Source organism: Monodelphis domestica, chromosome 1, assembly GCF_027887165.1.
Source record: "Monodelphis domestica isolate mMonDom1 chromosome 1, mMonDom1.pri, whole genome shotgun sequence".
NCBI lineage: Eukaryota > Metazoa > Chordata > Mammalia > Didelphimorphia > Didelphidae > Monodelphis > Monodelphis domestica.
In genome coordinates, this window is record NC_077227.1 from 45191972 (window position 1) to 45336150 (window position 144179).

Below are 144179 nucleotides of genomic sequence, written 5' to 3' on the forward strand. Positions count from 1 at the left end.
AAGAAATAACTCATTAGACTATGATAATTAATTAAATTGAATATTTACTAAACATGAATTATATGTATAATTTCTTTCTAGTGTTTTTGAGATTTTGCTCATCTTATGCCAATATGAAATGAACCAATCTATTTATTCCTTTTTTAATTTTATTTTTTGTCATGAAAAACACACTTCCATATTGGCCATTATTGTAGGAGTACACTCATACATAACCAAAGCTCCCAAATAAAACCATAACTAAACTGATGTGAAAGATGACTCTAACAGTTCTTTCTCTGTGGATGAATAGCATTCCCTGTCATAAGTCTTTCAGGATTTTTCCAGATCATTGAATTGATGAGTTTAGTCAAGTTTTCACAGATAATCATAGTACAATAGTGTTCTTATTGTGTTCTCCAAGTTTTGATCATTTGACTCTGCATCAGTTCCTGCAGATCTTTCCAGATTACTCTGAAATCATTTTGCTTATCATTTCTTATAGCACAAAAATTCCATTATCAACACATACCACAATGTTTTTAGTCATTCCCCAATTGATAAACATTCCCTCAATTTGCAATTCTTTGCCACTACAAAAGGTGCTGCTATAAATGTTTTTGTACAAGTAGGTCCTTTTCTCTTTTTTATTATCTCTTTGGGATATAGATCCAGTAATGGCATTACTGAATCAAAGGATATGGACAGTTTTATAGCCTTTGTGACATAGTTCCAAGTTGCCCTCCAGAATGGTTTGATCAGTTCTCATTCTCCAACAACAATGCATTAGTATCCCAATTTTACCACAGGCCCTCCAAAATTTACCACCTTCCTTTACTGTCATATTGGTCAATCTGAAAGGTGAGAGGTTATTTTATAATGTTATTTTAATTTACATTCTCTAATAAAGATTATGATTATATATGATTACTAATGACTGATTTCTTCATCTGGAAATTGTTGGTTCATATCCTTTAACCATTTGTCAACTGGAGAATGGCTTGTATTATAAATTTGCCTTTGTTCTTTGTTAATTTGAGAAATTAGGTCTTTATCTGAAAAATTTGTTAGAATTTTTTTCCATATTTGTTTTTTCCCTTCTAATCTAGGCTTTTTTTCTGTATCTATTGAGAGAATCATGTGATTTCTGCTAGTTTGGTTATTAATATGGTCAATTATGCTGATCATTTTCCTAATATTAAACCAGTCCTTATTTTGGTCCATATTTGGTCCATATTTATATTGGTCCATATTTGTTTAGTATTGATGTTACTTCATTGTTTATAGTTCCTTTTAGCGATATGCAATTTCCTTCCTTATCTCTTTTAATTGGATCTATTTTTTCTTTAGCTTTGTCTGAGATCATGATTGCTACTCATGCTTTTTTTTGTACTTCAGATCATGCCCAATAAGTTCATCTCCAGAGCCTTACCTTTACTCTGTGGGTGTCACCCTACCTCAAATGTGTTTCTTGTAAGCAACTATAGAAGCAGTTTTGGTTCTTAATCCACTCTGCGATACACTAACATTTTATGGTTGAGTTCATCCTATTCACACTCACAGTTATGATTACCAACCAAGTATTCCCTTCCACCTCACTTTCCCCTTTTGATCCTGCTCTTTTTTTTTCCTTTTGTTCTATCCCACCTCACTGGTGTTTTACTTTGTATTACTTCCCCACCTTCCCTCCTATTATCTTATCACCACCCTTCACCCCATTATCTTATACCTCTTCTACTTCTCTATAGGGTAAGATAGGATTCTATACCCCAAGGAGTATGGCTGTTATTCTCTCTCTTAGTCAGTTACTATAAGAGTAAGATTTAAACATTGCCCATCAACACCCTCATCCTCCCCTCACCCTGTAATAGCTTTTCACACCTCTTTAGATAAGATAACTTGCTTCACTACATCTTTCCCTTCCCTTTTCCATCAATATGATCCTCTTTTTTTAATATTATGTCATCCTAATCAGCTTACTTCTACATCCTCTGTCTATGTCTACTCCTTCTAACTGCTCTCCTCCTGATAAATTTTTTTAAGAATTGTATATATCCTCTTTTCATGGAGTAATATGTAGTGTTTGACCTTTTTAAGTCCCTTAAATTTTCTCTTTCTTATTTACCTTTTTAGGTTTCTCATTGGTCTTGTGTGTGGACATCAAATTTTCTGTTTAGGTCTAATCTTTTCCTAGGGAATGTTTGGAAATCTTCCATTTTATTGAATGCCTATTTCCCCCCTGAAAGAATATACTTAATTTTGCTTTATATATAAGTGATTCTGGGTTGTAAACCTAGATCTTTTGTCTTCCAGAATATCATATTCCTTGTCTTCTGATCCTTTAATGTGGAGGCTATTAAATTGTGTGTAATCCTGATTATAGCTCCATGATATTTGATTTTTTTTCCATTCTGGCTACTTGTAGTATTTTCTCCATGTTTTGGGGGCTCTTGAATTTAGGTATTATATTCTTGGAGTTGTCTTTTGGGGATTTCTTTCTGAAAGCAATCTGTATATTCTTTCAATTTCTATTTTGCTTTCTTGATCAAGAATATAAGGGCAGTTTTCTTTGAAGGTTTTTTGCATTATGATTTCCAGGCTTTTTTTAATCATGACTTTCAGGTAGTCCAATAATTCTTAAATTGTCTCTCCTGGATCTATTTTCCAGATCAGTTGCCCTGTCAGTGAGATATTTCATATTTTCTTCCATTATTTCATTCTTTTGATTTTGTTTTATTGTTTCTTGATGTCTCATGAAGTCATTAGCTTCTAGTAGCTCAATTCTAATTTTTTAAGAAATGATTTTCTTGAGCTTTTGGGACTCCTTTTTGATTTGGTCCATTTCTTCTTGCATTGCTTTCATTCTTCTCCCTTATTTTTCCTCTGCCTGTTTTTACTGATTTTTGAAAGTCTTTTTGACCTCTTCCAGAATATGAAACCAATTCATAGTTTTCTTTGAAGCTTTCCATATGTTTGCTTTGCTTTCACTGTCCCCTTATATATCTGTGCCTTGCTCTTTGTCTCCATGATATTTTTCTATGGTTAGGTATTTTTTTAATGTTTGTTCATTTTCCCAACCTTTTTCTTAGCTTTCAATTTTATTTTAAAGATAGACTTCATTCTCAGGGAGGATAGGGTACTCTCTTAAACTTCAGTTCTTCTTTGATGCTACCTAAGGTTAGCCTTTTTTCTGGGTTTCTATAAGTTTCAGTTATTCCTAGGTGGTATTATTCTAGTCTGTAGGCTGGAAGCTCAGAAAATCACTGCTGATTCAATCACCCCCTAAGACTACTGATGACTCAAAGTCTAGCCTTAGGCTTGTGGAGAGGCTTTTTGTCTCACTCTGGACTTAATCATGTAAATCACACTGTGGACTGCCTTGCCTTAGAGCTCCTCCTTGAGTTTTGGCAAGGGTTCTCTTGGTCTTAGCTCCCAAAGGCAGCCTGTGAACTGTCTTCACTGAGGATTCAGGGGCCTAACTCTGGGTTTACAGTGACCCAGACTGTGCACAGACTGCCTCAAAATGGGATTTAGGCCCTTACTACAAGCTTGGGCTGGGACTCCTGGCCTTGTTCTGGGCTTATACAGGTCAGGCTTGCAGCACAGGCTGCCTTGCACTGGGATTCTGAACTTTACTGAAAGTTTGGGCTGGTACTTGAAACTTTACAGCATGTGCATAGTGTTGCATTGGTTTTGGCTTAGGCAGGGTCTGAGGGTCTGAATGTTGGCTTGTGCCCAGGCTCAGAATCTGGAACAGTAGATATGGGGTTGAGAGAGCTTGCTGTTGACTTGCTCCTTACTCTTTATTGTAGCCTGCTGCTGATTGAGCTCCCCTTTCACCCACGTGACCCAGATGCTCTCTGCCTTCCTTTCAAATTGTTCTCTGCATGAAAGTTGCTTCACTCTGGCTCCTTGTTGGCTCTTTCACTCCAATATTAATTTCGTGATGCTATTTTAAAGTTGTTTGAAGAGAATACTCATGGTGGTTCTAGCTTTTCCTACTTCTACTCCACCATCTTGGCTCTACTTCTATTGCTTTTCCTAATATATGAATGAATAGGCTTTAAGGCCCATATGCAAGAAAGACCATCAACATAACCAATGCTAATTCTAGTCATTTGTGAACACACACACACACATGCACACATGGACGTAATCATATGCACACAAGAATCAGAAATAAGATAGAAACAAAGGATACAAAGCAAAGAAGAATTGGAGATTTTGTTGAATACCAACAATGCATGGTTTTCATTACCTGTGAGCCAATTCTCTTTTACTATTGATGGAAAACACAGAGTAACAAAGTGAAGTTATCTGGTTACTAACAGCATTTCAAATGATTTTCTTAAAGCCTTCTCTAAAAACAGAGAAAAAACTTGTGTAATTCATATTGGCAGGTGAAAATCCCAGAACTTAATTCAAGAAGCTCTCTCTATGTCTTTTTCTTTTTCTCTGTCTCTGTCTCTCTTTCTCTGTCTCTGTTTTTTTGTCTCTGTCTGTCTCCCTCCTCTTTCTCCATTTGGGATCAATTAAAATCAAAATTAGTAAATAACAGCAAATACCAAAGGACATTTGCCATTTATACAAATTTTGCCAAGGGCAGTAGAGAAGCCAGAGGGGATTGAGGGACTGATCTATGTCAGATGTCATCAAAAACCAAGTTGGATTAAGTGGTCAGTGAAAATGAAATATGTTAACACATTATTCCAAAACACATGGACAACATGGGGAGAAATAAAAGATTGTCAGGAAAAAAGATAAAAGTAAAAGTAAGAAATATTGACCTAATCCTTTCTACTGGCTTGATTTTAGGAAATGAATGGCATGTGAAAATGACAACCATGCAACCCATCTAATACAAATAACACAAAATAAAAGCTATATTCTGAATTGCTGGCCAAAGTCCCCAATGTTTAGTCATTAAGTGGTTAGCCTTTCAGTGATGTCCATCTTTTTAAGAAACTAGACTATTCCTTTGAAAATATTTAGTCTAAGTTCCATCATTGAAAAAGGAAGAAAACAGGATGGGTTGCTTTGGGGAAATTGTGAAGCTTCTTAAAATTTCCCAAGACTCTTATGAAATCTCATCTTTTTAATGGTAACATTTCACTGCTGTTGTATGATGCCATGGCCTAGAATCTCTCTGCTTCTGAAGAACTTAACATCATAGAGTGCAATGGAAATGAGCATGGTGAGTGGGAGCACACAGAAATCTACAGTCACTGAAGAACTCTGAGGGAGGCCAATGGTAAAGGATGTCATCTGAAAAGGCAATTGTCATTAATTAGTTTGTAATCATTTATATTGATTAGCTTATTTTATCTGTTGAACACTGTCGATAATAATAATCCCAGTTATTAGTTTATTGAAGAACTAAATGTAAATGTTAATAATGAATAATGAATAATCATGGGATTAAAGAAACTAGATCATGAAAAAATAGATAATCATAGTGGTAGATTCATATGTTAACCTTGTTGACTTTTATTGGAAAAAAAGGAAGTGTACGGGCAGTTATTGGGATCAGTGGATAGAGAGCCAGGCCTGGAGTCAGGAGGACCTACCTCCAAATTTGGCCTCAGCTATGTGACTGTGGGCAAGTCACTGAAATCCAAATGCCTATTCCTTACTACTCTTCTGCTTTTGAACCCATTTTTCATATGGATTCTAAAACAGAAGGCAACAGTTTAAAAAAGAAGGAATTGTACACGGTTCTGTCTAAAAGCTTAATGCTTTTGTAATAAGCTCATCTGAGGCAAGAATCTGTTTCAAGATAGCAATGTGATAATTGGAAAGACCTGGTAAAGGAATTATTTTGATACTGATGTTCTAATATAGGCCATCCCTAGCCACAAACCTAGACCTAAGTACAAGTGCCTAACCACATACCACCCTCCTTACAAGAGAAAGGAGATATGACCCACTCATGTCTCAGACTCTCCTGGGACTGTCTGCAGACCCAGTGACTTTGTAGGTCTCACAAACATTCACAATCAGTGTATTTGGCTTTCCATACTTGCTTACCATCATAATAAAGTCATTATGCTCAGAATATTTGTTCCCAGATTTTTTTTTCTTTACACACCAAGGAACTATATGGCAAGAAGAGGAGTTGGATCCATTGGGAGAATGCGGTATGAGAGAATTCTACTGATACCTCGTGATGTTGGAGAAAAGTGAGAAGTTGAGTAGACTTTCAAGAAGGTACCCATGTATATAACAAAGCATTTCTGTTGTATCTGTGTCCCAGCTAGACCAGTCAATCTTGAAAGAGCTGCCTCAGATACTTACAGCTTAGAGGCTAAGTTTGTGATATCTAGCTTCCATTGGTCTCAGTTTCCAACTCCTTGATATTCTCAGCCTCAGTTTCCTCATATTAAAAAGAACAATAATACCTCACGAAGTTGTTATTAGTATCAATGAGATAACATGTAAAAATCTTTGTAATATTTAAAGCACTATACATGTTATCTTTTATTAAAAATATAAGGAATATTCATATAGAGGTTTTTATCTTCTTTCTCAGCTGGACCCAATTGCAAAAGTAGACCAATCTTATTCTGTAGGTGTCTGCAAGGTCATTGACCTGACTAGAAACAGCTTCAAAGAGCATGTTTGAGTAGCATTATGCTCATATACATAGGGCAGAACAGATTGTCCTAAAGTACACATCCAGTTGCATCACCCCCTGACTCAAATATTTTCAATGGCTCCCATTACCTAAACAATGAAGTCCAAATTTCTTCACCTGATAGTCAAGATACTCCACAATTTGGTCCCAACCTCCCTTACTTCTCCATGCTCCATATTATGGCTCCTTCTTGGTTTAGTTACTTGGACTATTTAATTTTTCATTTTTATGACTTGATTTAAGCTGTTCCCTCCTTCTAGAATGACTTTCTTCTTCTGTTCTCCTAACTGATTCCTCCCCTTTCTAGTTCAGCCCAAATGCCACCTCTTTCATGACATGTTTCCTTGTTCTTTCAATCTAATCTCTCCCTTTTCTGAACCATCACAGTATTTTTTACCTATTTTTGCACTTGTAAATTCTCCCTTTTATTGTAGTTATTTGTACATATACATACAACTGTCATTAATGGGATTCAAATTCATGCCTCAAATGGTTTGGCTCTCAAACCTCTGTGTATCTTCCACAGTGCCTTGAACTTGATCGACAATGAATATTTGAAGGAAGAATGAATATCGCTTTTTTTGTCATGAAATTTGGGGTAACCTAAAGCCTTTCAAGGCCATTTCTCCTAATTTAAGTACTTAAAATAGCTCTCATATGTACTTGTCACTTAAGAGGGAAAAAAATTCCCCATGGATATGAGCTACTCCCATCCTCTCTACTCCAGTTAGGCTAATGCTTGGTGGGAAAAGGATATTCTATCATTAATTTCACTCTACACAAGAAGTTGAGAAAAAACAACTAGTATATACTTGAATTGTACATTGGTAAGGTCCTTGGCAACTGCTTAATTAATCCAGAGAATTAGAAAAATTGAAATGCTAAATGCCCCTTTCTGATGTGAACAATAGAAGGAGTTTGTGTGTGGAGAAATCAATGGTTTTCTCAAAGGGCATTCATGGGATCATATATCTACAACTAGATGGAACCTGATAGTCCATCTGGTGCCAAGCCCTACATTTTATAGATGAGGAAACTGAGACCCACAAACATAATTGTGACTTCCTTAAGTTAGTAAGATAGTAAGAAATAGCTTTAGGACTCAATCCCAGATCCTCGGACTACATATCCAACCTTCTTTCTCTCACAGCATGCTGCTGCTTCAGTTAAGCATGCTACTTCTTCCAAAACATACTCATTATCACTGGCATTATTACCACCACCACCATCATCATCCCCATAATCTCCACCATATATTGTAAAGTACTTTCTACACATTACCTCACTTGATCCTCACAACTTATCAGGGAGGTATCATCATCATCTTCACCTTACCTATAAGTAAATTAAGGCTCAAAGAAATGAAATAGTGGAATTTGCCCATGGTATCATAGCGAATGAGATGCAGCATAGTGTAGTGAATAAAGAGCTGGTCTCAGAACCAGCAAAATCCAGGTTCAAGTCCTTTATATGATATATACTGACATATGTGCATGTGTGTATGTGTGTGTGTGTGTGTTGTGAATCTTAAAACTACTCAGATAGTACTTTAGAAGATTTGATTTAGCTATTTCCTTATTGTAACGATGGAGATATTTAGTCTCACAAGAATCAGGAATGTCTTGGGAACTTTACATCACTCCACCCATACTTAGACATACTTTAGGGGAAGATAAAGTTGTAAACTCCTGATTGAACAATAAAGGTACTTAACTCATTCATTATAATGAAGCTAGAACTTAAACTAAGGCTATTTTTAGATCTAATACAAAAAGGTTTTAAGTACCTCTAAAGGTTAAATTAATCACAAAAAGGTCATGTAACTCACAAAAGGCAAGCTTAACGAAGAAGTGTGAAGTACTCAGTACTCAGAAGATATAATCTAACCAGAGAAAGTGGGAACTAAAGAGTGGTGAGAACTAAGAATAGGCAGTCCTGGAAAAAAGTGTCTACTGTGATTGGTAGGCATGGATATTTAGGGGAGGTAACATAAGAGAAAATTTCTTTAAAAGGAGTGGTAAAAAGTCAGTTGAGGCAATTCAGTTCAGAGTGGATTGGGTTCTGAACTCAGTTCAGGAGATTGAGTTCAGTGGAGGACTGGAACCCAGCTTGGAGATGATCTCGTGGTGAGTGATAAGACTGACTCCCTATTCCTTAGGCTCAAGGAGGCCACTTTGGCTAAGGCCTTTAACTACTGCCTGGCTTAGCCTGAGCCAGAGCAGTTTAAATTAGTTCTCTCTCTCTCTCTCTCTCTCTCTCTCTCTCTCTCTCTCTCTCTCTCTCTCTCTCTCTCTCTCTCTCTCTCTCTCTCTCTCTCTCTCTCTTTCTCTCTCTCTGTCTGTCTGTCTCTGTCTCTGTCTCTCTTTTCCTTATTTCTTTCCCTCTATATTAATTAAATCTCCATAATTCTCAGTTGACTTAGGTATTTTATTATTTGGGAATCATCCCTGGTGACCAATTATTTACATTTAAGTCAAAACACTAAAAGTATCTTTACAATTTTGGCAACCACAAAGGGAAATTATCTTTACAGTGTGAGATCCTGACAAAACTAGCTAGTGACTCTCAGTATTCTAGGTGACCCTTTATAGAGTTTCCCCATTTGGGAACTCCCTATAATGGTGAAACCATTGGTTTATCCCTAGCCTTGCCTCACATACATGGGCATTACTTGGATTTATTCTGAGATCCTTTGACTCTGGTTCCTCTATTCTTTGTACTATTACACACACAATTAAAGTGACCATTCTTTCCAAAGGGGAAGAATCTGTCACCCCTGTTCACAGTTTTATATCCTCGTAGATATCCAAAAGCAAAAGGAATTCACAGGGGAAGCTAGTTCAACTTTTTATAGATGAGGAAATTAAGAAATCCAGCTGTCACTAATTACTAGTTGGGAAAATAATTGAACCCGTCTTGGCCTTAGTTTTTTTTTTCATTTTTAAAATAAGAGTTTTAGACTAGATGATCCTTGTATGCCCCTTTAAGCTTAAACAACAACAGCAACAACAAATGCTATGGTCCTAGGAAGCCCAAAGTGGAAAAGAACCTTCCTTTACATCTCCAAGGAAATAAAGAGCAGGCCAAGGATTTGAACTCATACCTTCTGACTTGAAAATTGGTTTACTTTCTATAAGACTATGCTGCCAACTACGTGCAAGTGATGATGCTAAAGGATATAGAGGGGAATCATTCATTCTTTTAATAAATTTATTTTTTTGGTTTCTCATGTAGCTCTTTTCCCTCCATAAATTTATCTTCTTCAATTATAGTCATAATACCATTATTCCTTATGAGAACATCACAAATGCAAATGTCATTAATTTGTCATCTACTTCCTTCACAAGGTTCTTAAGAAAGTTGCTCAAGTGGAGTAAATTCTCACCCACGTTTCTTTTCCAGAAAGCTCCAGACTCCCTGGCAACACTGCCTGTAGGAACCATTCCTCATTTACAGGCCTTAGGGACCTTCTTCAATCACCAGTTGGAATTCATTTTGCAAGTGAAACAGCTGAAGGGGACACTCTTAACAGGAAACCCAGTACATTACTGACCAGAGGACTTTTGTCTATTAAATCATTTCATCTCCAGAAGGTTCAACAAATGGGTGGAAATAACCAAGAAACATATTTGACTCAATATAAGGAAAAACTTCCTGACAAGTAGAATCACCCCAAAGTCTTACAGACTATTTCACATAGTCAGTGAACAGCCTTGTGGCATCCTCCTTAAAGAAGGTCAACAAGCACTAGATGCAATTATCAATAATATGGAAATAGATCTTGATCAATGATACACATGAAACCCAGTGGAATTGTGTGTTGACTGCTGGGGGTAGTGGGGAAAAGGGAGGGAAAGAACATGAATCATGTAACCATGGAAAAATCTTCTAAATTATTAAATAAAATTTTTCAATTAAAAAAAGGTCAACAAGCATTGGATGAATAGCGGCTTGTTCGATATTTGCAATAAGGATTCTTTTTCAGATACAGGTTAATGGCTACTAAGGTCCCATTCAATTCTGAAATTCTGTGATTCAGAAGGAAAGGAAATGCGTATTTATATAGTACCTACTATGTGCCAGGCATTGTCACTAAGTGATTTTATGTAAATATTATCAATATTTTTCTCACAACAACTCTGCCAAGTAAATGTTATTATTATCATGCCTATTTGACAGTTGAGGAAACTGAGGCAAATAGCAATTAAATGACTTGCCCATGGTCACATACATCTAGTATGTTTCTAAAGTTGGATTTGAACTGAGATCTTCTGGATTCCCAATGTAGCATTCTAAGTAGTAGTAGTAGTAGTAGTCTCTCGGTGATCGAGAATGACGATTGTCTTTGTGCAGTTTCATCTACGGTGTACCCTCATGTGGCTTTGGAGTCCAAAGGCTGAGGTGCAGAGTTTGTGGCACATGGGGCATGGGACACCAGTTGTTACGGGAGGTGCGGGTGTGGCCTGCTGTTGGAGTTCACGTGCAGCGGCAAGACATCGACATCACTCATCTTCAAAGGTGGTGGCAGCATGTAGGACTCTAACCACTGGACAACCACCTAACTCTAAATGTAATAGCCTTTCTTCCTTTGTCTTGTCCCTATCTTAACACATCATATGGGTCTATGTATATGTGAATGTATTATATAATACAGCAGAGACACTCTTGCCTTCCATTTGGCATGATTGTGAATGCAACCCTTCTGTGGTGAACTTGATAAGTGATAATATTAACTCATATTTCTATATCATTTTAAGATTTTCTCATTGTATTCCATATAATCCTACAAAGGAGGTAATGTAAATATTATTATCTTCATTTTACAAATGAGGAAGCTGAGTGAAGATCACACAGTACTTAAAATCCTGTAGGATAAATAATGCAACTGTTATTATTACCATTTTACAAACAGGGAAACTGAGGCTCATGGACTAAAGTGCCTTGCTGAGGTCCCATGGCTTATTCTTGCTATCGCTCATTCTCCCAGTACAGACCTGACCGAGGTGTCCCTTGAGGCTGGGCTGCCATGCTGCCTGATCATTTAAAAAAGTCACCAAATCGTCCAGTCTTCCGTTGCACAGACACTGCCATGCCTCTTGTTGACTGCTTTGTCTTCATTTGTGTTCCTGGGAGGGCTACGGATGAGTCTTTCTTCCTAAAATACACGAGCTCCTTCTTGTGTGACTTTTTAGCATCCTCCCTGGCTTCTGCCCTTCTTCTCCTCTCTCCCAGGCCTCTCTCTGGGACCATTCCTGAGAAGAACAAGCTCCCTTTCTGCCTTTGAACCCTTCCATGTTTAGCCAGCTCCCTGGCCTCTTGGGCCACACACCCCCCTCCACCTCCCGCCATATGGAACCATCTTTGCTATTCTGGGCTCTGTTCACACAGACCGCTGTTGCGAATTCCACTGATCAAAGACACATGTCAGTTTAGAGCAAACCCCAACAATTGTTTATCCACTCAGAGGAAACTCCTCTTTGCTGTTTCACTCACTCCTTTGCTGGCCCCGGCGCCCTGGGAGGTGAACGAGGGGCTCCTTCATTCAGGAGGCGAAGGACAGCTGAGTCTAGTTCTGGGAGCATCATTTATTTGTCTGGCTTGGGACTAAGGATTCAAAACATGGTTCAGATGCCACTTCCTAAAGAAGGTCCTTTTCATTCCCTTTCCTCTCCCTTCATTAGTATATGAGACAGCAGAAAGAACAATGAATCTAGAGTCAGAAGATGCAGGTTTGAATCCTGCCTCTGCCCCCTATGATCTTGGGTCATAATTAATTCTGAAATTCTCTGGGTTTTTGTTTCATTATCTCTTAAGAGAGACTTAGACTCGATGGCCTTTAATGGTCCTTCCATAACTTTTCATAATAATAAGTATTTATATAGATGTAGCATATTAATGTATGCAAAGAGTTTGATGAAATATTCTCATTTTTTCCACTGGAGGGAGGTAATATTATTAATATTATACTTATTTCACACATGAGGAACTCGAGGCACAAGTTAAGTGACTTCCCCAGGGTCACACAACTAGGAAGTATCTGGGATAGCATTTGAACATAAGGCTTCTTGACTCCAGCTCCAGAGCTCTCTCCATTGTGCCTTTTATGAATTTGTGTTGTTTTTGCTAGTACAATATAAGCTTCTTGTGAATAGAAATTATTTTGTTTGTGTTGTATCCACTAAGCCTACTGTAGTGCCTTATGTAGGGTGGGCACTTAAATATTTCTTGAACTGAATTGTAATCCAATTTGCATTCAAAATTCTAGCTCCACCATTTAGGTGGTAGGTCAAACTTCAGTTGACTCATAGGTAAAGTGAGGAAAATATAGACTCACATTCAAATGTCATTTCAAAGGAAGAAAAGTGGTGCAAGCTGTAAAATGCTTTAGAAAGGTCAAATTTCAATTAAAGAGATAAGAACATAAGAAATCACATTACTTTTTCAGGGTCATGGAATCACAAGTGGAAATTATGACCTCTCATTTCCCATCAGTTGCATTTATCGTCAAATTATGATGTCTTTCTGGAAAACATTTTTATTTCTTCAGTGTCTCTTGCTGTACCCACAGTGTAGCCAAAAATACAGATTATAAAAACCTGAAAAAAAGAAAGCAAAAGGGGCAGCTGGGTGGCTCAGTGGATTGAGAACCAGGCCTGGAGGTGGGAAGTCCTGGGTTCAAATATGACCTCAGATATTCCTTAGATGTTTGACCCTGGGTAAGTCACTTTATCTCCTTTGTCTAGCCTTCACTGCTCTTCTATTTGGATCCAATACATTGTTTTGATTCTAAGATGGAAGGTAAGGACATAAAAAATGCAAACCCAAAAGATTAATATAGGAGATATTATCATTAATATAATATATTATAATATAATATTAATTAATAAATATATAATAGCATTATAATAAATATATAATAAGATAAGATAATAATTTTAAAATAGGAGATAGTATTAATAAAGACATCAAAAACTCAGGTCCAATACAAGTAACAATGTTGATTAGGAATTCCCCAAATAGGAGATTTTATGGGACTACAAATAAGGTAGGAAGTGCATATCCTAACTTTATGTTAGTAGAGAAGACTGAGAAAGTTGACTGAGGCTCAGGAAAGTTTAAGTGACATTCCCAAGAACACAGAGCTACTTAAATATCACAATCAGAATTTGAACCTACATCCAGCACTATTAGGTTTCTCTGTTTCCCATCCTAAGTTCCCATCCTAAGTTGTTTCATTTAAGAAAAGGCAAGTTAAAAAATTAAATTTGCTTTTCTGTCATTCATAATTATTATATTGGATAGTTTTGCTTAACTGTGTTGTCAAAAGGCATTATTTGTATACGGGGAGGTGTGGGGAAGTGATAAAAGTGTCAAAATTTGATCAAGAAAAAATACATATAGCTACATGTACACATATATGCACCTGCCTTACTTGTCATGTTTACTGCTGTTAAAATATAGTGTTGGGCTCAAATCACTCCTCTAAATTCATAAGGCAAAACTAAACTAATCGCCAAAAAAATAGTCCGTAATAAGATGTCCAGCCTCTAGGCTACAGAGGTTAATACTCTAATGATACATGGCTGCTCTGTTCTGGCACCAGGAGTCAAACCTCTTGGGATGGAGGGAGAAGTGAGATAAGCCAAGTCGATTGGACGGGCAGCTCTAAACTGCATCTGGAATAGAGCTTCACTCGTCCTCCCTCCCCTTCTTCTTCCATGTGGCCCTGACCTTGGACTGAGCCTCTCCACAGGGAAGGCAGAGAAGAAGAAGAAAAATCAAGTAGCCTCAACACTAATGGCACATCCCATTTTTCCCGATCCACTTCTCTGACTTTGTTTTGTCTAATCTCTCTCTTTGGGCCACCATGCTAATAACTGCCAGGTTGATGAATGATAAACTAGACTCACTTTCTGGCAGAAATAGCAAATACACTGAGAAATGATTTTGATCTGGAAGGTTCTACAGCCTGGTTGGGAGACCTGAGCTAAGAAAAAAGTAAATTCCATAGTTTAATGTGCCATCAGCCTTTAATTTGACCCAGCTTTTACATACAGCCTGATTATCCCGTATTCTTTGTAGAGCTCCACAGGAGTTGTCTTCTGCCTTTACACCTCACGATGTACCATTGGCACTACCATGATGACCCTCTGTATCTCTTCCATAATCCTTACTTTTAACCCTTTCCCTCCCTTGAAAAGTCAAAGTACTATTGATAAAAAGACCAATTGGTCTCATAATCACAAAAATCTCAGACTTGAAAGGAGTCTCAGAGGAGATCTGGTCTACCATATCTTGTTTTAAGAAAGCCCTTACCCCTTGTCTCAGTATCGGTTTCAAGGCAGAAAAGTGGAAAGGGCTAGGAAATTGGGGTTAAGTGACTTGCCCAGGTTCACAGAACTGGGAAGTATCTGAGATCTAATTTGAATCCAGAACTTCCTGTCCCCAAGCCTGGTTCTCTAGATCCATTGAGCAAACTTGCTGCCCCTAGCCCATCCTTAACTTATGGCCTTAATATATCCAGAAGGTTGTTATCTGGCTTTACTTGAAGACATTATTGAGGATAAAGACCAATGAGAATCACTTCCATTTGAGAACGATTCTAAATGTTAGGACATTTTCCACACTTTGAGCCTAAATCTGCTTCTCTCGAACTTCTTTAGGTAGTTCTAGAGGAATACGCAAAAGAAAACTCACACTATCCCTTCTTAGGCAGGAAGGAAACCATTTTTCTTGAATATTTCCCTCAATTTCTTTCTTCCCAGTAAAGTTCTTCTCTTCTCCCCTATTCCGATTTCCCTTTTTCTAGAAGATGGAAATAATAGATATATGAGCTGAAAAACCTTTGAGGGAAGGCACTTCCCTTGAGGAAGATCATAAAATTTCCAGCATGTTCCCATATATCTGGCTCATCAGCGGATCCCTTCCTGCCCTATTATCAGCTCTTGGGAAATGTCATCTAATTAACACAGCCTGTGGCTTCAACTCAACCCAGCAAACTAAGGAATATGAGGACGACCCTCTATGGGCTCTTTGAGAAAATTCTAAGCATATATTTAAGGGGAAAATGGCCTTTTGAGGTAATTTAATCCAACCTCCTCATTTTAAAGATGGGGAAACTGAGACCCAGAGAAAGGAAGTAACTTGTCTAAGGTCTGGTTGGGGAAAGCAAGACTACACACATGAGGGGGGCATCTGGGTGGCTCAGTGGTTTGAGAGCCAGGCCCAGAGATGGGAGGTCCTAGGTTTAAATCTGGCCTCAGACCCTTCCCAGCTGTGTGACCCTGGGCAAGTCACTTGACTCCCACTGCCTAGCCTTTACCACTCTTCTGCCTAGGAACTGATACACAGTATTGATTCCAAGATGTAAGGTAAGGGCTTAAAAAAAAGTTTATACACATGAAATAGAGTCCTATTCCAAATATTGGGAATGCTGTGGTAGCTGCTGCTTTAGAATTAAATGCTAAAGGAATTTAAAATGAAGGGAAGAACTACCTGGTCAGGTGCTGATGAGGCTTCTTTGAGGAGATGAATCTTAATTCAGGGAGTCCCTTCTCTGTATCTCCACTGGGCATTGATGACAATTCAATACCATTAAAGGGAAAATAATCATGTTCATAGGCTTTGGTTGTTGTTCTTTAGAGCTCCATTTCTAGTATTTAATGAAGGATACAATTCTACTTTCTCGAGCTCATGGGGCCTCTTCCTATTGGAATCACACAGAGCTTTAGATGGATCTTCACTGATCTCATTTCTTTGCAAGGCTGGGGTGCAATTCTCAGGTTAATGTGCCTGTCTGTGCTTTGTTTGTTTGTGCAAATGGTGGCTTGGAACATGTTTTCATTCTCCTAAAGTTTGGTAATGTTTACACAAGTGTTTGCTATGGGGTTCACTCAGCTGGACTAGGCTTTGGGATGTGTAGCAAGCTAGGAGCTGAGAAGATTCTGGCTGCAGCATTCACTCATGCAGGGCACATAGTGAGAATCTCTCCTCGTCATGCCTCATTATCTGCAAAGGAAGCTGGGAGTTCTAAGCCAAACAGATGCCTTTCCCCAAGTGTCCTGTGGGATGTGGCTTCCACCACCTCTTTGGTTCTTCATAACCAGGCAGCCTCTAATCACTTATCTCAGTATATTCCCACCGCTGCAAGCCTCTGACTTATTGCTGAAACTTTTTAATTAAGAAGTATACACTACAGGGCAGCATTATATGAGGTGGAAGATAAACCTCTCCCTGCTGCAATTTCAGTGGGCTTTTCGAGGCCCTTAGAAACTGTAAAAGCACATGATGCTGTTAGTAATCGCTACTGAACCCTATAGAGAAAATGTTTCTCCAAAAGGTGAAAACTTTTGGCTAATAAGTGGTCTTACTTCGAAAATTTATATTGGTAACGATGAAGAAAGAAGCATCTGTGCCATTTCCAAGACTCAAGAGGCACAGAAAGAACTATCAAATGGTGGTGGCCTTGAAATGGGATTGAACATGTGAGTATCAACCCTAAAAAGTCATGTAAATCAATATTCCCAATATGCACCACAATAGAAATCCTAAAATTCAAAGAAGAGATAAATAAAATGGAAAACAAAACAAAATCCTATTGAAATAAAAATAAAATCAATTAATGCATTTATTTAAAAAATTCTTCCATTTCTTCCCTAAAATTGAACATTTTGGTCAAAAAAGAAAGAGGAGAACCCCCTTATCAAGCTCAAAAATGAAAAGAGGAAATACATATAGATGGAGAATAAATAATTTAATGACCAAAGAATATTCTAATAATTTACAAGCCAACAAAACAAAATGTTAATGAAATGAATGAATATTTCCCAAAATACAAGATATCTGGGTCAACAAAATAAGATATAGAAAGTCAAAGCAACATGATCTCTGAAACAAAAATGGAACAAGTCATAAATCCCCTCTTCAGGAGAATTCCAAGATGCATTCGTTTGTTCTACATATACAAGTTATTCCCTTGAAGAACATTAAAGTTTTGTACCTTGTAGGTTTCCAAAATACCCTACAAACACTGCTGCTTTGCTGGAATTTTAAAGAAAGTAGTCTAGATCTGATCAATTTCAGTCATCCCAGGGAGCCAATATCTTTTGCCTGGTACCACCATCTGGGACAAGAGTCCTTGGCCCTTCTAGGGACCTCTTTTATACCTCTAAATTTCTAGATTACCACCTCACTACATTAAAATCTCTCTGTGAAAAGCATAGGATTATTTTTTTGCTGTAAGAGGCCCGAGGCTCTGAACATATTTTATGTAGGTGGTTTTAGATGTAGGTGAGGAATAAATTATGTTTCTAAGGAATGGTAGATTCAGTTATGTATATCTTTAAAAAAAACTCTCCCTAAGAAATAGTAATGGGCAGTTTGGAAAGGAGGGAACATTGGGTAGTGAAAATGGAAGTCAGCTAGGAGTCTGGCCTAGATTCAAGGGCTAGTTCTACCATTTATTTACTGTGTGACCATAAGCCTCTCTAGTTCTCAGTCCATTTAGATTCCAAAGTGAATTAGACTAGATGATCTCTAAGGCTCTTTTCAAATCTGAGCTTTGTGATTCTCTGACTTCTTTAAGCATCTATTTCCTAATCTGTAAAATAAGGATAATGCCCTTATTCTATATACCCCACAGAAGTCCCAAGTTTTATTGAAATGGATAGAGCTTGACAAATTATAATAAAGTGCTTGAAAAATAATAGTTGATTGAAATATTGATTGCCTGAGTTAAACTCTAGTGGAAAGAAGATTGACCATGGAGTCAGAGGACTTGGATTCAAATGCCATCTCTGACACTACTTGGGGAGGTCACCTAACATCCATGGGCCTCAGTTTCCTCATCTGTAAAACAAGGGATGGAGGAGATAGCCTTTAGATTGCCTTGGAGGTCCCTGCTAACTCTAACTCTATGATCCTGTATTTGCATTTTCTATCATTTATCCTTTTTAAGGACTAGTTACTTCCATTTCTGATGTTCTGTTGCTTTCCATTCCTTTCCCCTAGTGTGTCTATAACTAACTATTCTCAGAGGAATACATTTCCTACTTGAAATGTTTCAAATTTATGATGTCATCATATTTAATAGTAATAATAATAAAACAACAACAAAACATTATATTTTCCTTGATTTGAGTCTTATAACAAACCTTTAAAGAAAGTGCCATTTTTATTATAGCAACTGGGTGGTGGAGTGCATAGAGTACAGGACCTGGAGTCATAAAGACTCATCCTCCTGAGTTCAAATATGGCCTCAGACATTTCATAGCTATATGACTCTGGCCAAGTCCCTTAATCCAATTTACCTCAGTTTCTTCATCTGCAAAATGAGCTGGAGAAGGAAATAGGAAGCCACTCCAGTGTCTTCAACAAGGAAATGCCAAATAGAGTCACAAAGAGTTAGATACAACTGAAATGATGGAAAAACAACAAAAAATATTATCATTTTCATTTTATGGATGAGGAAACTGAGGCTGAGATAAATTTATACAAAGTTACACAGCTAGTAAATGTCTAAGACAGTATTTAAAGAGATGTCTTTCTAAAACCAAGACTAGAGCTCTCTCCAATGTGACCCATAGTTGTCTTCCATTTCTATTTCTTCTGGTCTCCTAATCTCCCTTGTCACTCTTTAGTATTCCATCCTATGGTTTCTACATTTTAACTACATGAACAACCTTGGTCTGATCCTCTCATTTCTATCCTGGATTGTGCCAAGGAAAAAAAAAAGGCCTAAAAATTAAGTCCATGCTTTGGAATCCAAGCACCATTCATGCTAATCAACTTGTAGACCCTTCATCTAACCAAGGCTCCAAAGAACTCTGGGGACATGTGGAGAAGTCCAAAGTATGGCTTTGGGTAATCTCCCTAGGCTTCCATTTCCTCATCTGTAGAATGAATGGGTTGGATTTAGTGGCTTCCAAGGTCCCTTCAAGTTTCCACATCAGCAATCCTATGATGTCATTTACTTCTCCAAACATGGGTTCTTCTAGAGAAAACCATCTCTGAAATTGCTTCCTCTGAATGAAGAAACTTAGGATTCAGCCCCATTGGTCAGAAACAAGCCTCCACAACTCTTAAACTGTTCCCCATGTTTACTGCATGTTAGCAATGAAAAGGGGGTCGGGGGTGGTGGGAGAGCATCTAACCACTAAACAGTAACAATAAAAATGGAAAGAATCTTCTTGCTTAGCCACAGGCCAGATTTATGGTCATAAATATGGAGTCTGTCTCAGCAGGGGGAGGTCATGAAATAGCATGAGCTAATATGGGGGGGTGTGAAAACATGCATTGTTGTTTGGTTAACCAATGTCACACAATTAAGCGATTCTCCAAAATCAATTAGCCCAGTGTTATGACTAAGATGACATGTTTTTCTAACTTCTTGGATGTTTTACTGCTGAAGGATATTTAGCAAACATCAGGACAGGAAAATGAAACGTGGAAATGTCAATGTGAGAATATAACCGGAAAAAGAAAAAAAAAGTTTCCCGAGCTCCATTAATTAAGAGAACCAGGTCAAATCTGGAAATGATGAAGTTGCCGAAGCATCCAGAAATTCCTCTAAACAATCATTGACAGATCCCTGTTGTTGAAAGCCATGGATCAGTTTCCCTTTCTTTCCTTTTTTTCCCTTTTTTGCTCCCCTTTTTAATTTCGTTGAGTCACAGCTGTGAAAACTGGCTTTGTCTTTTGAACTCCCGTATTTATGCTCGTAACTGGAAGCCCCGAGGAAATGTAGTTTTTAAAGCCATCCATGAAAAATTAAAAGTGTGTTTCATGGGAGGAGTCCAGGCTAGTCTGTTGATGCTAGTGACAGATTTTGATTATACTGACAAAATAACAAAGGTTGTTTTTTTTAAAAGACCAGCAACAAAAGCTTACACACTCCTCCTAATTGTTCTTGTGCCTAGTAAGAATAAAGGAAAAAAAAAGACATATGTGAAATTTGGCAGAGAGTCCATAACATCAAAATAGTCCAAAATCCAGATTTTTAAAAAAAACTGTACAAACTGTATTTTCAATGCATATCACAGAATCAGATAGCATGACGCTCTTATCATCTTCACCACATTGCACTAACATGGACAGCTGATGATTAGCTTCAAAAGTAAGGCAGGATTGGAGCCTCCCTTTATGTATGGCATGGTATTGTTTCAAGACCTATGCAAATCCAAGGAAAATCTGCTGTTGAGGTCTCTGAGGGTCTCAATCCCAGACTGATCTGGGGTGGGGCCAGAGAAAGAGAATACATAGTTCATGTTTCGGGGCCTCAGAGGATGAGAGATAGGGAGGAATGATGGGGGAAAAAACCTCAAAAGTTGGAGTCAGGAGAGGATCAAGTTTGAGTTTCATCCCTGATATCTATTAGCCATGTGGCCCAAAGCAAGAACCTTACATTGAATGAGCCTCAGTTTCCTCATCTATAAAAGGGGAATGATGATAGTAATAGCTACCTCACATGGTTGTTATCAGAGTCCTAGGATTATAGTGATAAAACCGAAAGGAACTCAGAGGCATCTGAGTTATAACCACCTTATTCTTTAATTCAAAGATACTATGTATATAAAACATGATGAAAACCTCAAAGCATGATAAAATAGTAGGGGATCCTTTGAGAGCAAGGTTTATTTCCTTTCTCTCTTTTTTTACTCTCAGTGCAAGTACTATACCAGGCACATAGTAAGCATTTAATGAATTCTAAACTTTATGTCTATCTGTCTGTCTGTCTATCTATCTATCTATCTATCTATCTATCTATCTCTCTATCTCTCTATCTATCTAAATATCTATCTATCCATCCATCCATCCATTCATCTATCTATCTCCCTATCTCCCTATCTATCTATCTATCTATCTATCTATCTATCTATCTATCTATCTATCTATCTCTGTATCAGTCTATCTTTCTATAATTCCTCTCTCTTTCTCTTGGTAAATACTAAATGCTTATTAAACCCTCATTGACTTATTATTGTTGGTATGACCAATGGGAGAGCACTGCATTTGGTATTCATAAAAAGCGAATAAGAACTAATTTAGCATGGCGAAACAAAGGTGAGAGGCACTCAAGGAAGATTCCTGAGGAAGAGATATCTTCCATCTGATTTACTTGGGCCTGGGCCTGTTTGCCATTAAGTACAGACTTTGGGTTCAAGTGAGCTCAAACAATCTGAAAGTCCAGGGACATTATGAGATGAGTGGAGAAGCAGGAGGGAAACCATTTGATCTGGAAAGAAGCCAACCATGTTCTTTCACTTATAGAGAGCTAAACCAGGGAACTCTGCCTCTGCCTGATAACAGATGAAGTTTATAGGGCTCTGGTTGAGACACCTCATTCACATAACCCCACTGGTGGGAGCAGAGCTGTTGGAATAAAAGGGCATTTTAATTTAATGCCATTTCACAAATAAGTAGAGATTTGAATGCAGAAAGTTATTCCTTGACTAATACCACAAAGAGTCCAGAGTTGCTATGGAAGATAATGAGGGCCACAGCTCTCTTGGCTGAAGAGGACTTAGGAAAACCCAAGGGCACAAGATTCTTCCATTGGTTCCTCCATATTGTAAATGCCAAAACTGTAAGGTTAATTTTTAGTGTTTTGACTTAAATTCTAAATAAGTGGTCGCCATGGGAAATTCCTAAATATGAAAAATACCCAAGTTAGCTGGGATTTATAGAGATTTTAATTAATAAAGAGAGAAGGAATTAAAGGAAGGTGAGAGAGAGAGAGAGAAAGAGAGAGAGAGAAAGAGAGAGAGAGAGAGACAGAGACAGAGACAGAGAGACAGAGACAGAGACAGAGACAGAGAGAGACAGAGACAGAGACAGAGACAGAGAGAGAAAGAGAGAGAGAGAGAGAGAGAGAGAGAGAGAGAGAGAGAGAGAGAGAGAGAGAGAGAGAGAGAGAGAGAGAGAGAAAGAGAGAGAATATTAATTTAAACTACTCTGGCTTAGGCTGAGCCAAGCAGTAGAAAAAGGCTCACCACAAGACTGTCTCCAAGCTGGGTTCTTCCACTCCAAACTGAAATTGCTCTCCAAACTGAATTACCTTGAACTGACTTTTTACCCTTCCTTTTACAGAAAATTTTCTCTTATGTCACCTCCCCTAAATTTTCACGTCTACCAATCATAGTAGATGCTTTTTTCCAGGCCTACCCATTCTTAGTTCTCATCTTCTTTGGTTCTCACTTTCTCTTATTAGATTATATCTTCTGAGTACTTCACACCTCTTTGTTAAGCTTGCCTTTTGTATGTCACTTGACCTTTTTAGGTACTAATTTAACCTTTACAGTTACTTAACACATTTTTGTATTAGATCTAAAAATAGGCCTATCTTAAGGTTCTAGCTTTACTATAAGGTATGAGTTGGGGACTTTCATTGTTCAATCAGGAGTTTACAACTTTATCTTCCCCTAAGGCACTGTCTGAGTAGGGTGGAGTAATTTCCAAGTTCACAATATTTAGTCTTAGCATTCTGTTGTTTATCCAGTTCCAAACTCTTGATTCCTTAACTTTAGACTTTTCTCTATGCCTGTTTCCCCTGGTCATGATTGGGATCTTGGTGCTGTCTAGATCACCTTTTAAATCATTGTAGATAGGAGACAAAATAATGGAGTAAAGAATCATTTTTGCTGAGTTGTTCAAACATTCCCCTCTAAACAACTTTTAAAAAGAAAATCTAAATTTAAATGACAAAATGAGAAAAAGTAAGGGGTGGTCATTTTCCAGACTTGGGCAACTTGGAAGAATATAGGGAAAAGTTAGTAGTACTGGGGTGAGGGCTGGCCAGAAAAACAATACACAGAAGTGGCATTAGCTGCAGGCCATAGAGACAGTAGTAATAAGAGAACTAAATGTCCAAGGAGTGAACAGTTAATTAGAAAAAGATTATAAAGTACTACTGTGCTAACACTAGATACCATTTAGCAATTCTATTACCTATAACCAAGTTCAGATCACTATTCTAGGGAGAAAAGGAGCCCTTATAGTCATAAGTGAACAGGAGTCCTACTTAGGTAAAGACCAGAGCTCAGATCAGGAGAGTAATGGCATATTTCTCTTCAGGTCACAACCTGGAAATACAGAAAACTTATAGGCCTTAGAACTAGCTATGAAAACAACAGGACATAAAAGTCTCAAGCTCAGGATAGTCACAATACACCTTAACCCATCCAAGAAGTAGACAGTGCCACAATCTTAAATAAAGTCCAAAGTCAAGAAATAGGCTAGAGAAATAAGCAAATAACCAAGAACTTAAACATAAAAGCTACTATGTTGACAAGAAAACCCACTCAAGACAATAATTCAAAAAACCATGAAAGACTTGAAAATATCCAAAAGGAAAGCCTTAGAAAAAAACATAATTGAACAAAAATACAACAAGAATTTTTAGAAGAGCTAAATAGACTTTAAAAAGAGCAAAACAATTTTTTTGCACATCCAGCTCTGCAACTCAGCTAGGCTTAATCTCATCAAAGCCCTCAGAGGACAGGGAAGCTCAAGCTCCAACAATGCTCCCCCACAGACGGCGCTGAGAGATTTGCTGACTAAGCTCCAAGGGGGAAGGTTGACAGATAAACCCAAAACCACAGATCCAACACACAATGAGAGGATAAGAGTGCAGGCAACTATGGGGGGGGAGTGGGGAGAGATAAGGGGCAAATATGAGCAAACAACAGGAAAAGAAAAAATAAATTACAATCGACAGCTTCTAGCCAGGCAATGAACAAAGAGCAAATGCAACAGAGAAGGATGAAGGAATACCAAGCAAAAACACAGAAATTCCAGCAAATTGGACATAGGTTTTGGAAGTACTCAAAATACAATTCAAAACACAATTAAGAGAGGCTGAAGACAACTGGGAAAAGAACTTAAAATGAAAGATTAGTCATCTGGAACAGAGGCACTTGATATAAAAATAGATAAAAAGAGATTAATACTAACAGAAATGGGAAAAGAAACAAAATGGGGTAAATTTATATGTCATAAAGAAGCTCATGGTGAGAGGGGGGAGAACATCAATACACTGGAAGGGTAAAGATGTTTGAGATAGGAAATACTCAATTCTTATGTGCATTGAAATTGACTCAAAGAGGGAAGAACAATGAAATACATTGGGGCAGAGAATTGATTTACTCCCTATAGAGAAGTAGAAGGGTAACAAACAGATTGGTGTGGAGGAAAACAATACAAAGGAGGGAGAGGCTGGGGGTAGTTTAAAAAGACTGTAAAGAAAATAATAGGGGAAAAAGAAAGGAGGGGGTAGAAAGGAAAGTAAAATAAAGGTGGGAATTAGGGGAACTGATTAAAAACAAAACATTGGTGTAGAAGGAAATAGTGAAAGAAGAAAAGGCAGGACTAGAAGTAGAAATCAAAATGCTGGGAAATACACAGCTGGTAATCATTACTCTGAATGTGAATGGAATGAACTCATCCATAAAATGAAAGCAAATAACAGGGTGGATTAGAAACCAAAACCCTACCATATGCTGTCTATAAGAAACACACATGAGGAAGGTAGACACACATAGGGTAAAAGTAAGACGATGGAGCCAAATCTATTATGCATCAACTGATAAAAAGAAGGCAGGAGTTGCAATCATGATATCTGACAAAGCCAAAGTAAAAATAGATTTAGTCAAAAGAGATAGGGAAGGTAATTACATCTTGCTAAAAGGCAGTATAGACAATGAGGAAATATCAGTATTCAACATCTATGCACCAAATGGCATAGCATTCAAATTTCTAAAGGAGAAACTAGTGGCACTCAAGGAAGAAATAGATAGAAAAACTATACTAGTCAGAGACCTGAACCGTCCTCTATCAGAACTAGATAAATCAAACCAAAAAATAAATAAGAAAGAGGTAAGAGAAGAGAATGAAATCTCAGAAAAATTAGATATGTGGGGGGAAATAAATAGGGCCTAAAAGGAATAAACCTTCTTTTCAGCAGCACATGGTACATTCACAAAGACTGACCATGTACTAGGCCATAAAAACATTGCAAACAAGTGCAAAAGAGCAGAAATAATAAATGCAAAAAAATTTACTGACTTAGAAAAAAACTATAACAAAATTCATTTGGAACAACAAAAGATCATGGATATCCAGGGAAATCATGAAAAAAATATAGATAGGAAGGAGGCCTTGCAGTTCTAGATCTTAAGCCATAGTATAAAGCAATGATCATCAAAACAATTTGGTACTGGCTAAGAGACAGAAAGGAGGATCAGTGGAATAGACTTGGGGTAAGTGACTTCAGCAAGACAGTCTATGACAAGCCCAAAGATCCCAGCTTTGGGGACCAAAATCCACTATTTAATAAAAACTGCTGGGAAAATTGGAAGACAGTATGGGAGAGATTAGGATTGGATCAACACCTCACACCTTAAGCCAAGATAAAACTTAGAATTGGTGAATGACTTGAATATAAAGAAGGAAACTAAAAATAAATTAGGTGAACACAGAATAGTATACATGTCAGATCTTTGGGAAAGGAAAGATTTTAAAACCAAGCAAGAGTTAGAAAAAATCACAAAATGTAAAATAAATAATTTTGATTACATCAAATTAAAAAGTTTTCATACAAACAAAACCAAAGAAACCAAAATTAGAAGGGAAGCAACAAATTGGGAAACAATCTTCATAACAAAAATCTCTGATAAAGGTCTAATTACTCAAATTTATAAAGAGCTAAATCAATTATACAAAAAATCAAGCCATTCTCCAATTGATAAATGAACAAGGGACATGAATAGGCAATATTCAGTTAAAGAAATCTATACTATTAATAAGCACATGAAAAAGTGTTCTAAATCTCTTATAATCAGAGAGATGCAAATCAAAACAACTCTGAAGTATCACCTAACATCTAGCAGATTGGCTAACATGACAGCAGAGGAAAGTAGTAAATGCTGGAGGGGATGTGGCAAAGTTGGGACATTCATGCATTGCTGGTGGAGTTGTGAATTGATCCTACCATTCTGGATGGCAATTTGGAACTATGCCCAAAGACTGTCTGCCCTTTGATCCAGCCATAGCACTGCTGGGTTTGTACCCCAAAGAGATCATAAGGAAAAAAACTTGTACAGGAATATTCATAGCTGCACTCTTTATGGTGGAAAAAAATGGGAAAATGAGGGGATGCCCTTAGATTAGGGAATGGCTGAACAAACTGTGGTATATGTTGGTTATGGAATACTATTGTGCTCAAAGGAATAATAAAGTGGAGGAATTGCATGGCAACTGGAATGACCTCCAGGAATTGATGCAGAGTGAAAGAAGCAGAACCAGGAGAACATTGTACATAGAGACTGATACACTGTGGTACAATCAAATGTAATGGATTTCTCCATTAGTGGCAATGCAGTGATCCTGAAAAACTTGGAGGGATCTAGGAGAAAGAACACTATCCACATTCAGAGGAAAAACTGTGGGAGTAGAAACACAAAAGTAAAACAACTGCTTCATTACATGGGTTGAGGGGATATGATTGGGGATGTAGACTCTAAATGAACACCCTAGTGCAAACACCAACATCATGGAAACAGGTTTTGATCAAGGACACATGTAATACCCAGTGGAATTGCACATCATCTACAGGAAAGGTGGTGGGAAGGGATGGAGGGAAATAATATGATTCTTGTAACCAAGGAATAATGTTCTAAATTGACTAAATAAATAAATTAATTAAAAATTAAAAATTAAATTAAAAAATTAAAAAAGTATGGAATGGTAATAAAAATTGTTTAATTTTTCTCATCTACCCATGGCATCATCACAAAAAATGATGGTGTATTGGGGCACAAAATCTTCAAAACTAAATGCAGAAAAACAAAAATATGAAATGAACCATTCACTAAAGAGACTTGGAAGCATATCTTATAAATTAATTGGAAACTAAATAATGTGATCCTAAAGAATGAGTGGATCAAAAGAATCATCAATAATTGGAACACTAATGCATTACTGGTGTAGTTGTGAATTGATTCAACCATTCGGGATATCAATTTGGAATTATAGCAGAAGGACGATAGAAAAAGGCATATCTTTTGATCCAGCAATATCACTACTAGGTCTGTATCCAAAAGAGATAAAAATAATGGAAAGGACTTGTTTGTTGAAAAATATTTATAGCTGCTCTTTTTGTAGTGGCAAAGAATTGGAAACTAGAGGGATGTCCCTCAATTGGGGAATAGTTGAACAAATTGTGATATATAATGGTGATAGGATACTATTGTGCTATAAGGAACAATAAACAGGATTATTTCAAAAAGAACTAGAAAGTCCTATGTGATCTAATGTAGAGGGAAATGAGCAGACCCAGGAGAATATTATGCAGTGTAACTGAAATATTGTGGATCAATGAAATGTGATAGACTTTGCTACTAAAAGCAATACAATGATTCAGGGCAATTCTGAGGGACTTATGAAAAAGAATGCTATCCACCTCCAGAGAAAGAACTGTTGAAGTATAAATGCAGATTATAACATAAGATTTATCACTTGACTATTTGGGCATATGATTTGAGGTTTGGGTTTTATAAGATTATTCACCTACAAAAATAAGTAATATGGAAATATGTTTTGCTTGATAATACATGTGTAACCCAGAGGAAAAAAAAGAAATAATAATTTCATTAAACAGAATGGCAACAAAGAGAAAACATACCAAAATTTATGGTGGACAGTCAAAACAATTCTTAGGGTAAAATTTCTATTTCTCAACACATGTTAATAAAAGAGAGAGGGAGTGGATCAATGAACTGGACATGCAACTACCAAAAATATTTAAATTAACAAATTAAAAATCTCCAATTAAGTCAAAATAGAAATCCTGAAAATCAAAGGAGAAATAAAAATTGACATAATAAAACTGGGAGCAAGAGTTACAAAAATAGTAAAATAGACATATCCTTGTTTAATTTTATTTTTTAATGAAAGAAAAAACTAACTTACCAGTACCAAAATGAAGTGTTAATGGGGAAAAAAAAGAGTTAATGAATCACCAATGAAGATGAAATTAAAGTAATTATTAGGAGGTATTTTGCTCCAGATATGTTTCAATAAAACTGATCATCTAAATGACATGGATGGCTATTTTAAAATCTATAAATTTCCCATATTAATGAAAGAGGAAATATATCACACTATCTTAGGAAAAATTTAATAAGTCATAAATGAGCTTTCTAAGAGGAAAAAAAAACCTCAGAATGCTTTGCAAGGTAATTCTACCAAACACTTAAAGAACAATTAACTTTATTACTTTTTAAACTATTTGGAAAAAATAGGTAAAGAAGGTGTCTTACCAAATCCCTCCTTTGGCACAAATTTAGTTTTAATACCTAAATCAAGAACAAAAATAGATTATCTCTAATGAATACTGATGCAAAAATAAACAAAATTTTAGCAAAATCTACAACAATATATCTCAACAATATATCATGTGATCTGGTAGGGTTACAAATAAAAAATAAATCTTGGAGACTATATGAAATTTATAAGTTATTTATTAGTAAAGAGAAAGAAAGAGAGAAATAAGGTTTCTGGCCTTTCTAACTTAAAGTAAGATCAGGTCCGGGATTCCAGCCTGACCCTGCTATGCCAGTGATGCCTATGTAGAGAAGAGCCAATGGAACAACTGAGAGTTTCTTCCATAAGCCGAAAGGAATGGGAGGCAGAGAGACAGAGAGAGACAGACAGACAGACAGAGACAGAGGGACCATGAAATTCACACAGTAGCTTTTCAAGCTCAGTCTAAGTAAGCCCTTCTCCCAGATCCTTCAAAGGCATCCAGGAATGATGAGCAAATTCAATATTAGAAAACCTATATTTGTATTAGCCATATCCATAATAAAAACAAAAATCATGTGATCATATCAATAGATAAATAAAAAGCTTTGGTTTGATTCCTGACAAAATACATCAATTCCTATTAAAATTACTAGAAAGAATAAGAGCACTAGGAAGAATGAGAAGCTAGTATGTAGCTAATACCAAGAGCAAGCTTTTTCTGTCAGTCAGATGTGCATACTAAATAAGACCTAAAAATCAGTATCTTAGCTGGCAGGTAGGTGGCTCACTGGATTAAGAGTTAGGCCTAGAGGTGGGAATTCTGGGCTCAAATATAGCCTCAGACACTTCCTAGCTAGGTGACCCTGGACAAATCATTTACCTCCCCCCCCAACCCCATTGCCTTATCTTTGCTGCTCTTCTGCCTTAGAACCCATACATAGTACTGGTTGTAAGATGGAAGGAAAGGATTTTTAAATATTTTTTTAAAGAACAAAAGCCTAGGCAAAATGAGATTTCAGTGTGATCCAACTAAGGCCCTAATACCGTCTGGAAAGAGACTAAAGAGAAGGGATTATGGAGAGGAGTGTGGATTAAGGAGGAAAACTTCACTAGCAGGTGCTTCTACCTGTTCTTCTTATCATATTTTCTGTGTTTTGTGTCTTAGTAAATTAAACTAACATCTTCCTCTGGTCTAATCAACCAAAGGAAAAAGGCTAAAAACAGTAAAAATTGTTCTGCAGAATTTTAAAAGTCTTTAAAAAGAAAAAGAAGAGAGTTTCTCACTACCTTCCAAACTCTATCCAAGCTGGGGAGGCAAAAGAGACAAGAGTAATAATCTTTTCCCTCAGTATGCAAGAATTTATGGCATTGGAAACTAGACTAAATTTGTGACTAAAATATAATATTGCTTTTATAATTGCTGACATGTTTTACTGAGTTTGGGGGTACCATTCTGTATAATTTGTTTTATGGAAAAAGAAGTATAAAACTTTATGCACTTACATGGAAACAGCACTTAGGCCTTTTATCATTCTTTCCCTGGAGAGGGACAGATTTATTGCTTAGTACAAAAGAAGATTATCTCACTAATTTTGAAAAAATAGAAAGACCTTGTTTGAAAGTAGTATTCGTGGAGTTCCAAGAAGAAAAAAACAGATTGCAGTTCTTGACCATGAAAAGAGAGACACTTGTTTAAATCAGGAACAATTTTAAAAGAATTGGGAAAAATGTTTTGTTACCATTATATTTTTTTCTGTGAATGATATAACATAACTTCATTGTTTAGGTAAACTAGAAGCAAAGTAATCAAAAGATACTGGATTAAAACATGAACTCATAAATACTTAAGAATCCTAAAGGCTTGAAGTATTACAATTAATTCAGGTTGTTTTTTTTCATGAAAACACAAATGTCAAATTGTAAAGGAAAAAATACAGTTTAGTGAAGATTAATTCTATAGATAATCTGGCATATAATTGAGAAATAAAAACTAATCTGTTAAGGGGATACATAATATCACCTACCTCCCCTGGTTATTATAAGGATCACATGATAAGAAAGTGTTTTAAACAGTGCCTTGCACATGATAAGCACTACATAAATACTTTATATTAATCTTGAATGCAATAAGTATGGTGACAAAATGAACAATTTTATCAAGATGTAAGATAATTTGGCAATTTTGACTTAACTGATGTCACCTGACTAGTAATAAATTTGTTCCATAGTTAAATATTTGATATAAAATATGTTGTTATTGTTTCTGATTTTTTGTCTTGTGAAATTTGGGAAAATGTTATATCTGAAATGCTGTTAGAAAAATTATTGTTCTTTTTAATCTGGATGTTTTTAGGCTATGAATTGATCTTTTAAAAGAATGTGATGAAATGTTTGAAAAACTGACAAATATTTAATAGGGGATATATTTACTTTAATCCGTTATTGTCACAAGAAAAGTAGCACAGGCCTCTTGAGTTATCCTTATCTTTGAGGTTCCTTGAAACCTTTTACTTAGACAAGGTCAGAAGAGTTTATCAATCTTGCTGACAATGTATTGTAAAATAAAGTAACTAGGACCACAACTAGACAATGGGGGTGCGGGGCGGGGATTTATGAGTTTTCTTATAGTAAAAAGTGAGTTTCAGAGCAGCTAGATGCTTCAATGGATAGAGAGCCTGGTAAAGGGATGGAAGGTCCTGGGTTCAAATCCAGTCTCAGACACTTCCTGGCTTTTGGGGAAATCACTTAACCCCAATTGCCTAGCTCTTGATGCTCTTTGACACTGAAACTGATACTTAGAATAAATTTTAAGACAGTAGGTAATATTTCTTTAAAGTAGTTTCATCTGAGATTATTTGACTATCATTTATGAAAAGCATGAAATTGTATCTATTAATAAATAGTATCTATTGAAGTTATGATTTTGAAATACCTTGATAACAGACTTTACATTCAATGATTTTTGTCTTAGGGGCTAATAGGCAATATAGATATTTGTTACTCTGAAGATTTACAGTAACCAGCAATTTTCTGAGGGTTTTGAGTTAACACTCCTGTATTTATTGTGTTTGTGAAACTCCAGAATGTAATTATTCTTAATTTGTAAATGAAGGATAAATGAAATGTCCTTATATTATTTTCTCATGTTAACTATTCCCTATATATTTGAGAAATTAAGCCTTTCTCAGAGAAACTTGTTATAAAGGGAAGCTTTTTAATTTAACATGGTCACTTATCTATTTTATTTCTCATAATGTTCCCTGACTCTTGTTTTGACCTAAATTCTTCCCTTATCTACAGGTCTGATGAGTAAACTATTTTGGGCTTCCCTAATTTTTCATAGTATCACCTTTTATTTCTAAATCATGTATCCATTTTTATACTTTACCTTGGTATATGGTGTGGAGATTGGTTTATGCCTAATTTCTGCCATACTGTTTTCTACTTTTCCCTAAAGTTTTTGTCAAATAATGAACTCCTTTTCCAAAATCTTGGATCTTTGGGTTTGTCAAAAACTGCATTAATATGGTCATTTACCACAGTGTGTTGAAAGCCTAATCTATTCTATTGTTCCTCCATTCTATTTCTTAGTTAGTACCAGATCATTAGTTTGAGACCCAATTCAGCTAAACCAATTTCCTTCATAATTTTTCATTAATCGCCTTGATATTCTAGGTCTTTTGTTCTTCCAGATGAATTTTGCCATTATTTTTCCTAACTCTATGAGATATTTTCATATTGGTATGACATTTAATAAATAAATTAATTTAAGAAAAACTATTATGTTGGTTGGACCTACCCATGAGTAATTAACATTTTTATCCAATTGTTTAGATATGACTATTTGTGTGAAATTGTTTTGTAGTTTTGATCATATACTTCCTAAATGTTTTGGCAGGTAGATTCTTAGATATTTTGAATAAGATTTCTCTTTCTATCTCTTGCTGTTGGGATTTAATAGTTGTTTCAATTAGTTTTTTGGTTGTTTTTCTATGATGTTCTAGGTATACTTATCATCATCATCTGCAAAGAATGATAGCTTTATTTCCTCATTACCTACTCTATAATTCCTTCCACTTCTCTCATTACTAGAGCTAGCATTTTTAGTACAATATTGAATAATAGTGGTTATAATAGGCACCCTTGTTTTACCACTGTCTGGTGGTTTTAGATAGTTTCTATTTATCATTTTGAAGAATGTTCCATTCACACTAATGTTCTCTAGTGTTTTTAATAGAAATAGGTGATATATTTTGCCAAAAGCTTCTTCTGTGTCAATTGAAATGGTCATACAGTTTTTGTTGGTTTTGTTACTGAATGGTTAATTGCTGATAGTTTTCCTAATATTGAATAATCTCTAAATTATTGTTAAAAATGACCTGGTCATAGTGTATGATCCTTGGGACGGTTTGCTGTAATCTTCTTGCTAATTTTTAAAAAATTTTACACCAATGCTTAATGTTGACTGTTAGCGAATCATAAAAAAAAACAAAAAAAAAACCCAATAATGTCCTAACCCTAAACTGTGATTAGTGAAATTTTACTATTTTGGTAAAATCTCTTGAGATTATAATTTAATATTCTAAGTTTTGGTTTCAGGTATGATTATCATGAAGCCATCAGTCCACCATTTAGCAGGAATATCCATAATCTCTCCAAAGACAGTATAGTCTGATAATTACTATAGGTGGGTTCATGTGTCTGGGAAAGTTGAGGTGAAAACCTTTGTAGGCAAAGGTAGGATGCTCTTAACGCAGTTTTCTTATTGTACTATTCCTTTTTTGAACAGAAAATTTTCCCACTTGGTTAATTCTGAATTTTGATACCCTGTGAATAAATGTGGAACTTTTCTGTAAGACTAATGGGTTAACTATGACTCTTGCCTGGAATAAAACAGAGTTAAGGAAGTTTTTCCCCAGTTATTTATTGTGTTAGTACAATCTATGGCCTTGAAGCAACAGTATTGATATTATCATAACCAAGTCCCTCTTTTTTCCTTTAATGCAAAATATCTATATTCAGAGCAGGTAAACAATGGAACTTTGTTGCTATACTAAATATATTGATTATAAGGTCTATACTGAAACATCTTATTGATATGACTTAAATAAGAAAGATTTTACTATTGTTAATCTGTTTTTGTGGTCAACTCCATATCCTATGTGACTAGGTAGATGAGTTCTTAGGCTTGCCATCCCTTTCTAATAGATATATATTCATGTATAAGATTAGATACTTAAATTACCTCAACTTTTAAAGATGATGTGAGGATAAGATACAAAGCCTCAAACAGGGAGAATGAGACAAAGATATAAAAACTGTTTTAAAAATTTAACATAGCATTCTTTGATAAAGCCACAAAATTAGAGTGTTAGAAATATAAAAACTAGGATGTGTTTTTGATTGGTTTCCAAATGTTTCTAAGGGGAAATACAGGCTTGATTAGATTTTGATAATAAGTTCTCAAAATTAGATGGTTTTTACATATAAAATTATTGAATGAATTGAAAATGAATTAATGAATTAATAAGTATAAAGAATTATAAATAATTTGTTTTCCTATTTTACAGTTCTTGTCTAATAATATTAAAAGGCAGAAATTCTTATTTTATGAGTCAAGACCTGAAGAATTTTTTAAGTTTCTTCCTTCAGCCTATCAATGCCATTGTCTGGTATCAAATACAAGATTAGGATGAAGATAAAAGTTTCAAGGGCTATGTAAATTCACCTCTGAATTTCAAGGTGAATTATGGCTTCCTAATTTGGTGTTCTTATAACCCTATTATCATTAGGACTAATTCTATAAGGTCTGAATTATTGGAAGCTCAATTTTATTAGAATTTGTAAGGATCTACTAAATTATGCAGTCTTACACTGGCAAGACTTAATATATATATACATATTCCTTTTTTGATTGATATATATTATATATGTGTATATATATTATAATAATAACAAGAATTACCTAAGAATCTCTGCAAGTGACTTCCAACCAGAGAAGCAAATGTTCAAGTAGAAGCCTCCTACTGAGGATGGGACCTAGTTCAGATTGCCTAAGGAGAGTTGTTTCCAGGGATCAGTCAACTACATAGGATATCAGGGACTCATGATAAAATGTGCTGATTGAATGAATAATACATATGGGTTATGAAGTTATAAGGTAATTTGAAATTATTTAATATCAATGATCATTATCGTATTATTTTGACCTTTTGTTTCATGAAGTTTATGCTTACTGACTCTTCTTCCTGGTCTTGGTAATATATTAATCTCCCCTCTCAAATTAGTACATAGTGAGCCCATTAAGTAGTTCAATGTATAATCTGATTGAGTTTACTTTACAGATTATTTAATGCTTTGTCTTCTTAAGGGATATATGAGATTGTGACTCAGTTTAAGTTTGTTCAGTGTTCATGACATTGAAAGAAATATGGGATTGTGATTTTGTAATACTCATTGCCCATCATGTTTATGCAAGGCCCTTTGTGTGGTCTCCATCTGCCTTTCTTGTCAAGAGTTCAACTCCTCATGGAAGGAACCTGTGATGGAGTAAGTGCCCTACCAGTTGAACTTCCATAGAGTGACTATTTTGAACTGCAAACATATATGGGTTACAAATGTGTTTTGGGTTAAAGGATTTTTCATTGGCTAATGTATCTGTAGGTTTTCTCTTGTGTGTTTTCTTAGGGGTTGTTTGCTGTTTTTATTTAAAGTGTCTTCCTTGGTGCAAAGAACCCTAACCAACTTCCACATTTAAAGCAATATATATTGAGTTGTTGCTACTGAGGCTAGAGAACTGATATGGGTATAACTGTAGTGTTGCTCCAGATATATGGTCAGCACCACAGAGGCTTTTGAAATCTATGCTAGGGACCTCATTGTTTTCCATTTAGCTTTTCTTCTAGACACTGTTACTCAGTCTATTCCTAGAGGTGTCAGCCAGTCTGCAACATTTACTTTGATCGCAATCCCTTTTTCTTTCAGAACACCTAAGATTTAGCAGGAGGAGACATGGCCTTTCATCCCATCTCCCTTACCTTTCATTTCATTTCCCAATGGTGCAGTAATGGAGGAGGAGCTGAGATGTAATGTCCCATTCCCTTTTACAAATATGTTCCTAAAGAATTATAGATTACCTACAGAATGAAATATAAGACTTCTCTTTAAAAGCAGCAGGGTTTGAACCAACCCAAGGGTTGGAACCTTGTGGTCATCATTTCAGTCTTGGTATTTTTAATAAATTTCTTTTTTTTTCTCTTCTTAAGTTTTGCCTCTTCGATCTGGGCAAAGGTCAGAACATAGAATTTTCCCTTTAAATCCCAGAAGAGACAATTTACTCTAGAAAAGAGATTCTCTTTCCTATGACAAGGAAGAGTTAAAGCAAGATGAAATATATTAGAGATGAGGAGGATATGAGTAATGGTCAAGAGTGGATAATAACCAGGTTACAGAAGGGAAATAGATACTTCCATTCCGGAGGAACTGAGAGAGATTTCAATAACATTCTCCTCTGAGGCTCAGGTTGTTTTTTTTTTTTTTCCAAATTAACATCTGAGGGTCTGCTGAAGTGTTTTCACCCATGTCTTCTAACTCCAAACACCATGCCCTGAGGTTTTCCCCAAGCATTTATTAAATGCCTGTCATGTGCCAATAAATATTTGTAATTTTTCTGTTTGTTTTTGTGTTGTTACTAGAACAATGGTCAGAAGTTAAAGACTTCATGCCCCATTTTTCAGTGGAAGAACCCATGGCCCAAAAAAGGGATATGATTTCCCCAAGGTCATGGATAGGCCACTACCCAAACTCAAGATGCCTACTCTAGAAAGTGGGACTTTTTTCCCCATTTAAATTAATTAATTTATTTGTTACATTAACATACCCCATCAACTCCTTCCCTCCCTTCCTGCCATTAAAGAAGGCATCGTTAAACAAAAAGATATATGTATACATATATAAATATGTTTTGTTTATTTCTATTTATCTGTACTTTCTCTGGAGGTGGACATACACAACTCAATCTTCAAACAGTCTTTCAGTCTCTATATATAATGTTCTCTAGGTTCTGCTCATTTCACTCTTTACAAAAATTGACCATATATTAAGACATAAATGCTTTATAATTAAATGCAGAAATGCAGAAATAATAAATGCATCATTTTCAGATCATAATGAAATAAAATTATATTTAATAAGGGACCATGGAAACACAAGATAAAAATTAATTGGAAAGTAGGGATTTTGGACTTTTTATGAATGAATGAAGCATTCATTAAGTACAAATAGAAAAGCAAGAGTTCCGAAGATTGGGGCAGCTGGTGCTCAATGGTTTGAGAGCCAGACCAAAAGATGGGAGGTTATAATTTGATCTCAAGACACTTTTTAGCTGTGTGACCCTGGGCAAGTCACTTAATCCTCCATAAGATGGAAGGTGAGGGTTTAAGAAATTTTTTTAAGAGTTCACTTTTTAACAGAGCAGAAACCACTTATTGCTTCCCCAGCACCTAGCCTAGTGCCTGACCTTGGGTGGAACTTGGATATTTCGCCAGAGGCTCCCCTCCTGCCCCAGAGGGTCCTCTTCTCTGCCTCTGAGACCAGGTAGCACCTTGATCAGGAAGAGGTGGAGCTTATTCAGGAAGGGGTGGAGCCTGACCTGCTTGGTGAGCATTGGTACTCCTACCCACATGGGAAGGCACCATGTGACTGGAGTTTACTCCATGGATCTTGTTTCTTCTGGCTCTCTCCCACTTGTGGCCAGAATCTTTCTGTGTGACACAGAAAACCTGGACTAGGGGCCTGGGGAAGGGCTCTTCCCTCCTTGCTGATGGGTGAATGTGTGAACAAGCCAAGAGAGACCCATCATCAGTGCCTAGGATGCCTAAGGGCGATAGCTGGAGGGGAGGAAAATGTGACGAACTGAAAGCCATAGGAACAAAATAGTATGTTTCACTTTGGAAAGAATGGTGGGAAATGCCAGAAAATTAGGGTTTTGCTCAGAATAGGGATGCCTAAGCAAGGCCTGGCAGTCTCTACAGAATTGCAGATAACTGTGAGTTTAAAAAAGTTAGGAAAATGAATAGTTAAGTTGACATGTGTGGTGAGAAATAGCACCCATGTGCTAGGAGGGGTAGAGGAAGGAGAAATATCCCCAAGATCTTAAAACCAGATGGCTTCAGGTACTCTTTTATAGGGAAGGTGAGATAATGGGAGTGGCACATACAAAGGAGCCTTCTGAGGACAAAATCACAGAATGGGAGTAAGGTATCCTTTTCCCTGAAATCTCTGACCTGTGGTTATAGGAGGGTACTTCACTAGATGTGGGGTCCATCAGGATTAGTAAAGCTAATGCATTTTTTTCATTCTATTTCTTAGGGGCTATGTTGAGAAGAGGAAAGTCAAATACATCTCAGAAAGATGATTGGTGGAATCCGGTAACAAAGTACTCTCTGCTTCAGATTTTCATCCCTTCTCCTAAATGACCCATATCCCTTTCCTTTATGAAAAGCAATAAGAAGAATGGGTTAAATATGCATATTACACCACCCTTGGAAAAATGGATTACATAGTCATAACTGAGAAGAAGTCATAGAATACCACCTATCCAGCCTTGTTATACTTCTCATCAAAGAGTATTGAGCCTTGGTTAGGAAGGACCTGGTGCTAAATAGAACAAAACCATGGAGCCCACAGGGCACCAAAGCTCACTTAAGATTGTGACTTGGAAAAATTCAAGACCTGCTCCTTGGCCATGCAATACATTTTTTTCTCCTGGGGCAGGCCTGCCACAGGAAACAGGGGTTTTATCTATTCTTTGAAGATCTGTAAGCCTGGCAGATAAACTACCTTGCAAGATTCCATTTTTACTTGATAGCACATGGTTGCTCTCCAAGGTCCTGGAACAGGAATTCTGACTTGATTGACACACAGGGACATTTAAATATTAAATAGACAACTAAAAGGCTAATTTAAAGGGCAAAAAAGCACATGTCTTAGGGGAATTTTTTTGTGTTTTTTTTCTGTTTCTGTTTTTTTGGTTATTGTTATTGCTAATCAAGGTGGATACTAGCAACACATATCCTGTTCTATATAACAATTTTCTGTATACATTGGGCATTGTGTCAGGACACATGATAAATACTATTTTCTTTTTTTCTGGGTCTGTTTCATATATATCCCTTATGGGATTTTCACCCTATTCCCTCATTGCTGTTACATTATACTGAGTTATGAATGGATGGAACTGGTTATGTCATTGACTTTAAGAAGATTTTGGCCTATGTACCATTACTATGCTTATGTTTTATTGTGTTATACCAATGCAGATACTTGTTTTTTGGAATTGGTTACAAATTAAGGGCAATTGTATGATGGATAACAAGGGATTCAGAAATGAAACAAATGCTAATGTTAATGAAGGATAAAATTGAAGCAATGGAACAATGTATGAAAGAGGGAATGATTCTAAATAATGGTGTTTTGCATGATTTACAGGATAATGTTATTGATAAGGAAATTAATGAAGGAAATGTTAAGAAACTGTCCAAATTGGAAAGGGAGAATGTTGAATTTAATAAGATGCAGGCTTCTTTGTTCCCTCTCTAGAGATATATCAATTGTTGCCCAGGATGAAGTGTATAGAATTAAGACATATAAGTTATTCACTCCTGAGGATTTAGAAACTATCAGACATAGAATGTCTTATTTTTCTGATGAACCTAATAAAGTAATAAAGGAATTTCAGAGAGCAATTGTTATCTTTGACCCAGACGACACTGATTTTTTTTCTTACTGATGAAGTAATTACTAAGAGAGAGAGGAAGCACTTTATTGAAGAGACCAGAAATAATCAACCTTTGACCCCATGGCCTCTTGTGAGGATTAGCTCTTTGCTACAAACCAGAAGCAGGAAATCCTACAAACCAGGAAGTCCTACAAGGCAGAAGCAGGGGATCCTATAGACCAACATTCTGGAATTCCATGCAGGAAGCTGAGAGACAGAGTTCACTGACAAGTTTCTTCTCTGGAGGAGAGAGACAGTTGGTTGAGTTGATCTTTGGGGACTGAGACCTTCCTTCAATCAATCCATCTTAAGGAAGTAGTTAGCACTCCACTCAGGTGGACTGAATGAGTAAAACCATTTCTCCTTACTTGATCCTGATTCCTACAGTGCTGCTCTTCATACTGGGACTTCTGTCAGACCCAAAGAGGACTCCACTTTGTGAGACTACTTTGGCCTTTGCCCATTGCTCCTACCAGCCCCTCCCTTAATCTTAAGTAGTAATTAAGGTACTTAATTAATTAATAAAGGTACTTAAGTAAGTAATTAAGTAGAATAGTTATAGAAAGTAGTTAGGGGTTTAGTCTCTGCTTTGGGTTTAAAAATTAGATATTCCCTGATTCCCTTTCCCTTCTTCCTTTAGTTTAAATAAACTTATTTTGTTATATATTTATAGTTTGTATCCCTTATTCTATCCACCTAGTTCAGCCTGCTATACATTTTTTTTTCTCCTGGGGTAGGCCTGACACAGGAAACAAGGGTTTTAACTACTCTTTGAAGATTTTATAAATAAATGCAACATATGAGTTGGCTCCAGGATATAACAGGAACATGAAGGTCAACTCCAGGAAGATGGAGTTCCAACAGGAAAAGCCAAAGTCAAGTCTAATCCCAGAAGTGTAAACACACCATTGTGTCTGATTCTCAGTAGACAAGCAATTTTAACAAACAAGCATTTACCTGGGGGGTGCCCAATCAGAAAGTTTTGGTCTCCTTTCTCATATGTCCTCCTCAGAAGAACATGATTTGTGGTTTGAGGTATCTCCCAAGTCCCCTTGAGCAGGGTCAAGACAAGTTACCGATTGAAGAAATAACAATTTCCTCAATTGCCTTAACTCTTCTGTATGGAGTTCTTGTCTCTCATAAAATAGTTCTAAAGCAGAAGTTGCTAAGTCTTGTGTAACTGGAAATCTGTTACCCTAAAAACTACATTTCCTGGGAGCCCACTGACTTCCTGTCCTTACGTACTTCCTGTAGACAGGGAATAAATTCAGGGGGTGTTCCTGGTCTGGCCTCTCTTTCCTTTCTGTCCACTACTGTGGTGGTAAATGGGAATTTTAAACAGCCTGATTAGCCATGGGCACATGGTTTTTTTATTTTGTTACCTTTTTATTCCTTTACTTCTAATGATCATTATTAAGTCTCTAAAAATACAATATTTTTATTATTTGAGATTAATTTTAATTTTTACATTGTATTATCCTGCCTATAGCTTGAAAGTATTTAAATTGTTTCTTCCTAGTTTTATTTTCTCCTTAAGCTGGGAGTTACAAAACCTTGAGTTTTCATCTTTGGGTCTCTTACAGGTGGTAATCAATGGATTGTTTAAAATTCTACTTTATCTTCTAGTTCTAAAACTTCAGAAAATTTTCTTTTAATAATTTATTGAAATATAGTACATAGACTTTTTTATCATAGCTTTTAGGTAATCGAAGAATTTTTATATTGTCTCTCCTCAACCAGTTTTCCAGGTAAGTTGTTTTTGTAATAAGATGTTTCAAATGTTCTTCTGTTTTTCCATTTTTTTAATTTAGTTTTATTATTTCTTGTTGTCTTAAGAAGTCATTAGATTTCCCTTGCCAAATTCTTATTTTTAAAGCATTATTTTCTTTGTCAAGTTTTTGAATCTCTTTTCCAATTGGTTAAACTTGTTTTCATAATTAATTTTTTCCTATTTTTCTTTAACCTCTTTCATTTCTAAAAGGATTATTTAAGCTCTTCCAAGAATTATTTTTGAGCTTCTTTCTATTTTATATTTTTTCTTTTAAATTTTGGAAATGGATATTTTAATTTAACTATCTTCTGACTTTGAACCCTGGGCTCTGCTTCCAAAGTAAATTATCTATGGCTGAGTTCTTTCTCTTTTGCTTACTCAGTTTTCAATTTTTTAATTATTATTTTAGCTTCTTAATTGTCTACTTTTTAATTATTAACTTTATATTAGTGTTGGGCTCTACTTCCTTGGGCCAGAGGTGGGGGAGGGAAGAAAGAGGAATAGTGTCTTAGGTTTCAGTTTTTTGTTGTTATTATTACCTGAGCTCTCTGGCGGTCTGTGTCCTCATGGTTCTTCTGATTTCTATTTTATTTTATTTTTTTTTTAGTGCTCATTTTTTTTTAATTTTAATATTATTTTATTTGGTCGTTTTCATACATTATTCACTGGAAACAAAGATCGTTTTCTTTTACTCCCCTCCCCTTCCCCCCCCCCCCCCCCGCCTTTCCCTCTCCCATAGCCGACGCATGATTCCACTGGTTATCACATGTGTTCTTGACTCGAACCCATTTCCCTGTTGTTGGAGTTTGCATTATAGTGTTCATTTAGAGTCTCTCCTCAGTCTTATCTCCTCCAACCCTGTAGTCAAGCAGTTGCTTTTCAGCGGTGTTTTTACTCCCACAGTTTATCCTCTGCTTGTGGGTAGTATTTTTTTTTTAGATCCCTGCAGATTGTTCAGGGATTGCATTGATACTAATGGAGAAGTCCATCACCTTCGATTGTACCACAATGCATCAGTCTCTGTGTACAATGTTTTCCTGGTTCTGCTCCTCTCGCTCTGCACCACTTCCTGGAGGTTGTTCCAGTCTCCATGGAACTTCTCCACTTTATTATTCTCTTTAGCACAATAGTATTCCATCACCAACATATACCACAATTTGTTCAGCCATTCCCCAATTGAGGGGCATCCCCTCATTTTCCAATTTTTGGCCACCACAAAGAGCGCAGCTATGAATATTTTTGTACAAGTCTTTTTGTCCATTATCTCTTTGGGGTACAAGCCCAGCAGTGCTATGGCTGGATCAAAGGGCAGACAGTCTTTTATCGCCCTTTGGACATAGTTCCAAATTGCCCTCCAGAATGGTTGGATCAATTCACAACTCCACCAGCAATGAATTAATGTCCCCACTTTGCCACATCCCCTCCAGCATTCATTACTTTGCATAGCTGTCATGTTAGCCAATCTGCTAGGTGTGAGATGATACCTCAGAGTTGTTTTGATTTGCATCTCTCTGATTATAAGAGATGTAGAACACTTCTTCATGTGCTTATTAATAGTTTTGATTTCTTTGGCTGAGAATTGCCTGTTCATGTCCCTTGCCCATTTGTCAATTGGAGAATGGCTTGATTTTTTGTACAATTGATTTAGTTCTTTATAAATTTTAGTAATTAAACCCTTGTCAGAGGTTTTTATGAAGATTGTTTCCCAATTTGTTGCTACCCTTCTGATTTTGGTTACATTGGTTTTGTTTGTACAAAAACTTTTTAATTTGATGTAATCCAGATTATTTATTTTGCATTTTGTAATTCTTTCTAATTCTTGCTTGGTTTTGAAGTATTTCCCTTCCCAAAGGTCTGACATGTTATTCTGTGTTCACCTAATTTTCTTATAGTTTCCTTCTTTATGTTCAAGTCATTCATCCATTTTGAATTTATCTTGGTGTAGGGTGTGAGGTGTTGATCTAAGCCTAATCTTTCCCACACTGTCCTCCAATTTTCCCAACAGTTTTTATGAAATAGTGGATTTTTGTCCCAAAAGCTGGGATCTTTGGGTTTGTCATATACTGTCTTGCTGAGGTTGCTTGCCCCCAGTCTATTCCACTGATCCTCCTTTCTGTCTCTTAGCCAGTACCAAATTGTTTTGATGACCGCTGCTTTATAATATAGTCTGAGATCTGGGACTGCAAGACCCCCTTCCTTTGTATTTTTTTTTTCATTAATTCCCTGGATATCCTTGATCTTTTGTTCTTCCAAATGAACTTTGTTATGTTTTTTTCTAAATCAGTAAAAAAAATTTTTGGAAGTTCCATGGGTATGGCACTAAATAGATAGATGAGTTTGGGTAGGATGGTCATTTTTATTATATTGGCTCGTCCTACCCATGAGCAGTTAATGTTCTTCCAATTGTTCAAGACTAGTTTTAGTTGTGTGGAAAGTGTTTTGTAGTTGTTCATATAGATCCTGTGTTTGTCTCGGGAGACAGATTCCTAAGTATTTTATTTTGTCTTGGGTAATTTTGAATGGGATTTCTCTTTCTAGTTCTTGCTGCTGAGCTGTGTTGGAATTATATAGAAATGCTGATGACTTATGTGGGTTTATTTTGTATCCTGCAACTTTGCTAAAGTTGTTGATTATTTCAATTAGCTTTTTGGTTGAGTCTCTAGGATTCTTTAAGTAGACCATCATGTCATCTGCAAAGAGTGATAATTTGGTCTCCTCCTTGCCTATTTTGATGCCTTCAATTTCTTTTTCTTCTCTAATTGCTACTGCTAGTGTTTCTAATACAATGTCAAATAATAGAGGTGATAATGGGCATCCTTGTTTCACTCCTGATCTTAATGGGAATGGATTTAGTTTATCCCCATTGCAGATGATATTAGCTGATGGTTTTAGATATATACTGTTTATTATTTTTAGGAATGACCCTTCTATTCCTATGCTTTCTAGTGTTTTTAGTAGGAATGGGTGTTGTATTTTATCAAAGGCTTTTTCTGCATCTATTGAGATAATCATGTGATTCTTGTTGGTTTGCTTGTTGATGTGGTCAATTATGTGGATAGTTTTCCTAATGTTGAACCAGCCCTGCATCCCTGGTATGAATCCTACTTGATCATGGTGGATGACCCTTCTAATCACTTGCTGGAGTCTTTTTGCTAGTATCCTATTTAAGATTTTTGCATCTATATTCATTAGGGAGATTGGCCTATAGTTTTCTTTCTCTGTTTTTGGCCTGCCTGGCTTTGGAATTAGTACCATGCTTGTGTCATAAAAGGAGTTTGGTAGGACTCCCTCTTTGCTTATTATGTCAAATAGTTTGTATAATATTGGGGTTAACTGTTCTCTGAATGTTTGATAGAATTCACTGGTGAATCCATCAGGCCCTGGGGATTTTTTCTTAGGCAGTTCTTTGATGGCTTGATGGATTTCAATTTCTGATATGGGATTATTTAAGAAAACTATTTCTTCTTCTGTTAGTCTAGGCAATTTATATTTTTGTAAATATTCATCCATATCACCTAGGTTGGTATATTTATTGCCATATAGTTGGGCAAAGTAGTTTTTAATGATTGCCTTAATTTCCTCTTCATTTGAGGTGAGATCCCCCTTTTCATCCTTGATGCTATTAATTTGCCTTTCTTCTTTCCTTTTTTTAATTAAATTAACCAGTACTTTGTCTATTTTGTCTGTTTTTTCAAAGTACCAGCTTCTAGTCTTGTTTATTAGCTCAATAGTTCTGTCACTTTCTATTTTATTAATTTCTCCCTTAATTTTTAGGATCTCTAGTATGGTTTTCTTCTGGGGGTTTTTAATTTGTTCATTCTCAAGTTTTTTTATTTGAATTTCCAATTCCTTGGTCTCTGTCCTCCCTAATTTGTTAATATATGCACTCAGGGATATGAATTTTCCTCTAAGTACTGCCTTGGCTGCATCCCATAAGGTTTGAAAGGATGTTTCGCCGTTGTCATTTTCTTCAACGAAATTGTTAATTGTTTCTATGATTTCTTCTCTAACTATCCGATTTTGGAGTATCATGTTATTTAATTTCCAATTAATTTTTGATTTGGGTCTCCATGTACCCTTGCTGATCAATATTTTAATTGCCTTGTGATCTGAAAAGGCTGCAGTTAATATTTCTGCTTTTCTGCATTTAAGTGCCATGTTTCTATGACCTAGTGTATGATCTATTTTTGTGAATGTGCCATGTGGTGCTGAAAAGAAGGTGTATTCTTTTTTGTCCCTATTTATTTTTCTCCATATGTCTATTAATTCTAATTTTTCTAAAATTTCATTCACCTCTTTTACCTCTTTCTTATTTATTTTTTGATTTGATTTATCTAAATTTGATAGTGGTTGGTTCAAGTCTCCCACTAATATGGTTTTACTGTCTAATTCCTCCTTCAATTGTCCTAGTTTCTCTATTAAAAATTTGGATGCTATACCATTTGGTGCATACATGTTGATTAGTGATATTTCCTCATTGTCTATACTTCCTTTTAGCAGAATATATTTACCTTCCCTGTCCCTTTTGATCAGGTCTATTTGTACTTTGGCTTTGTCAGATATCATGATTGCAACTCCTGTCTTCTTTCTATCGGTTGAGGCCCAAAAGGTCTTACTCCAACCTTTAATTCTAACCTTGTGAGTGTCAACCCGTCTCATATGTGTTTCTTGAAGACAACATATGGTAGGGTTTTGGGTTCTAATCCAATCTGCTATTTGTCTGCGTTTTATGGGTGAGTTCATCCCATTCACGTTCAAAGTTATGATTGTTATTTGTGGATTCGCTGGCATTTTGATGTCTTCCCCTAGTTCTGACCTTTCTTCTTTAGCTTTCTCCTTTTGAACCAGTGATTTACTTTAGGTCAGTCCCCCTAGTCCCCTCCCTTGAGATGCTTCCCTTTCTAGCCCCTCCCTTTTTATGCTTCCTTCCCCTCCCCCCTCTCCTTCCCTCCCTTTTTGTACTCCCTCCCCCCTCCCCCTCCTTAATTTTCCTTTCTTTCTTGCCCTAATGGATAAGATAGAATTCAGGATCCCACTGGATCTAGATGTTCTTCCCTCTCAGATTTGATTTCACTGAGAGTAAGGTTTAAGTAATTCCACTTCACGCTCTCTTCCTCTCCTTCTCATATGAGAGTTTTTCCCCTCCCCTTCCCATGTGTATCTTTATATGGGAAAGTTTATTCTATTGATTCCCCCCCTATTTCTTGAAGTTAATCTTAGTATTATCACGGTTCCCCCCTCCCTTTTCCTTTTTTTGCCCCAACTTTCCCCAAATCTTCTTAATTCCCCAATCTTTCCCTATGCATGTTTCTTCTAACTACTCTTATGATGATACAATTTATGAGAGTTACACAAAACATTTTCCCCACATATTAATATATATAATTAGATGTAAATGTAGTCCTTATAGAAGAGAGTTTGACTTAAAGAGAAAGATAAGATTTATCTCCTTTTCCCTTTCTTTCATATTTACCTTTTCATGTTTCTCTTGCTTTCTGTGCTTGGATATCGAACTTTCCACAGAGCTCTGGTCTTTTCTTAGCAAATGCTTGGAAATCTTCTATTTTGTTGAATGCCCATACTTTCCCCTGGAAGTATATAGTCAGTTTTGCTGGGTAGTTGATTCTTGGTTGGAGACCCAGCTCTCTTGCCTTTCTAAATATCGTGTTCCATGCTTTGCGGTCTCTTAGTGTATTAGCCGCTAAGTCGTGTGTGATCCTTATGGGAGCCCCCTTATATCTGAAGCTCTTCTTCTTGGCTTCTTGTAGGATTTTCTCCTTTACTTGGAAGCTCTTGAATTTGGCAATTACATTCCTAGGCGTTGTCTTTTGGGGATTTAGTATAGAAGGTGTTCTATGAATCCTTTCTATTTCTATTTTGCCCCCTTGCTCCAGAACGTGGGGGCAATTTTCTTTTATAATCTCCTCTAGAATAATATCCAATTTGTTGTTTACCTCTGGTTTTTCTGGGAGACCGATGATACGGAGATTGTCTCGTCTTCCTCTGTTCTCCAGGTCCGTGACCTTCTCAGTGAGATATTTTATGTTTTCTTCCAATTCATTAATTATTTGGGTTTGCTTTATTGATTCTTGCTGTTTTATCATCTCACTTTCTTCGAGGTGCTTAATTCTGGTCATTAGGGACTGGATTTGCTTTTCAGCCTTGTCTGCCCTTCTATTGGATGCTTCGAGTTCTTTTTCCAATTGAGCAGTCTTATCTGTCAGACAGCTGATCTCTTTCTCCCATTTTTCTTTCCAGAAGGTTTCCATCTTTTGGATAAGTTCCAGTTTGAGATCTTCCAGAGCTTGTTGATAGTTTCCATTTTGGGAGGCGTGTTCTAAATTTTTTTGGATTTTCTCCTCATTCTCCTCTTTTCCTTGGGTACTTCCACCATAAAAGTTTTCAATAGTCACTTTTTTCCCTTTCTTCCTGGAGGCTTGATTTTGGGCCATGTGAGCCATCCCTTTGGTGGTTTTATTTCCCTTTCCTTTTTGGTCTGGGGTCTGGGTTATAAGAGCGGTTTTTCTGTGAATTTAGGTTGCTTCAGACTAGTTCTTCCCAGCCTCCGAGCCCAGGTATTCAGCTCCGCCCAGATAATCAGCGCGCGTTGTTCAGCGCAGCCCGCCCCAAGTCCAGGTCCGCTGGATTCTCCAGTGAAAGCGCCCTGAGACGTTTTTTCCTGGCAGTCCCCAGATCCCAAGGACCCTGGAGTGCCCCCCCAGACAGAGACGCTCCCCACTCACTCGCTGTCCTGGTGAGCGCTCAGGTAGCTCACTCTGGTTTAGTGGGGGAGGTGGGGTGGGGGAAGGGCGGCTCAGTTCACTTTTCTGTGCAAGCTTTTCCTTCTTATTTTAGTGTGGAAATGTTCAAGCCCCACGTACCTTTGCCTCTGTGGGGTACTGGGGAGTCCTTCTGTTCCTCCAAAGGTGATTTTATGCTCCTTTGATGTAGTCTATTTCGTTCGGTGCTGGGGAGAGGAAGCGTGCCGCTTCTAGATTGCAGCCATGATTACCCGGAACCAGTCTAGTGCTCCTGATTTCTATTTTATAGAGTCCCTGGCAACACCTTAACCTCCAACAATTGTACTCCTTGTGGTCTCTCCAGAGGCTACAAGTGTCATCTCATCCTTCTATCTTGGAACCATTGTGAAGAACTCCACTCTCCTATGTTCTATCAACCATCTAACTCTCAGGTGTGTTCACTCCTCTTTTGCAAACAACTTAAAGACAGTGTCTAGTCAGTGCAGGTAGGTCCTTCAGTCTTCTCCTAATCAACTGCTCAATTCCAACACAGTCAGTTGGTTGACATTTCTAAGGCTGAGGTAGAAGCCTATACAGTGGCCTCTGGGTCTCATGGTTTATTAAATTCAGCAGTCAGAATAGCACCTTCTTCCCAAGTTGTCCTACATTAGGTATTGTTTCTCCTTGACTTAACTATTTCTGCCACTTTAAAGTCATTCTGATGGCATTGTTTTTAATTAATTGTGGGGAGATTTGGAAAGTGAGGTCATCTCCTTGCTTTATCCTGCAATGTCCCCATAGAATTCTCTATAAAAATTTAAGGGCATGAAATGCAATATTTCAAAGAGCAAAGGAGCTGGGCTTATAAGCAAGAATAACTTACCTAGCAAGATAAGTATAATCATTGAAGGAAAAAAATGGTTAATGAAATAAAAGTCTTTTAGATATTCTTGAAAAGAAAGACCAGAACTGAACAGAAACTTTGATCTACAAGATTGAGAAGAAGCATAAGAAGATAAACATATAGTGACAAAATATTATTGCACTATAAGGAACAATGAGCAGGATGAATTAGTGAAAGAAGGAAAGATCTACATTAACTAATGCAGAGCAAAATAAGCAGAATTGGGAGAACTTTATACATAGTAACAACAATATTGTATGATGGTCAACTGTGGAAGGCTTAGCTATTCTCAGCAATACAATGATCCAGGCAAATTCAGAAGGACTTAAGATGAAGAATGCTATCTCCTCCAGAGAAAGAACTGTTGGATTTGGCTGCAGATCAAAGCATACTATTTTTCTCAGTTTATTTATGGTTTTATTTTGCGGTTTTGGTTTTATACAAGTATTCTTTTATAACAATGACCAATATAGAAATATATCTTGCATGATAATACATGTATAACCCAGATAAAATTGCTTGCTGTCTCTGAGAGATGGGAAGGAAAAAAGGCAAGGAGATAATTTAAATATTATATAATCTCAGAAAATGTATGTTAAAGTTGTTATTACATGTAACTGAGAAAGCAAAATATCTTTGAATTTAAAAAAAAACAATAAAAAATAAACATGAAAGACCAATTATAAAGGCTTCAATAAGGTCAAGCTATGTACTTGTCATATAGGAAAATGTTATAAATTTTAATAATAATATCATTGAGTAATTTGAAAGAATATATAGAAGCTTTGAGATTCAGTTGAATATAATGAAATTATTCAAAAAATAAAATGTGGTAGAGTGAGATAAAATGGAACAGTTATATCATAAAAAAAGAGGCATCAATTGAACTATTACACTTAAAGAAAAGGCTTGTAATGCTAGCACCTTATTCTCACCAGATTAAGGTAAAAGAGAGAATAATATATCTGGAAGTATAAAAATCTTTTTAACTTAAAAGGAAATAAGAGGGTGAGAGATAAAAGTAATTGAGGTACTCTTGGGAGGATATATAGATTAAGAGAACAGAAAGCAAGAGAATAAGAAAAAATATTAAAGGATCATATTAATAAATAAGGTAAGGCAGAGAGATAAGAAAGGGAACATTAAAAGCCATTCATATTGAGAAATATGAGTGTAAGGTAAGATAATGGAAGGAAACAAATGAGGAACTTGTAGATGGGGTGTGGATTAGCGATATGGTGGTTAGAAGAAAATTAAACTTCTGAGGAGAAATAGAATAAAAAGGAGTAGAGAAAGAAAAATGGATGAAAAATAGAATGGAAAAAAATGCACAACTAATATAACTAAATGTGAATGGGATGAATTCACCTGCAAACCTAATGGATAATAGAATGGATCAATAACCAAAACCTAACAATATGTTGCTTAATAGAAACATATTTTAAAATGAGAAATACCTATAGAATGAAAGCAAAGGGCTGTAGTAGAATATATTATGCTTCAGCTGACAAAAAAAGAGGAGTAGCAATAATTATCTCAGACAAAGCTGAAATATATCCAATTAAGAGATTAAAAGGGAAACTATGTTAAAAGGTAACATAGATAAGGAAGCACTATCAATACTATGCACCAAGTGTTATAGCAGCCAAAATTTTAAAAGAGAATTTAAGAGAGTTACAAGAGGAAATAGATGATGAAACTATAATGGGAGACTTTAATCTTCCTGCCTAAGAACTAGATGAATTTGATGGAAATAAAAAGAAGGAAATCAAGGAAATGAATAAAATCTTAGATAAGGTAAATATGATAGATAGCTGGAAGAAATAAGTAGGAATAGAAAGGAACATATCTTTTTCTTAGTGGTATATTGTACTTTTACCAAGAAAATGACTATATTAAGATGCAAAAAAAAATTATAGTTCAATGCAGAAAAATATTAAATGCATCTTTTTCATATTATAATGCAATAAAATTATATTTAATAAGAGATCATGGAAATATGGAATTAATTGATTAAATAACAATTTATATCAATGAGACATCAAAACCTATTGATACAAAAAAAGCAGTAAGTAGAGGAAAATATATCTCTAAATGTTTATATCAATAAAATGTAGAATGTACAGATCAATGAACTGGGTATAGAATTTAAAAACTAGGAAAAGAAAAAAATTAACTCCCCCAATTAAATATAAAATTGGAAATCCTAAAAAAGGTGAAACTAACAAAACAATGTAAGAAAACCATTGAATTAATAAATAAAACAAAGTTGTTTTTACAAAAAAAAAACAACAAATCAGATAAACCTTTGGTTAGCATAATTTTAGAAAATAATTAAAATCACTAGGACCAAAAATGTAAGGGTGAATTTATTACTAATGAAGATAAAATCAAAGCAATTATGAGTGTTTTTTTGCCCAATTATATACCAAAAATATTTTAATTATGTACATTAAAATATCCAGTTAACTCCCTCTCTCTATTCTCTCCTCCCATTAGAGAGGTCATCATATGACAAGAAAATATATGTATATATAAAAGTCTGTCTTATTCTATTTTATTCTTTCTCTAAAGGTAGACATATATAAATAATTCTTCAAACAGTATTTCTGTTGCTGTATATAATGTTCTCTTAGCTCTATTCATTTCACTCTTCATAATTTCATGTAGGCATTTTTTAAATTTTTACCTGTTTTCTCATATACATTCTATTATGATTTTACACAATTCTATAAAAATGTAATTTGTTTGTGATTGATAGTATATACATTTATTTGGGAGTGTTATCATTTTTGCTCTACTAATCTGAACTGTCCAGGAACACAAATTTCCTCACAATAATTCTGTTTCTGTTATATTTTAATTTTTATGCAAGAATGGAATCTATCAATATTCTCAGAAATTTTTTAAAAATCATATCACTTGACCAATATTCTCATTCTTGGGAATATACAAAAAGTTATTCAAAGAATAAAAGAAAAAAATTGGAAGGGATTTAAGTATTATTTGTAATTGTAAGAATTGTAAGTGACCTCATTTTCCAACAAAGGGAAATACTTAATTAAATTATGATATATTAATAGAGTGAGAAAATGTTGCTCAATACAGAAAAGGGTTGCCTTGGAGTTTGGCAGACCTGGATTCAAGTCTTACCTTTTGAAATGTTACCATCTATGTAAAACTGGGCAATTCACTTAGTCATTCAGTTCCTCTTCCTGAACAAGTCTCTAAGATTATGAATTTAAATTAGAAGAATGCAACACTCCCTACCTATAATTGTAGAAGAAAAATGGAATTGAGACTGAATGAACACAAATTTTTAAGAGCTGTAGAGTGACTAAAATATTCCATTTTATGCATTTCAGCTAATTTAAATATAAATCCCTATATACATGTACAAAAATATTCATAGCTGTGTCCTTTGTAGTGGCAAAAAACTGGGAAATGAGAGGGTGTCATTGATCAGGGAATGGCTGAACAAATTATTGTATCTGATGGTAATGGAATATTATTGCATTGAAAGGAATAATGAACTGGAAGAATTCCATGTGAATTATAAAGATGTCCAGGAACTGATGCAGAGTGAAAGGAGCAGAATCAGGAGAATTTTGTACACAGAGACTGATACACTGTGGTACGATCATATGTAACAGACTTTTCTACTAGCAGCAATGCAATGATCCAGGACAATTCTGAAGGACTTGTGTAAAAATTAAAATTGAATGTCAATAAAAGTAATATTATATTTTAAGGGATTTATTAAATGATCATTAAAAATGGGGATACAAAGAGGATACAAAATAAAGACCACATGCCCATGGCCAATTAGCCCATTTTAAAATCCCTACACTTAACTTACCATGGACACCATGCTTACTGTCTTCATGCCAAAGAAGCCCAAGAGGCCCACCCACTCACTAATATCCTCTGTCTACAGGATGTATGTAATGACAGGAAGTCAGTAAGCTCCTGGGAAATGCAGCTCTTTATTAGGGTAACAGATTTTCAATTATACATTCCCCCCTGAGATTCATGGAAGACTAGTCTCTCCAATGGATGTTATAAACATAACCAAGTTTTAAATTCCAATAATTTGGGGGATAAAAGGAAAAGAGAACAAAACCAATGATTGCTTGGTACATTGACAAAATGCCAGTTAGGGGGTGGTCCCCTTTGGCATAAGGGTATACATACAAAACAAATGCATTCAACCCTACATAGTTCAAATCACCACATCCCAAAGTTAACTCTGGATCTTCTGTGGAGCCATCTTCATGGTTCCTTCTCCAAACAGTTCACTTTCTGGATTCAGAAAGGTAGTATGTTTCTTAACCTAAAATTACTCTTAAAAAGAATTTAAACTTTAAACTTTGCATTTTAGAATAATTATACATTCCTCCCTGAGGAGGGTGTTGAAAAACACAGGGATTACTTAGAAATGTATGGCTGAGTTATGTGGTATATGTTTACAAAAAGAATTACAAAAAGAAAAAATCAAAAACATAAAAGAAAAACAAATGGAAGAAAAAGTAATTTGGGGGGGAAAGAAAAAATTCAAAATCAAAATCAAAATATCAAAAATCCATGTACATAAAATTTTGAGGAAAGAAGAATAAATTCATAACAGGCCCTTGTATTAGGGTCCAATTAAAGTAATTTCTATCCCACAAGTCTGTAGGACAAAATGCAGTAATATTTTACTTACCCATTTGCAGTCAAGGCTACCGGAAGTTGCCACACTATGATAGACAGAAGAGGGACTAGATTATAGAAGCCAGATAGGATCCAAATTCGAGATACTTGGTAGATTGTGGGACAAGGAAGGCCTGCCTCTGACATGTCAAAACAGCCACAATCCAGAACCCCAAACAAGTTCAAGTCCTCTTGTCTTGGCTCAAAATTTCATCAATCTGTGAAAATTGGATTTGGCTATCTCCTGATTGTAACAATGAAGGTACTTAGCTCTTCCTTGATAGTGAAAATAAAAATTATAATCAACAGTATATTTTTAGATTTTAATCTCCAAAGTGTTAACTCAGTATTTAAATTAGATCTACACATTTTAACTATAAAAAGGTGTTAACTAACCACAAAAGGTGTGATGATCCATTTCATACATTGAGTGGGCAGTCCTGGAGAGGAGTGTCTGCTGTGATTGGTAGACATAAAATTTAGAGAAGGTGACACAAGAGAAAAAGATCTTTAAATAGAGGAAACAGAGGCATAAGAGTGAATCAATAGATCAGTATCATTCAGTCACTCAGAGTTGGCCTGGAAGACAGATCACTCAGTGTTGGAATGAAGAGATACACTTGAGGAGAGACTGGAAGACAGACACTCAGACTTGGAGTGAAGACACTTGGCTGTGGAACTGGACACCTGGAGAAGGAAGCTTGTGCAGGAGGCCACAGACTGCTTTCCTTTTAGATGGTCATCATGGTGAGTGTAAAGATTGACTTAGTTTCCTTTCCTTTCTGGAGGTGTGAACCTCTGAGAAAGGCCCATCCTCTTTAGATTCCTTTCCCCTGGCTGGGGCTTAGCATTTCGACTTGGCTCAGAGGAAGCAGGAGCTCTGCCTCTCTCTCTTTTTCTCTCTTCCTTAATATCTTCCCTTTATTATAAAAATAAACTATTACTTCTTATGGAAGTAAATTAAACTGAAGAGCTTTGCAGGAGCTCTTTTTGGCTCCCTGCTTCATATAAACACCTTGGCAGGAACATTTCTTTGTTTCTCTACCTTTAATACAACATTCTTTATAATACAAATATTTAAAAAAAACCATCCATTCAGAAACCACTAGTTAATGAAAATTACTTTTGAAAGACCCCTTAAAATTACCATTTAAATTCTTAGCTCATTAAATTTGCCTAAGGTTGTTAGCCAGGTTGAGTCCATGGAAGACATGGAAGATCAAATTTTTTTTAAGATAGCCTATATAAATTTTAAGCCACATTCCTCCTGTTAGGGCTTTTTGCCCACCTCACCCACCCACCCTCTCTTTAGAGCTGCTGCCTTTTTCTTTCCCTATTTTTTGCCCAGTTGCCCTCCCTACTGCTTGAGCCCATATGCCTTAGTTCCTCAGTTCCTCAGTTCCTTGCTGCTGATCTCTGGCCCCAGCTGCATCTGCCCTCCAGGCAACTGGTAAAAATACTGGGGTATATTTTCCTTAGTCAATGATTAGCTTCCTAACTCCCTCTCCACGTGGCTGGTGAAACTAGCATTTTACCTCAGGGGAATGGAAGAAGGAAATTACTCTTCCAAACAGGAAGAAAATTACAAGCATGGTGTACTCTATGAAAGAGCAGTACCTTGCATATTTCAAACAGCTTCTACTATCCATGAATGCACTGATCCTTTCACTTGTCTTGCCTCAGATTCAAGGGAGAAATTCATCTCCCTACAACCTTTTGCCACTTGGGCCTGCCCAGGCTCTAAAGGTCCTCTAGTTTAAGGTTCCTCAAAACTATATTCTCCCTCACTATGGGAGATACAAGAAATGTGACAAAATGAATCTGAACAGATAAAGAAAGGAACTTTAAAGAGTCTGGAGGTGAAATTTTAAGCCTTTTCAGACTCCATTTTTTAAATGAAAGTCTCTGTATCTTATTGTATTTTGCTTATTGTCTGGTTTAAGATTTATTTTGGTTGGTTTTAAGTTCATATATTAATGTATTCAATACTATTCTGTCACGCTGAATCAGTTTAATCTACTGTGTTTTAACTATTAGATATATTCTATTACCTTTCCCATATGACCACTGAACAAAATATTGTAAAATATTGTAAAAGCCCATAAACAGTTTTCCCCCATTTTGCATTTGTTAATTGTCACATAGGGCAACTGGGCAAAAAATAGGGAAAGAAAAAGGCAGCAGCTCTAAAGAGAGGGTGGGTGGGTGAGGTGGGCAAAAAGCCCTAACAGGAGGAATGTGGCTTAAAATTTATATAGGCTATCTTAAAAAAATTGAGAAGTTCTTATCTGACTAGTGGTTGCCAAAAACTGTAAAAATTAAATTAAATGTCAATAAAAGTAATATTATATTTTGAGGTATTTATTAAATGATCATTAGAAATAGGGATACAAAGAAGATACAAAATAAAGACCACATGCCCATAGCTGATGAGTCCATTTTAAAATCCCTGTGCTTACCTTATTACCACCACCATTATTACTGTCATGCCAAAGATGCCCAAGAAGCCTGCCCACTCACTAATATCCTTTTTCTATAGGAACTACATAAGGACAGGAAGTTAGTAGGCTCCTGGGAAATGTAGTTCTTTTTTTAGGGTAACAGATTTTTAATTACACACTTGTGAGAAAGAAGCTATCCCCATTCAGAGAAAGAACTGTGGGAGCAGAAATACAAAAGAAAAACATATGATTGATCACATAGTTCATTGGGTATATGATTGTGGATTTTGACTTTGAATGATCACTCTATTATAAATATTAATGATATGCAAATAGGTTTTGAACAATGATATGTGTAAAACCCAATGGAATTGCTCATCAGCTCTGGGATGGAGGAAAGAAATAATATGAATCATGTAACCATGGAAAAATATTCTAAATCAATTAATCAATAAAAATTTTAATTTTTTTAAATCCTAAGGATATATATAGAATAAAACAGGAAGGCATAAAACTATATATATATATACATATATATGCATATATATGTATATAAATCCCTATAATACTTAATTTGTTGTATTGATGTTAAAACTATTAATGATAAATAAAAAATAATTTTAACATGGCATTGTGTTAGCAAACAGTATAAGCTATGATAAATGATAGACTGAGAAAGTTTATTAAAGGGAAGGTAGGGATCCATATCCCTTTGCTTGGAAGACAACATCATGTAGAAAAACTTCCATGGCCAATGTCAGAGTCCTTCCATAGGTGGCCTTTGATATTAATAATAATTATAAAACCAGTATTGACAAAGAGAAAGTGAGCCAGAGTGTACAGTCATGGCATCTTTAAAGTGAAAAGGTTGTTCAATCTAGTTATTTCACAGCAAGGGAAGATGAAAAGATGGGGCAATGAAAATAGAAGATGAAGCAATTTGTCTGAAATTGCACAATAGAGTGATCAAACTCAAACCTGGAATTTTCCAGCTCCAGGTTTGTTGTCTATACATTTAGGGCAAGACACATTACAGTAACCCATTCTGTTTTCTATGTGGTTTTGCTGCATTTATATTTGGGTACTGGTTTTTATTCTCATATGCGTTCCATTTGCATTCTTCCCCTCAGATTTTTTTGGGTGAGATTTTAAACACTAATTGGATGCATGAGTTTCGGCAATGGGGAATGTATTTTCTGGTTCTCTTTTTCTACCATAAGAGTGTTATTTACAATCTCCTGCTTCTTCACATTGTTCAGGCATCTAATATTCCTACCCGTTCTGGTTGGTGTAGGCATATGAAATAGAACATATGGCCATTAATCACCTCCACTACCTTATTAAAAGTAATTTTTGAGACCAGAAAAGAGCTGCACTATAAAATGTCTTTGAATTATATGGTCCCCTTGCACCAGTACATCCAAATCAGGCCATTTATTGCAAACAACCAAAATCCCATTCTCAGGCCATTAACCAAAATAAGAAAATATCATCTTGGGTCTAAAAATAACAGGAGGAAAATTATAACTAAAGTCCCATTTGGAGACAAATGGATGGATGGCTAACATTACAGAAACCTCAAAACCTACTAATATGGCTTTTGGAAACCCCAAGCCCTCAAAATGGAAGGCAACAATCTGGAACTTGAGGCTAGTTTGTTTTACTAGAGACCTTTTGTCCTTAATCCTCACTGCTCCCCAGCTGCAATACCACCCAAGAATAGGAGATTAAGGGGATGATATTCCTATGGCCAGTCTTTTCTTTGTCTCCATTGGCCTTGGCCTCTGTGCTTCATTTGACATGAGTATACAACCAAACACATCATAAAATATTTCAAGTATTCTTTCTGTTTTCTGCAAATAATTGTGCACTTCTTGTTTCATTACTTTCCTACGTATTTTGCTGCCTCCCTTTCTGTTACTTCTACCAACAAGGGTTTCTTCACTTTCTGTATTGCTTTCTCTATTTTATTTCTCTGTTCTATGTCCCCAAGAGGTCCTCAGATCTTACAATGTTGCCCTTTGATCTTCTACCTAGTACTGCCTTCAATACCTGCCACAAAACCACCCCCTTTTTCCCTTGTTTTCAAGAACTTGAGCAAAACATCCATTACCAGCCTCCTTGCTGTTCAGAAACAAGATTCTCCATCTCTCTTAGTATTTTCTCTGACTGTCTGTCCCCCATGCCTTGAATGTTCTCCCTCATCATCTCTACATTTTGACTTCCTTCACTTTATAATAGAACTCTTACTTTCTCAGTTTCTCTTAATTCGACTGCCTTTCCTCTGCTGATTATTAATTATTCTATAGATAGCTTGTTTGTGCATATTTGTTATTCCATTACATTGTGAGTTCCTCAAGAGCACGGATCATCTTTTGCTTTTCTTCATGCATGTCCTCCATGTTCAGTGTAGAACCTGGCTCATATTAGGCACCTAATAAATACTGACTAATCTGTACCCTTCTCAAGTATTAGGAAAACTCACTGTATCCCCACCATTCTGACTCTGTCTGGAGTTTCCTGAGAGTTTAAGATCTCAGTTATCTTTGAAGTCCAAACTGAAATTCTGAGGAAAGGGGTTCAGGTCTCACCAAAAAAAGCATCTCTCACCCTGTCTTAAGCCAGGTGTGATGCAGGACTCCAGTGACTACCCTGTTCTAGTTCTCAGCTTTTCTTACTTGGTCATATATGTACCAGACCAATTAAGGATCTCAGAACACCTGGACCATTAGTGCCCCCTCATGGAGAAGAGAGACCTGATTTACTTGGATTATGGTTCCAAGGGCCTTCAGAAGGGCATCAGAAAATCTTCCTACTCTTTTGGGGTTCATCTTTCCCTACCCACAGCTAGCCCTAAAAATAATATGTTAAAGTGATATTGATTGGAGCAGTAACATGAATTACTTAGTATATGGATCTAATCCTTAAAAATTTAATGGTACCCACACATGTAATTATATATATAGAAAAGGAAAAACCAATCAGCTGCAAGAATGGAGGGCAGCTTAATAAAAACATTATGTTGAGGAAGTCCAAGACTCAAGGAACTGTAGATTACTGAGGTAACAAATGAGGACTTATGGAGGTGGGGAGTAATGGCAAGGAATAAAGAATTGTGAAGACAAAAATCAAAGAATTTTCCTGGGTTTTATGTCTGCCATATCCTGGATAAGCACATGTGGTGATGGGAAGTAGCATTAGATTTGGAATCAGGAGGGAAATAGATTCAAATCCCATTATTGATACCTAATAGCCATGTGATCATGGGAAAATAGGTTCTCTTTCAGCCTCAGTTTCCTCATTTGTAAAAGGAAAATAATATCTGTAATATAATGTAATCTGTAATGTCAGAGTAGCGATGGTGGACCTTTTAGAAATGGAGTGCCAGACCTTGTCCCCACCCTACACCGTAGATGGAGTGCTGTGCTTCCGTCCCATCCAGAGATTGAGTGTCATGCCACACCACACCCCATACCCCTTATCCAAGACAAGGGAGGAAGGAAGTGCTTCCATTGGGCTGCTGGGCAGAGGGGTGGGTGGGTGATCCAAAAAAATGTCACCAGAAACAGTGGAGAGGAGTTCTGCCCAGGTCCCTCTGTCTTTCAGGTAATGAACTGGGTAGGGGGAGGTGAAAGTTGCCACATACCCACAAAGAGTGCCTTTGGCACCCGTGCCATAAGTTTACCATCACCTTCATAGAGTAACAAATGAAGAATAAATGAGATAATAAAAATAAGAGCTTTTTCCAAACCTTTAAGTGCTATATAAATGTCAGATACTGTTTGCTATATTCACCAGAACCAGCCAAGAATTATACCCACTTGTTGGACCTCTGCCAGTGTGCATATACCAAAAGCTTGGCTCTATCTACTGTTAATGCAAGGACAAGAAACCATCTTTCATATGCCAACTGTTTAGATAATCAAAGTTCTATTGTCTTAAATTGATGCATCAGGGGGCAGTTGGGTAGCTCAGTGGATTGAGAGCCAGGCCTAGAGATGGGAGATTCTAGGTTCAAATCTGGCCTCAGACACTTCCCAGCTGTGTGACCCTGAGCAAGTCACTTGATCCCCATTGCCTAGCTCTTACCACTCTTCTGCCTTGGCTCCAAGACAGAAGGTAAAGGTTTTTAAAAAATTGATGCATCAAACATTAATAATACATCAAATTAATCTTTCACATGATCTTGATTGTGACCTATAAACATGAATATTTCCATTTAGAAAGAACAGAGAAAGAAGGATTGTACATGAAATTGTCAATTCACTGTGTATAGTTTATTTTTTTTTAGTTTTTTAATATTTTTGATTGAATATGTTAGTACCAAAATTGTCTTTGTTACCCTTCTGAATTTCCATCTACTGAAATAATTTCTTGGGAATGAGTAAATCCAAAAGGAATGTCTTTTTTTTAAAGCTCTGAATCATTAAGAAAGTTAGTGATCAAGGGGATCCCATCCCCTTCAGGTACATGGCCAATTGTGTTTAACTGAAGAAGTAAAGCATAATACAAAGTAAACTCTGATTCTAACAGGCTGTCATGAACTCAGAAAAATAAATCTGGCTACAAGCACCTATGGTAAAAATCATTAAGCTACTCCCCTTTTAAAAAGTAAAGGTGATTTTTGTGCTCATTAAAAAGTCCCTAATTAAACAATGTATGAGAGTAGCATCCTCTAAGGCAGTAGTTTCTCTTTAGCAGTCTGATGAAAACTATGAAGCTCTTCTCAAAATAATGTTAAATGTATTAAATAAAATACACTGGATTACAGAGAAACCAAAGGTTAGTGAAAATAAAAATGCAATTCTCTCTCCCAACCCCATCCAAATTGACAAACTCCTTAAAATGTATCTATGAATCTCTTGGTAACCTGCACACTGTAGGTTAAAAACCTCTGTCTTAAGGTTTCTAAACCAAGATTCAGTCTCTTGGAATCATTGTTCAGGATTGGTTCTGTCTCAGGATTGTTCAGTTTCATAACAAGGCAGCAGGTGACTTTTCTTTAAAGTCCTCCAGCAATGATGCTAACTAAAGAGGCAAGAAATTCAACAAGTAACAGATTAACCAGTGGTTCTTAAATAAGAAAGCAGTTGTATTAGGAGGGACTGATTGGTTCTCTGTTAGACAGATTACACTTGAACCAGAAGTGAAGGTCTTTGTTCTCTTAGGTTCTCCCAGCAATGATCTCTAGGATTTTGTTGTTTTAATTTGGATTGATCTGTTTCTTTTTATACCACTGGAAAAATCTGAGAACTAAAAATGGTGAACTTGATGCAATTTAGAAAGATCTTGAAAATGTACCTTAAGCATAGATTTATTATTACTTAGCTGACTTGGTCTTCATAAGAGCTTTGTAATTTAGACAGTGGTGATCAACAATCTGAAAGAAATGCTTACAAAATATAAGGAAACACCCCAATATAGAAATATATCCATAAAAGAGCAAAATTAAGGTCCTCCATTATAGGAAAAGTAGAGTCAATAGCATCATATTACATAATGGACCACATATCTGTCCTAGATGGACCTGTCTGGTTGGAACATGTGTTGCTGCATATATGTATGTATATATATATATATATAGTGTGAACTGCAATTCTGCACAGCATTAAATTAGCACATAGGTCCCAACAGGACTTGAACCCACTTCTGGAACAGAATAGGACCAGGGCTGGAACTGTTAATAGTCACTGTCTCTTTACAGAGAAGAGGTGTAATTTAGAAGAGATAAAGCTCCTGAATCAGCATTATGCAATCACCTGCTTTTCCTATTTTTTCAAGCAGTTTATATAATATTGAAATTCATTTTCATTGAATGTTTGACAAAATTTCTTTGTAAATATCATTTTCTCAAGTTCTTCCATCTCCACATCTGCTTTGGGAATTCATTTTTTATCTTGTTCAAATTATTTTTCTGAGATTTGGTTATTTAAATACTCCATTTCTTCTTATTATAAGAATTGTATTTTTAAAAATATAAATTTCAATTAAGTTGTTGGATTTGCTGACATAATTTTGGGCAAAATTGTTTCCAATAATTTTCTTTATTTTTTATTTGTTGTGAATTCTTTTTTCATTTTTGAAAATGATAATTAGTTTTCCCCTTTATTAAAAACAAATTAACTAATGGTTTGTCAATTTCATAATTTTAAAATGTTCCCTAGTTTTATTTTTATTAATTCAATATTAATTTCTTATTTGTCCTTTTGTTCTCCAGCTTTTAAATTTTATATATTGGTGTTTAATTAGAATTTTTTAATTTGGAGGTTTCCTAGTTTTTTAGTTGCATTACTAATTCATTGATATGTTCTTTTTCTCTCTTTCTGATAAAGTGTTTAGAGATAGACATTTTTCCCTAAAGAGTGCTTTGGATGCATTCCAAAATTTCTTGGCATATTATCTCATTGTGGTTATCTGTAATGAAATTATCAGTGTTTCTATGATTTGTCATTTGACCTACTAATTTGGGGGGATTACATTATTTAGTTTCAAATTAATTTTAATCCTTTATTTAATAGCTTTTAATTAATATAATATTAATGTATTGTGGACAACAAATGATGTGTTTATATTTGGTAGAGATGTCTTTTTATCCCAGGATAGGGTCAATATTTTTTTCCATGAAAGTGGTGTGCATAGCTGAAAAACATGTATATTCCTTTTTCTTTCCATTAGTAATCACCAGACAGTTATAATATTTAAGTTTTCTAAAATACCACTCAGCTTTTTAACTTTTTTATGGTTTTTCTTTAATTTTATTTAAATATGAAATAGGCACATTGAGATCCCCATGGTTATAGTTTTGTTGTATATTTCTCCCTATAATTAATTTATCTTTTCATTTTCCTATGTAGATGTCATATAATTCCATGAATATATTTGTACTGTAGACTTTTATCTTTACTCTGTGTGTCTACCTGCTTCAAATGTGTTTCTTGTAAACAGCATGTTGTAGGATTCCAGTTTTTAATACACTCTATTATCTGCTTCCATTTTATGGATGAGTTCATCCCATATATATTAAAATTTGTGATTACCATCTGTGTATTTCCCTCTATCTTTATTTCCTCTTTTAATCCTGCCCTTTCTCATTTCATTCTTTCACTCTACATCAATGTTTTGCTTTTAGTCACTCCCCTAATTCACCATCCCTTATATTACTCCCCTTCTCACTACCTTTTCTATTCACTACTCATACCTTTCTTTATCCCTTCCTACTTCTCTATAGGTTCTTTTAATCACCCCCAACTTCTTTCTCCCTTTTATATTACCCTCCTCCCAATGATTCCTTTTCTTATTCCCCTTCTACTTCTTTACAGGGTAAAATAGGATACTATATTCCAATGAATCTGACTGTTCCCTCTCTGAGCCCCTTCCATTGAGAGTAAGGTTTAAGTATTACCCATCACCACCCTCATTCTCCCCTCAACTGTAATATTTCATATTACAATAAAAACTCCTCCACATGTCTCTTTATGTGATATAATTTACCCTACTTTATTTTCTCTTCTCATTTCTCTTGATATGACAATGAATACTCATTGTCACCCCATTTTTATTTTTACATATCATTCTAAATAATTTACTCACACCCTCTGTCTCTGTATACTTCTTCTAAATACTATGTTAATGATGACAATTTTAAGAGTTACAGATATCATCTTTCAATATAGGAATTTGATCTTTTTGAAGCCCTTACATATTTCTCTTTCTTATTTACCTTTTTATACTTCTCTTGAATTTTGTGTTTTGACATCAAATTTTCTGTTTAAGTCTGATCTTTTCTTCAGGAATGCTCAGATATTTTCTATTTTATGAAATGACCATACTTCACTCTGAAAGAATATAGTCAGTTTTTATAGGTAGAAGATTCTTGGTTGTTAACCCAGTTCCCTTATCTTTCAAAATAGCATATTCCAAGCCTTGGTTTCCTTTAGTGTGGAAGCTGTCAGATTCTGTGTAACCCAAACTGGGGCTGTATGATATTTTTGTTTCTTTCTGGCAACTTGTGGTATTTTCCCCTTGGCCTGGAAGCTCTTGAACTTGGCTATAACATTCTGGAGAATTATCATTTAGGGATTTATTGCAGGAGGTGATCTGTAGAATCTTTGCATTTATATTTTACCCTCTTATACAAAAATACCAGGGCAGTTTTCTCAGATAGTTTCTTGTAATATATCTAGCCTTTTTTAGTCATGAATTTCAGGAATTCAAAGAATTCTTAACATGTCTCTCCTGGATCTGTTTTATAGATCAGTTAGTTTTACAATGAGATATTTCTTGTTTTATTCTATTTGTTCATTTTTATTTTGTTTTATTGTTTCTTGATATCTCATGAAGGCATTGGCTTATATTTTCCCAATTCTTATTTTTTAAAGAAAGAATTTCTTTAATGACCTTTTGAGCTTCCTTTTCCATTTGGTCCATTCTACTTTTCATGGTTCTCTTTTCTTCATTGGATTTTTTTGTTTCTTTTTCCAGTAGGACAATTCTTTTTTTTTTTAATTCTTTTCTTCATTGGATTTCTGAGACTCTTTCCAGGTGACCAGTTTTAATCTTTAAGGTCATATTTTATTTTTGCATTACTTTCATTTCTTTTTCCCATTTTTCTTTGACCAGTCTTATTTGTTTTTTTTAATTCCTTTTGAGTTCTTCCAGAGCTTAAGACCAATTCCTGTTTTTCTATGAAGTTTTGCATGTGGTTGTTTAGGTTTCACCATCCCCTGTTGGTTCTGTGCTTTGTTCTTTTTTACCCACAGAAATTTTTAAGGGTTAAATGTTTCTTTTGCTCTTTGCTCATTTTCCCATCTTCTTTTATTGTGAACTGGAAATTATGAAAGCTAATGATTCTCTCTCCTCTTCTGCTGGCTTGTAGGGATTGGCACTGTGAGCTATTTTGCTTTGGGTCAAGGTCTTCACCTCAGCAGGGCAGATTTGAAATGGCCCAGCTTTATGGACTTCTGGGCTTCACTGGGGGCTGATTCTAGGGCCTAAGACTTAAAGGGGTGGGTGTGAAATGCTCTTTTGGTGTGAGGTATGAGGGGTGAGGCAGCCCAAAGTTAACCAATGTCCAGTCATGGAACCTGACACAATAGGTGGAGGGGGGGAGTTAGAGAGTGCCTGGCTAGCACTCCTCTGTGTGCAGTTTTGCTTCTAGTCCTCCTTATATTGTGAAAATCATCTCTCTCTGCCTACCTTTAAGTTGTGTTCAGTGGGAGAGCCCCCTTACTCCATCTTGCTATTGATTTTTGACTCAGAAGGACTGTCAGAGTGGTTTCAGCTTTTACTGCTACAAAAGTGCCATCTTGACTCCCCTAAACTAAATTTTAAGCCTACTCAGAGAGCAAGATAATGTAGGAGAAGATATTCCCATCATGTTTTGGGAGTAGGAAATGCTTGGATGCTTGTTCTGATTGACATTAAACAGTTAAATGCAACTAGAGTTCTACTTACTGGTCACAAACAATGGGGAGAACAGAGCTAGTGGAAACTTGAGACAATGGTAATAGAGAAGGGTTGCCAATAATTGTTCTATGGCTCCCTAGAACTCTGAGGGGGGAAATCATAGTACCTTGGGAGAGAAATTCAAGATATACATGGTGCTTAAATCTAGCTCATTTCCATTCCAACATATCCATGCTGCCTCTCCATAATCAAAGGTTTTGTGTTTCTCAAATAGGCTACAAATAGGTAAGATATGGCATTTTTCTCACTTTTATTCTTTTCTCAAATTATTTTTTTGTTGGAGATAGGACCATGTAATAATTGTTAAAACTAAACATCACAGAATCTACATTTTCTAATTGAGGTTCTAGAGAAGACTTTTGAGAGTCCTCTGGACACCAAGGAAATAAGATCAGTCAATGTTTAAATAAATTAATTCAGGTTATTCACTGGAACTTCAAATACTGAAGCTGAAAGTGAAATATTTTGGCCACAGAATGAGAAAAAGGACTCATTGGAAAAGAATCTGTTGTGGGGAAAGAATGAAATTAAGAGGAAAAAGGGAAAGCAAAGGATAAGATAGATATTTGGTGTCATGGAAAAAATGAACATAAACTTGGACAGACTTTAAAAGATATGGGAGAATAGAAGGACCTGGTGTTCTATGGTCCATGGGGTCATAAAAAGTCAGACATTACTAAACAACAAGAAGAATGATTGAGGCTTTCACTGTGTGAAGGTGCTTAAATATGGTGAATGGATGCACCAAGGAAATGCTGATAGTTAAAAGTGTACTTAGAGTCCTTGAGGGAAAGGGATTCTCTTTCTAAGGACTCACCCCCCCCCCTCCATTCCAGAGTAACAGACTTGGGATTTAGCATTCCAGCAGAACAGATGAACGGGGGACCATAATTGCCAAGAGCCCTGGTGCTTACAGTGGCAGGAGATCACAGGACCAAAACAGTCTCCTGAAGACCATTTGGCTGACTTTCCTCCCAGCATCCTTTGGACTCAGATCACTCCCATTGCACAGCCTATAAGGTAGCAGGCAGTGAGCACATGTGTTTGCATCATTTGAGTCTCTACTGAAGTATCCTTTTGTGTGCCCTGATATATGCTCCAGTGGAGACAGATTGAGCCCTCTGTGATCTGCTTTATGGAAAGGGCAGAGACAGGTAATAAAAAAGACAGATGCAAACTGCTTCAAGCATTTCCAAATAAATGATGCTGCTGACACCTCCAGAACAAAAACAAATATGGAAGGCTGTTGGAAAGACAGTTTAAGTGATAGGCCCTTAACTAGCTCTGTCTCACTGCTTGTCCCCCCACCCCAATCTTTCTTGTTAGGAAAAACTAAGTAAGAAGAGGACACAGGCTCAAATCCAAAACCTTGCCTTTGCAAACATGGACAGATGTGATTGGATTGAAATAAATCCAACTCTCCTGTGCTCTGTAAAGCCAATTTTTATTTTGAAGAAAACACATAAATTCCTCTGTATGGCCCTTAGGACTTTATAGTCTGTTTCCAGCCTGCTTTTTTTGCAGTTAGTTCACTTTCTGACTTTTCTGTCCTCCACATTCCAGCCAAATTGAACCACTATCCATTGATGAAATTCTGTGTCATCTCCTGCCCCCATGCCCAAGTACCCTTCTTCACCTACAGCTCTCAAGGGTCTTCTCTTCATTCCAGGATCAGCTCAGGTACCACCTCTCCCAGAAAGCCCACCCTGATGCTCAGATGGTAAATCCCTCAGCCTTATTCATCTCTGCATAGGTTGTCTCAATATTCTTCAGCAGAACAGAAGAGGGTAGATTATGCCATCATCAGTTCCTGAAGGCAGAAGTGGTCTCTTATTCATGTTAATCTTTTTCACAACAACTAGCACAATCTCCTGCACACAGTTAGTGCTCTAGAAGTATATGAGGAATAGACCAGTTGGATGAGTGACTGGAAAGGCTGAGGATTAAATATAGGGAAAGGGGGTGGGGCAGAAGCAAGATTAGATATTGGAATGATGAATATGCATGCTGGTAGCATTTCTTCATACTATGAAGTAAAGAGTATCATTGATTTAGAGATAGATGGAATAGTAGAAGCCATCTAGGCCAGTTTTTTTATTTACCTAAAGTGACTTGCTCAAGGTCATACAGCAAGGATTCAAATACTGGTTCTCTTGTCTGCAGGTCCAGCCCATTTTGACCTCCTTCACTGGCAGCTATACACAACCTAAGAATCTGGGAACAAATAACTCTGCCTTAAAAAAAGGACTGTCACAAACTAGCCTGTGGGATTTCATTCTTTCTCTCAGTGTGAGAGCCCCCACGCCAAAGACCTCTAAGAGACAGATTGTTCCAAACTCCCATGGACTGTAAAAGGGTCGGGAAGGCCATGCTTTGAAAAGGCAGGGGGGCTCCGTGACCTCTGCAAGCCAAGTCTACCTCCACCTACCAGCAAATCTGGATAGCTGAACGTGTCCCTTCCATCCAAAAAGTGTCCCCAGGGCCCTCTTTAAGTCATGGCCCTGAAAAGATGATGGTGGTCTGACTGATGGGCTAGGATCTGTGCAAACATTTATCATTCTGAAGGACTTGGGAGGCTTTTGTTTTTGCTACCTGTTTACTTAGTCTTCGTCTCTCTGTAGTCTTCCAAAGAGCTCCATGTAACATTCAGGATGGGGTAACCTCCTAGGGCAGAGGCCACCTCCTCAATGGGTGTTCCTACATTCACTCTCCCCTCTCTTTCCCTTCCCCCATCCCTGCATGATTTTTTTTTGTGGAATGAGCTCCTTCCTTCTCTAGACTAAGCCTCCCCTCCTCCTGGCCCCCATCTCCAAGTCCTGTTTTTATTTAATTTATTTGGATTATCTGTGCTGAGGTACATTTCTTTACTCCTTCATCTGATGGAGATTTGAGGCTTTCTTGACATAATTAAGGGCTATTCAGTCTAGAACAAGCTCCTGTTTTTATACAATATTTAATTTCATTAATACAGGAATAGGGTTTGGCTTTGGCTGGGTGGCTGCATAGGATCCATTTCAACTAAGGAACTGACAAAAAAAAGAGAAAGAGAGTGTTCATGTTCTAATGGATATAACAGTGGGCCTGTTATAGATGATTGATCTAGAGCCAGAAGGGACCCTAGGTGACATATAATCAAATGTCATTTCAAAAGTTCTTCATCAAGAACCAAAGAATCTGAAAGAGGTGCCCAGGATAATACACCAACTAAGGAACACAGGCCAAATCCAAACCCAAATCCTAAGATTCTACATTCCATTCTCTATTCATTACTTTCAGGAAGAATTAAGATCAAATTCTACTCCTTAAATTGACTGGCTTCTTGACATTGATCAAGTCATCTAACTTCTCTGAACCTCATCTATAAAATGGGTAAAAAAAGGATATTGCCTTCCAGAGTAGTTGTGTGTATTAAAAGAGATCAAATGTGTAAAGCACTTTGCAAGCTCTGGGGGGGAGGGGGGAGGCAAATATCAGATAAGACCATTATTGTTGGTTAAAAGGGCATTGTCCTAATGGGATAGAGTAGGATTCCCCCTATTATGCTGGGTCCCTAGGGAGAGACTTAGAAAGGGGAGAAAGTCCAGAGCTTTCCCAAAGTTATTCTTCTATTTCTCTCATGCAGTCTAGTCCCAGGATTTATCCTTAGAAACACATATATTTAGATACACATTTTATTCCTTAGGACAGACTCAAGTAGATACCAACATTTCTCATGTGTGAGGCTCACCCTTCGAAAGCGAGATGGGCATGGCCACTCTGGAGCCCGAGGATTTATTTGGTCTCCTGTGGCGAGTCTCTAAATCTGCATGTGACTTTTGTGTTTCTTCCTTTGAATAGTGCTCCCCCAGCACTTGTCTCTGAGTCTTCCTCAATTGAAAGCAGATGTGATAACATGAATTCAAAAGGCTTAGACAGAGCCAAGACCACCCCCCTCACATTGAGTTCATTCTTTGAAACTCCAGGTAGAACTAGGTTATTGAATACTCCCCCTTCATTCAGGCAAGTTTTCAGTGTCTGGAATAAAGACATTTGTGACCCATTGCAAATGAGGGAAGACTCATATTCCCCTGAGAGTCTGATTATTCACCATTTTCAACCTGATTTTTGATGTCCCTTTAAGCTTTAGTATTCCCCTTGGTGGGGCCAAGGTGGGGGAGTGCGGTGCTGTTTTATCAAGAGCCTGTGTCCAGAAAACAATTCACAAAGGAATCCTGGTACAGGGAGGGCTTGTGATGGACATGCAGTTTCTTTGGAATATATGATTATCATAGGGATAGCTGTAAGCACTGGGTCAGCACTAATGACATTTTTGCTGTATGGTCTCTCAATTCCATTTCTTTTCTGTGAAGCAGCTCATGATTGGTTTGTAGTGGAGAGCTCCAGGGTCCCAGGTTGCACTGACTCCCTGGACACACCTGTGTTGGGCCCAGTGCCACCCTTGACCAGCAGGAAATGTAAAGAGGCAAGAAACACAAATCACGTCTGCCCTAAAATGAGACTCTACTGCTCACTCGTTTCTCATGATCGCCTTTGTTCTGGATCTTGTAATGGAGGGGTTGATTGGATGGTATCTCTGGATCCTTCCAATGCTTGGCCTTGATCTTGAAGGGGCTAGCACCCAAAGGACCGGGGGGAAAGGAATTTATATTTGTGGAGATTTATCAAATCTCCTGTTAGTCTTTCTAGGATTGGTCAATGATATTTTAAACACATTCAGTTCTTCAACAAGCATTTATTAGCCACTGACTGTGTTCCAGCCACTGTGCTAAGTGCTGAAGATACAGAAAGAGAAATAAAACAATTTCTGCCCTCAAGAAGTCTCATGTATAGGGAAAACAACATAGACACAAATAAATAAACAACTAGTTTAATGAATGTAATTGGAGGACCCCCCCAGTTGACTCTAGCAGAAAAGATAGCTAAGAATCCCGAGGCCCAGGCTAACTTTGTCAATCCCAGGTACCTAGTGTCAAATGAAAACTATGATGATGAGTCCCCTGAGTAGTAGGAGGTTAGGGGAGAAAAAAGATGTCCTTCCTCACCTTGGGAAGTTGCTGAAAGAATGAGCAGTTCCTCCTGGATCTGTAGCTAATGAAGAATTTGGACAAATAACAGAGTTGAAACTTGGGTAACCAGAAAGGATGGTAGTGCTCGCTACAGAAATAGGGAACCTAGGAGGCAGGATGATGGTAAGAGGAAAGATAATGAGTTCTGTTTTGCAAATATTAAGTTTGATATGCCCAGAGGGCATCTAGGTGGAGCATCAGATCCAGCAGGCAATTTATGATGTAGGACTGGATGCCAGAAGAGAGATGAAGCTGGAAATGTACATATTTGGGTTATTTTAACAGTTATTTTACTATGGGAGATGAAGAATTCACCAGCTTTTTGGGTGGCCTCCCAAAGAAAAATGATATGGATGGGATGCCTGAACATACACATAATAAGGGTTGAAATTAGGTGGCCAACAGCTCCAGTTACAAACTTATCTTAGATATTCTCATAGAAATTCAATGTTTCCAATGTTTCCTCTTTTACACTATTCCATAAGCATCATCTCAATTTAGAAAATGCTCTTCCTCACACTGTTCAGAATGGAGATAAGAAGGTTGGGGTAGAGTAAACTCTTCTTGCACAGGTTTTATTCATTTCAGATCTCATTTCCCCATAACATTTCTTTTCAACCTCAATTTTTTCTATATTCCAAAATAAAGGAGAAATTCATTTTGTTATTTCTTAAATCAGTGCTTTTTGTTTTTATATTGTATTCTTTTCCCCAACAACACCCTCCTCAGGTTGCTCAGCAAGCCTTCTCTTATAACAAACATGAAAAAAGGGAAAAAAACAACTTGTTTTATAAAACCAAGCAACAAAGGAATTATATCTGTCAATGTATGCAATACCTCACACTTGTAGCATCCCACTTGTGCAGTGAAGAGATGGAGGAACATTGTCTCAATTACATTCTGGGGGCTTTAGAAAGTTCTTAATTGAAAACCAAGCTGTTCAGGACTCAATGCCACTTTGTTGTTTAATCATTTTTCAGTCATGTCTGACACTTTGTGACCCTATTTGGCATTTTCTTGGGGAAGATCCTGGAGTGGTTTATTTTCTTCTCCAGCTTATTTTACAGATGAGGATATGGGGGCAAATAGGGTTAAGCTACTTGCCAAGAGTCACAAGGTTAGTAAGTATTCACCATCTTTTTAGTGACCCCAAAGAAAGAAATGATAGGGGGAGATTTGAACTCCTGAAATAAGTCTCCTCACTTCAGATCCCACTGTATATACACTATACCATTTGGCTGCCTCAATGTCCCTTTGGCTGCAGAGAATTATCAGATAAATGGAATTTGGGCATAAAGATTACTCATGGATGACAGATCCCTGAGAATTCAATTTAGGGAACCAGCCATGACAACTCCATCCCTAGTTCTGATGGGAGTGATTCTGCTAGTCTGTCCCTTGCTCCTAATACCTTGTAATATTTGTTGGACCTTTTGGGAGAAAGCAATGTAGCACAATGGAAAACATAATGATTCTGTAGTTACTGGACCTGAGTTCAACTATCTCTCATGATTAATCTTGAGAAAGTCACTCAGCCACCCCAGGTTTCAGTTTCTTCATCTGTAAAAGGAGATGGTAGGACTAGCTGGCTCTGTGGTCCCTTCTAGTTCTAGATCTAATCTTAAGATTTTTCCCTCCCCACAATGAATCACAGAGACATGGCAACCACTCATGATACCCAACCTCTCTGTCAACTCTTATTTTCCACACAGATACCCATCAGCATCAAGACCAATGACAGCCACAGCTTGTATAGACCATTCTGAAAACTTCCATGCTGTGGGGGAAGGAGCTGGAGGGACAATACATCTTGAGAAAAGTCCAGAGAGACTTAGTCACATGTGGGCCATAGATGTGCATGTATATGAGAGTATACATGAGTATGTGAATATTTTGCATACCTAGAGTTTGGCACACAGTAGGTAATTAAGTCCTTGTGATTCAAATAATTGATTTCCATGCATGAAGTGAGACCAGATTTTCATGTTTTGCCTAGCTGGGTTGAAATCCACATGGAGGATCTCAGAAAAGACAGCCTGAATGGTTTCCATCTAACATTTGTTTGAAATCCCATGCCTTTCCCACTGGAAAGGGGGAAGCACTCACCTGCCTCATTGTTCCATTTTTGACATTTCAATGAGGACTGTCAGCCAACAAGCTTTCAGTGTTTCTGTGGGGGCCTTAATTTTGAGGTTCTTCAAGGACCCTAAAGAAAAACTTAATAATCTAAAAAGCTAAGAGTCTTGAGAAGGTTGAGATGCAGCCTACAATTCTTCCTGGAGCAGTTAACATTTATTCGCCTGAATTTACTTGGGCTTGGTGGAAATTTCAGAGAGAGCCAAAAATGACACAGGGGCTTGTCATCCTTGCTCTTTCTTCCTTGCACAGGTCCCCTAAGTGAGCAAGGGGCCAAGAACCCAAGACCCTTCCTTCTCCTTAGGTCTCCTGGAGCTGACCTTGCTTATCTCAGAGGCTTTTATACAAGACTGCAGTATGGTCTCCCTATGCAGAACAAGAGAAGAGGATGCTAAGCTAGAGCTACTCTAGAACCACAGCCAGGGTTGTTCATGATGGTCTGTACTAGCCTTGACATTCAAAAGTCGCTCAGGATCCCAGCGGATAATGATTTTAAAATTAAGGGTGTGGGGGGAAAAAACCCTTTCTGGTTTTGATTAGCCATATCTGAATAGGGCAGGCTCAGGAAGTCTGCTGAATATGTGACAAGGACAATGACCTTGCTGCCTAGTTTTAACTTGTATCAGCTCTCTGCTCATTCAAGGATATGAAGGGATGGAAGAGACAGAGTTAGAAAACTGGGGAACCCTGACCCCCAGAGTTGTTTTTGTTTGGTGGTTATTGGGCAAAAACATCTTTATTTATAGATTAACCTTCAGAGATTAAAATGTGGAAGGTGTACAGTATATTCATCATTTAGAGTTTGAGTTTCTAAGTGAGGAGTTCTAATCTGTTCTAGGGAAGGAAATACAACAAAGGAAATACAACATGGAAAGATGATAGCCCTAAGAGGGGAGAGGACTCTGTTCTTTGTCTTAAGAAACTTAATATGTAGTCTGAGAATTATCTCTTAAGGAGATAAGCTTTTATAGCCAAGATATGGGAGGCTTTCTCCCTAAAGATGGTCCTAGAGCAAGGATTTTCTCTTTTAATTAATGACTGAGAAATAGGTTTAGGAAGAGAGTGGGGAAAAGGTGGCTCAGTGAATTGAGAACCACACCTGGGGATGGGAAGTCTTGGGGTCAAATCTGGTCTCAGATCCTTCCTAGCTGTGTGACCCCAAGTCACTTAACTCCCACTGCCTATCCCTGTGATGACAAACCTCTGCCATGCGTGTCAGCACTCACACACATAGCCATTTCCAATGACATGAGGCCGCATGCAGGCTAAGCACACCTTGGGACCTGGAGCCACCCAGGGAGCCACATGCCCACAGCCATGGCTGTGGCAATGCCCTGTGGGGGGTAGGGCTACTCCACAAGCTGGCCACAGAGGTGGGGGGGGCGAGCAGTGGGCAGTGCACGCCAGCCAGCTGAGGCACTTGGGGCTCCCATGGAAGTGGAGAGCAGTAGCATATGAGCAGAAAGAGTGCCCCCAGACAAGCAGGCTGGCAGTTGGCAGCTGCTGCCCACTTCCAACAAAGGAGTACCTGGAACGAATTACCAGACACTTTTAGCGCCCTGAAAAGTATAGTAATGGCTTTATTCACAATTTTTCCCTCTACATACTTTTATGAAACTTTATTCTCAGTGTTAAATAATATCAAAACCAACAAAAGAAACAAAAAAAAAACAGATTGACAGATGAAGTTAGTAGGACTTGCTTGGGGCTTGAAGTGTACAAAATACCAACCTTCAATTGAAGATTTAGCCAATGAAATACAGAAACAAAAAAGTCACTAATAGGCAGGTTAGTTAAAGAATTCCCTTCCCCCCTCACTTATGTTGTTCATAGCACCTCACACAAATTAAGTAATATCAAGAACAACAAAAGAAACTGACTGACAGATGAACAAAGAAGTCACTAAGCAGGTAAGTTAAATAATTAGTTTTTGGTTTATTAAATAGTTATATATTGTAATTAAACATTTTTGTTATTTAAACTCTAAATATCAAAAAATTATGTGTTTGTTTTTTTTTTTTTGCTCAAAGTGATGCACCACTTGAGTTATGCTTGGTTTTTTGGCAAATTTTGACACACCAAGCTCAAAAGGTTGCCCATCACTGGCCTAGCCCTTACCACTCTTCTGTCTTGGAACCAATACACTGTCTTGGTTCCAAGACAGAAGGCTAGGGTTGTTGCTGTTGTTGTTTGTTTGTTTGTTTGTTTGTTTTAATAGGCTTAGGTCACAAAAATAGGACAATCCTCCTTTTCTGACAAAGAGGTAGTCAAATATTTCAATAGAGCCAGAAGCTGAAGGCAGAAGTGATTATAGCAGAGCAATGGCCAGTAGAAATTGTGAATGCAGATGAGCAGTGACTACAATGATGAGACCAGCCCAGTCAGATTGAGGGCAATAGTGGTCTGGACTGGCAGCGATAATGACATTACTGGAAGACCTCAGCAGCTTTGTGAAGGTTCTGGCCACACATGCTCCTTATATGTGTGCCTCTCTGCTTTTCCCACTGGTGCTATATGTGTTTCTGGGAGAGTTTGCTCCACATTTATAGGGAAAGTGTTTTGTGGCTACTTGTCTTTCTGTGTCTCATTCATCACATGCTTTTGCTTTGAATTAATTATATGCTCTGGTTGACCCTTGAGAGAAAACACATGAGCACAGGCATTTGGTTTTAGAGAATATAGACCCAAAGTGTCACTTGAGCCTCCTACCAGGACCTCCATCCTGTGGATTGAGATTGAGGGGTAATTGTAAACATTACAATTAACTTTTTGTCCCCTCACTTGTGTCCTATTCTTATGCCCCATCATTGCATAGGGATGATACAAAGGTTTTGATATCATAGGGCTCAAACTCTTTCTGAGATAGAAAGGCTTAAAATATAGCTCCAATAATGAGCTCTATACCTTTTGCCCAAGAACCATCCTGGTAGCCTCCAGACAAGCATATCACTGCCAAAAGGAGGCAGTGGGAATTGGTGAAAAAGAGTTCTGGACCTAGAGTCAGATTAGGTATGGGTTCAAATCCTGTCTCAGATACTTTCTGTTTTGCACACTGGCTGTGTGACAATGGGAAAGTTCCTTAAGCTTAAGGCTCAGTTTTCTCAATGTCAGAGCTAGGACACTTGAATGAGAAAATTTATCATTAATTTTCTATTTTAACATCAAGCCGCATCAATAGCACATTAACAAAATGGACACGGGAACTGTAAAGTAACTGAATCCATTGTCTGAGATGATGGTTGATGATTGATGATGATGATAACTAGCATTTATATGCTTCTTAAAGTTTTCCAAGTTCTCTAAATGCATACCTGATCTGAGCCTCACAACATACCAAAGGATAGGAGGCACAGTACCACACAGGAAGATGGATCTATTTGGATCTGTTGTCTCAACACCATGGGGTGCTCCCTTTCCCTGGTTCACCATACAGTCAGCCTATGCTTTCTCATTATGTTTTAATCTCATCCAGGACCATTAAATGGTCCATAGGGGATTTACCCAACATGCTAGATGGACAACTTCCTCTGGTTCATTTACTATTCCCTAGAGACCATCTCAACTCATGGCCTGTCTACCTGTTATTCCTTTCTCTTGCTATATAACTGACTTTCCAGACACACATGACATGAATATTGTAGACAAATTAGAGAGACCTCAGGAGAACAATGACGATGAAATCCTGGTGCCATATTGTAAAAACTAGTGAACTTCAGCTCAAGTGAGTGAGGACCCAACTCTATGCCAATGTGGAAGCTATTAACATTGAGAATGAAGGAAAATCACTTTAGTATGTTCCAAGGAATAGAAATAGGAAATTCAGAAGAAAACAAAAGCAACTGATAGCTTAGCATAAAACATAACTTGGGTCCAAATAGTCACCTGTCAGTAATGGTGTCAACAGACAATGTGACGATGAAAAAAGGTGTGAAATTGATACACCGTCAGAATTATCTGTGTTTAGAGCTTGGGAGCACTGACTTCCCTCCAGGGAATGGAAAAACCAATGATTCTGCTTTCCCCAAGGGTAGCTGCCTTCACTCTACACATGCTATGTAGGCAGTCAAGCAGGTAACTTTTCTCCATAAAACTCATCACACTTAACCAAAGGTGAAAGCAGCCCAACCAGAGTCAATGAAATATCTCATGGTATACATAAATAACACCCTGCTTGACCTCCTGAGAACATGGTTTCAAGTAAGATCACAAAAGTTGATTGAATGGCAGCATCCGCCCTCCTCAGTCATGTAGGAATAGGAGAGTACCATTTTGGGATACTGAACTCAAAATCTCCAAAGTCATAGACCATGTTTGTCATTTCTCAGGCTTCTAGTCTCATCTCAAGCCACACTCTCTACTATTTGTACCATGCTGAAAGGGTACTGGATAGAAGCAGACAGGTACCTACCTTCAAAATAAAGGAATATTAAGCCTATTTTACAAAACAGACTTTTTAAAATTGCTCATTTCAGGTCATTCAGGATGATGAGTTGAATGTAATCCAATAGGTAAAAATTAGAATAGCAAAGATTCTCTCCTAGCATATGGTAACCTACAATGACTCAGGCTAAAGTTCTACTCTTTTGTGGAAGCATGAGATCAATAGAGTTGCGATAACTTCAGAGGTCTTTTAAGACAATGAGGACCTTATCATGAATCATATCTATCACTTCTCCCACAAGTGGCCACCCAAGGTCTCCTTGAGGAACTCAGGCTCTCTTTGGGAAATTCTTGGGAGTTCTTTCAGATATCCCTAGTTGTTAAAAATCCAATAAATTCATAAAACATGCAGTTAGTATTTTCCTTTATGAAAAACAACCTCCATATTTTCCTTGTATTGAGTCAAACATCTGTTGCCTTGTACCTTGCATCAGATGAGTCTAATCTCTATTCTCCATGTCAACTTTGCAAGTACCTGAAGACTGGTAGCCTGTCATCCATACATCTACACTTAAAAATTTAGGGTTTTTTTTTTTTTTACTTTTTAATCTTGACATGTAAAGCTTTGAGTCCTCTTCCTGATTCTCTCTGCTAGTTTGAGTTTTAGTTTCTTGACACCCATCTCAAATATGGCTCTCAAAGTAGGGCATAATATTCTACACATGTGATGTGTTTTGAGGAAAATTGTCACTTCCTCTGGACATTGGACTTCAGCTTCCACATTATACATTGAATCACATTGGCCTTGCAGTCCAGGAGAACCACTCTCTTCCCTCTTTTTTTTATATCAAACATATTCTGCTGTCACTGAGGCAGGGAGTTAGGGCCCTAGCTGTCAAAGGGGTCTGTTTGCCTCTTGGGGCAGATAATTCACAGCCAGCTATAGATGGGCTCAGATGACAAAAGTGGGGAGAGGGTGTTCAGAATTTCCACTGCACTGGCTCTGGCTGCTGTTTCCTGAGTGGTCCCTGCACTAACTTTATGGCAATTTCTGGTAGACCCACTCAAATCCCACCCCAACGACCAGGACTTTAAAAAGCAGGCAAGCAGGCCAACTGATTTCAGTATCTCCAAGTTAATAGGGAAGGGCTTAGAAGAGGCTGAAAGCCATGTGACCAAGAAGTTCCCCTTATTTCTTGGGTAAATGGGAGGTCTGTACTGGGGCTGAGAACAGGATAACATTTGCCTGTCCACTGGGGAACATAAATATCCTCGCTTTAAACTGTACAGTTTTTATTTTTTGTACAGATTATTTTTTTATAAAATAATAACTTCCCCTCACCCCCAAAAAACTAATAAGGAAGACTAGAATAATGACAAAATAATTGATTTTTAAAATTAATATTAAGTCCAGAATTGAAGACATCAATTTATTTGAAAAAGACCTGGATTTACAAAGAATTCTTATAGCCAGTTTTTCATTTGTTTTGGATTTTTATGTCAGCAAAGAACTGATAACTAAGGGACTGGTAATCATTTGAGAAATGACTGAATAAATTATGGCGTATTCATGCAATAGAGTCTTACTGTGCCATTAAAAAGTGAAAAACATGGCTTCAGAGCAACTTGGGCAGAATTGCATAAACTGATGCAGAGAAGTGAGTAGAACCAGGAGAAAAATGAATATAATAGCAACAACATATAAAGGCAAATATCATCAAGAGATTTAAGAACTTTGATCAACACAATGACTATCCATGATTCCAGAGGACAAACCACGTTGCCCTCAACTCCTAACAGAAAATTCATGGACTCATCGTACATGATGAGACATATAATTTTGGACATGACTGTTGGGGAATTTATTTTGCTTGCTTATACTTTGAAAAAAAAGTTTTCTTTTTCTTTTTTCTTTTAGAATTAGGGTGGGAGAGAAGAAAATAAATGCTTAAATACCCGAGCTTAGCCTAGCAACTTCAATAGGAACCAGTGTAACACAGCTGCTAAAAATCAACCTAGGGGAACCATAATAGAAATGCATTATCTTTATACATGTCCAAAGGCCATGTGTCTTGGTAAGTAGAGTCCTGAGCTGGAAATCAGAAAGAACTACCTCTGCTTCTTAATAAGCCATGGAATCTCTCTCTTAACTCCTTTGTGTCTCAGACAACTTTCTAGGATTTATCTACTAAGTTGTCATTGTGATTGCTTTGTTGGAGCAAATGTGAAATTATGAATCTTTCACACATGCCTGTATATCAGCTGGATCAAGGATGGTCATTCGCTATTACAGCTGAGTCACATCTGGGAGACTTTTTCAATTCCAGGTTCTACACTTCAAAGAGAACCCAGAAAACTCCTCTAGAGAGATATGATCAAGAAGGTGATGGGTCTCTACAATGTTGTTGTTGATCTTAACTTGTTTCCATTATGTTTAACTCTTCTTGACCTCATTTGGGATTTTCATGGCAATGATACTGCAGTTGGTTTGTCATTTCCTTCTCCAGTACATTTGACAAATGAGGAATTGAAGCAAACAGGCATAAGTGACTTGTCCAGCAACGATTTGAACTACTCGGGAAGATGAGACTACTTGATTTCAGATCCAGCACCCTATCTTATCCACTTAGTGAAATAACTGCCCCAATAGGTCTCTATAAACCATATCAAATAAGGAAAGGTTGAAGGAAGTAAGAATGTTTTCCCTGAACAAATAGCATCCTATGAAACATATAATCATTGTTTTCAAGTATTTAAGGCCCTATTATGGATAAGAAATTGTATTTATTCTGAGCAGCTTCAGAAGATCCAGAAGAACTAGGATCAAGAAATAGAGAAATGCACATTGATGTGCAATATATAGAAGATCATTATCTATTGTTTCATTTTAACAATTACAGTTATCTGAACTTAGACTAGGTCTCTCCAAGAGGCAGTGAAGTATCTTTCTCTAGAGAGTACAAGCAGAGTCTCAAACCTTCCAGGAGGAGGCTGATTGGTGGCGGTTATCTACACCAGTTTCTCGTATTGGAAGTATAAGATACTTTCAATTTTAAAATGTTACTATTTTTTCCAACTAATAATTGTAACATCAACAATAATAATAATTTCTATGTTAAGCTTTAAAGTTTGCAAAGCAATTTTCATATATCATCTCATTTGATCCTCAAAACAACCCTATACATGCTATTATGCTCATTTTGTAGATGAGGAAACTGAGACTAAGAGATTAAGTGACTTATCCAGGATCACAAAGCTAAGAAATGTCTGAGCTAGGATTGAAACTCAGGTCTTCCTGATTCCAAGTCCAGCATCCTATCTATTACACAAACTTGAGACTCAAAAATAAGAGACCATTATACAGTGCACTATTTTAAAAATAATTCTTAATAATAGTTTAGTCTTGATAGCTTGTTGACTGTGTCAATTTATATTATAGGAAAGACCTTCCCATTGGTACAGTGATGGATGCCTATTTGATTAGCCATTTATTAAAGTCAGTTGTCTAGCCCATTTCTGACCACTCCACCAGAAGAAGAAATAAAAATAAGTATCTTTATGCCACATTGCAATTTAAGGCAAGGTTCATTTATAATTGCTTTGGGAACAACCTGGTGGGGGGTTAGAGCAGGGGAACTTAAGAAAACAACCCAGAGGAACAATTCTGACAACCTGGTTCTCCAGAAACCTGCAGGAAATGAAGTTAGCCAATGTATCTTCCCGTTTATTTCAGACTTGGTTGAGCGTGAGATTGCTGGGACATATTTTCAGAGATATTGGGGCTCTCCACTCTTCAAAATATAAAAATAAACAACACCACAGACTCACTCTTTTTCCAGGAAAAATGGAAACAGTCACACCACTGTGGACCTGGCCACTCCAAAGGTCTTTGCCATACACTGTTGGTTGGTTTACAAATTCCTCAGCTCACAACTAGAAGCAACTTTCTGTTCAAGGGTCTAATTACTTCCACAGCAGGTAGGGTAAATAGGCAAAAGACAGGAGTTCCTATTGCATTAAACCATAAAAAGGGAATATTCAACATTTGTTTGATTTAAACACACACACACACACAACTCCTATGGAAAATAAGCATGATCCATTTTCTCTGCCTTTTTCCTCTGTCAAAGAGTTCCCATGTCAACCAGACCAACCAAAAGGCATTACGGGAGCATTTTAACCAACATAATTCTAAAACTAATTGACCTTCTCAATGGACCAATGCTTGTGAGACCCACTCTAACCAAAGTCTTATTTACCTTTCATGTTTAATTTGTGTTTTCTTTTTCAAAGCTATAAATGTAAGGACTATAAATCTCACTTGTGTGGATGCCAGCTCCAGTGGTTATGGTGCCCAAGGCTCTCTTGGCTACTGCCAGTTGAAGTATGTCATCATTAGCCATGAGTTACTCCCATTTGTTCTACATGTGTTACTCGCAATTAGTATCCTACCATTTTGGATGTATTCTTGGAGAACATTTTATGCCCAGTCATAATCTGGTATTGCTCATAAAGAGAGAATAGTCATGGAGGTCGCCTTCACAAATGTGTTTGGTAAGACTACACCATTAGCATTTAATGCAATGTCAGCTAATAAAGAAAAGAAAAACATGAACTATACACATTACTTTGTCATCTCAAATTTTCCCATAGGCTTCTCTTAGCAAGTTCAGTTAGGATAGTTGGGTTCTTTTGAAATCTGAAATGTCACAAAAAAGAAAGTTGTATAAGCAGAATATTATATGTATGCATATATATTATATATACACATATGAACACACACATACATATGCATGAATACTCATTATGTTTTAACAAGATGATAAAAGCTCCAAATGACCTAGAGGCATTGAATTGCAAGAGCTTCTAAATGATCCCCCCCAAAGTTACGACTATGCTGTGATCGGCAGTTTTAGTATTAAGGGTATTTTATCATATTTTATTGCTTTGGGAAACTGATCATCAGAATAATGAGAATTATTTTGGTAGAATCACTTGAAGGCCAGCCTTGACATCAGGAAGATATGAATTCAAGCTGTGCTTCTGTCACATACTAGCTTTGGTGACCATCAGAAAGTCATTTAAGTCCTTCAAACCTTCCAGGAAAATTCTGAACCCTGTTAGTTTCTGTATAAGGAATCTATCTTATTGACAAAATCACAATTCCAAATTTTATTACTATTATTAGCAATAATAATAACAACCCACAGGTTTTCAGAATGTTTTTCATTTGTATGAGTCAGATTATACTACTTCCCATGGAGATGGGCAATGTTTGATACCTTTTTAGGATACATACGCTCTGCCATTACACATATGTTACTACATGCCAACTTTCTGAGAGAGGTTATGAAAATATTATCAGCATTTTACCATAAAAAATACTAAGGTCTAGGAATCTGAGTAATTTATTAGTCCATGGTCACAGTATTGCTAGACCATAAATTTAGAGCTAGAAAGAACTTAAAGATGCCATCTAGTCCAAGAGTCTCATTTTACATATGAATAAGATATTGATGCCTAGAGAAGTTATAAGACTTGCCCAAGGTCACACACCTAGGAAATAGCAGAACTGAGACTCAATCCCAGGTGCCATAACTCCAAACCTGCCATCCATTTCTGATAAGCACCAGTGGTAGAATTCATACCTGTCTCTCCCATGGCTCCATGTCCAGTGTTCTTTCCATTACATGATGCTACCTCTTTATCTATGTTAACTGCTTGATTGGCCAATCACCCCTGTTAGCTTTTGAAAGACTAGTATTTTCTCTTTCAACATCCTCATATTGCAGATGAGGAAACTGAGGCAAAAATCATTAAAAGGGATTTCCCAGGCATGACATAATATTCAAATACCAAAGAACTAAGGGTCGAGTGACTTTGGCTGAGAAATTCATAATCCTAAATGAAATGGGGCAATAGATTGTATGGGGTTCAATTTTCCTTCTGAAGTACCCATTTAACAAGTGGGTGTTATGACAAATTGGATTTGAGTCTGTCTTTCTTCAGTGAAGATTGGTACTTAGTATTCTATCAGAGAATTGCTGCTTTCTTTTCCCCTTGACTGTAGAAATGATGCCCCATTATATTTGAAGCCAGATTATGTATGTGGTATATAAAAGGATCTAAGCTTCAGCAGACTAATAAGCATTTTGCAGTTTCCTTGTGGAAGCCAAATCAGTTAAAGAGAGGAAGGCTTTAGCCCAGCGGTCAATTATAAAGCTCAGAATGGCTCCATAAAGTTTGGAGCCAATGGGAGCTTTTATAATTGACCACCAGGCTAAATGAGGAGGTTTGTTTGTATTCTCCCAAGCAAAGAAACATATCCGTTGAATGGATTGCCAAGAGATTGTTTATTGGCACTGTGATGTGGGTACCCTAGTTTATAATAGGCAGGTTAGATACTTAAAATGGGAGCCAGAGAACTGAATAGATTCCCATAGGCAACTTTACTTTATCTCATGGCATGTATACCAATCAGTATACTTCTTTATCACAGAGGCACCCACCCAGATGGCTATTCACTGTGGAGGATCAGGGACTGAAATGAGTATTGTTAATCATTTCCTGACCTTTAAATGATTTGTGGGTGGGTGGGGCTGACAGCCTAGGAATCTCATTCTTTAAAATTATGACCTGCTTTGCTCTCAGTCCTCTCTATCCAGCAAAGACAGTTAGCAGCCTCCTTATGAAGAAAGCTACATAGGCTTTTGCCCAGTAACTCATTTTGCTTGCCAGGATTTCTTGTTTGTTTGTTTGTTTTGAGTGAATGTTAGAGGATAGCAGGACAATTTCCAGGGAGATTGCTGAGTCAGTAACAAATAGGTGAACCATCACCATATCCTGTCTTTAAGATTTACACTTTCTCCCAACTTCTCTATGACTGGTGATGGCTCTGTCATTCTTTTGGTAGCTCGAAATCAGAAGGCTCTCAAACAAAGTTAACTCTGTTGTTATATTTTTAAAGGAATTTTGTATTATTTTAACATATGCATAGAAGACATTTCATTGGAAGATAGCTTTTAAGGTGGTATTTCTGAATCAATTGCTTTTTTTAATCTCACTGTCCCATAATAAGGCTGCAACATCTTCCTCTCCAAGTTCTAGGGGCCCCATTGAATGGTTGTGGGCATCTAATTGAATCTTCTTATGTACCCATTCAGGTTTTTTTCCCTTCACTATTAGCCACCAGTGACTATAATCCAAGTTCTATTTAAACACTTACCATTAAAGAGCTTTTACAAAGGGATATTTACTTCAAACATATAGCAAGAACAAAAAGAGACCCTCTCTCTGAGGGGAATGGGCTCAGTATTGGAACTGCCAAGTTTACATCCATATGTGGCCTCAGTAATAGATAAGTACTGGCTTGGGGTCAAATGATTGAGTCAGGATCCAAGAGACATTAATGCCGGTTGTTATTATTGCTGTTATTTGGTCACTTCAGTCATGTCTAATTCTTTGCAACTCTATTTTGAATTTTCTCAGCTATGTTTGTAGTATAGTTTTCCTTTTCCTTCGCCAGCTCATTTTATAGATGAGGAAACTGAGGCAGAGTGAAGTGATTTGCCCAAGTTCACACAGCTGTCTGAGGTGAAATTTGAATTTGTATTCCTGACTCCAGGACTGTTGCTCTATCCCTTGTGCCACTTACATGTCCTCTTAAGGCTGGACTGGCTGTCCCAATTCAGAATGGATTCATTTCCCAGATTTTCAGATGACTCATTTTCCTGACTTTTACAGATTTACAAGGTCATAAGCCCCAACTTCCTTCACCCAAAGCAAGAGCTCAGGCAAAGGAGGGTGGTCTGTTTATAGATTCACATTCTGGACTTGGACAAAGACCCAAGGTCACTCCCCTTATACATTGTCTCACTAGACACCATCAGTAAAGGAGTCAAATCAAGGGGAGAGATCTTCATGCCAGAGAAAGAAAGACAGAGAGAGGGGAGAGAGAGAGACAGAGAGAGACAGAGACAGAGACAGAGAGAGGGGAGAGAGAGAGAGAGAGAGAGAGAGAGAGAGAGAGAGAGAGAGAGAGAGAGAGAGAGAGAGAGAGAGAGAGAGAGGGAGGGAGGGAGAGAACACATGAGGTATCTTGAAGGCTCCTTCAGTTCCAGTTTCACAAATGCACCCAAGGAGGTTTCCATTCATCTTGAGATTAGCAGCATATATCATAGATTTGAAGTTGAAAGAACCTTAGAGGTGTTGCCATTCAACTCTCTCCTTTCACAAAAGAGGAGCAGAAGAGACTGCAGTGATAGGGAGTAGACTAGCTACGAATTGAACAGTACCATTTAACTGCAAATTGAGGTCCCTATTCACAGTTCAATAATGTCTTGTTTGACAAATAATGGTGTATAGATGAAGAAACTTTAATGAAACATTCTACTGTCATATAGTCATAAAGGATAAAAATCTTGACAAATCTTTTCCACTTTTCAAAAGATTGTTGTTCTCTTTATAATTTCATCCTTAAGTGCTATTAGGATTATCTGGCTTAATTAGATCTTTCTCCAAACTTTCTGAAAATTTCAATTTTCTTCCATGGGCTTATGCCCTTTTGCAATAATATTGCATATAATTTTCTAAACATTTTTTGTAAAATTTTCTAAATGAATTCACATTCTGAATTAGGTTTATCTTTGGCTTATATGGAACTGAAATGAAGTATCTAATAATGGAGACCACTTTAAGACTTTTTGCCTCCTCATTTCAGTTATTGATGTAAATAAGTTAAATTTCCATAGTCTTGTTAATATCTGTTTTATTCATTTCCCATATTTCCAAATCCATAACTTGTTTAAATAGTTCATGTCAGAGTTGCTTTAATTCCTTGGAATTTCTTCTCATTTTTATCTTTTATCTTGATTTTTTTTCTTTTTCTAAGTCAATGGTCAGACTATACAAAGACATCTGATTCAGAAATGATTCCCATATCAGTGACCAGTCATTTCCTGTGTATTAAAATATAGCTGATCTAGTTTGTTTATGGTACTCCGTATAAGATCTGTCTAACACCTCCTGACTCTCTTCCTGAAGAAAATGGTTTTTTGATACATAAACTTCTGCATAGTATTCGAGCATAATTTGGCTGAGCTACAGTTTCCAATTTTTTTTTCTCATCCTCTCCTATGCCCACTATTGCATTAACTGAGTAGTGAAGTATGAGTGGATTTAATTTAGAGGGTCTTTTTTGTTGTTGTTCAAATTCTTCATAGAATTTCCTTGCCATCTCATCCTCCATAACAGATGTTGACACATAAGCTGCAATTATCTTCCCGGTGGTCTTTTGGTAAATACTTATCATGAGCACTGAAATATGAGATGACCAACTGCTTCATGAAATGATATCTCCCACTGCCTTTGGAGGCATGATATAGTCAACTTTGCCAAATCCTTTATTTTCCTCTCTGAGGAGACATGTGGTCCATCCTTCCATTTAACTATGACTTCCTTTGGTCTTCTGGTTTTATTTACAATAAGAATGTAAATGTTGCTAAGAATTCATGCCTCCAGTGGTATGGCTACTAATGGGTCACTGGAAAAGGACCTCACATTAAGAGGACCAACAGCTAAGTTAAATTTATAAAAACTGTGATATAATTCAAATGAATCCAATTCAATACTCAATCAGGGTTTACTATGTCACTAACAAGTCATTGTTATGGACTCTAGAAATACAAAGACAAAACCAAATCTATCCCCATCTTCAATAATTTTTCATTCTATTAGAAGATACAAGAAATACAAGTGGAAATAAACACAAAATATATAAGAGGTAATAGAAAGTCATTAAGAGGAGCTATGGGTCTTGACAGGGCAAACATAGCTGGTTCAGTGGATGAGGGCTGGCTTTGAAATCAGGAAGACTTGAGTTCAAATCCAGTCTCAAAATACTTACTAGCCATGTAAACTACTTTCCTCATCTATAATATGGAAATAACTGAACCTACCCACCAGAGCTGTGAAGATCAAATGAGATAACAATTGTAAAGCACTTAATGTAATGCCTAGTACATAACAGACACTATAAATGTTCATTACTATTATTCTTTATTATTATTGTTGTTGTCAGGCTTTTTCCTAGAAAGAATCTAGGGATTTTAGAAGGAAGAAGTGAGGATAGAGTGCACTCCAAATACAAGGGAGCTCTTGCACAAAAACATGGGAGGTGAACAAAAGAAAAAGAATTCATTAAAAGGTCCCTGTATGTCAAATAGGAAAAAAGGATCTCCTTGCTCTCAAAGAGCATATATACTAATTGAGAGAGAAAAGAGGCAGGAAGATTCAGTTAAAGGGTCAGTCATCAAACATTTATTAAGTGTCTACTATACGCTATGGACTCTGCTAAAAGTGTTGAGGATACTAAGGAAGTCAAAAAGAAGTTTCTACTTTCAAGGATCTCACAGTCTAATGGGATGGATAGAAAGCCCCATAATACCTGAGCATTAAGAAGCAGAGCCAATGACAAGACCCAGAGGTCATTAGGGAATATTGGTAGGTCAATGGTCAGTGCTCAAGGGTCTGGAGTTGGGAGATGAACAGAATTTAGGCCAGTTTGAATAGAGCAGAAAGTGTACCCTCCACTCCCTTGTTGGCATCCTCCCACTGTCACTGAATAAATAGAAGGGAGATAATCATGACAACCAGAATAATCTCTCTCTTTGATCATACCAATCCCATGATCAAAAACATCTGGCATTTCCCCTTCCTTCTAGTACAAAATACAAACTCCTTACCTTGGCATTTAAGGCCTTCCATGGTCTTCTCATACCTATGTTTTGGCATTATGTTTGCATTACTATCATTTATGCACCCTATACTCTAGCCAAATGGAACCCAGACTTACTGTGTCATGACTTCACATTGGTCAATCTCCATATCTAGAATATGCTCCTTTCTCATCATTGCCTATTAAAATTCTCTCTATACTTCAGGATTCAGCATTAATATCATCCCTTCCAAGAAGCCTTCCTTGATTTCCTCCACTTCCAGCTAAGACAGATCTCCCTGGAGTGTTTTGGAACTCTCCTTTGACCCAGTAACATTGCCTTGAATCATAATCATCTATGTCCATATTGCACTCTAGTTGTCTTTAAACATCTAGAGAACTAAGGGTGTTGCCTTCCATCTTTGTACCTCCAGCAGCTTCAAATAGTACTTAACCCCAGTAGGCACTTTATAAATATTTGTTATATTATTGAATTAAGAACAAAACTAGATAATTTATCTGGGTAATTCAGTAGATGTAATGAGCATGCAAAGTCCCCAGTCAGCCTATTGAAGCTATGAGTGATTATTTGGAATCTTCCCATTATAGAGAGCCAAGTAACATGAGTACTGGAGTTGCAGTTAGGAAGACCCAAGTTCAAATCCTGCCTTAGATAGTTACAAGTGTGTCACCTAAGTCAAGCCATTTACAACCTCTCATTGACCTCAGTTTCCTTATTCATAAAATAGTGATAATATCAATAATGTCATCAAAAGATTGATTGAATAAAATAGATAAGGTGCTTTTAAAATCTTGAGTTGTGATATGTATGCAATTATTATATAACAATATATATCACTGATTATTAAGTTGGTTATAAAAAACCAACACTTCTACCATTAGAAAGACCAAGTCATCCTGCTAACTAAGATAGAAAGTGTACTTTATGCCAATGCATTTTCTTTATTTCGTCCATGTCTTCATAAATGTCACATGAGGGATTAGGGAAATGAATTGTGAACATTTGACCTGGAGAAGAGAAGACACAGCAATTTTTACTTGAGAGTTTGACAGATGGGAGAAGGGTTTGATTTATTCCATTTGACCTCAAAGGAATTAGAAGCAATAGGTGGAGACGGTCAGGAGACAAATACAGGTTTAATGAAAAGAGAATCTTATTGGGAACTCAAGCTATCCACAAGCCAAATGGGCTGCCTTGACAAATATGAGTTCTTCCACAGTAGAGAGCTTCCCAGAAAAGCTAAATGCCACTGGTCACCTCTATTGAAGAATTCTTTTTAGGTATTTTTTTCATCTAAATTGTTTCTGAGATTTCTTTTAAACTCTGAAATTCTGTGTTCATTTGTTTTGGTACAGAGAATTACATTAAATAAATGATACCATGTTATTGTCTTTCCTCATAAAAATTCAAGACCATTTAATCTTGTCTCTTGGATGTATTCCTGGCCCCAAATTGATGACTTTGCTCTCTTGATGAGGTAGAAGCTCAGAGATGTTGCTAACATGTCTGAAACTAGTCTGGCCCATTCATTCTGTCTTCTGCCTTGAGATTTGGCTTCTAATTCCTAATTCATTGTTCCTGAGCCAGTAAGTTAAGAAGGTGCCCTCACACACAACTGAAAATGAGTATCAGATTTTCAGTGTTCTAAAAATATAATAAAAAGACCTTGAGCACTGAATAGAATCAGAAAACCTTGGTTCAAACCTCACCTCTGTCACTTACTCCCTGTGTAATTTTGGACTATCAGATTGCTTTGGACTTCAGTTTCCTCACCTGATTTGTGACCCTAGGAACACTGGGATTTGGCGAGGTGAACAAAATACAATTTAGCACCTGAGGTAGTTGTTGTCCTGAATAGAATATTAGACTTCAAGTCAGAAAGATATAAATTTTATTTTTGCCCCAGAAACTCACTAGGTGATCATGAGTAACTTGCTTTGCTCTGTGAAATTTCAGTGTCCTCATCTGTAATGGTTATAAAATGCTTTGCAAATTTTAAAGTTCTCTAAAAAGTTCTAAAATTCCATAGAGTGAACAGTCAATATTATTACCCACTTGGCTTCTCTCTGAGAAGATACTTTATTCCACCTTTCCATCCTTCTCAATTCCACAATCTTTCCTCAGTGATGTCACTCTTCTTTTAAGTATTTTCTTAGTAAGAAGTCCATGTATGGTATCTCATATTTGTAATGTTTCATTGCTCCACAATTCCTGGGAAAACAATACTATAGGAGCAGAATGAGAAACAAATCTAGAAATAATTGGGGAGTGAATAAAGGGGCAATTTTTATTCTTACTCCTTGAATTCCAGGAAAGTAGGGATGTGACACAGTGCGTCCCAGGGTCGCTGGAGGGACTGGCAGCAGGCCCAGCATACAATGTGCGCTGATAGCATCACTCCATGCGTTCATCCAGACTAAGGAACAATGGCCTGGCTGCAGCCACTCAGGCTTCCTCACACAGAGACAGAGCTGGACCTGCCTGGGCAGCTGGGGCAACAGTAGGAGAGGGACTCCCAGGCCTTTCCCCTTTAACTATGTGCTCAAAATAGGATCCTGAGGTTGGAGACCAAAATAAATGGCTGCTTTTCAAACAACTCTCTGAGGGAGAATCAGACCATACTTTGCTGGACTGAACTGGAGCCTGATCTTTGTATTTATTTGTGGAAAGAAGAACACATGAACACTAATAGTGTACATTTATATTGTGCTTTGGGGTTTACAAAGTGCTTGACATGTGTTATCTCATTTTATTCTTACAACAACTCTGGGAGATAGGCAATTAGAAATATAGAAAATAGAAAGATGGCAAGCTAGAGAAATAGACAGACAAACAGATGGATGGATGACAGGACAGAAAGATAGACAGATAGACAGACAGATGATAGATGGATAGATAGATAGATAGATACCTAGATAGAGGGATAGATAGATACACAGATAGAAAGAAAGAAAGAAAGAAAGAAAGAAAGAAAGAAAGAAAGAAAGAAAGAAAGAAAGAAAGAAAGAAAGAAAGAAAGAAAGAAAGAAAGAAAGTAAGAAAGAAAGAAAGAAAGAAAGAAAGATTTATTAAGTGCCAGGCACTTTGTTAAGGGCTGAGAATGGAAACAAAAGCAAATGAGACAATCCTTGCCTTCAAGAAGCTTACTTTCTAAGCTCAGATAAAATATATGGGAGAAAACAATATACATACACACACATATATATTGGGGTGCTAGAAAGAGGGGGAGAGGATACCCATGCAATGAGACAGGTAATGGAGGGAAAAGATCCAGAGAGTTGAAATAAGAATGAGGTGGATCATGGCTAAGGACTTTCCTAAAATGGTGATCCTTCAAAGAAAGTCACCAGTGAGGAGAGGAGGTCTCCAGATAGAAGTTTCCCAGTGTGACAAAACTAAAGTGGTAGAGGATGCTGTGAGATGTATGCTATTATTAAACTCATTTTACAGGCAAAGAAATTAAGATTCATAGAGGTTAAGTGACTTGGCTAAGGTCACAAATGTTTAATTTGAAATTGGATCTTTCTGACTCCAAGCCTAGCATTTTTCTGTGATGCCAAACTATCTCCCCAATATCTCAGAAATATGCAGACATCAGGGCTGCCAACCCTAATTTGTACCTGAACCAGAATCCTCTCTACTCCATCCCTATCCCAAGGTCATCTAGCCCCAGGGAGGAAGATGGAAAAAATATTTAGTCAGAACTAGAATATGCCTACCCAAGACCCAGGATTTACCAGGGTAGTGGGGAAAAATCACTTATTGGCTTTATGACTTTGTTTCCTTCTTTGTAAAAATATGCCTAATAATATCTATCCTGTTTCCCTAACAGGGTATTTATGAAAATCAAATGGACAAATGTACAGAAAGCTCTTGGTAAGTGATAAAGTTACTACATAAATGTGAGTCAGTTAACAAACATTTTCAAAGTACCCATTATGTGCCAGGGAACAATTATAATAATAATTTTGTTAAAATAGTACTTTGTATACATATCTCATTTAGCTTCAGAATAATCTTGTGAGGTATGCACCATGAGTATCATTATGCTCATTTTACAAAAAAAGAGAAAGTAAATCTCAGAGCGGTTAAATCTCTTCTCTTTTTTCTTCTCCTCTCTTCCCCTCTGCTTTGATCTTTTCACTTCTTTTCTTGTCTTGTTTCATCTTCTCTCCTCTACTCTTTTCTTCTCTTTTTTCTTCTCTTTCCTCTCCTCTCTTTCCTCATTTCCTTTCTTTGCCTCTCTTTTTCTTAATGATCTTCAGTGAGAGTGTGCTCAGTGCCTTAGTCATCCTTTCCCATTTTTAATAATTGGATTTAGTTAGAAAAACTAACTCTGCTACCCATTAATTTCCCTGATGCTACCATGTCATCTGTTCTCTGTTCAACCTCCTCCTCTCCTTCCCACCAGAACCTGGGATTATATCCCTAGATCCCTCAGGCTCTGATAGATGCACTTTGACTTTACCTTATTAGGACCAAGGCCTTTATGTCCCTTTGCTACTGTCTATTTACTGTGTTCCACCTGGGTACCTTATTCCATTATTTTTATGTACTTTCTGCCCCCAAAAGATGGTAAACTCCTTAAGGATAGGGACTGTCTTACTAGCCTATATCTGTGTCCTCTGCACTTGGCACAGTGCCTGGAATATAGTAAGCACTTAAATGTTTTGTAGTCATGTAGCTATCTAGCTATCATCTACTTTTGTCTAATCATCCATCCACCTGTCTATGTAATTATCTATTATCTAGTTTTCACCTAATTATCTGTCTATCCATTTGTTTAATTATCTGTCATCTATCAATCCATCTATCATCATCTTTTCATCTATATACCCATCTGTTCATCTATTGAATCAATTATTAGCTATCATTATCTATCTAATCCACTATCTATCCATCTATATATCCATCATATCTATCATCACCATCATCATTATCTATTTGATGATATATTTATTTATCTATCTATCTGATTTTCTATTATCTGTCATCTAATTATCCATCTATCTCATTGTTATCAATTTAATTCTCTATCACATCCATTTATCATAGCTAATTACATATTACCTATCGTCTATTATCTATTTAATTATCTCTCATCTATTATATTTATCCACCTATCATATATATATATATATATACATATATATATATGTATGATCTTGGGCAAATTACTTCAGCTATCTGACATGAAGTTTCTTCAACTAAAAGTTAAGGAATTGGACAAGGTGAACAAGGTTATGTGTAAAGCTTCAGCTCTTAATTCCATGAGAATATATGAGCCTACTATGTGTAGATGGTATCACTCATTCCCCAACACCCTGTTTTTGGACACCTAACTCTATAACTTTCAATAAAAATGCATGACTGGCTGATATTACTTATTAGAATGTCCTCATTCATGAAAGAGTGTTCAGTCTACTTTCCACCTTTGTCTAGGTTTGGCTTAGGACCACTAATTAAGTTGGGCCCACGTCAGATCTAAATCCTTTCTACAACAAAATAACCCAAAGGATTTCCACCACAAAGAATGAAGAGATGTTCCCTTCCTTGGGATCTGTATGTGGGGTCAGTGTCTCTGTAGTCTCCAAGCCCCACTGTAGCATTTGAAGGTTTCTTGCTTCCTGTGTCTTATTTCTTGGTGTTTGTTCTTTTCCTTTGGGGAAAATTGAGCAACGTTTGTCTAATCTCTCTCCAGACAGTGTGGAGGCATATTTGCCCTCTTATCTTCACTTATCCAACCTCTGACATTTAATTTACCATTTTTATAGCCAACTCAGGGTGTACAGAAGTGATGGTCCCAATCTGAACTACACAAAAGATCCAATTTAGCCCTTGACCCAATAGCATCAAATGGAAGTGTCATCTCAAAAACGTTAAAATGTGATTAAAATCAAAGTAATCATTGGACCATGTCACAAAAAATTGGAAGCAAATGGGACCTGTGGTTTGGTTCTTAGACAAGACAAATAATAAAAAGAACAGGACAGAGAATGCTGAAGATCTAGATATTGAGCCATCAATGGTTTGTTTACAAATTAAGTTCTCTGACCTCCTTCTCCTTTTTGTAATGGTCATTTGTTCCCCCTTCTAGCGCTAGAACACATACAGGTCATCCATTGATTCAAAAGAGGTTGGCATCCTCCTTGCTCTCTCTTGCCATTTCAAGATACCACAATTCAACAGCCTTCTTCCCTTTGTTATTCAGTTGTATTGGTTGTGCCCAAACCTTTGTAACCCCATTTGGAGTTTTCTTGGAAAAGACACTAAAGTGGTTAGTCACTTCCTTCTCTAATTCATTTTGCAAATGAGGAAACTGAGGCAAACAAGGTTAAGTGACTTGCCCAGGATCACACAGCTAGTAAGTGTGTGAGGTTAGATTTAAACTCAGGTCTTTCTGACTCTGGGACCAGTGCTTTATCCACCACACCACTTAACTACATTTATGCCCTTTAGGTTCATCTCACTAACACCCTCTTGAGAACATTGTTTCACAAATGAGGTCAATCTAATAAGTACTATCAAGCAGTAATGCACTGTTATTGAAAGATCATAATGTTGGGTTTCCAGAGAGAGGGCTTTAGGGAATGAGTAACAGCATCTTACACATAGTAGCAACCCAGACTTGTGGAATTTAGAACTGAAAGAAACTTACACATCAACCTTGCCCATTTAATAATTCTGTATCTTTACAATACAGAAACTACAGCTAAGAGAACTCACTGAAGGTCACATGGGTAAGTAGAGAGTTGATGATGAAGATAACAGATAGATAAATCCATTAGATGAGACATAATTAAATGGTTAGCTAGATTATTAGATGACAGGTAATATATAATTAGATAGATAATTAAATGGATAGATAATCCTACTTTTCTCAGAAATTTAATGCCTGCCTTGATGACTTCACTATTCATGTTGATGGACTTCTAAAACCCTGGGCTCACAGTTTTGTTTTTACCTCTTCCATGACTATGGTCTTCATCTTACACATCCTGTAGTCCTGTAGGAATAAATGGGGCAGCCTCATTCTTAATCACTTATCTCTTGAAAATGTCCATCTTTAGAGATTTTAAACTCTGAAATGTTCTTCTATGACTATGATCTTCTGACACTTTTCCCACTCTTCTGTAAAGCTCCTTTTTTATCATATTTGTGGATTGATTGACTGAAAATGGAGTTCAAGGTGGTTAGACCCCCTTACTTTTCAGTTGAAGGGTAGTCTACCTTAATCATAGGCATACATAGAGCACCAGTTGACCTTGTCTTTGCTCCAGGCCCATCTATGCCATATAAGATTCTTTAACTTTTCCCATCAGCCAAAAGAACATTTATGCTAAGAGTAGGAGATACTCCAGAGATTGCTACCACATGGCAAGTATTATAACACAGAAAAACATGCTTTTCCATTATTATAAATTGTATTTCTGGAATTTGTACCAGGCCTGGCAGTACTTCAAGTGCAGGAGATATCTGTATTGGCCATTGAGTTTAAATGGACTCCTCCACAAGGGATTGTTTTATAAGCAGCTAATTTTATATGCTTGCGCGCACACACACACACACACACACACACACACACAAAATTCATCTACTTCTCTGTCTCTTTTTTAAACCTTTACCAATACTGGTTCTAAGGTAGAAGAGTGGTAAGGGCTAGGCTATTGCAGTTGTGTGTACCCAAGGGCAGGAGGGGTATTAAAGGAAAGTGAGTAGTTGAGGATGATTCCAAGGCAGAAGATCTGGATGACTGGAAGGATGATGGTGGAACTGATATGAAGACAAAAAGTAAGAAAAGACCAAAAAAAAAAAGACAGAAAAGGAAAGCAAGCTTGCCAGCTCTGGAGCAAGTTATGATAGGCAGCCTCTGACAGCTAAATCAGTCATCCAGCAGTAGAGAAGAAAGATAACTATGGTGGAGTAACCAAGCTCTCAAAAGGGGATAGTTCTTCACTTTTCCCTGTCTAGCTTTCTGGAAGCAAGTGGCAGACAGGGGAGTGCCGGTAGAAAGGGCACGTCTCTCTCCTTCCCACACCACAGTCGGGGGTGTCTTGCAGCAGAAGAATTTAGGAGATACTACAAGAAGGATGTCCAAAATAACCTAGCTATGTAGTCATGCTTAGCTGTGAAGAGGAGACAGTCCAGGGAGCAAAGTCATGGAATGCCAACAGAGCAGTGTGAAGATGCCACAAAAATTGAAAACAGAATTGCAGTTCTACAGTGTGAGGTGCCTTGACAAGGTTTGCTTCTAGACATCTGCCTCTCTATTTGTGAACTTCATGTGTGTGCTCACTCTTCCCCTGGAGCCTGGCAGTGTTAGGAGGCACCATGTGACAGACATATCCCAGATTTAACGGGAAAAGATTTTGTAGCTGCTCTACTTTGACATTTCAACAAATGTCTTTGCTTAGAGCTGATTGTGTCAAGTGTCTGAGTATTAAAAGTCAATGCACTAGCAGGAGTTTGTGAGCTCTAGTTGCATGCACATGTGCACTAAAGATAACTATATTATATATGTGTGTACTATAAATACAAATATGTATACTATAGATACCTGTATTATATATGTGTGTACTCTATTTATCTATATTATATGTGTGTACTATATATAGATGTGTGTACTATAAATACATATATGTGTACTATAGATACCTGTATTATATGTGTGTTTTATAAATACATATACATTTACTGTAGATACCTATACTATGTGTGTACTATATATACTATATTATTATTATCTATGTACTATATGTATCTATAGTCTATGTGTGTAATATATACATATATTATATGTGTGTATTATATATGTGTGTACTATATACGCATACATGTGTACTATATATACCTATATTATATGTACACTGTAAATATATATGTGTATTATATACCTATATTATATATGTGTACTCTATATACCTATATTATATGTGTGTATGTACTCTATGTTTCTATATTCTATGTGTGTACTATAAATACATATATGTGTACTATATATACCTATATTATGTGTGTATACTATATATACTTATATATGTGTACTATAAATATATGTGTGTGTACTTCATATACCTATATTATATGTGTATATACTGTATATATATACATTATATATGTATACTATAAATACATACCTGTGTACTACATGTATCTATATTTTATATGTGTGTGCTATGTATACACTTATAGCATAGGTGTTTATGTATATAATACATATATATGCAGTCATTCAGGTTTCATGACAACTCACTAAAGTATATAGATTTGCAAAAGTGTCACCCTCAGAATCTACAGGCTTCAAAAATTCCACAAAATTTCTGAGTGAAAGCTGAACCAGATTAAAATATTATTGGGAAAGGTTTAATAAAAAATATGTGTTCAGGGTCACACAGCTATTCAGTGTCTGAAGCCAGATTTGAACTCAGGCTTTCCTGACTCCAGCCTCAGCACTCATCACTGAACCACCTCGCTGCCTTCTCTTTACTGACAGTGATGTGCAATCCAAAAAGTTTGTCTTAAAAGACAGATTGGACTTGTTCTGTTTGATCCTAGAGGACTTGGAGCAATAGATAGAAAATGCAATGATGCAAATTTCGTTTGAGTTCATGAAGGGCTTCCCAATAGTGGGAACTTTTCAGAAGCAGAATAAGTTTCCTCAGGAGATAATGGGTTGCTCATCACCTTTTTGGGGAAGGTGGGTGACTGCTTGCTCTCCTCTGGATTGCCTTACAGCTCTGCGATTCTCTGTTTCTGTAATTCTATTATCTAGCTAAACAAATTACAAAGGTTCCTTCATTTATATAAAGGCTCTTTTTTTCCCTGTTTACAAGTTTTCCTTTCTCCATTATTTGATCAAACTCAATCATTTGAAAGATCCCAGGCTTCTAAGAAAAGACGTGCTTGTGTAATATGAATGCTGACAGGTCAGATACTAGGGAGCTGTCAGACAGCAGAAAGACTTCCATTTATTTTTTCAAATTGAAAAAGGTTGTTTTGTTCCTATTTGCGGAGTTCAGAAATGCCCAGACTAATTTAGTTCAAACTTGCCAAATAGAAAAATCACGTTTATGTTGAAAGAACCCATGGAAGGTCTATACTGTGAAAGGGGAATTCTTCAGACCAGTCAGAGGGGAGTTGGCCGGTGCTGTCATAGAAGCGAGGCCAGTTCCAGAGTTATGCTAATGGTTTAGAGTCTTTTCTTGTATTCTCTTGACATCCAGAGAACACCAGAGAAGTCTGTACAATGGCTGTCTGACAGCTATCTGTCTCTCTAGCAACATGACTATGTGTAGCCATTTTCTTTATGCATTCTTTAAAGGACAATAATCCTTGCACCTCGTGTTTGTTGCTATTTAAATGGGAGTTGTCATGATAATTAATCAACAAGCATTTATTAAAAATCTATCATGCTAGGCTCTGGAGAAACAATGATAAACTTGAATAGGCTTATGCCTTCAAGGAGTTTTCCCCAAATAATTACTCATTTGAAACAGTGCTAATAATATCTCACATTCACATAACAACACCATTGCAGGGAGCAAAAATAATTGTTTTTGTTTTTAAATGGGGAAACTGAGGCAGATAGCCTATATGACTTGTCCAAAGTTTCAGAACTGAGATTTCAACTCAGGTTTTCTGACTCTATTTTAATTAGTCTTTCCCCCACATCAGGCATTGATATCTATTGTAATGACATTTTATTTATTCATTCATTCATTCATTCATTTATTTATTTGTTCATTTATTTATTTAATTAATTTTAAGCCCTTACCTTCCATCTTGGAGTCAATACTGTGTATTGGCTCCTAGGCAGAAGAATGGTAGGGGCTAGGCAATGGAGGTTAAGTGACTTGCCCAGGGTCACACAGCTGGGAAGTGTCTAAGGTCAGATTTGAACCCAGGACCTCCTGACTCTAGGCCTGGCTCTCAATCCACTGAGCCACCCAGCTGCCCCCTGTAATGACATTTTAAATGACCAATTAGATGTTTCATGTGATTCATTTCAACTGGATTAATATGTTTAGTATTTAGTCTATGAACTAGTTTTTCAATGTTGCTTGAAAGGGTGTTGAATTAGAACTTAAACTAGTCTGAAGATTAGAATAGTCAGAGTTGAAGTCATGATTTAGAGGGGCAGAGACCAAGATTTTATAATAACAATAAAGCATATTCAAATGGAACTTTATTGCTGACAAAGTGGTTATGCATATTATCTCCTTTGAGGCTAATCATACCCTTGTGAGGTGTAAAGATTGTTACTACCATCATATAAATGAGAAAATTGAGTCCTGGAGAAATGAAATGATTTGCCCTGGATATAAGCTAGTAAGTAGCAGAGCTGGGACTCATACTCATGATTTCTAACTCCAAATCTCCCACACCACAGCTTCCTCAAGCCAGATGTGTCATTGGAGTCTATCTTCAGTCTGAATACCAGAACACCCAGAATGCAGATTACAAATCGTGACATCTGGGTAAGTCATTTGCTTCTCAAGTAAAGTGGGAAAAGTGCACATGCTGCAAACTTGAGGCTCATTTCCAGGTCTCTTATTTGCTAAGAACAGTAGAGAGGGGAAAGAGATTCTACAGGAGAGAATGGTTTGGATTGATATGAACATAACTATTTTTATTGAAGCCAGTAATAGGAAATTCATCAACTAGATCCTATCAGCTATAATCCCAATCCTACACTATCCTGGTTTATTGATTCCATGTCCAGCTCTAATTTTGGTACAAATCCTATTAGCTTCAAATTCATGGAATAGAATCTTCCCCCCAAAAAATCACTCATATAAGTTATAGAACTTCAGGATCTTAAGAATTAGATATGACCTATGGGATCACCTGGGCAGAAATATTTTCTACAGGATTGCCAGAAAGTATTTGTCTGGGCTCTGCTTGAAGACTTCCCAGGATGAAGACCTCATTACCTCCAAATGCAGTCAGTTCATTCTTGAGAACAGTGATAATTATTGGGAAAATTTTCCATATGTTGAGCTAAATCTTGCCTCCCTTGCCTCAGTTCTACTCTCCAGGAGTCAAATCCAATCCTTCTAAATAAGTCTAGTCTGTCTAATCACCAAAGGATAACACATTCAAATCTTTAAGGGATCTCAAAGGCCATTTAGTGTAAGTTCCTCTTTAAACTAGAATGAAATACATCCAAGGGCATTAAGTAACTCCCCTAAAGTCATATCAGTAATAAGTAAGAAAACTCCATTTGAGGAAAAAGACTTGTACAAGAATATTCATAGCTGCGCTCTTTGTGGTGGCCAAAAATTGGAAAATGAGGGGATGCCCTTCAATTGGGGAATGACTGAACAAAGTGTGGTATATGTTGGTGATGGAATACTATTGTGCTCAAAGGAATAATAAAGTGGAGGAATTCCATGGAGACTGGAACAACCTCCAGGAATTGATGTAGAGCGAGAGGAGCAGAACCAGGAGAACATTGTACACAGAGACTGATACACGGTGGTATAATCGAACGTAATGGACTTCTCCATTAGTGTCAATGCAATGTCCCTGAATAATCTGCAGGGATCTAGGAGAAAAACACTATCCATAAGCAGAGGACAAACTGTGGGAGTAGAAACACCGAGGAAAAGCAACTGCCTGACTACAGAGGCTGAGGGGACATGTCAGAGGAGAGACTCTAAACAAACGCTTTAATGCAAATACTAACAACGTGGAAATGGGTTCGAATCAAGAACACATGTGATACCCAGTGGAATCACGCGTCGGCTATGGGGGGGGGGGGAGGAAAAGAAAATGATCTTTGTCTCTAATGAATAATGCTTGGAAGTGATCAAATAAAATATTATTAAAAAAAAAACTCCATTTGAATCCATGGTTCTCAACTTCAGAGTCTGTATTCTTCTCCTGTGCCACACCCATGAAAACCCTTCAAATATGTGATAACAACAATCATGCTTTCTCCTTACTTCAATTCAAGCCCTCAGACTAAACATCACGAGTTCTTTCAACCAATCATCATATATTAAGGTTTTGAGTTTTGTAAGAAAAGTCAACAAATCTATTTTAGAAGAATGAGTTTCAAGATATAAAATAAATCCATATAAATCTTCAGCATTGCTATGTATTAACAACAGAAAATGGTGGGAAGAGCTAGAAAAAGAAATTCCATTTAAAGTAAGTACAGAATATATAAAATACTCTGCAGTCTACCTGCCAAAACACACAAAGAAACCATATGAATATCAGTGCAAAACATTCTTTACAGAAATAAAGAAAGACATAAATAATTGGAGAAATATTAATTGCCCAAATGTAGGCCAAGCCAATATAATAAAATAGAAATACCATCAAAATTAATTTTTTTATTCAATACCATACCAATCCAACTATTAGAGGATTCATTTTTAGAACTAGGAAAAATAATAGACTTCATCTGGAGGAACAAAAGGTTAAGAATCTCAAGTAAAATAATGAAAAATAAGTCACAATGAAGGGGATCAGATCTATCAGTACCCAATCTCAATCTATGTGACAAAAAAGTGATCATCCAAAAGGTTTGATATTTAGTTGAGAAACAGAGAAGATATTCAGTGGAACAGATTAGACAAACAGCATAATAAAGCAAATGCGCAAAGATAACTAAAGGCCCCAGACAATGAACTAATAATCTCACTATTTGACCAAAAAAAACCCAACAACAACAACAAAAAAAAAAACACTGGGAAAACTGGAAAAGTCTGGAAAAAACAGATACAGATCAACATCTCACATCCTATACCAAGATTAGATCCAAATGGATGAATGGCTTAGACCTGAAGAGTGACATCATAAACAAATTAAAGGAGTAAGTAAGAAACTATCTTTAAATCTATATGTAGAGGAATAATTTATAACCAAACATAGTATAGGAGGTATCATAGAAAACAAAATAGAGAATTTTGATTGCAAAATGTTAAAAAAAAAAAAGTTTTGTACAAACAAAACCAATGCAGCTAAAATTAGGAGTGAATCAATTAAGTGGGGGTGGCAAGATTCTGCACTGATAAGATTCTCATTTCCAAAATCTAAAAGGAACAAATTTAAATTTATGAGATCAATAATCATTCCCAATACAGATGATCAAATAACACAAACATACAATTTTTAAAAGAATAAATACAATCTATGAATAATCATATAAAAATGCTCCAAATCACTTTAATGATTAGAGAAATACAAATTAAAGTAACTCTGACGTTCCACTTCACAACTATTTGTAAGGCAGAGCTTACAAAAAAGTAAAATGACAAATGCTTCAGGGGATAGTGAAAAACATACCCCATTTTTATAGCTATGAATTTTTCTCACCTTTCTGGAAAGCAAATAGGAATCAGCTCCCCCAAATGTCACTATACCATTTATGCTTTTAGACTTATCAACACCACTACTAAGCTCATGCCTCAAAGAGATCAAAGAAAGAGGAAAAGGACTCATCTGTACAAAAGTATTCATAGCAGTTTTCTTTGAGGTGGCAAAGAACTGGAGATTAAAGGGGTACCTATAATTTGGGGAATAGTTAAATTATGGTTATTAATTTTATGGGTTATTATTGTGCTAAGAATCCATTATATATCTGTGTGTATATAAATATATAGAATGAGTTTTCTTTTTCTTTTAATTTTTCAATGTGGGGGAGGAAGAGAAAAGAGCTTGTCAATGAAAAAAGAAAGAGCACTGATCAGAATTCAATTCCCAATCTGACAGTTATTACATGTATAACCTTGTTAAGTTACTTAACTCCCTTGTGACTTAATTTCTTCATCTATAATATAAAGAGATTGAACTGGATGGTCTCTTCTAGATAGAAATCTGTGATCCTATGAGTCTCATCATTAACATTATAAATATCTTTTTGAAAACATATATTCGCATTCATTTCTCACAATAATTCTGTGTCTGGATAGTATGTATGCATACTATTGTTGTCTCCATTTTACAGAAAAGCAAAGAAGGCTGAAAAATTTAAATGCCCGTAGTCACATGCTCAGTAAATGTCAGATATGAGATTTCAACCCAGGTCCCTGGACTAGAAATCTAGAATTTTTTTTTCACCATAGTTCATGGTGAAACAGCTTCCCTATTCATTGTAAGCTGTTCATCCCAATCACCCTACTTCAGATGTGCTCCAGGTGACCAATACCTCTCCTAAAAAGCAGTTCCCCCAACCCTTCCAGATGTGAGCTGTCTAACACAATACACAACAGGGCTTTCTCTTCCACTTTCTGTGGATACCATGCTTCTTTTTGTCTAGCCTGCAATCATATTAACTCTTTGGGTCACCTCTTTCCAGATGTCAGCTTGGAGGCTACTTTTATGCTAAACTTATTTCCAATATTTGAACAAAATTAGAAGGTCACTGCCTTTGGGGCTCCTGATGGGCAATCAGAAGGCTTGAGGGAGCATTCCTATAAGTGATTATATCTAATGCATTTTCATGATCCTGGGAGATAAAGGTTACCAAACCAGTTTGAAAAGAAAGCCCAATAGAAATGTGCTAGATGGCTTCCCATGGGGCACTCTGAGTGTTTACTTTGGAAAGATCCATCTCAAATAGGTCTTTTCCTGAGTTTTGATTGTATTAGAATGTTGTGTTTATGATGCTGTAGATAAGGCTGAGATGGCATAGCCACTCGAAAGCCCTTTCCTTGTTTGCTCATTATTGTGGAACTAAAAAGCATTTTCCTCCAGGGCTGAAACCTAGCTCTTACAATTTCAGCCAGAGAGTAACAATCTAGTCCTTCACCTTTCATTTGGAATTTGCTTCCCTTTCTCAATCAGAGTCCTTTCTGATATTTATAGGAAATCCAGTTGAGAACTTCAGTTCATTCCTTGAAGCCAGTTTCCTTTGTCTATTTCACTTTACTGTCTTAAATATAACCCAACACCTCATCCATGTGGAATATTTACATTTCTCTAGTCAAAACAGTAACACTAATAATTTTTTTAAAAGAGACATAAACCAAAAACACTAGCATTCTTTAGGAGACATGCACAAACACATTAACATGAAAGAAATACTGGAGTTAGAGCTAGAGGAGAGACATGGGTTCAAATCCTGATTCTGCTACTTAGTGATCACAGACAAGTCACTAAACCTCTCCTAGCCTTAATTTCATCTTCTATAAGGAAAGAGTTAGATTGGATGATCTCTGAAGTCCCTTTTCTCTCGGGATCCTATAAATTAGAACTAGCTAAACTATGATAAAGCTATCTCCATCATATCAGCATGACATGAACATCATCAAACCATATCCTTTGCCCTTATGTGGAGGACTTCTCACATAATCTCTTAGCTTGGAAACTGTCAATGGATAATTCCAATGACTTCCAGGATAAAGCATGAATTCCTCACACTGATATTCAAGGCCTTTCTTGGTCTGGATTTAACCTATTTTCTCAACTTCATCTTATCTTATTCCCCCTTCCCTATCCTACATTGTAGACAAGAGACTCATGACTAATGCTCCAGTCCATTCTGCTGCTGCTGCTTTATTCAAGCAATCTACTATTCCTTCATTAAATGTATTTCCTGCATAGTTCTACCCATTCAACTTAATTAAATTCAACAAAGATATAATTAAGTGCTCATTCTTATCAAGGTTCTAAGATTTAAAAAAAAAGAATAAAATCCATGTCTTCTCTTGACTCCTCTTATCTTCTTTCCATTGGCCATAATAGCCAGAACTGTTAGTATCTTCAAAAGGACATGCAGTCACATCTGAAGGAGTCAGGGGATTCTTTCACTAATGACCTTCATTAATGTGTTATATAAGTGGTAGGAGCCATAGGTCCTTTCCTCAATGGGGCCATATTGGCCTCCAATATGAGCTGAGTTCTGGGCTTTTTCATTTATTCTTTTCCCTTTGTTGTGAACAGTGGAGACTCCAAACTGGCCTAGCAGCTCAAGTGGGATCTGGGAATCCAGGAATGTAGACCAAGTGTTGCAGCCTGTCCACTATTGACATCCTGGGGAGGATTAATCAGGACTTCAGCCCAGAAGTCTGAATAGATCCATTTTTTTTAGAACTGCAACTGAGTGGGAACATTACTTTGTAGAGACTGAACTAAACTGTTAACCTAATCATAACCAAAGATTGAGATAGTATTAGTGAGATTATGTGCTGGAACCAACTGAGTTCTTGAGAGCCAGTAGCTAAAATTTTAGTGTCTAGAGAAAGAGGAGGAGATAGCCATACTGTACATTGCCTCAGACAAAGTGCATCTACAGGGTGGCTAGAAGATACTTTTTAGAGAGATATTAGTCACCTGGAGCATATCCAAAGTAGGGTAACTGGGATGAAAAGCTTCTGTTGTATTGTCCATTCATTGTAAGCTCTCTGAGGACAGGCCTTTATGTCTAGTGCCTAACATTTTTGTTCTTGTTCAGTCATTCACTCCCATCCAGTGGCCTTGACTATGACCATTGGGTCTTGACCATAAGGATTTCTTGACAAAGTTACTTGAGTAGTTTGCTATTTCCTTCTCTAGCATGTTCCCATTTTACAAATATGTATCTAAGGCAAATAGGGGTTAAGTGATTTGCCTAGGATCATGCAGCTAGTAAGAGTTTGAGATCAGATTTGAACTCAGATCTTCCAGACTTCAGATCTGGTGGTTTATCCATTATACCACCTATATGCCCCATTTTCTTGAATAGTATAGGTCCTTCTGTAAAGGGTGAATATTATGGTTGAGACTGAAAAAATCTAAATTTAAATGGTCACCAAGGGAAATCCCAAATACTACCCAAGTCAGCTGCCAAATTTTTATGGTGATTTAATTACAACAGGATGAAGAAAATATTAGAGGAAGAGAGAGAGAGGGAGAGAAGGAAAGAGGGAAAGAGAAGGAAAGAGGGAGAGAAGGAAAGGAGTTTAACTCAGAACCACTCTGGCTCAGGCTGAACCAAAGCCGACATTAAAGCCTTGGAAAGCCAAGACAGAGAAAGGAGTCAGTTATTATCACTCATGTGACCAGTCTGAAGGAAAGCTGTCTGTGGGGCTCCTCCAAGCTCAAGCTCCAGAATCGAACTGAACTCTAGCCCTCCTCACAGGAAGTCCCAAGAACTCCAGAGGCTGTTCTCTACCTCACTTCCTGCTTCTCACATGTGCCAATGGTGGCTCAAGCTTGACTTAGGGTCACCCAGAGGTCTGTCCATTTTTTGCACATGTCTCTTGAAGGCCATTTTCTCAGGTAATTAAATCTTGAGTTTAATGCAGATCTTCCTAATCTTGTTAAACTAAGAAGGGAGGAGAAATGTAGTTTCCAAGACCCAATTCTGTTATTCCAAGAATCTCTATTGTTATTGATCAGGAAATAGCTAAATCAGATCTTCTAAAGAATGGTCTGATTAGGGAGGAATAGTTTTGAAATTCACACTTCATAAATGCTTTCTGATGGGTTGATTCTTTCAAGGCCCAAGTCAGGTATCATCTCTTTCTGTCTTATCCACTCAGGTAGAGATAATACTTTTTACCCTTTCTTCTCAGCTAAATCCAAAACAATTCAACAAATTCTCATTAATTTTCCACATTGAGCTGATTCCTCCAAAGAAAATGTGGGCTCCTGTTGAGAAGAGTATAAACTCATGCATATTGGAATCTTTGTACAAATACATGCAGGTAAGGGATGGAATGCCAAATTTGAGGGATAGCTAGAAGTCCAGTTGGACCAAAATGAGAGTATGTATGGGGTGGAGAATATGAAGAGAATGTGAGCAGGTATCTCTTTGACCTGCCCCATGTCATCTCATTCTAATTCTGGGCTGGTGCTTTGTTCACATCACGGGGATTTTTTACTCCTGCCTTGAGTCCCCACTTCTTCTGTCCTTGGGGCCCAGTAACTGGTACCCCATTCCCGTTTAACTACTTAACACTGATTGGATATTTCCTTCACACATAGAGAAAAAGTAAGTATACAACACTGTCAGTCTGCTGTTTTCAATGTCTAACCCAACATAAGTAGTAGGCACTGCTTGATATCAGGACACCTGGACCATAAATCCTTTAGCTATATCATTAGGACCTCGGAGATCTTCCATTTGTCCTGCATCTAAACACTTCTGCATATATGTGGTCTTCTCCAATTAAAATGTGAGCTCGTTGAGTAGGGATTGTCTTGCTTTTCTATTTTGTTCTCAGTTCTTATTACATTTTTGGCAAAGAGAAAACTTTTCATAAATACCAATTCATTCATGATAGGACTTAATGTTCATTTTTGTAAAAATAAATTCAGTATAGAAGCTTGGGAGTCATGCCCGGAAAATATTTCTTCTGGCATAGGAGGGCATTTGTAGCATGCATCCTCAACTGGAATGGAGGAACCCTTTGTAAGGTGTAACTTAAGGACTCAAAATATACACACATGTCTTTTCCAGACCTTTCTTAGGGAATGGAAAAATTAGAGCCAAGATGCTTTTCCTTCCATGGCAAATAAGTAGGATAGATTGAGTTGTATTGTTCTAACCACTCCTCGAAGATGAGACTGGTGTCCAGGAAGAGGATTAGCCATAAACTATCTCTTCATCTCCCTTCCTGGACAAGAATTCAGGATTTAGGGTGCTGAACAATAGAATGTGTGACTGACTGAACTGAATAAATGGAGACAACTTTACTTGAAAGATAGACAACAGAAACAGCAGATGAGAGAAAGAAATAGTTAATGGAGATTTGAAAGCATAAGGACTTTCAGGGACTTTTTAGCTCAGTACAAACATATGAATGCATTGGAGATTATCTTTATAAATTGAAGATGGAATTCTCAGTGATATTCCTAAAAATGACAGATGTGAACAGAAAGCATTTCTGTAAACAACCTTAATTGGGAATTTTCTGTGCCTGGGAAAACAACCACATATCATGCATGACAAGAGCAATGTCCGAAAAGGGCAGCCTTAGTTGGAAGGGTTGCTTAACTCACCTGTAGTGAGGAAACAAGGACCCTAGTACAAAACTGCCTCTGAAGTGGGGACAGAAGAACAGGGGAGAAGCCCATCCCAGCATGCTTCTCATTTGATCCACTTCTGGTTAACCAGGTGCTCAGCCCTACCTTTTCAGGATTGGAGAAGGTCTACATTAAGTTTAGAAGCTGGAGGAAAAAGTCCCAGTTGCCCTACCCCAGTTTGAGCTCTGCTTATAATTGAGACAGAATTAGCTTATCAGTCCCTGGCAGTCCTAGCTTCTGGGGGATTATGGAATAGTCACTAGAGAGAAGCCAAATGAAAGGCATGGAAGGTCCTTTTTCTGGTCCCCAGATACCTGGAAGTTAGTCACTAGAGAAAAGAAAAGTTGCTTCCTCTGTCTTCCCAAGGAGAGAGTGCTGAAGAGATCTGAACAGTACCTTAAGTCTTGTCCACTACTTCTGGTCTGTTCAGTCCTTCTTCCTTCCTGCTAGCATTCCTAGAGAGAGCCCAAGGAAACTAACTCATTTTAGTGTCTTGGACCCCTTGTCAGTCCGGGGAATCCTGGGAATCATATTTTAAATCTGTTAAATAAAATATATAGGATTACAAAGGAAACCAATTATAGTGAAATATAATTATCAAAATATTAAAACAAGTTCAAGGATCTAGGGTTAAAAAACTATTCCTTGGGCTTGAAAAACACCACCACCTTTCTCCACTTAAAGCTATATAAGAGCCAGTGGTGGTGATATTCTCTTCATTGGGAACAAATCAGCTTTAAATAAAGATCTAATTTGTCAACATCAGAAAGCTACCAGTCGCACCTTTCACTGAGACCTCACTTTCCCAAGACCTATAGTTCTAAACCAAACTTGGAGAGGGGCCCACGGGTATACTGGACCCAGCTCCTACAAGCTTCAGAAAGCTGATTGTTAAATTTTCAGTGCTAATATTTACAACTCAGCAAACTACAAATCAGGGCTTGCTTTCTGATTTTATTGTTGAGATTTAATAAAACAGTGGAGAAAAAGGTTAATAATATATGTTAAACTTAAAGTGTAGCATACTTATATTTTTTTCCAAAAGCTTATTATTAAATATTTACCAGCACAGCCTGAAGGGGCAATTATCATATCCCTCATCCTTTCCAATTATACAGTTTATAATTATCATGTTACTAGGTATAGCCAAGCAGGCAGACAACTAATATAAGTCTTAAGCCATTTAAGAAACTCCATTGACTTACAAAGGTTGGGATAAGAGATTTGTATAAGAATGAATAAAAATATTTTTCACTGGTTAGTAAAAACTTAATGTCCAAGATCAGAAACCTCATTTGGCTTCCATTGCCTGGTAGAATAATATATGTGCTGATCTGGAAATTTTCTACCCATATTTTTTTACTCTCTTATAGATTTTGTTTTCCTTTCTACCGAGTCTTTATTTAAAGCAAAATAAAAACAAATCTCTGTAATTGGAAAGCTAAAAAAGACCCTTGAGGAAAATCAGGGACAAAAGGTTACATGCTCTTTTGTTATTCCCACTGGCTCAGATGAAGGCTCAGGCAGGGGCCAACTTTAACAGCCCCTGTGACTCCCCTGAGCAGCTCCAAGAAGAGGCCAATGTGTCTCCTTGGAGGGATATGAGAATGTCTCTGATGGGAAAACCACAGCCTATTTGTGAACAAAGGCAACATGATGTTCTGAACTGGAATGAATATTGAATTTGGAAATCAACTCTTCAATTCATATCCCAGCTCTGCCTTTAACTACCTGTGCAATCTTGGGCATATCGTTCGCACTGCCCGTATTTTATTTTCTTCATGTATTTAAAAAAATGGAGGAGGGGGTTGGACTGGCTAACCCTTATGGGCATTTCCAGTTAGGATTGATAATCTCAGATGATCCACAGGGTTCTCATACAATTCCAGAATTTCTAAAAGCTCTAACTGCCCTATTTGAGCCTCCTGTTCTTATATATCTAACCCACCCTACGTAAGGAATCCAGGACCTTGAGTGAGGGAAGGTCATGATAGTCAATTCTAGTCATAATTCCAATATGAAAGATGGAAGTACTAAGACAGAAAAAGCAAACCAAGACCTTTTTTCCAATGAAGTTGAAATGCTTTCTTGAATTCATCTTACTTCCAGATTTTTAGAAAACCAAGACAATCTGACCTTGCCTCAGTTTAGGATATTCAGTGTAGTCTGAGCTCCTCCTGTCTGATGGGAGCTATGCATTTGGAGTTATCTCTCCCTTTTCTCTCACATGCAATCAATTTTCAGGTTCTATTGATCGAGACTCCATGAAACCTCTTTTTGTTTTCTTCCTCTCTACTCACACAGCCACTATTCTTATTCAGGCCTCCACCATCGCTCATCTAGAATATTTTAGTAGCCTCCCAGCTGGTCTCCCTGTCTTCAGTCTTGACTTTCCATCACCAATCTATCTTCTACTGCCAGTTATCTTGATATGGCATAGTGCTAATGGTTTCCTATCCAGAAATCTTCACTGGTTCACACTGCCTATCGCTAAATTTTAAACAACATAGTTGAATGGATAAGGAACTGGAATTGTGATTTGGGTTCAAATCCTGTGTCAGACACTTATTGTGTGGCCCTGGGCAACTCATTTAACCAATGAGACTGTTTCCTCATCAGGAAAAATAAAAATATAATATAAATAAAAAGAAAGAAAAATCCTTCTAGCACTAAAATTATGATCCTTAATTTCACATTTGAAGTTTTAAAGATTCAGATAGATTTCAGGTCTTATTTTCATCTCATTGTCCTTGCTGTCTCTCCTATAATTTTTATATGTCATCTCTTGACTCTGCGCGTTTGCACAAGCTATCTCATATGCCTGAGATTCATTCCTTCCTCCTCTTCAACTTTCTAGAATCACTGTCTTCCTGTAAGATGCAGCTCACGTTTTGCCTCTTTTCTTTAGTATTTCTAGATCCCACACTAGATGAAAGTGTTCTCTTTCTCCCCAAAGCCTCATTATCCCTTAGTTCTTTGACCTACTCAATTCCAATGATCTTTTCCTGTATTTTCCTTCAGCTTTGCTCTGGGGTGGTCATATGGTAGACTTCGCCATCACTTGAAACTGTTCCAATCTTAGGATCTTAAAGGCTCATGTTTCTCTTGCTGACCACAATCTCTTTGCAATTTCTTCTATCCCACACTCTCATTCCTCCTGAAGTCAGTAAACCCTCACACCCTTTTTCTCCTAGTCCATTACCTCTGTTCTGACTTCATTTTCCAAAACATTCATTTCATTGAATAGGAAAATAGAACCTAGAGAGATTAAATAGCTGCCCTATGATAATATGGCAGCATAAGCATCATCAACTGAGTCTGGTTCACTGCTATTTAAATGTGTTGTTCAAGACTTATGACTTCAAATGAGGGCAGACTACCTCCACAAGCAATTCATTCTTCTTGTGGATCCTGAATTGTTTCTTTGCCTGAAATTAAGCCTAAATTTCCCTCTGTGCAGCCTCTGTCTGTTGTTCCAGTTCTGCCCTCCAGTGCCAGGCAGAACAGGTCTAACCTTCCTTTCTCATTGATAGCTCAAGAATATGAATGATGTTCAAGTTCAGCTATGATGTTCCTCTAAGTCAGGAGTTGTTAATCTATGGTTTGTGAAGTCAGGGTTTTTTTAATTTAGTATCTGTATTTTAACATAATTGGTTTCCTTTCTAATCTTATGTATTTTATTTTATGTGTTTAAAAATATCATCCTAAGAAAGTGTCCTTAGTCTTCATCAATCTCTGTCCATGGTATCTATAACATGAGAAAAAGCTAAGAGGTCCTGCCCTAAAATTTCTCCTTTCCAGATTAAATATTCTCCATTCCTTTAACTCCTGCATGACACACACTTGAAGTGTTTTACCATTTCAACTGTCCCTCCCCTCTGAACCCTCTAAAGGTTATTAATGTTCTTTTTTAAATGGGACAACAGATCTCAATACACAGTCTGATCAGAGCAAGTCCAGGAAAACAAAGATATCCTTATTCTTGGGATATTATATGATTATTCCCATTTCACAGATGTAGAAGCTAAGGCTTAGAGAATTATAACAGGGTCTCATACCACTAAGGATAGGAATGGGATTTAAGAACAAGGCTGTTTCCCCACCACCATGGTCTCTTCTTTGGAAATTTTATTCTTCAGGGAATAGCACAATCATGATACATATAATTAATAACCAGTTCTCTCCTCCAGCTTAAGTTACTGGTCTTAATTAAAAGAGTTACTCACAATTCAGCATCCTAATTATCCACTTCTCATGCTTCCAGACACCAGCTGGGAGAGTTGGATCAGAGATCCTAAATGAGAACCTTGAGTAACCATAGAGAATTCATAAGCATAGAGGTAACCTCTTTTGTATGTCTTCTTCACCAGTGGCTACTCCTTCAGAAGGTGGTTAAATACATGTCCACTCATCCATGTGACTCAGACTTTATCCAAATTCTGGATGACAGAATCATGGATTTAGAGCTTGAAGAACTCTGGATATTGAGGAGAGACTTCAGGAAAGTGTTACCAACTGTTTTCTATAGGTGAGAAAAAGGAGATGAATATTGTATATTTTTTTCCAAATGAGCAAAAATGTATTAATTTCCTTGGCAAATTTACTAAATTAAAGAAGAGGTTAAGAAGAAAGCTTATTGGTAAACAAAATAAAGAAAAACTACTGAACTTGACATCACGAGACCTTAATTCCAATCTCTTTTCTGTATATGGTAACTTGGAGTAAGTCACTTCCATTCTATAGAAGAGGTTGGATAAGTGGATTACTAAGGTCCCTTCCATTTTGAAATTGGTGGCATTACATTTTTCTTCCCTTTTTCTCTTTTTTCATTGCTTCAATTCTTTTCTTTCTCTTACTCCTTATCTTTTGTCCCCTTGTTCTTCCCATTCAATATCCCTTCCTTCCTTCTTTGAATTCTTTCTTTCCTTCTTTGCTTCTTTCTTTCTTTCTTTCTTTCTTTCTTTCTTTCTTTCTTTCTTTCTTTCTTTCTTTCTTTCTTTCTTTCTTTCTTTCTTTCTTTCTTTCTTTCTTTCTTTCTTTCTTTCTTTCTTTCTTTCTTTCTTTCTTTCTTTCTTTCTTTCTTTCTTTCTTTCTTTCTTTCTTTCTTTCTTTCCCAAAAACAAAACTCTGGGGAAATTCATAATTTTTCCCTATGCAGGTATTGATAAGTAATTATGAGGCAAAGTCCCTTAATTCAGAGCAAAACTCAATTCCTTTTTTAGATGAAATACTGTTTTTAAAATCCCAAATCATACTCTCCTTTGGCTCCATGTGTGCTCTACCAGACAAAATTTAAAAATGTATGAAAAAAGGTTTAAAAGGCAAGTTCAAACCCCCTTACAATATAACAACCCCATTATCCAGCCTGTTAACACTTTGAAAATTCCTTAGTCCATCATCTTCTTAGACTACATTTTAAAACCTCTGATAATTTGTTTTTGCAGAGGTGTTGGAATCTTTCAGGCAGGCAGTCCCACTGGCAAGAGGGAAATATGGGAAGAAATCTCATTTGTAATTCCCTTATGCCAGGAGTTTGGGTGATTGTGAAACACTTTCATCAGAGCTTGTGTTTTCATTACTGCTTGTTCAAGGAATAATCACAGTTAGAATATTTAATTACCCAAAAGGCATTTCTAAAAGCTCCGGCTACACAGAAGGTAATGAAGGTAGTTATAGAAAAGGGGGGAGGAAGCACATTGGGTAATGAAGACTGGAATGTGCTGTAAGAGAAAAAGGCAGATAGAAATTCCTTTTCAGGTTTGCCAGGAATTTGTTCAATGAGATGTATTCATCATCTACCATATCTAAGATATTGTGTAGGATGCCAAAGTAGATACAAAAGTTAATTAGACATAGTTTGGAAATCAAGATGCTTACGATAAAAAATGTTCACAAATAAAAACTCAATATTTCAAGGATCTGTGATTTTGTCAGTGTTCATACTCTCTCTCCTGACACGGAACACAACCCTTCCATGACTTACTGAATGTACTTTGATAGTCGTAGTCAAAAAACACATCATTCTGTGCCTATCATGGTAATATAAGCCTCTTATGAACTTAGGAGGGCAGGTCCTCAGATAACAGACTTACAGAGCTTTTTCTAAAGCCTTGATAGTGTAGTAAGTCTATCAGGAGACCCTTAAAAAACCAAGATAAGTACACAAGCAAGTTATAAACCACAGGGGGAGATTGTGTGGGAGTGTGGAACAAGGCTCTGAAGTCAGAGGATTTGAATTCAAATTCTGCCTCTGAACCATATCAAATCACACAACTCCTCAGGTCTCTGGTCTCCATTTTATTAACTATAAAATTAGTTTGGATTAATTGCCCTTGTCCCCTAAGATCTCTTCTATCTTTCAATTTATGATCTAATGATCATATTATAGGAAAGTTTTGAGATAAAACAAGGGAATTATAAAAGTGTTGGCATTTGGATGTTGATAGAGATGGAGTGGAGACCATTTCAGATACATAGAGTACCATGTGCTCAAAGATATAGGTAGAAAAATCCAGGTTCTCTGTTAAGAAAATAGCAAATAAAATAATTTAGATGGCAGATAGAGTGTGTGTGTGTGTGTGTGTGTGTGTGTGTGTGTGTGTGTGTGTAGCTCTCTGGTGAGCAACAAAGAGTCATTGAAGATTTTAAGGTAAGAAACCGAAATTATCAATGTAGTACTTTAGGAAAATTACTCTAAAAAAAGAGAGTATAAAGATGATGGTGAAGTTATTTCATTATTCCATTTAAGAGGTAATGAAGGTCTGAACTAGAGTTGATAGTAATGAACATGATTAATGGCTAATGGAAAGAAGAGATAATATATTAGTTGAATCTATAGAATTTGGTGACTCAATATAAGCTGTGAGTGAATCAAATAAAAAAAATAATTCCAAGGTTTTCATCCTAGGTTATTGGGACTACTTGACACATTATAGATGAAAAGTAAATGCTTATTGATTGCTGGATTGATGGTAGTGCCATTATAAGAAAGAGGGAAATCATTAAAAAAAAGGTCTTGGGGAAAGCTGATGACTGTAGTTTAGAACTTGTTGAATTCATGGCACTGGCAAACTATTCTGGTGTAAACATACACTAAGCAATAAGTAATCTATATCTGGAACTCAAGAGAATGTTTAGGCATGGCATTTTTATTTCAGAGCCAGACTAAAAGAAGTGATAGTTGAAGAAATAGAGCTAGGGAAACAAATCAAGGGAAAGATTAAAGAGTGAAAGGAAAAAGAAGCTAACAATGGTATCTCCTGCCATGTTAAATGTTGATTGTGTATTGTCTTTCATTCCCAAAGGGGACCAAAATGTCATCACTATGCCAGGATCAATGTACAATATGTCTGATTGTAGCCAATCAGATCTATATGACCTATGAAGGTTCTGCCACTGGTTGAACACAAGAAGCCGAATTCATCAATTGGAATGGAGATGTCTCTAAATTTGCACATTTCTTTTTAATTACTACAGTTCTGTTTTGCTCAAAGAACACAGTGCCTTCTTTGATGCAGGCATGCCATACTGGACATTCCTGTGTTAGTATCTCTCACACATCACAGTCAAAACTTTAGTGTCCTTTTATTATTTCTTCTGTCCTCCATGTGAGCACTTGCCTTGTATGAGCTCTCGATAAAAGATTTTTAGGCAAATATGCATTTGGCATTCAAACAACATAGCCAGTCTATCAGAGTTGTTTACTCTGCAATAGAGTTTGAATCCTTGATGTTCAGGTCAAGAAAGAACCTGAGTGTCTTATCCCTTATCTTGCCAGGTGATCTTCAGAACCCCTTAAGATAATTCAAATAGAAGCAATTCCATTTCCTGACATGTCACTGGTATACTATCCGGGTTTCACAGGCATAAAACAATAAGCTCAACATAATGGCTCTATAATCCTTCAGTATGGTAAGCAGCCTAATGTCTCTTCTCTCCCATACTTTCCTTTGGAGCTCTGGCAATGTATGTGTCAACTTCATCATCCATGTGGACATCCCTGGAAAGGGTACTGCCAAGCTAAGTGAACTTATGCTCAAAATTTCTCCATTTGCTTTAACTGATCCTTTCATGGATGGATGAGGCAGTGTTGGCTGATAGAGAACAATGGTATCTTCCCATGTTAAAAGAGAAGAAAATGGAAAAGAAGCCAACAAAGATGACAGAAGAAACAGAGAGGTAGAAAGAAAACCAGAAAAGCAGTGTCAAAGAAGCCAAGAATAGAGGGCATGTCAAGAAGGACAATAGTTTCTCATCATTCCATTTTGCTTGTGGGAGAGGATAATTTTTCTAAACATGAATGAAGACTGAAAGCAGGAGCTAATTGATGACAGCCAAAGGTCACAAACCATAGATCTAGAGTTAGAAAGGACCAAATAGACCATCCTGGTGCTACAGATAAGAAAATGCAGCCTTCATTATTCTTGAGTATCCTCTGTGGGATAGAAAGTAGAAGCAGGGATAGGAGGGAAAGGAGAAAGTAATTTTTGCTGTGGTTAGTGGTGTGTGTGCATGTGAAGAATTTTTGCCAATAATCTCTTTGGGAAAATATGTAACAGTTTATAATAACAAAACAAAATTTTCAAGGTTTTAAAAGTCTTAAAGCTAAACTCTGACCTTCTAGACTTTAATCCTAAATTTTAATCCTTCTTAATTTTCCCTCTCTTGCCTGACTGAATGAACTCTTCCAGTTCTTGCTAATAGAATGAGAGATGCCAGAGATGGGGGAAAGATCAAAGTTTTCTTGCTGAGCTAAACTTGATTTAGTAAGATCTTCTGTCTCAATATTCCTAGAATCTGTTTCCCAACATTAACCCTTGGGAATGGGAATTTTGGGTTCCCAGATGGTATTTCTCTGATATTACCAACACACCAATTCTCCTACCCAAAGTCCTTCCACACTCAATGAAGAAGAACATTTCCAATGAATGAGAGCATTAGTCCATTCTACAAGAACATGTAATCATTACCTTCACTTCCAAACTCAATGATATTGAGATTATTTTGTGTCCTTCAATCCCCTTTACTCCACCTACCTAGACAAAGAAGCCTTTCAATCAAGATTTCTTTAGGTCTTTTTTTAACTTCTGTACCTCTGCCCCCCAAGGATTTTGTTGATTCTCATCATAGAATGTCCTTTATTGTTCATAACCATCTATGGATGAGAAGGCCTTTGATCTGGAATTAAATATTAGAACCTGGGTTCTAATTCCAGATTCTGGTTTTTAGAACCTCTGTGTTCTTGAACTGAGCAAGTTGCCTTCAGGCTTCCCTAGCTTCTTTCAAATCCCAGATAAAACCTCTTCTACAAGAAGCTTTTCACAACACCCCTTAATTCTAGTGCCTTCCTTTTGTTAAAATTATTTCCTACTTTTTCCCTAATAGAACTTGTTTATATATGGTTGTTTTCTTGTTGTCTATGTCATTAAATTATGAACTTCTCAAAGGCAGAGACTATTTTTGGCTTTCACTGCATCTCTAGCACATAGCACAGTTTCTATCATATAATAGATGCTGAATAAATGCTTATAGGATCTATAATGGACAGTTTCCCCAAGTTTTAGTTGCCTCATCTGTTAAAAATCAGCTTGCATTTCCTACCTTAAATTGTTATTTTAAGAAAAGTGCTAGAAGAGCCAGCACTGTTAAGTGTGTGGTCTGTGACACTCATTGCTTCTGTGATTTGGGACTAGTCACTTATTCTCTCTAGACTTCAATTTCCTCATCTGTGAAATGAGGAAATTGTATTAGATGACCTCTGAGATACCTACCAACTCTGAATCTATGAGCCTATGGTCACGTATTCAATTCAGTTCAATTCAATTCATAGTAATATAGACGTAGACCTTAGAGCTACCTAATATACCCTTTTATTTTACAGATGAGGTAAATGAGGCACAGGGAAGTTAAATGATTTTTTCGAGGTTACATTGATAGTAAGTGGAAAGCCAGCATCCAAGCCCAGGTCATCTGACTGCAAACTAAGCTCTCTTTCCATTATATTATTACATTTATTAATTTGATTTATCTTGTTTCATTTGAAATACCCCAGTAAGGAAGAATCAAGAGCAATGTGTGGATATTGAAAGAAGGTGAATTTAGGGCAGATGCCAAGAGGAACTTACTGGCAATCGAGGCTCTTTCAAAGGGAAATGGGTTGCCTTGACCAGTAATAAGTTCCCCCTCCCTCAGTTTTTTGTTGTTTTATTTTGTTTTATGTTTGAGAGGCAGAGGCTGAATGGTCACTTATTAGGTATATTATAAAGGAGATTTTCATTTAGTTGTGGGTTGGACTAAATGATTCTCTTCTAATTCTGAAATTATAGAATGCTTTAATAATTGAATTCAATTCAACAAATTCTCCAATATTTACCCTATGCAGATAAATATTATAAAATAATATGGAATTGTGAATTTTTAAAAAAGGTATAGAATTAAGTTGTAAGAGATGTAGCTTTTGGATCTAGAAAAGACCTTAATCACATTAGATTATAAGTTCCATGAGAGCAGGGAGTGTCTTTTGCTAATTTTTCTATCAACATTGCTCAATACCTGGCACATGGTATATCCTTAAGGTCTGTTGAATGACTGGCATCATCTGGTCTTTCATTTTAAAAATGAAGGCCAAAGAAGTCACATGATCATAGACTCAGAAGTGGAAAAGACTTCAAAGACTATTGGTATCAATTGTTTCATTTTAGAGTAGAGGAACTTGAGGTCAAGGGAAGTGAACTACTTTACCCTTCAAATTCTCCTAGCCAATAAGTGATGGAGCCAAGATTTGAACTCAGGTCAGCAATCTTTCTACCACACAACATTGCTCTAAGCTCTGCTTTCATGGGTCACTGAGATTCCACTTAGACATTTTTACTGATCTATTTACCAGATTGTGAAATGAATCTGGTCATGTTACTAGGACTTTCCCTCCATCCATTTATTGATGACAGTTCCTTGGGAGTTTTCCCAAGGAGACCAAACAAAACCCTGCTGAGCAGAAGACAAGAGGATATGGAAGAGAAAGAATGAGGTTGAATACTTAAGCAGCTTTTCTCATGGCACCATAAAAATGTAATAGGGACCAGTCCCTGTAAAGTTTTCTAAAACTGGGAATCGTATCTAGGACATATTTGTCATGAGGATAGTACACATGATTACAGTCCAGAGTATGCTTATGACATTCAAAGTCAACTAGGAATGTCAATTGATCAATTAAATTACCCCCTCACCCGCACCCCAAAAAAGCCAGCATCTAGCACATGTCATTACTGGAGCTCCTCAGCATTATTTCATTTTAAGAAATCCCCATAGTCTCTTTGAGCCACTGAACCCACCTCAAGTTTCTACAGCCCCCATACCATTTTTAAATTATTTCTTTTATTTCATTAAGTATTTCCAAGTGACATGTAAAATATTTTAAACAATATATATTTTTTAATTTTGATTTTCAAATTTATTCTTTCCTCCCTCCTCTCTCCTCGAGAAGGCAAGCAATTTGATACTGATTATATTTATGAAGTCATGCAAACCACATTTCCATATTAGCCACTTTGCAAAAGAAATCATAAATAAAGTCATAACAATCAAGAAAGTAAGAAAAAATATTCATCAAACCAAATTCAGAGTTCATCAGTTCTTTTTCTGGAGATGGAGGGCATTTTTCATCATGGAATTGGAATTGTCTTGGATCATTGTATCAATCAGAGTGGGTAAGGTCTTTCATATTTGATCATTCATACAATATTGCTGTTACTATGTACAATATTTTGCTGGTTCTACTCATTTTCCTCTCCATGAATTCTTCCCAGATTTTTCTGAAATCATCTCACTCATCATTTCATATAGCAATAATATTCCATAACAATTATATACCACAACTTGTTCAGCCATTTCTCGATTCATGGACACTGCCTCCATTTAAAATTCTTTGTCACCACAAAAAAAGAGTTGCCATTAATATTTTTGTACTAATAGGTCTTTTTTTAAACTTTTCTTTGATTTCTTTAGAATACAGACCTAGTAGTAGTATTGCTGAGTCAAAGAGTATACAGAGTTTAATAGCCCTTTGAGCATAGTTTCAAATTGCTCTCAAGAATGGTTGAACCAGTTCACAACTGCACCAACAGTGTATCAGTATCCCAATTTTTCTAAATCCCCTCCAAAGTTTGTCATTTTCCTTTTCTATCACATCAATATGATAAGTGTGAGGTGAAGTAGTATCTCAGAGTTGTTTTAATTTGCATTTCTCTAATCAATAGAAGTTTAGCATTTTTTTTTAAAATGTGGTTATTGATAGCTTTAATTTTTTTTCGGAAAACTGCCTGTTGACTGTTTTTCAGCTGGGGAATGACTCAATTTTTAAAATAAATTCAGCTCAGTCTCTATATATTGAGAAATGGGGCCTATATCAGAAACACTTACTATACATTTTATTTATAAAGTTTTTATGGGTTTTTAAAAATATTTTCCTAACATCAGCTGCATTAGTTTTGTTTGTGCAAAAACTTTTAAAATTTTGTTTGATCAAAATTATATACTTACAGGCTATGATGCTCTCTATTTTTTGTTTTGTCATACCCTTCCCTTATCCATAGGCATGACAGGTACATTTTTTTGACAGGTACATTTTTGCAAGCTTCCCTAGTCTACTTATAGCTATGATATGTGACATTTGTGTCTAAATCATTTATCCATTTTGAACTTATCTTGGCTTACAATGTGAGATGTTGGTCTGTGCCTACTTTCTTCCAAACTGCATTCCAGTTTTCTCAGCAGATTTTGTCAACTGTTGAATTCTTGTTCCAAAAGCATGATCTTTGGCTGTATCAAACACTAGATTACTATGGTCATTTACTACCGTGTATTGTGTACCTGATCTATTGCACTGAATCCACCACTTTTTTTTTTCCACCAGTACCATAACTGTTTTGTAATATAGTTGGAAATCTGGAAATGCTTATCCTTGCCCACCCCCATCCTCACTCCTGCCCAATCCTCAGTGCAACTCCGGACCCAGAGGACACTCCATCCCCCCCCCCCAAAAAAAATCCTATCATTCAGAAAAGCCTTTAAAAAAACTCAGTTCCTATCTGCCATGTTCTCTTAACATTAGACCATACCTTGAGAATAATTTCCAGACTTGGAACATGATACAGTGTGTATATTATCTGGAATCATTTATCAGCACAGCAGACATTCTAATTATGGGAGGCCAGGGCTGCACAACTTAGTTTGGGGAAAAAAAAGTCAGTAGTGACAAGAAATCTGACTGAGTGCTGGATAGCTGAGAAAAGTGTGGTCTTATTTTAAATCCTTTTTGATGTGTGTCAGGGAGATTATAGGGGGCTGGGGGGAAGAGCATAGGTAGCTTCAATAATTCATCATATAAAATATATTTACATATAGTGATTTCAGATTCATAATAGCATTACCTCATTGTGATCCTTAGAGGTATTAAGTGTTCTAATTTCAGAGAAAAGAAAACTGAAGTACAGATATGTTAAAGGACCTGCTATTGTTCATTCATTTCAGCCCTGCCTGGCTCTTTGTGACTCCATTTGAGGTTTTCTTGGCAAAGACTCTGGAGTGGTTTGCCATTTCTTGCTTCAGCTCATTTTACAAATGAGGAAATTGAGACAAACAACTTTAAGTGACTTGCCCAGGGTCACGCAGCTAGTAAGTATCTGAGGCTACATTTGAATTTAGGTCTTCCTGATTCCACGACCTGCATTCCATCTACTGAACCACCTTAAGTTAAAGGTCTTGGTCTCATACCTAATATAGTCAGCACTTGAATTTAGGTCTTCTGGCTCTAAAATTGAGATTCCTTCCCCTACTGCATGATCACAGGCATAGAATCAAGGAAGGTGGTCACATGTTTGAGATCCCATTGATTCTAAGAGAAGATCCAAAACTCCTCCATACTTTGACTTGAGTCTCTATTTCCAGACTGATTCCATATTGTTCCTCCTCAAACATTTGACTTCCCAGCCTCACCAGCTTGCTGCTCCCCAAACACACCATGCCCCATTCTCCACCCCTTTATGTTTGCATAAAGTGTTTCTCACAAATGCAATCTCTCTCCCTCCATGAATAGATCTCCAGGAGTCCCTTGCTCCCTCAAAGGCTCAGCTCAAATCCCATTCTGGATTACAGATTTACAGCCAGAAAGAACTTTCCAAAACATCTAATCCAACCCTCTCGAATTATAGATAAGGGAAATAAATCCCAGAGAATTTAAGTAACTTGCTGAAGAAAAAAACAGAGAAGTGGCAGAGGCAGAATTCAAACAGGGTTCCTCAGACTAAATTGAAATGTTCTTTCTAGTTTCTTATATTATCTCCTCACTCCCTACATGAGGCTTTTCCTGAACTCCAGTGGTTAGTGTTCTCACCCCATAAGAAAACATTTTGTAAATGGAGTAGACCCAAGATTTCTTCAATATTCAGATCTCACCGGTGAGAAAATTCCATCTACTAAGGAAGGATGACACCTCCTTTTGTGTGATCTCAGAGAGTTAGCTAGGGCAGAGATGTCACATTCATAGAAAGCAACCAGAACCATATTAAAATTAGGAAATTGTTTTGGGAAATTATAATTCCCAAGATTGTTTTAAGGAAAATTACAATTTCCCAATTGTTACTGGGAAATGTTCAACAAAATAAAAATACAATATAGATTATATTTATTTGTTATTTTCTAAGTCAATATGCAGTCAGAAGGGGTCTGTTTCTATTTGAGTTTGACATTACTTGTCTAGGACTCTGAGTGATTAATTGATTTGCCTAGGACCAGGATATGTCAAAGGCAGGATTTGAACCCAGGTCTTCCCAGCTCCTAACTAGGTTCTCCATCCATTACACCGCATTATCTCTTATTTGGTATATAGTTTGCATTTATTTCTCTTCTGAGCATTGAGCTCCTTAAGAACAGGGAGAATTCAGTTTTGCCTGGATCTCCAGGGTCTGGCACAAAGAAGTCACTTAATGCTTATTGAGTCCAAATTCAATTGAATTGGTTCTTGACTATAGCTGTATTTAGCTGATCATATTAAAGACTATATAATTTAGAAATTGCACAAATCTATACCTATCTATAGAGTTCTTTCATATGTTGGCATGTTCATATTTATACATGTTTAAACTGGATAATGTTTATATTATACATACATATGTCATCCACATTAAATTCCTTCTCAAAATATAATTTAGCTGGCTGAGTAAGAACTTCTCTTGCCCTGTAGATCTAGGTTTACAATGGAATTTGGCATTCCTAGAAGCCCAAAGCAAATACCAAATGGTAGAATGAAAATTCCCCCCAATTGGTTAGACTAATTCTCATATTACTAGGAATAGGACATAATCCTATGATTCCTCAGGAAAATGCCCATATCCTCTTCATTTGTCCTACATTTCCAATGTGATCCACATTCAAACTAAGCCCTTCCAGTTGAGTTTACCAGCCCCCAAAATGCCTATGTCTCAGTCTCATTGTTTCTGAATAGACCCTAAGAAATGGTCTTTAACACTTTAAAATTTCTTTATGATCTTCAGGATCAAATATTAAGTCCTTTGTTTGACATTTAAAACTATTCATAACTTGGCCCCTTACTATCTCTTCAGCTTTCTTATACTTTCATTCCCCTCTATGTAATCTATCATCCAGCTTTATTGACTTTCAGTCCCTTTGCAATGATTACTGCTGAGCCTGGGAGTCTCTGTCTCCTTCTTTTTCCCTCCTAGTTTTCCCTGCCCTCTTTCAAGGCTCAGTTTAATCACTACATTCTCCAGGAGTCATATCTCAGTCTCCTCTAGCTGCTAGCATCTTCCTCTTTCAGATTATATTCATCTATTCTGTATATATCTTCCATTAATTATATATACTATGTTATTTATAAATATAAACATATAACATGTTATTGCTCTATTCAAATGTATGATCCTTGAGAGCAGGGGCTGTTTTGTTTTGTTTTTTTCCTTTCTTTTTATCCATACTTAACATAGTTCCTTGGACATAAACACGTAATAAATTCCCCTTTCCTAATTGACTGGTTGGCTTCAGGAACATTGCCTTCTTGCCTCTCCTAGTGTCTGATGGCTCTTTCTCAATCTCCTTTGCTAGATCTCCATATTCTCCCACCTACTAAATGAGAGACTCCCCCAAGGTTCTGTCCTGGGCACTGTTCTTTCTCTATACTCTTTCCCCTTGTTAAATTATGATTTCTGTGGAAACGATTCCCAATTCTAGTACATTTTTCACTGATGTCCTAATCTCTATTAGCATATTACCAAGAACCTGCTGAAAATTCCAGACATAGCATTTCAGGGCTTCATTCAAGGGAAGAATTGTTCTCTCACTTAGTTGAGTTCTGTTCTGATAATGAGATAATCTAATCTGGATTAAACAGAATTCTGCAACCTCTAATTTACCAAATTTAACTTGACTGACTGACTGACTCATTCCAGATTTTCTTTGGGATATCATGTTTTTAACACATGAAAATGTTTAGATGAACCATTGTTTCTTTATTGATAGTGGCTAGAGTTGAGTCACCTTGTACATCTAGTCTCCATCCCATTAACAGGGTTATAAGTTGTGCTGGCTACTTCTAGGAAAAATATATAACCTCTGAAGAACTTGCCACTTTGGTATGATATGAAATCCTTGTGGTCTCTGGATCCTTCCCCTGCCCCAAGATCAAGGCAGTAGGGAAAAAGAGGGAGAATGTACCATTGTGATGTACTGCTCATTATCCTTGGGCTAGATGTATCCAGGATTAGGGAAAATATTTCAAATTTAAGAGATCCTCTGTTCGTCAGTATGAAATGGCACGAAGGAGACTTTATTCATCAGAGATTTTTTCCAGCAAGAAGATAGCAGGAAGTTATTTAGACAGTGCAGAAAGAAGGTGTAATGTGGGTCTGCTGGGCAGTCTCACAAATTACGACATGTTCTCATATTTGTGACTCAAGCTCTTGTCCAAGTCCAAATAGTAATTATAAGCTGCTGGTTGCTTCAGTTTTGTCAATGAGGTCCAGAAGTTGAGCCATGTGGCATTTGGGTGGATGAGGGGGTAGCAAATAAATATCTGTCCTCTTGGGAAGATCAGACATATTCCTGTAATCATGGTCTGATGAGTATCAGCACTTTGACCAGGGAAGTGAGGAGAACTACAAATAATTGTCTGTAGAATAGCGGGATTGATGTCTCTGTGAGTAACTTTCTCTCCAGCTCTGGATAGAATTGACACAGCACTTGAAGCCACCTACCTTTGAGGACAATGAGGTGTCACCTCCCTGGATTATACCCCAAAGTGAGTAATCTATTTGCCAAACACTATTGTTAACAGAGCTACTATGAGTTTCCTTATGTACGTTGCATGTGTTTTTTTCTCTATTCTATCTAGTTAGTCAATAAACCTTTATGAAGCATTTAGCACGTCATTATAGAATATCTCAAGCACTGAGGTTATAAAGGAAAAATCATAGGGACCTATTTAAGGATCTAGGATCACAGCCAGATCAAAAAGAAGCCTTTGAGATGATCTAGTCCAATTCTTCATTTTAGAGATGAGAAACCACGCAGATATTATGTGGTAGCCTCAGGATTTGAAATTAGCTCACTGGCTCCAGGGCCAATGATTTTTCTTCTTTGTTTTATGTCTCATATTTCCTTCCCTGTGTGCATATTGCTGGTGTGTGTGTGTGTTTTATATTTGCTTGTCTATTTGCATATTGCTTCCTCCCAGTAGACTCTAAACTCCTCCAGATAGGCACTATTTCCTCTGGGCTATTGTATGCTCAGAGACACATATAGCACCTTATATGTAGTAGGTAATTAGTCAATTGTTGAGTTGAATGAAATTGAAGAATTATACTATAATGAAATGCATTTACCATGAAATCACTTGTAAAAGAATTGAATCTGTATTTCATCACTCAGGAGCACCTTGGGACCTTGGAGGGCCCATGAATTTTCAATTATCACAGATCAGCAATTATCATGGAACAGCAGTGTCTTTAGAGAAGATTTAGGACACCGTATCGAGTGCATATTGCCCAAAGGACACGGCCCAGAAGTCATTTCTTTCTGGATGAATCGCTAATATTGATTGACTTGTTTACTTGTAACTCATCTCTTTTCTTGAAAGTGAGGGGCAGAGGGAAATCAGAGCTTACAGAGCTTTCTGCCTGTTTGGATTCTCTATAAACATGAATTCACTGCTTAGCCCAGGGAGACTATGCCATAGCTAAGCCCTGCCTTCCTTAGATGAAGGATGCAGTACAAGAACCAAGTTTTTTTGGACTCCAGTCCCTGAGCAATTTCTGCTCTTCTGATTTAGAGGAAGCACAGTCTCTGAAAAGATATCCATCCCCCTTTTAGAAGCCCACACTCAAAGTCACAGCGATGCGCCTGTCAACAGGCTCCCAGAGCAGGGATGTGGACTGCTGATGGGGTCCATTTTTACATCAGGACATTTTTGGCAGCTCCTTTGCTTCACTCCTGAGAATTACCAAAGAAGCTCTAGCTGTGCAGAGAGTTGGGCCAGATATGGGATAAGATGCAGGCCTTAGCAACCATCCCTCAGGGTGATGAACCCAGTGGCCCCAAGTCAAAACACTGAAGGTGACGTAATGCTAATTGTATCCTTCAGCACCTAGGGGAGTGAAGGGGAGGAAGACAGAGTGAGGATAGAGGAAAGTAAGGAGGAGTAAGAGGGAAGCCAAAAGCATCATTTTTGCTTAATATCATCTTCAACACTAGGGAAGAGAAAGGCTGGACAACAGTCTTACTACTTGACTATCCTTGCTTTTTGGAGATAAAATGCTAAACGTGGAGCCAGAGAAAGCTAAATTCAACTCTGACCTCAGATACCAATTTGCTGTGTAACCTTTGGTTCCATCTGGCTCAGTTTCCTCATCTATAAAATGGGAAAATAATAATAGGACTTCGGTCCTATTGTTATTGGAGAATAAAGTAAAACTATATTCATATACTTTGTAAACAAAGTTCTATACAGATAATATCTAGTATTATTGAAATGTATAAATGAACTATTATTCCTATTATATATTTCTAAATATATCTAATTTATCCAGTGTGAACATTGAATGTGAAAAAGACTAGCAATGTATAACAACTGTTGTTGTTTGTCCTTTGTTTTCTATGAGGAACTTGTCTTGACTTGTGCATGACTTAGATTTAAGAAAGGCAGAGTTGCACAAAGTCATCAACCTCACTTTACGTTCCAGAGTAATCAAAGCTCAGTGGCAAGAAAAAGTCAAATCAACTGGTGATGGCCAAGGATACAGTGAATAACTTTGACTTTTCTGATGTTTGACCAAGCTCTAGCTGCCCCACAGTGCCTGCTTTAGCTGTCTTCATGGCCATTGGGACAAATTGTTCTCATTTGTCTATTCCATTGGGAAAAGTCTTCACAGGCTTGTGGTAGACATTGCCCCAACTCACCAATGGGTTTAAAGCCCATTAGTTACCATCATATAGCAACGATAAACTAATGAAGAAGAATGATACAAAGTCCCTTATATCACAATGTCAACATGGTTTTGTAGAAAGAGGACTGCATTAGACTGGATTTCTAACAGTTATTCCATTGCCTCCAGCAGAGTGGACATTATATTTTATCCTAGGAATCCCTAAGGATTTGGAAAGGAGGGGGATGTAATCAGATCTGTGTTTTAGGAATATGTTTAGCATTTGAGTGAAGGATGAGCTTGGCAGCAGAGACTGGAAGATGAAGACTAATTTAGATGACTTTTGTCATAGTCCATGAAAAGCAAGACAACGTCTTAAACTCATCTCAGCCTCTCCAAGCCCATGACGTCTTCTGAAAATTAACAGGAGTTCCAGGGCTGAAGTCTTTTCCCATATAATTCTGCTACTACTCTCTCACCTCCTTCTCAAAGTACAGCAAATGTGTTCAGGTCAATGCAGTGAGTCAATAAGCATTTATTATATACTCACTATGTACCAGGCAAGGCACCAAATTACAGAAAGGCAAAGGACAATTCTTGCTTTCAAGGAGCCCATGGTTCAATGGGGGAAACAATATGCAAACCACTATGAAGAAACAAGATATATAAGAACTTCTTGCTATTGTTGTCCAATCCTCTCTGACTCTTTCTGACCCCATTTGGTGTTTTCTTGGCAAAAATCTTGGAGTGGCTTACCATTTCCTTCTCCAACTCATTTTACAAAAGAGGAAATTGAAGCAAACAGGATTAAATGGCTTGCTCAGGGTCACACAGTAAGAAAGTGTCTTGAGTTCAAATTTAAAATTGTCTTCCTGATTCCAAGCCCAGCACTCTATTCACTGTGCCACCTAGCTGTTCCTTGAAACAATAAAGGCTTAACTGGAAATAATCAAGAGATTATTAGACTTGTAAATGCATGGTTATCCTATGAGTAGTGCCCACCATCTCCTGAGGGGAATGTTTTTTATTAGTTGCAACCTTAAAGAGATGAGATTTAGGTTGGTTATTCACAACATTTCTTAGTAAGATCTTTTTTAAAACAAAACTAGTAGAAGATTAGGTCAGCAGTTTTGCAAAACACAAAAAATCAAACAAGGTTTTGTTTTCCATTGTACTCTTCCAAGGAATGATCAGTCACACTATTGTACTTCTGTTTAAAAAAAATTATCATTATACTGTATTTTGAAATAACTTTTCCTTACTTTCAATTCACTAAAGTGAATTCCCTGAGGAAAAGCTGAGAGCACACTTTGCCTTCAACTTACGCAGATTGTTCCCAGAAAGGATGTGTCCTTTAGTTCTGGCAAGTGTGGGCTCCACATCTTCCATTGTCCTTAAACTGAGTTTTGTTGCCTTTAATTTGTGTCTTTATATCCATTAGCATCCCTGCTTTCTTCACTCTATTACTTTATACATCTTCCCCCAGTTTCTTTGATTTCTTCATAGTCATCATTCCTTACCATGAAGTAATAATCCATTCCATTCATGTCATTGGCCAACCATTCTTTAGATATTATTCACATGCTTTGTTTCTAGCTTTTTTGTTATCACAAATAATGTTGCTATGAATATTTTGTGCATATGAATTTTTCTTGCTGCCAATAACCTCTGCATGAAATAATCCCACTAGTAGGATCTCTTGGCCAAAGAAAATAAATAATTTACTATCTTTACTTGCATAATTCCAAATTACATTATAAAACAATTGAAGCAATTCATCACTCCACCAACATTGGATTTAAAAGATCTGTTTTCCCATAACTCTAGCACCTAAAGAAAACCCTAAACTACATTGAGTTGATGCTTGAGGGAGAATCTATAGGGTAATATGACAAGGACCACAGAATATTAGCAGAATGAATGGCAATCTATACTTATATCATGATGAGAACACTCATCTTGATAGAATCATAGAATCATTAACTGTAACCCTAACCTTAAATTATTTTTTCATATTTTCTAATTTGATATATGTGTGATGATACTCCAAGACTTTTTTATTTGCATTTCTTTAATTATGACTGATTTTAAACAATTTTTCTAATGATTGAAAAATTGCATTTCTTTTACAAACTGCTCATATCCTTTGAAGGTTGTCTATTGGGAAATGGTCCTTAAGCTGTAATATTTGTGTTAATTCTCAATAGATGTTGAATGACAATCATTTTAAGTGTTATTTAATGCACAGCTAAGGTTATAATCATTTATTTTTCATCTATAAGCTCTGGAACGTCAGACCTATATTTCTGGGTAAATTACACTTGGGATTCCCTTCTGACATCATTCTATATATTCTATTAAACTATATTTTGGTTTCTGTTTCCAGAACTTCTGGGCAATTTCTTTTTGTGATTTCTTTAGGGTTTCCCTTCATATCATTGATAGAAATAAACAATATGAGCATCTTAAATATTTTGCATTTTCAGATTTTTAAGCTGTATTCCAAGCCAAAATTTTAATTATTATATAAGTAATGTATAAAATTTCTCAAACAAAATTGTCTTCTGAATTTCACTTGGGTCCATTTCATGGAGTGGTATACTATTGTTAGAGTATTTGGGGAATCCAACTATAAATTCCCATGATTTCTATTTCACAGTTTGTATGGCAGCTCCTTTTATCCCCTGGGAGAAAAACAATCTTTAAATAAAATTATGAGATTGGTGATGATTAATTAACATTATATTTGTAACCAAGGTGAGGCAACTTTCATTTATTCATTTTCCCCTGAATCATTTTTCATCACACTGTAGGACACTTCTCACCCTTTGAGATCACTCTGTCTTTGGGTCCCATTTCTCTGATTGGTCAGTTCCTCTTACAGCTTCCATTTTAAGAAAAGTACCCAGGTCATCCATGTTTTCTCCATTTTTTTCCTTACTCCTACATGAGTGCCTCTTCCTTACTTGTGATTCCTCATCTTGTAACTTCCTTTTATGTGTTTTTTTTTTACCTACAAGAATGCAAGCTCCTTGAGGGCATGGGACTCCTTTACTTTTTGCTTGGATTTCTATTGCAGGCATTTAATATAGTATTTTGTACATAGTAAGTGTTTAATAAATCCTTAGTGACTTGTAATTATTGTTCTCTGTTCTGGGGCATGAAACATAAAAGCAAAGATAGTACTTCTAATCCTCCAGCAATGTCAAAACAATAGAATTTGGAATTTGGTTAGCCAATATAATTAGTTAACATAGGAAGTTCCTAGGTGCTGAGTTAGGATGAGCTCCTTCCCTAATCTATGCTGTGGTGTTCCCAGTAATAGTCTCATGTAGGCTTCCCATGGTCTTTGTACTCTTAGGTATTCCATGTCTCTTCTTTGGTGAGCACTTGCTTTGGGTGGAGAAATCACTAGTTATGGAACTTATCTTCACATAACATATCTTGAGGAAAAACTGAACACTGAGGTAGTTCCATCTTTCATTTATTGTGGTCGTACATTCTTACCCTTGACTTAAGTTTGGTATGGGTATACCTGAGTTAGCCCATACAAAAGGACCTCTTTGGGGTTTTGAAGAAGCCAGGTGCTTTATAGGGAAGATGCCAATATACATTAATAAAAGGAATTTCTTCCCCCTGAAAATCCTTTATGCATTGAAACTACCACAAGTCTAATCCATATCCCTATAAATATTTCATTATTCTAAGTAAATACTTTGTATCCCTTTTATTTTTTCTTTATTTAAAAGTTTTTGCTTCCACTTCCCTTGTTACCAGAAGGGTATTTACTGAGAAGATCTAGCAAAAAAATAGAAGTAAAGATGTTTCTCCCAGACAATCAAAAGCATACTCTCTACTAAATCATTTTGATCCCTGAGGAGGTAGAGTTTGAACTTACAGCAGTTTCTACATAGAATTCACCCACATCGAGTTCATTTCCAAATGCAACAGAGCCAATGGATGACTTGCTGTTGCTCCCTCTTGGATGTTTTCAGTCTCTTCAATGCTAGGTCAAGCAGGTCTGTAGGGACTTACTTACTGGGATTGGCCATATGTGAAATTTCACATGGATTCCAGATAGAAGACTTTTCTTCTGCCTCTCTTCTACCATCGTACCACTGTCTTTATGAAAATTGATAGTCATGGTACAGATCCAAGTACTGAGTTTATTTGTTTGGGTTTTTGCTTTAGGTGTGTCTATCACCAAACAATTCATCACCTGCTGACTGTTCTGTTAGCGATGAGCCTTTCCATACCTACCTAGGCTCACAACAGACCAAGTCTGTCACTATAGTCAAAGCCTGGATAACATAATTGAATTTATCTATATTCAATGAGAAAACCTTTTGGAAACCCTAGGTCATCACTATTCCATGATGAGGCTTTCATAGCAATGAGAAAACATATTAGCCATTTATTTTGCACATGGGGATATTGTAAGTCCTGCCAAGATTCCTCCTGAAAATGAGATCTTTAAAATGAAAAACTGATCATCAGATAGTTATGATTATAATAAAAGAGAAGAAGAATTGGTAAGTGACAACCATCTCCAGTGAGTTAATCAGTCAAATAATTTTTAAGAGTGCCTATTATGTTCCAGGTACTGGGCTAAACTCCATTTTGCATGGCTGCCTTGGGAATTAGAATGAAAACCAAAGGAAAAGATAATGGAACGAATCCAGATTTGGAATCCAATGACCTTGGTTCAACTCTTGACTGCTACTTTCTAGCTAAACAAATTACATCTCCTCACTTGGACTCAGTTTCGTATTCTGTTAAATGATGGGTTGGAGCTAAATGACCTCTCAATCATCCCTCCAAGCTCTTAAGTCTGTGATCCCGTGATCCTCTGATCCAAGAATTTATCATGATTATTATTGACTCTAATTTCACAACACCTTTCCTTTGAATTGTTTAAACAATACACATTCTAAGATTAAATCTCTGAAAAGGCATTTTTGTCTCAATAGTAAGAAGGGTATATTATAGCATATGGCTCACTCCATTTCCTTCCTTTAGTAGTAAATATATGTACTTTTATGGAGATTATTTTCACTGGTTATAATTAGCTCATTTGCACTATACTGAACAGTGAAGTAATATACAAGGTTCTCTCATGACTCAACTTCCTGTGTACCTGGATATTCATCTGTTTCCTGGGGAGAGTCACACTGGGGCCAACTCTTTCTTTTCTCTGAGGTCTTTCAATTCATTATATAGAACTTCATCACTGGACTCAGAGCACTGACCTTGCCTTGAAAACTCAAGCTTCTCTCATACTCCCATGTCTCCTTTAACCTCCAAATCTGATCTGTTAACACAAGGGCCCATCCATTTCATCCTACAATGTCCACTGTACCAAAACTTTCAGCTCCAGCCCCACTGAGATCATTTGTTTCCTAGACCCCATTCTTTATTTATTCTGATTATTATAATATTTTTCAAACAGTTCTCTCTCTCATCTCTTCCCTCTCAAATTTGTCCTGCACTTTGTTACTAGGTTAATTGTGTTCACATCTAAGTAAGATAATGTCAGTTTGGTATCAGAAAGTCTTCAAAGATTCCTCAATAACTACTTCAACCAGGTACTCAAAGACTTCTATGATCTAAAACCTATCTCCATTGATAACCTTATGTACTCTAAATTTGCCTTCTATGTATCCAGAGCTTCAGCCAAACTGGATCATTGAGGATTTCTTTAAAATAGCCTATGCACTATCACATTATTCTCTTCTCTTAGAATGCCCTTCTCATTGATTTCTGCCATTGCCTCCTGCTATAATCTTTCAGTATTCAGTTGGATTGCCACTTTACATGACAATTTCTTTGATTTCCCTGAACAGAATGGATTTCTCAGTTCTTAGAACTTCCATAGCACTATTTATATTTCTCTTATGCCAATTGCCATCTTGAATCTCATGTGATAGTTATTGGTATACATCTTATCTCCATTATCAGTCTGCAAACCCCTTTAGGACAAAAAACTATGTCTTATCCCTCTTTCTAGGCCCTTAAAAATTCATAACATTTATTCACTTATTGAGTGCTACTTTTGTGTTATAAATGAATAAGCTTAATTCGAGATTACTAACTGACCCCAATTTCATATCATATAAAAATCAGTTGAAGGTTTGAGGATTGTTGAGTTTGGAGAAGAAAAGACTCAAGAGGACAAAGCAGTTAAATTTAAATGTTTAAAGTACTATCTTGGGGGCAGCAGGTTAGCTCAGTGGATTGAGAGCTAGGCCTAGAGATGGGAAGTCTTGGTTCAAATCTAGCCTCAGACACTTCTCAGCTGTGTGACCCTGGGCAAGTCACTTGACTCCCATTGCCTAGCCCTTACCAATCTACTGCCTTGGAGTCAACACACTGTATTGACTCCAAGACAGAAGGTAAGGGTTTTAAAAAAATCATAAAGTACTATCTTGTGGAAAAGTTGTACAATCTGTTTTTCCCCATAAAGAAATCGTAAAAATTGCAAAGAGATAAATTTGACCATGATATCAGGAGAAATTTCCTACCAATTAGTCCTGTGAAGGGGAAAATGCCTTGGAGGTTGAGGGAAGGGGGTGGGGATTGATTCTTCCTCATTGGAGAATTTCAAACAGAGGTTAGATGGCCACTCATCTGGTATACCAAAATGGTCAGTTCATTCAAATATGGTCTGGATCAAGAGCCTTAGTGAGATACCTTCCACCTCCAAAATACAATGGGACTTTGTAATGTGGGGGGAATAATTGACCAGGACAAACTCCATGTTTCTGATTCATCTAAAGCCCCTTTTATGAGCATTAGTTTGATAAGCTGGAGCAAGAGCCATAAAATTATCACTATCTTTCTCTTTGACATGAACATTGAAGATAGGATCTTTAACTAGGTTCTAGGACTTAACAGAACAACGACTTCTGCTCATGGTTCTGCTTATGATTATTAACTGGCCTGAAGGTTTTTCACATCACCAAAGGTTTATTGATAGAGGCAGCTCAGGGTAGCTACAGTCCCAGGATTAGGGAAACCTGACTGCACCAATGATTAATTTTCAGTATAGGTCAAGTAATGCAGTTTCTGGAACAGAGAGCTTTACACAAGAACCATGAACCATCAAGGGACCTACAAATAGATTTTAGAAAATACATTTTTATTTTCATTTACCTCTACCTGAAATTTAGCTTTCTCTCCAAATATTTAAAAACATGATTCTGACAAGGGATGCTCAAGATTCACAAGATCCCTGCCAACAGGGGTCATCACAGAGACAAAGATAGAGACAGAGGCAGACAGAGACAGAGAGACAGAAAGATAGAAAGGCAGAGAAAGATTGACAGAGGAAGAGGATATTAGAAATCTCCTGTTTGCTGGACAGTAAAGAGGAAAAAACAAGTTGGGATAAGTAATGAAATAATCAGCAGAGGATGCCACTGATGTGGGTGTGGGGTAGAGTTCACCATAAAAAAAACTTAACATATATATATATATATATATATATATATATATATACATATATTTCAATTTATCCAACAGCCCCATCTGCCTTGCACCAGAACCTTCATTTCAGAAAGGTGAGCTTTCATCTCATCTTGTCCTGAACCAGATCTCCAAAACACATCCTATTTCCACATCGTGCCATAGTTTACACTCATTCCTCTTCCCATTCTGGCTCCCCTTATTTAATCATCTTCCTCCTTTTAGAATGTCACTTCTCTAAGGAAAAACTTGTCTTGATTGTATTTGTAAAACCAGTTCCTAGTTTAATATCTAGAACAAAGTAAACACTAAATAATCTATCATCTCTCTCTGTCATTTAACATCCATCCATATAGTCATCTATCCATCTCTCATCAATCTACCAATCTACCTACTTTTCTAACTATCTATCTGTCTCTATCTGCCTCTGTTTCTGTCTCTATTTGTCTGACTGTCTCTTTCTCTGCCTCTATCTCCCCATCCCCATCCCTTGCATTTAACAGCTCATACTCTCCCATCCCTCATCTGGCAGAACAGTCAGGGTCAAGTCTCCAGGGTAAAGAGGATGGGGCAGTTCATAAAATAGCAGGACAGGTTTAACTTCACTCCCCTTTGATTCACTGTCAGCAGGCAGCTGTGTGGGATATAAAGGGTTCTAAACCTAGAAAGCTATATGAGACCTGGCCAAGAGATGCCTATGGCAAAAGTGAATGCCTTGGTATTTCTGTCTAGAAGAAACAGTTGGAAATGAATTAATGGAAAACACTTTAGACAGTTGTGAAAATTAAAAAGAAAACAACCCAGGAAACAGAAGGGAGTTTTAATGGGCTCTCAAATAGAATCTGGGATGAGTAGTGCCAAATCACAGGCTAGAACTCCATTCTCTTATTCCTGGTGAAATGATTTGTTCACGATTATTCCAAAGAGAGGGTTCACATTTGAATTATGGACACATTGTTCCACGATGTCTGAGTGGTCATCTGTGCTTTAAATCTTTCTTCCTTAATGAAATCAGAGGAGAGAGACCAATTCTATGGCAATTGGAAATCTTGGGGTTGAGTTTGGCTGATGCAGATGCGATGGGTTCAGAATGTTAGTAGAACTCACCTCTAGCCAAGTGAATGTAGTATGTTCAAAATGATAGATGATGGGAACAGGCTTGTCTTCAGGATATATGATGCTTGTGGGCTTACCACTAACAGAAGAGAGTGGAAAGGAAGGCCCCAGAAAAAGAATGTCAGCAACTGCATCTCCATAGTCCACGATGACGGCTGTAAAATACTCTTTGGCATCAATAAAACTTGAGTGATGGCTTTTTCAAATTGTCCAAAATGAGAAGCAGACCCAAGAAGGCATACTTCAGCCAATGGATGTTTTTCATAATTATCCCTAAAGCTTATTTGTAGTTATGGGGTCTTTTAACAGCCAAATGTTCTTGGGGGTCTTTTTGTCCTATTAAACTTCCCCCCACACTTACACATACAGGCACACACACTTATGAGACTTACCCCAGTGAGGGTGACCTCATCTGCTATGGAAGGACTAAAGAAAGCAATGCTGACTTGGGAGGACAATTGAGGGGCCGGCTTAGTACAAAACAGGGCAGATAAAACCTCTGCCAAAATATATATTCAGCAGGACCCAGTCCTCTGAGGGGGTTGGAGTAGAGAGGGGCTTGTTCATCCATTGTATTTGGACAAAACAGAATTGGATTGACCCAAGGGGACTTGCCTTCTGAAACAGCAAACCATTTGCTTTTTTTTTCTTTTTTTTAACCATATAAACTTAGATTTCCTAAATCTCAGACATGAAAAGTGGGGAAAAGAAAAGGAAAAAAAAAAGGGAAGGTCCCATTGGACCAAGGAGAAAAATGTCAGCCAAGAGTACTATTCTCAGCCTGCAGAACCCCAGCCCCCTGGTCACATACCAGCACTGATTTCTAAATGAGGTTAAGGGTCAGTTTTAAACCCACCAAAATTGGAAATTCTAGGCTGGGAGGTAGCTGCTGGAGTTGGTGTGTTGTTTCTGAAGCAAGGAGGATTTCCTCTCCTCTCAGGATTTAAGGTCACCATGGTTCAGAGTTCAAGGATTTTTGTCTGGAAACTTGCATATTTTTTATTGCAGAAGGTGAGAAAAATAAATGTGATACAAAGCACCCAGGACCTCGGAAGGCCAGCTGGTGCATGCAATTCTAAGCAGTTTTTTTTTTTTTTTTTGCTGGAGGAACGAATAGATCTTTAACTGAGCTCAGGGCCTGTCAGTAAGAGTGTGTAGAAGAAACTAATTGGCATGATACATTACATGATGGTAAAATACAGTCAAACTAAAGGAATAAAAAAGAAGCAAGAATACCTGATAAGGAATTGTTCTCTCTCTATCCCCACTCCCCACCTCTTTCCCATTTCATTTTTTCTTGATTTTTTCAAGAAATCATTTTCTCAATTTCACAGACTGTGAAAGATTAGGTAGATCTTAGTAGTCAACCAATAAAATGATGTGTGAAAGAATTCTCGCTATAATGTGTGCGACAAGTAGTCATCTCGCTTCTGCTAGAAAACTCCAAGGAAAGTGAATCCACCAGTTGTGAGAGCAACTGTTTCTGCTTTTGGACAGCTCAAAGTACCTGACCTCAAGCCTAAGTTGGCCTCTTTACAACCTACAGCCCTTACTCCTAGTTTTTCTTACTGTATATCATTTGTCTTGTGTTTATTTTCTCTTTTAGTCCAGACCTTCCATTTCATCCATGTAATGCATTCCCGATGCTGCAGAAGGGCGCTCATCTGTACCATACTACCTCATGGTGCTCTGGGACACCGAGATGTTGTGAGTCTTATCCATAATCACATAACCAGTATTTGTCAGAAGCAGAACTTGAACTCCGTTTTTCTGACTCCAAATCCTGCCATTCAATTATGTTTTATACAAGTTCAATGCCTAACTATGGTCAAAAGCAGAAATAAGTTTATTTCCTCATTTTTCCTCATCTTTTCCCAAATCCAAGAAAAGACTTAAGATTGGAACCCAGATCTCTCTTTTCTGACAGTTCGTTCTACCAAATTTTATATTGGCATCTGTGATTTGTTCCTCCAGTTGTAAGTAATGAGTTTTAAAATATTAACACATTAGAGACACTTCTGAATGGCTGAACTTAAGTAAATTTCTATGTATGTGTGTTATTGTCATTATAAATCAAATTCTAGGTCTTCTCTGAAGCCTAAAATTCAAAATATGGTTATCCTTCTTCTGTAGTGTATAAAGGGTTAACCTTGGAGTCAGGAAGACCCAGATTCCAGCTTAGCCTCTGATGCATACTAGCTGCATATTCATGGGTAAACCACTCAACCTAGTCAAGCCAGTCAATTTTTAAAACCTGATAAGATACAGATGTGTTGACAACTTACATGGGTGAAGGGCGTATCTACACCTGGAGTTCTCTTTAATCAATGAAATTATAATTTTGGCTTTACTTTCTCTTCAATAAAGGAGAAGCAAAAATGGTAATATTAGCGGATAGAACTTCTTTCAAATTTAAAGAGGACATAAATGAATGAATGAAGCATGTGTTAAATGCTTATTCTGCAAAGCACTGTGTTGGGTTTCAGAAATAAATTAGAAAAGTAAGGCAGTCCCTGCTCTCAAAGAATTCATCTTCCAATGGGAGAGACAATATATTGGGGTAGATTTGATCTCATGGTCCTTGTGGTGTAGCAGAAAAGCAGATGGGAATGTTTCTTTAATGTTATCTCTACTGATAAAATCATATCATATATGGAAAAATAAAGGAGAATTATATTTTGGGTAATATGTCCACTTTGCTCATTCCTCCATTGTTTATTTAAGATCATTTCCCTTCCCTCACACTTGGCTATAAATACAGTATGTTCTTGCATATACAATGTATATCACACACACACTGAAGATACATGAGGTAATTCAATGCAGTCATTCTTTGGAGAGGTGAGAATCCAAATCAGATGCTATTATTCACCTAGAGGTCATCTCTAGTTTAACATCTCTGGCCTAATTTCTTCCTCATCGGGTTTTCCACTCCTGCCCTTGATACCGAGCACAAACTGGCCAAATGGTCATAGATGGACCTGTACATCTGATAAAGAAAGAAAGGAAAGCAAGACACGAGAATCTGATCACATATTTATCCTACCGGCATTATTTTTTTTAAAATCATTTGAATTTCATTAGAGATTTTAAGCCTTAAAGTCCCTCTGAATGTAAAAAATCCAGCTAGTTTCCAAATACACAGGTGAGAAATCTTTATTAGAAAAAAGGGTGAATACTAACATTTATGAAAGGCTATTCATTCATTCATTGTGAAGGCCTTAAAGCTAATGACTTTCGGGAAACAGAAAAATGAAAATAATGAGGTATATATTTAAAAGGGAACATTCTCCTCATATTAATCATCCTTGACAGATCTTATTATTATCCCTTGAATAGAAACTAAAAAAAGCTTTGCAGAGAGTACTTCTCCAGTCTCCATTTCATTCAGCAAAGTTGGGTGTTTTAGAAAGATTAGCTACTAGAAAAGAAAGGTAACAGGATTTTTAGGTGCCAACCCAGAACCTTATCCCATAAGATCAGTCCTAGATGTTAGGAAAACCTACCCAATGTAGCTGGTAAAAATAAATCAAATAATTAACTATAATTTATTAAATTCATTTGTTGTTCAGTTGTTTTAGTTGTGTCTGACATCTTTGTGACCTCATTTGGGATTTTCTTGATAAAGATTCTAGAGTGGCTTGTCATTTCCTTTTCCGGATCATTTGACAGATAAGGAAACAGGCAAACAGGGCTAAGTGACTTGCCCAGGGCACCATCGCAAATAAAGTGTCAGATGCCAGATTTGAACTTAGGAAGAGAACTCTTCCTGACTCCAAGCCCACCATTCTATTCACTGTGCCACATAGCTGCCCCTATTAAACTTATACAATGTGCCAAAGAACTAGGTGCCAAGGTTATAAATACTAAAGCAGGATTGCCCCTGCCCCAGGGAGTTTATATTCTATTAGGGGAGTGCATGATGTAAACAGATAAGGACAGGACCTATTATCCTCAAAAGAGAAATAATGACTAGGGGAATCAGGAAAGTTCTTCTGAAGAAAATGGCACTTGAGGGGAGGCTTGAAGGGTCCTAGGAGTTCAAAGAAGTGGTATGACATAGTAGAAAGAGATTTGGAATGGAATCAGGAAAGATGGAGTTTTGAATATCATTTCTTCCTAGCAATGTGATGGTGGGAAATTAACATCTGTAAACCCAAGTTCATGTTAGTGCTAAAATTGGGGCCTCTTGATGCCCAGAGGTTTGGCTTATGTCTTTTCTGAGTCTTTTAATTTGTTTTTTTTTCTATAAAATAATTTATTTTTACCCATTTTATGTAATAACAAATTTCCACGTATATTTTCTGGTTATATATTCATCTTTATCCCTCCCATCTCTCCCTCTTCCCAGAGCTGACAAGCAATTCAGTCTGCTCTACATGCATCATTATGCAAAACATATTTCCATATTGTTCATTTTTGTAAGAGAATAATCATATGTAACCAAAATCCCAAATAATTTAAGTGAAAAATTGCATGCTTTAATCTGCTTTCCACGAGTCTATTAATTTGTAATTTGTAAATAAAACTGCCAAATTTTATGAACCTAGGTGCATGTAAGGGGAGGTGGTGACCATCCTTTGAGAAATTCCAAACACTATTTCCACTGATTTTTCCAAACTAAAAATAAACAAATAAATGTTCCCAAAGTATACAGGGATTCTTTGTATCAAGGTGGACTCTCATAAGGATTAGATTTGTTAAACTTATATGTTTTCCTATAGCAATAAAAATCTAAGGAAGGATTTTTAGATTCAGGACTAAAAGGGACCTTAGAGGTCATCTGAATCCCAGAATGGTGAAATGACTTATCACAAGTGACCCAACAGAAGTGACAGATCCCAGATTTTAATCCCAGGTTCTCTAGGACTTCTTACTTCTGGACCAGACTAGTAGGTGAAACAGCAGATCATGGAAAAGGTTGAGAATTTCCCTATCCTTCCATAGATCTAAGTTGTAAGATTATAAGATCCTAGATTTAAGGCTGCCAAGTACATTAATCAGTTTACAAATGAAGAAGTCATGTCTCAGAGGGGCTGTAGTAAGCACCAGAAGTTCCTTTTGATCTCACTTCCAGATACCTAGCACATTATAAGTCACGTAAGCTCTCTCAAACCAATCTCAGTTTCCTCATATGCAAAATGGGGATAAAACATACTTTCTGCCTCATAGGCTGGGTGCAAGAAAAGCATTTTGCATACACTTAAGTGATGTACAAAATATGAGTTATTATTACTCCTGTCCAAAGTCCCTGGAGTTATATTTCTTTTGAATGTTTCCCTTGCTGGAATGTAAGCTTAGAATATGGACTGTTTCAGTTCTGTATCTCCAGTGCCTTGGGCTCAAAGATCACTGTAGACAGTGACTGCAGCCATGAAATTAAAAGACGCTGCTCCTTGGAAGGAAAACTACAGCAAATTTTGACAGCATACTAAAAAGAAAGAGAGAGATTACCTTGCTAACAAAAGTCTCTATTGTCCAAGCTATGGTTTTTCCAGTAGTAATCTCTGGCTGTGAAAGTGGTACTATCAGGAAAGTTCAGTGGAACAGAATCAATGCTTTCAAATTGTTTTGCTGGAGAAGACTTCTGAGACCCCTTGGACATCAAGGAGATCAAATCAGTCAATACTGAAAGAAATTAACTCAGATTATTCACTGGAAGATCAAATACCAAAGATAAAGCCAAAGTAGTTTGGCCATAATGAGAAGACAGGAGTTATTGGAAAAGACTGATGCTGAGAAAGATTTAAGGCAAAAGGAAAAGGGGGTGGCAGAAGATATGATGGATAGTGTCATGGAAGCAATTAACTTAGAGTTGGACAGACTTTGAGAGATAGTGGAAGACAGAAGAGGCTGGCATGCTGTGGTCCGTGGGGTCACAAAGAGTCAGATATGATTGAACCACTAAATAACAACAAATTCTCCCCTGTCTTTCACAATTCTTGACAAACAATGGGTACTTCTTGACAAATGAAAGCCACAAAAACTATTAAGTGTCAGAACCATGGTTCAAGCCAGAGGCTTCTGATTTCAAAGCCAATGTGGGATGGCACACCATATTGCTGTCTCTTTGCATACCAGGACTCCAGAATGCCAGAGGTAGTCTTGGCAGGAAAAAATGAAGCCAAGGAGGTAGGCCATCAGGGGTTCACAGATAGAAGAAAGTAGGACACAGAGAAGTAGCCTAGGACCAAGAGATGGCTCAGGGGTTAAGGCAAGAGCCCTGCCTGATTGGGACAAGTCTAGATGAGCCCACATTGCAGGAACCACTCGGGCAACCAATAGCAACACATAGTCTCTGGTCTCCTGTGAGGGTCAGAGGGCTGAGGAATGAGACAAGAAAGACATAGAAGGGAGCAGAAGGCCAAAAACAGCTCAGCTACTTGACAGTCCTGCCCAAGGCAGGCAAGCTTTCCCCACTCACACCAATGGCCATGTCAACTGATCATTCCAATGGAACCTTATTACGCTTATGATGTAATGACAATAAACAAGCCGAGAAATCCTTTCTTGATAAAGCCCAGTTCTGCAGGGCACACATGTGTTTGCTTGGGGAAAGGGAAAAAAATGAGGGAAGTCAGACAGGGAAACATTACAGGTCGGGAGCATGTGGGTCACTGGAAAGCCCTGATGTTTTCAATTTTCCATTCATATGCTTGGCATATGTTTATGTCTTTACACCATTTGCTTTTTATAACTTTGGGGCAATTTATCTCACCCTTTTTTGTAGCAAAAAAGCCAATTGATCCACCGAAGAACTACACACACACACACACACACACACACACACACACACACACACAACTGTTCAGGTCCTCATTAAATTCTCCCAATACTGATGGAGAGATTCAAAGCCCGAGGCAACACTGAGACCAGCCCTGGCCATTTCAAGGTTCAGCAGCTGCTAATACCATATATCTTGTACAATATACTTATAGTACCAGGGGAGACCACCCATGTTCTATTGTATGTACAGGTTGACTCCACACCACATTATTTGGGGAAAGGCTAATAAATTTTCCTTAGCTTCCCTGTGGCTGGATTAACAGTGCAAAACTCAATAATAACATTTGGGATGTGCACTTCATCTGTCATCAGAGGAACTCGGTGGCCTTTTGCTAGTATTATTTCATTTATCTTCATTGCTCTTATGAGATAGAGAAGATAGAAGAGAGCCAATACAGTGGGAAAATATATTGTTGGATAAACCTGTAGCATTCAAATCCTACTATACTCACTTGGCTAGGTGATTACAAGCAAGTCATCTTCTTGAACCTCAATTTCCTCATCTGTAAAATAGAGATGATAATGCATGAATGGCAATATGAAATAATAGCTAGAATCCTAGACCTGACTCAGAAAGATTAGAGTTTGAATCCTACCTCTAATACTAACTGGTTAGGTGGCCTTAACTTGTCTGAACCTAATTTCTTTATAAAATAAAGACTATAATAATAGTTCCTACTTCAAAGCATTGTTATAAGGATCAAATGAGATAATGCATATGCTTTGTGGTCATTTTATGCACACACAAACATACAAATTATTTATTAAAGAAATATAGGATTACATATGAAAGATTATTTATACTGGATACATATATAGTATATATGATCTTCCCACATAGAACATTCAGAATATTCATACACATATAGCATGTGTGTATATATATTCATATATGTACATATGTATATGTGTATGGAGGGGAGAGAGAGAGAGAAAGACAAAGAGAGAGAACATAGATCCTAATAAAGAGGATGTTCCTTGAGGGAGGGGACTGTTTCATTTTGTCTTTTTATAAGGACACATTTTATATATATATACATATATATATATATATATATACACACATATATATATATAAATTTTATAAGGACCCATCACAACATCTTCTATATAGTGGGCAATTGACAAATGCTTACTAATTACCTGATATGTAAAGAACTCTTTAAAAATGTCAACCAAAGCCATTGATTTTTAGGTGCCTCTTTTGCCCTATCTCCTGCTCCCCTCTCTTCCCTTTCCTTTCCTTCCCTTAGAGGAACATTAGAAAGAGCTCCGCTTCCTACTATTTGTGTAATATTGGGTGAGCTACGAATGCTTTGTCCTCCCTCAGAAATGAGAGGATTGGACTAGATGTTCCCTAAGATGCCCTTCTGCTCTAGATAATAGGATCATAGATATAGA